General features: G+C 42.9%; 5 protein-coding genes and 1 pseudogene across 6 annotated transcripts in view; all 6 read left to right on the top strand.

The window, feature by feature from the left end:
- The window catches only part of tex264a (testis expressed 264, ER-phagy receptor a), a 167,015-nt gene extending 158,218 nt beyond the window's left edge, over positions 1-8,797 (top strand). The window contains exon 4 of the mRNA XM_035777845.2: positions 6,998-8,797. Within this exon, the coding sequence (XP_035633738.1) occupies positions 6,998-7,323 (326 nt within the window). The 3' untranslated portion in view covers positions 7,324-8,797. The remainder of the gene's footprint in view (positions 1-6,997) is intronic.
- A 4,882-nt stretch (positions 8,798-13,679) lies between these two features.
- LOC118388616 (metabotropic glutamate receptor 2-like) lies at positions 13,680-83,333 on the top strand. Of its 2 annotated transcripts, none has more exons than XM_035777846.2 (6): positions 13,680-14,508; positions 24,116-24,851; positions 64,793-65,633; positions 73,348-74,411; positions 82,432-82,609; positions 82,881-83,333. In XM_035777846.2, exons 2-6 carry the CDS (start codon positions 24,318-24,320, stop codon positions 82,952-82,954), a joined length of 2,691 nt encoding a protein of 896 aa, XP_035633739.1. In that variant the 5' UTR covers positions 13,680-14,508; positions 24,116-24,317; the 3' UTR covers positions 82,955-83,333. The 2 variants fall into 2 exon arrangements, with proteins under 2 accessions (XP_035633739.1, XP_052382907.1); XM_052526947.1 differs by having other exon boundaries at positions 13,680-14,175.
- Positions 83,334-94,882: 11,549 nt separating this feature from the next.
- Positions 94,883-102,634, top strand: LOC118388176 (protein mono-ADP-ribosyltransferase PARP3-like; annotated as a pseudogene).
- Positions 102,635-110,884: 8,250 nt separating this feature from the next.
- On the top strand, positions 110,885-118,666 carry gpr61l (G protein-coupled receptor 61-like). Its single transcript, XM_035779398.2, has 2 exons — positions 110,885-111,319; positions 116,691-118,666. Exon 2 carries the CDS (start codon positions 116,769-116,771, stop codon positions 118,062-118,064), a length of 1,296 nt encoding a protein of 431 aa, XP_035635291.1. The 5' UTR covers positions 110,885-111,319; positions 116,691-116,768; the 3' UTR covers positions 118,065-118,666.
- A 7,914-nt stretch (positions 118,667-126,580) lies between these two features.
- LOC118389492 (caveolin-2-like) lies at positions 126,581-131,545 on the top strand. The gene is made up of 3 exons (XM_052528949.1): positions 126,581-126,817; positions 129,456-129,643; positions 130,038-131,545. Exons 1-3 carry the CDS (start codon positions 126,602-126,604, stop codon positions 130,186-130,188), a joined length of 555 nt encoding a protein of 184 aa, XP_052384909.1. The 5' UTR covers positions 126,581-126,601; the 3' UTR covers positions 130,189-131,545.
- Positions 131,546-137,075: 5,530 nt separating this feature from the next.
- On the top strand, positions 137,076-139,534 carry LOC118389493 (uncharacterized). The gene is made up of 6 exons (XM_035779400.1): positions 137,076-137,195; positions 137,419-137,521; positions 137,682-137,854; positions 138,063-138,176; positions 138,288-138,378; positions 138,956-139,534. The coding sequence occupies exons 2-6, from the start codon at positions 137,455-137,457 to the stop codon at positions 139,033-139,035; spliced, it is 525 nt and encodes a 174-aa protein (XP_035635293.1). The 5' UTR covers positions 137,076-137,195; positions 137,419-137,454; the 3' UTR covers positions 139,036-139,534.
- The last annotated feature ends 4,645 nt before the right edge of the window (positions 139,535-144,179 follow it).

The following is a 144,179-nucleotide window of genomic DNA, read 5'->3' on the forward strand; positions in this document are numbered from 1 at the left end:
GCTACAGCAAAATATTTCGTTTTACATATTGCCCTGAAAATGACATACGTACTGTAATTGATGGATCTTTGAAATGCTAACATGTCAATAGTGCATTAGGAACCATTACAATATAAATGCCAGTTTTTCCTTTTCGTGTTTTGCTGTCTTACATAGTTCTTTAGTCTAGAACCAATGAAGTTGTGTATGGAAGTAATATTGCAAATCTAAGTGTTTCTGCTTTCCCCATCAAGAATCCTCATTAAAAACAAACAGACTCATGTCAGTAAAACACAAATGTCAGACCGGTCTTCTCTTCTTAATATAGAAAGATACCTGCTGCAGCCTTCTCCTGTGGGTAGATGACAGAATAGGTGTATTTAGTCTTTTTTTTTATTCTATTTTTTTGTTGCTGTCACAGTCCCCTCCCCTCATGCTCCTCTTCAAACTCCCAGCCTGCCTCTGTCGTGTCTATCTCTAATTACCTCCAGCTATCTTCCTTTAAAACCCCCTCTCTTCTCCTCTCTTCGTTCCCACTGGGCCCAATTTAGCAACTAATATAAGCAAATGTTATCTAAAAGACTTTCCAAAGCATAGTCTGCTTCAATTTGGGAGCTTTGTCATGACTTATTTACAGTTTTTCGTGGGTGAAAGTAGTCAGGTTTGGTTGGAAGCATCTTCCTGGGGGCTTTCCGCCCAATTACCTTAAATAGACCAATTATTTCCCATCTCAGCTGCTGGTAGAACATAACCACTATACCTGGCATGGATGTTTTCTACAGAATGAGAAATGTAAAATACAACACATATATAATAACTCCATGGACCTATACGTCCTCATCTCCTCCCTCTCATTGAGAAGGCTTAGGATGCCCCCTTAATGGAAAAACTCAGGCCTAATAAGGATCACTGCCTCATATTCCCTTGTTAGACCAGATGGGTTTGCTGTGTATGGACTTGTTGGCTGGTAAATGGGATGTTTCTCAGCTTAATAATATGCCATAAATAACCCCATCATCAGAACACCTCTCATATAGACGTAGTCCCTGCATATTAGACAGGCTCAGATACGCTGAACCCTGGACCTGATAATGAGCTTGCTGTGAGATGGGGAGATCTGATTGGAGGGGGGACTTGTGTGAGGGGCTCAGAGAGCCTGTGTGTGTATTGCACTGTGGTCCCCTGTGATACTATATGGTCCATAATACAGTGTGATTAGTTTTCTGGGGGGCCATGAACACAAAAGGGGAGTTGTCTTTGACTACTAGCACTGACTTTGTAGTTGTATTTATTACAATTTAAGGCAGTTATACACATTTTTAAAACATTACAATACATTCATAACAGATTTCACAACACATTTAGTGTGTGCCCTCAGGCCCCTACTCCGCTACCACATATCATCTACAACACAAAATCCATGTGTACGTGTATAGCACTGTGTCGGTCAGGAAGTTTCGTAAGCAGGTGATTGTCAAGCAAATAATTGTCTTTCTCACAGTAATTGACAAGAATTAACATAAACACATTTAGCATCTCCTGGCTTCCACACACAGCCTACAAGCCACTGATGCAGACCTTCGGAGCATTCACATTTTAACAAGCAGAAATTATTTCTGATTTATTTTTGAAATCATCATCTGCTGCCTCTAAAAAGGCCTCTTTTACCATTTCTCCATCCTGGAACGGTTTCTTGTGCTTTGCTAGTATGCCATTTTTAGCTGAGACTTGTAAAGATCGATTGTTGGGCAGCTAGTTGAGACTGAACTCTTACTTTTCTCTTACGTAGTTCACTTTTAGCTGGAAAGTCACTTTCATATTTCTTGTGAACAGTTTTGAAATGCCTCTCGACATTTCCCTTCTTAGCAAGAGCTACGTTTGAATGGCAGATCAGACGCAAATTGTGAATTTGTTGTGGTGAAAAGTGGTAGATTTTCAGTTTCTTGCTGCTTGGTCCAGCACTCATATTAAACACGGAACCGCAACTTCATAGAAAAAAAGTAGTAAAAAAACAACTACCACTGGAACAACAAAGAATATTCTGTTACAGGTCTCACAAGCATGGAAATGTAAACGTACTAACTGCAGATGGTTGCTATGGTAGCGACAGTTTGGGAAACAAATGTAGCAACTATAGTGCTGCTGGTTGGTCCAATTTTATGTCAATCAAGCAATTTTGGGGGGAAATATTTTGGCTGTACACTAATATTCGAGAACCTGTAAGAAAAGCATACGGTGCTTCAGAGCTGTGGTTTTCATTATCTTTAAGCAGATTCGATGGTAACGCTGTGAATTGCCAAAATATAGATATTTTTTCTAATGGGTTAATTGACACCGTTCGAATCAATTGGAGGTGTAGCTGTGGATGTTTTTCAAGGCCTACCTTCAAACTCAGTGCCTCTTTGCTTGACATCATGGGAAAATCAAAACAAATCAGCCAAGTCCTCAGGAAAAAAAATGGTAGACCTCCACAAGTCTAGTTCATTCTTGGGCGCTATTTCCAAACGCCTGAAGGCACCACGTTCATCTGTAAAAACAATAGTATGCAAGTATAAACACCATGGGACCACGTAGCCGTCATACCGCTCAGGAAGACTCGTTCTGTCTCCTAGAGATTAATGTACTTTGGTGCGAAAAGTGCAAATCAATCCCAGAACAACAGCAAAGAACCTTGTGAAGATGCTGGAGGAAACGGGTACAAAAGTATCTATATCCACAGTAAAACGAGTCCTATATCGACATAACCTGAAAGGCCACTCAGCAAAGAAGAAGCCACCGCTCCAAAACCCCCTTAAAAAATCTTGACTACGGTTTGCAACTACACATGGGACAAAGATCGCACTTTTTGGAGAAATGTCCTCTGGTCTGATGAAACAAAAATATAACTGTTTGGCCGTAATAACCATTGTTATCTTTGGAGGAAAAAGGGTGAGGCAAGCCGAAGAACACCATCCCAACCGTGAAGCACGGGGGTGGCAGCATCATGTTGTGGGGGTGCTTTGCTGCAGGAGTACTGGTGAACTTCACAAAATAGATGGCATCATAAGGTAGGAAAATTATGTGGATATATTAAAGGAACATCTAAAGACATCAGCTTGCCAATGGATCTTCCAAATGGCCAATGACCCCAATCATACTTCCAAAGTTGTGGCAAAATGGCTTAAGGACAACAAAGTCAACGTATTGGAGTGGCCATCACAAAGCCCTGACCTCAATCCCATAGAGGATCTGTGGGCAGAACTGGAAAAGCTTGTGTGAGCAAGGAGGCCTACAAACCTGACTCAGTTACACTAGTTCTGTCAGGACGAATGGGCCACAATTCACCCAATTTCTTGTGGGAAGCTTGTGGTAGGCTACCCAAAATGTTTGACCCAAGTTAAACAATTTAAAGACAATGCTACCAAATACTAATTGAGTGCATGTTAACTTCTGACCCACTGGGAATGTGATGAAAGAAGTCAAAGCTGAAATAAATAATTCTCTCTCCTATTATTCTGACATTTCACATTCTTAAAAGAAAGTGGTTATCCTTACTGACCTATGACAGGGAATTGTTACTTGGATTAAATATCAGGAATTGTGTAAAACTGAGTTTAAATGTATTTGCCTAAGGTGTATGTAAACTTCCGGCACAGTCAACTTTGTGTCAACTTCTGACCCACTGGAATTGTGATAGTGAATTATGAGTGAAATAATCTGTCTTTTAAACAATTGTTGGAAAAATGACTTGTCATGCACAAAATAATGTCCTAACCGACTTGCCAAAACTATAGTTTGTTAAGAGAAATGTGTGTATTTGTTGAAAAACAAGTTCTAGTGACTCTAACCTAAGTGTATGTAAACTTCAGACTTCGGCTGTATATACTGTATTATATTCTACATTTTCTTAGTCTATGCCGCTCTGACATTGCTCGTCCAAATATTTATATATTCTTAATTCCATTCATTTTCTTTAGATGTGTGTTTATTGTGTGTATTGTTCAATACTACTAGTTAGATATTACTGCACTGTTGGAGCTAGAAACAGAAGCATTTCGCTACACCCGCAATAACATCTGCTAAACACGTGTATGTGACAAATGAAATCTGATTTGACTGCCTTCATAACTCGTGTCAGCTGGTGTGGCGGTAATACGGACACTGCAACAGCCCTATACGTGTGTGTATAGTGTGTATGTTACCATGTGTGTGTGTATGCGTGTGTGTCTGTGCCTACAGTATGTTTGTGTTTCTTCACAGTCCCCGCTGTTGTCTCTATCTGGTTTTTAAAATCTGACTCTACTGCTTCCATCAGTTACCTGATGTGGAATAGAGTTCTATGTGTTCATGGCTCAATGTAAACTTTTCTGATAACTGCTTTTTTGAGGGAAAAGTGTACTTACTACGACTGTGATTTGTGGTTGTCTCACCGAGCAATCTTAAGATGAATGCGCTAATTGTAAGTCGCTCTAGATAAGAGCGTCTGTTAAATGACTAAAATGTCAAAGGTAATGAGAGGCTGGCTCAGGGTGTCCTGTTACCCTTCTGGGACGCTGACAGGAGATTCATCTCCCGCCTTTCCTTAATGAATGAACCTCTCCAAGGCTGCTGGAAGATAGAATATAACAATGATCGCCTTTCAATAGGGAACATTTTCTTCGGTTCATCATCAACATGAATGGGCAGTAAGATTGTCTTTGTGTGTGTCAGTGATTCCCTGTTGGTGACTATGTAACCTGGGATGCTCTCCTATATCACACACCTGTCACAGTAGCATGATGGACATGCTTTAGATGTATTTGTTTACATGAAGAGATCACATGATTGAGATACAGGTGACTGATTGGTGTTGCCGACTCCTCACTGGAGGCGTTGTTGTCCTGTAGACACGAGGAAGAATAGCAAGCCTGCCGCCCTGCTCCTGCTTCACTGGGTGTGAGTGACATTTGGACATGGTTTAGGAGGGGAGATTTGAGGCGTGCTGTTTGCTTTGTCTCTTTCTTACATTAATCAATGCTCAAAAGGTCTCACATAATTGTGTCTATTTTCAGCCCATCCATTTCTGCACAATGACCACAGAGCTGGGGTCTAATTGAGACGCCAGTGCTAATTTTCAGCGAGAGCATGATAGGCAGGGACTCATCTCTCTGGCCTCAAAATGATACAGACGGGGAAATGGCAGAGGTCAGACTAGCTTTTCGCCATGAAAGAGATCAAGATGATTCATTTAATCTCCATTCCAGGGCCGTCAGACCTACACACACACACACACACACACACACACACACACACACACTCCCGCAAACACACACACTCCCGCAAACACATTCACACAAACCACTTGGATCATAACAAGCTTAGGAGGATATCATGACTAGACGCTGGTGGATATTCATCCATCAGAAGGGACTAGTGAGCATAGGCGAATCAGGCTCAGCGTTTGGCACATCTTAATTACTATGAAAGCATTATTGGCCAGTTCATCATGTTATCTCTGTAGCATTACACTAATGGTCCATCCTGGTGATGAATGCACTTATTATTTATTTCCTGTACCAGACAGTAGAAACCACGGCCATTTCCCGTCCAGTAAAGGGGTGAGTTGGAGAAATACTAAACGAGTAACCAGGCAGTATGGCATCATTAGATGTCATTTGACTGATATTGCTGTGTGGTTGACTGTGTAGGAATGGGCCTTTTGACCAATGATATCAGTTTTACCAATACTTAATAGGTGGGGAGAGAGAAATATAATTCTGCTGTAATATTACTATGATTTGCTCCCCTTAAATACCAGAAGAGGAGCACATCTCAGTGACTGGGTTTGTGAATAAAAGAGCTGGCCCAAGGCACATGCCATACGTGCACACACACACACACACACACACACACACACACACACACACACACACACACACACACACACACAGTATCCTTGCACAGAACAGGGTTACAGCGGCACATCGGCATATCAAAGATTCCCTCACTCACTGAGATCCTCAATGCTTCTCGGAGGTGAGATCTGCATTGCAGTCTTGCATACAATAATCCATTCATATTCCATCCAACCAGAAGGAAGGAAGGAAGGAAGGAAGGAAGGAAGGAAGGAAGGAAGGAAGGAAGGAAGGAAGGAAGGAAGGAAGGAAGGAAGGAAGGAAGGAAGGAAGGAAGGAAGGAAGGAAGGAAGGAAGGAAGGAAGGAAGGAAGGAAGGAAGGAGTGAGTGAGAATACTGTTATTGTTGCCTGTTGCTGCCCATATTCAGACTGGCCCAATTTTGTCAGCCTCTATTAAAAATGTACTAAAATTGCAGATCTGCCATTAACACCAATGAAATATCTGTTTGTATTGTAGCTAGTTACCTTCTACTGCATGTGAGCTGTTGAGTGACGTGGGAATATATCAAGTCTATGTCTAATTTTAAACGGGGTAGTTTGGGTTGCATTGTGCCTACGAACAGCCCTTAGCCGTGGTATATTGGCCATATACCACACCACCTCGGGCCGTATTGATTAAAAATATCCCGCCTAAGGGCTCTTCTTAAGCACGACAGTACACAGAGTGCCTGGATACATACCTTAGCTGCGGTATATTGGTCATTTTCAGTATCACAAACCCCTGAGGTGCCTTATTACTATTATAATCTGGTTACCAATGTAACCACCCAGTTTACAATGTACGATATACCACGGCTTTCAGCATCCAGGAGCCAGACTACCTGATTTATAATGGTCAATATACTACACCCCTCAGGCCTTATTGATTAAATGTACAGGGTAAAGTTTGTACTTGTAGCTTGCTTTCTCTAATTGTATCTTTTGTCTGTTACCCTTTTTATAGTTGTTGATGTAATTATTTAGCTTGCTGCTGGAAGACTCCCAACCACATAGATTAAGGACAGTATCTTGTCAGGATGCCAACACTGTGCCTCTGTCTACACATTCTTTCTCCCTCCCTCTCTCCCTCTCTAGCCTATCTCTCACTCTTGAAAATGACTTCAATTCGCCATGTCACTTCACACCTCTCTTCCTGTGGTTGCAGGTGTAATGACCCACAGTGATGTCAGCAGCACTATGAGCGGCCAGGTGCAGTCAGAGAACACAGAGACGTCTCCGGCCCCCTCGCTGCCCTCTTCACTGCCCCACAGGGACCAGGGGGACGGGAACGAGCAGGGGCAGGCCGAGGAACACAAGGAGCCCATCAACGACACGGAGCACAGGGACAGGGGCTCCAGCGAGTCAGTGGGCAGCGGCTCTTCCTTTGAGGAACTGGACTTGGTGGAGGAGATGGTGGAGGAGCTGGAGAGAGAGTTGGGGAAGGAGGAGGAAGGCCTCACGGTGGAGGAAGGAGCCAAGGAAGCCCCATGAGAGGCTGTCGCTGGCCTAGGGGGGATGGAGAGGAGTAGAAGACGGGGTGATAAAGGGATGGATGGAGGTAACTCCTCTGGGTCTATTATTCTGGGGTGGTAGAGAGATTTCTTCAGCGAATCTTAGTTGTCTTGTATGCCAACTTTTGTTCATAGCCATACAATTTATCATGACAGACATGCCATCTATTTCTGGACCTGTGTACTTTCCTGTACCTAAGACAGTAATTTCTCTATTGAGAGATTATAACAAAACTCTTTATCTTTTGTAAAACATATCAATAACAACAGTTCTTCCTTTTTTCAAAGATTTCTTAATTTAAAAAAGGGTTTATCAATACTAAACAGATATAACTATTGTAGGATATGATACATTCACCAGTAGAAAATGATACACTCTTTGAGTGGAGAGAAATGTTGTTATAATATACTTGTGGGACTGATGAAAGTCAATCTTTTTTTTTTTATTAAGATGGACAACGATTATATATAATTGAATATATAGTGTAAGACTAACAAACATAAGAAGGAATCAAAGGCATTTAGTTGTGAATGATTTGTAATTGCATCTAACAACTTATCGTGACAATTGAGATGCTACCTACTTGCAATGGGTTACAATGTTTCCAGAATACTGTTATGATGCCTTTTCACACTATTTAGTGACCAGAAAATCCAGAGCATGTATTGTACAAGAGGGTATCTAAAGCAATATCTGCCTTATTCATTTTTACATGAATAACAAACAACCTTACAAGGTCATTTTGCTTTTGCCCTCAATTTGAAATAGGTTTGACCCCTGGGAAACTCTGAGAACTGGGGCAGGGTTGAAACAGAGTGGTGTAGAATAACCCATAGAACTGCAAGAAGAGGAGGTTTAGGTGAAAGTCACTTCAGTCTCATAAAGTCATCAAGGGCTAGGATTTACAATTCAACTCTGAGATGGAAACAGTCTGAAAGTACTGTATTTTTATTAATCTGGTAGATGTATGATATCTAACAGTTTAACAATATAGCCAATCAAAAGGAAATATTTGAAATATTCACCTTTCAGATGATCTGTTCTATTACTTTGGCCTAGGTGTTTCCAGTCTAGATCAAATCAAATGTTATTGGTCACATACACATGGTTCGCAGATGTTAATGCGAGTGTAACGAAATGCTTGTGGTGTAGCGAAATGCTTGTGTCTAGCAACTTGTTCAACTGCTCTGGTCTGTCATGTGTGCCAATATAATCTTTAGTCTTTGACTTGAATCCGGGATACAATGTTCCACTTCTTATAAGTATTATAACAACTTCCTGTTATGGCATGTTGATTATCCTATGATATAGACATGGGGCTCACGCCATTTGTTTTTGTCACATGTTCTTCTGTTGGATCTCTTGTCTTGTGCTTTGAACAAGACAAGAAAATGTACACTGCCATGGAGATGTCTTTCTGTTTGGAATAAACATGTTTAATTGCAAATGTTAACCTGGACTATGTGCAATTGTAAAAAAATGTTCTGTATAAAATAGAAATACAGAAAACTGATACTGTTTTGATATTGTACGCATATTGTGGTAAACCCATGTAGTATTCAGCTGGTGAAAGTATATTGCTCTGTCCCTATTGCTTACACTACAGTGCAGAAAACGAATCCTCTGTGGCCTTTTTATTGATGAAAGTCTCTCTTTTATGAAGAAGAGCTTGCCTCACATAGGTAGGGAGGGGGTATTATATGAGGAAATTATAGATGGACCCAAAGCACCTACTAACTTAACAACCACTTTCTTTCATGCAACCAGCTTTCATGACCACTCAAACGTGTCTTTATTTTTATTGAAGGCCTGTATTGACTACAATTCTCTTTACTAAAGGAGGCTCAGAGAAAGACCTGGTGAATAGATTTCAAAAAAGCTACATGAAAGCAGGACAGTATGTGAAGAAAGAGCATCTCTGGTATAATGCATCCGCAATACACCTTGAGCCACCATGCAACCCCTTTGTGAAGGAGCCACTCTCTTGAAGTATAGATGTTTATGACAGAGTAAATCAATATGCACAATATGTGTGTGAAGAGCATACTTCTCAATATGTATGTACAATGGTCAGAAAGTGTTCATTGTGTTACCTATAATCCCAGTGCCTCTCCTCATACCAGTATTGGGAAAACTACATTTACAACTCCACAGGATTGGTGGAGTAATTGATTACATATATTCAGTTGACATGTAATCTGATTACAAAAATGTTGTAACTAATCTGTTACATTACAAGTGAAAAATATTGTAATCAAATTACATCTACTTTTGAAAAACTAGATGATTACTTCTTTGATTACTTTTGAATTCAGAAAGGATGTTTGTGGATAAAATACATTGACACCTTTCTGTTTTCTCAAGTTTTTTCCACCTGAACGAGTCTGACCACAAGTCAGAGACCATTATAATGACACTCCAAATGCGTTTGATGGATCCTGAGTTTGGGTCATCTAAAAATGACGTTGCTGATTGTAATTTTGGACAGGGAACTTTACAGGATTACATTTAGAAAGTAACCTTCCCAACCCCGTATCCCTACATGGTAAGTGCTTCTCAGGTATTTTATGTCTGAATACCCATTTCAGTTCACACAGATGAGGGAAGAGGCAGCAAAGTTGGCAGAGTGCTACACATCTTGGCCCTTTTGTCTCTATGAAATGTAGATCTTACTGTATTGAGTGGGATTTCAATTTAACAATGAAATTATTGACATCAATTGGCTTATACTTATCTTAAAATCCTTTCCAACTGTAATGATTCTCCGAAATTGGAACATTCAAAATCTATCTATAGGATCCTTTGAGTCTGTGGTGAGGGACTAATGTTATGCACATTCACTGCTAGTAATATTGACTTTGTGTGAACATTTGTTGCCTGGCTATCTTTTCTCTGAACATTGAATAGAACTTTTACATGGCCATAAAAAAAAGAATGCTGTTAATTTCTCCAAGATGGTCAATCTGCTGCAGACCTTCTTGGCCAATCACTATTGATTAATGTCCTCATTTACAGAGAATCATTGATGTCACATTCAACTCCTCTATCAGTAGCCTATGCATTCAACCAGGGTGTGTCCTACAGTGTATCCATCAATATAACCCTGTTCAAGTCTTTTCTTCTATCCATTCATCACTCAGACTGTTTCCAGATAGTGGGTTTCCACACTGTCAACTCCCTTCATCTGTGATATGCAAAGCATTTCTGAAAGAGCAGCGTGCAATACTGGTATCAATTATTTAATACACTGTATATACAAAAGTATGTGGACACTCTTTCAAATGAGTGTATTCGGCTATTTCAGCCACACCCGTTGCTAACAGGTGTATAAAATCGAGCACACAGCCATGCAGTCTCCATAGACAAACATTGGCAGTAGAATGGCCTGACTGAAGAGCTCAGTGACTTTCAACGTGGCACCGTCATAGATGCCACCCTTCCAGGGGTCAAAGTAGATGTCATTTCTTACGTGTATGGGCCACTCAATTGTGCGCAGTCATGTTTTATTATACTACTAACATTACAGGGTAGCCTACTCTGCTGACACTGACAAACAGATCAATAACAAACGTGTTTTCTTATCTATATAATTGGCCTACGAAAAGGGGAGACACAAATACAATATGATATTCATCTAAGCTGGAGAAGGAAATTATTGACCCCCCCCCCCCCAAAAAAAAAGTGTGACTGCCCCAATAAGAAAGACAGTGAATATGCGCACTCACCGATGTTCTCCGCTGGTGCCAATAAGATACTGCAGGCTACAGTTCGCTCAATTAAGTTAAGAATTTTGATGACTAAAAGACAGATTGCAGTCTTTTCAATGTCATCTCTTTACAGCAATAGCCATTTGCTTTCCAAACAGCTGTTCCGCTATTGTATTTTTAATATTGCCATATGCTTGGCTGGGTCTCTGCTTTTCACTGACAGTCGCAACTCAACAATCATCTATTTGATATTTGAAGCTCGCGCTGCCCAAATTGCGGGCCTTTCTGTAGGCTATGCAATTTAAAACAATCCACAGTTTAAAATAAAAGCTTATGATATTTTGTGACCAATCAAGGTACCTGGTGTAGTAGCCTATTTTTAAAATGATTTTATGTATTTTTGTATAGACAGGGGTAAGCTAATTAGGCTATATAATTTTGGCAATGTAAATCAATTTACTTTCGGGAAAACGTCCCTAGCCTTATGGACACGCCTCATATGCCTTTTAAAATGGCATTAACACAACCAGTCATTATGTTTTCTTCTGATTGTCAAACAATCACTTTACAAAGGGGATTCTGTAGGCTACGCGCACATTCGTCCACTCACAAAATAATTGCCGCTTCCAAATCCCAACAGTGAAAAGACATCTGTTAGAAATAATAACATTCTGCGATTGTCATTGGGCCTACTCTTGTACGGTAGCCTGAATTGATCCACGCGCGCCACTCATCTCCGCCTTGTCCACGAGCGTCTCAGCCATCTGCGCCTAGACAAAATGTAAGTCTTCTCCTCAAACCTCAAAACATATGGTTGGAGCGTATACCAACCAGCCGGTTCCAGGCAATTGGCCAATTGTTCATGCGGCTGATATGCAGTAATGTTAAATAATGGTGTAATAGTCTATAGTTTTTTGGGGCATGTATTAATTGTGATATGCTCACGTGTTACCTGTTTTGCGTACCACTCACTATCGAGTTCCAAACTGCCTCTGGAAAAGTCAGCACAGATGCCAGAACGTTACCTTCCCCAATGCATAGTGCCACCTATAAAGTTTGGTGGATGAATAATGGTCTGGGGCTGTTTTTCATGTTTCGTGCTTAGGCCCCTTAGTTCCAGTGAAGGGAAATTTTAACTCTACAGTATACATTTACACTCTAGACGATTCTGTGCTTCCAATTTTGTGGCAACAGTTTGGGGAAGGCCCTTTCTTGTTTCAGCATGACAATGCCCTCATGCACAGAGCTAGGTCCATGCAGAAATGGTTTGTAAACGGGGACTGCGAGCCAGGCCTAATCGCCCAACATCAGTGAAGGACCTCACTAATGCTCGTGTGGCTGAATGGGAAGCAAGTTCCTGCAGCAATGTTCCAAAATCTAGTGGAAATCCTTCCCAGAAGGGTGGAGGCTGTTATAGAAGCAAAGGAGGGACCAACTCAATATTAATGCCCATGATTTCGGAATGAGATGTTCGACAAGCAGATGTCCACATACTTTTGGTCATGTAGTTTAATTAAATCACTATGAAACGGTGACTTCTCGATATTACACTCAGCCGTTTATATTCTGGGGACTCGTTTGGATCACTCCGCTTCCAATGGTCCTTTGTGAGACGCATTTTCAACCCTCCGGTCTCGCTCAAATCACTAGGCGCATCGAGGTGGATTCTCTTCCACATGGATTGGCGCTCTAAGCATGTGTGTAATCACCAAACATCTGCGACTCATTTAAAATATTTTGGCGAATTTCAGAGGTGAAATATTCCAGAGAGGGAGGCTAAAGGCCCTAAATGTTTTCCTTGTCATGGTGTCGGAGTGTGGGGTATTTGAATCTTAAATCGGCTAATCACCCCCCAGGTCCCTGGGCACCGTCCGGGTGGGCTAGGGAGATAGCAATGATGTTTACCAAAAACGTGTCTGGGTTCCTTTTGTTGTTGTTTGAATCCCATTAGTCTTACTCGTTATCCGTCTGATCAGTTGAATGAATATGTGTAGGCCTACCACGTGCAGATTTGCTTTTTCAATTTGCCTACTGTGATGGCTGACAGATCACGATGATTTATCTGGCACCCCACCTGTTCTCCAAAGGCAAGTTAGAAGAGCAGGCTACATACTGAAGATGGGGTAACACACTGCTTTGACAACTGATGTAATTAATAGTGAAACCCACATGGGGTATATTTAGTGTTTTGAGGACATGAAGATATGGCCTTCCCTACGTTGTTAATTATTAATCCCATTCAAGCGGAAGTGTGGATATGGATGACGTCGCATACTAAATCAGTTGATAGACCCTCCATGACTGTGTGATGTTGGCTTTGGCAGTGGTGATCTCGAGTCCACTTCCAGCACGCACAGGTTTACCACCTGGGAGCCACCTCGCGCTCTCACTCGCCTGCGCTGCCAAGTCAGAACTTGTGTGTGGACTGGAAATAGAACATATATATAGTCCTCGCGGCAATGCAGCGAAGCAGAGTAGCCAAAGAGCTGCTGTTACAGGTTGTGCTTTCCCGATTAAACAAAACCAAGACTGTTCCCTGAGCTTCTCCACATTTGCACGCTCAGTGCAACCTAAACAACAGCTCTCAAAAACAGAAAAGGATAATAGAGCATTAGGATAATAGAGCAGTTGTCTTCTTATTCTTATTATTGCATTACTATTAATGGACTATTACTTTGAATTTACGTTGAGTCTATTATAAATGATAACAGTTCATCTTAAACATGTGAGAAAGACTATGGCCAATTTCTTTATGCACAGATCAAAATCAATCAATTTGTTTGCAGAGTGGTCGTTCACAACATGCAGGCTGGTTAGCCCACAGACACACCTATTTGGAGTCACTATCATCCACAGGCGTTCGGTCTGTCCTCTTCTGGGTGTCAATATGACAGATCAGTTCACATGATGGCCTGTGGACTTCTGGGTTTTGTAAAACTAGGATATGCATGGGAAATAATGATTTGACACCAAAAAATCTCGGGCACCCGGAAAAACATTTTCTTCTAAACAGTCTTCTTCATCTCCAGGCAGGCTAATTGATAACTGCGCTATCTCAATTGTTATCAAATAGATCTGTTGCACAGCCGAGTTTAGAATGTCGACGCGCTGTTAGTAATCTGAAGTAAGTATTTTGTTAAATTAGTGCCTGAGGTATGTAAAATGTCTACTTTTTAACCCTGGCCACGGGATAAAATCTAAAGGAATCCGCGCGCGAGTCCGAATCTTTTTCAGCACCAAGGACACTTACTCATGCGCGCCGCAGCTCTGAGGCGCCAAAACTTCATTCACTCTCGGTCCTAGTCCTGCCTTCCTTCATCGTGAGTATCCACCAATTGTTTATTCGGCAGAATAACACGAGATTTATCAAAAGCTTCACCAAGGATATGAAGTGCACGACCTAATCTGTGTAACCTATCCGATTTGGAATCGCTTTGAACTGAGATTCATTTGACAGGTAAGAGCTTGTTATTTGTGTACATTTGTTCCCAGCAACAGCAGCGTGCATTCTGCATGCAGGATTACGACCATGTGGATGTATTTGTACGACTATATCATTGCAACAAAGCTTTGTTACAGACATAGAAGAGATAACGATTGATAATGACAACATACAAACTACTGGATTAGTGTATCAGGCTAATCCCATTATATTCCTAATTCGTTTTGACACACCTCCTATAATGTCTAGAATTATTCGTGCATCGTTTGTTTGATTGACAGGTTATATACATTAAGGATTTTTTTTGTGAATGCAATGTCTGTAGAATAGGGTTACTTGGTTGTAATAGTAAACAAATGAGATCATACCACCAACCCAATAATCTTTATCTGTTTAGATCTTTGAGCAAATTTAGTAGAGACACTAATCCATGAGAGAATCCCAAAGGGACTCCTCATCCATGATATATTTGACTGTATTTCCATCATTCAACATCTATGTCTATAATGCTTTTATTTTTATTTCATCTGATATTTAATGATCATTGATGAGACTCAATCAAGTTGCATTTCCCATAGATCATACAGTTGGTCAAATTATGATGTTTCCTAAAAGGGGGAGAAGAAGCCTTATCACAACCGCAATGCATCTTGGTGTCTTTCTTTGAGCAAATTATCTTGTAAAACAATGGCGAGTCCATGGCAGCACTCAGACCCAGACTGCAGAGATGTTGATTAGGGTAAATAATTCAAGATGTGGCTGAAGAGGAATATCCTCTTCTCTTCGCATCTGGAGATCCGAGCAGAAACAGGAACAGGAGGAGGAGACGAGCCACTCTTTGTGCACCCATCTCTTTAGTCCTAATGGAATCCAGCTCACCTGTATCAGCGTGGTGCAGAGTGGGCAGTGGCCCACGGCTAAGTGCGCACACGGGGGAGGGGTGGAATCATGTTAATCCCCCTGGGTGTTTTCAGAGTAGCTGCTTCTCAAAGTATCTCAGAGCATGGCGGAGCAGTGTTATCGCTGAGCACCCAGCGTGTTAAGATGCTCCTTATCCGCTAAGAACACAAGCGCCCCCAGCACCGGGCCACGGAGGTCGGGTGACTATGAAGTGATGTATAGATGGACGGGAGCACCTTACACCAGTTCACCTGTCCTGAAGCCACCACACCTTGAAGTATGCCACCACCATTCACCAGATGCATTGAGCACGGTCTAATGTATGGATCTACTGTATAGAAAATGATTTATAGAATCCAGTCAACTTCAGTGTGAATGTACATGGGTGGATCTGTTTTATCATTTTGTTAGAGCATGAACTGATATACAGTATAGAGGGAAACCATAGAGATCTTATTACTTTCTCATTTCTAATTCTATGGGGAAACCAAAGTAGCTAACACAACTCAAATGCCTGATAAGATATCTCAGTGTCACCCAGGTCTCTTATTCATAATTTGGGTTTTATTAGCTAGCCGTCATCTGTGATTAAAAAGCTGGATGATGAATGGCTGTGGTCCTATCAAACAGGACAGCTTAATTACTTACACCTCCTTTTGGCCTCTTAGGCTACCGACCTCATTTTAATACACACACACACACACACACACACACACACACACACACACACACACACACACACACACACACACACACACACACACACACACACACACACACACACACACACACACACACACACACACACACAAAGTGCTTCTATACCTACATGTATACTCTGCATCCAGCTCCCATACTATCTGGTTTATGACATCGCTCATTGACTGCAATATAAACTTGAATCCGTGTTTGATGTATGAGCTTGACAAAATAGTCTGGAATTCTTTAAACAACTAAATCATTAGTTGATTAAAAATCACTTGCCGATCAGATAAATGCTTGAACATCTTCTAGGACATTGTTTCACGTGTGAGTTATGCTTCCAGGCATTTTTGTGCTTCCATAATAGTGCAACTAGAGCAGTATGCAGCAGATGTTGTGTGTGTCCCTGGACTGGTATACCTGTAGAGCTAATAGAGAGGCCTGGGGACAGTCAAGGATCCCTTAGGTTGCTATGTAGGACCAGGGACAATGCATCTGTCTCACTGAAAGTTATTTGGTTTATGTTGTGAGAATCTGTGTTCCCTGCAGCACATATATCATTTGTATTGGGGATGTATGTGTTTTTGTGTGTACAGTTTGTGTCTATCTGTATTGGGGATGTATGTATTTGTGCACATGAGTAAAATGTGTGTTGAGAGATAACAAGACAGAATGAAAGCATGTCCCAGGTTTCAGTTTAGGATCAGGAGGGTCCACACTTGTTTCTTTCTTGTCATTGACGGTGTGTGTGATGAATAATGGAAGGACCCATAGAAAACCAAACGCAGCCCCTAAAACATAAACACCATGCCTCCATAACCCTGTCTGGGCCGATCACAGTTCTGCCTGTAATGAGCTCACTGACACAGAGAACACAGAGAGGCGAGGAATCTTAAATTAGGTAGTACACAGTGAGGTGGAATTAGGCCCCTGGGAAGGGGAGAAACTATGGAACTGTACCAGGGGATTCCCTCTCTCACACAGGTGCAGAGAATGCCAGGGATGGAGTTACCGTAAGGGAGGAGCTGAGAAGCAGAGAAAGCTAGTAATGACAGACACACATGACCAAATCCAAACCTATTCTTTGTTCAATAGCTGAAAAGTCTGGACCTCTTGGTCTACTGTCAGCTCAATGATGAGGAGATGAACCATGGTGGTGTGAGATTGAGTAAGTGCCTGATTTGGTAGATTTCTTCTTAATTGCTGTATGTGTCCACTCTTTATTATTCAGCACCGGCCTTAGATTTCCTGGGCTGGTATCGTTTAAACTTCAATTACCGCTTTTCCCCTTAATTTGTTTGGTATCAGTGACCTTATTTGGAAAGTTCAGGGCTCTTCATTTTCGGAGATGGGTTTGTCTTTTTGCCTCAGCAATCTCATTGGTTATCATTGATCCAGTCAATCTCACAGGCCTGGATTCATAGAACTTGATTTAACTGGTTATTCCTCTGCAGTTGAAGTGTTACTTCATGATAAAAATGAATGGAAACGCTCCTGAATGAAAACGCTCCAACCCCTCCAAAAGACACAAATACACACATACAGATATCTATCTACCCTATACTGTCACTAAATGAGTTGATAGAGAGAGACAGAGAGAGATGTTAGACACAGAGTTAGGCAGAGATATCTGAGGGGGAGCCCCAAATGAAGACATATTTGTCAGGCTGCCACTGACTGCAAAGGTAGTTCTCTCATTGCACTACCATGGCCAGATTAGGGGGATGGAAATTGTGATTTCTCCACTCATTGTCTTCAGATTAATTACTGTCTGGCTAGACTTGGCACAGCGTGGCATCACATTTGGAACGGTGTGGAGTGGACTTGCCAGCGTTAGCATGTGTCATGACAATAAATTATTTCTTGACGTGAAGCATGTTTCTTCTGTGATAACTGGGTGATATTCTTCATACATACTTATAAATCCATTACTCAAATCTAGTTGTATGGGAATTGGAAATTAAGATTGCTGCTTTCAAAAAAAATGTTTGTTCAGTTTCTCAAAGATGCTGATGGCATTTTCTCATAAAGGGGGTTGCCACAGGTGGTGCTCTGATTGCAGGGCAGGAGGTTGATGGATTGTTTGGGTTGGGTGATGTGAGAGCTCAGAGCACTCAATGACCCCTCCCTTTCCCATTAGCAGACCATTCCCAAGTCTTCCTCCACCCAGGCCCATTCTCGTTGTTAGCTGGAAATTTGATTTTGGGGGAAGCCTGGCTCCCATCACCCTCCTCTCCTGTTGGTGTTGTGCTCCCAGGCAATTATTTCACAGGGAATCTCCTCCCTGGTCTTCCCTGGGCTCCAGCCTGCATATAGATGCCCACTCCCCAGCCTACCTGCCTTCCTATTATCATGTTAATGCTGCAGCTCTCCACTCCTGCCTGAGGAGGTGATTGAAAAAACGGAGACCAAATAACACCTTGTGAAGCTCTTCCCCCTCTTTCCTCTTCTCCGCCCTCCCTCCTTCTCCTCCCCCCTCTTCCATCCTTGCCTGCTTTCCAAAACCTTCCCATTCCTTCACACCACCTGGCTTGAAGAGTGTAAGAGTCTGGCAGTCTCCACACACTTGAATTAAAAAGGCCATCTGGTGAAGCGGAAAGCAGAAACTAGAGGGAAGAGAAGGGAGATAGATGGCTGCATGGGAGGAGAGAGGATGAAATGAGGCTGGGTGCTCTTTGAAGTTAATACAAATCAAATTGTATTTGCCACATGTGCTGAATACAACAGGTGTAGGCCTTACTGTGAAATGCTTACTTACAAGCCCTTAACCAACAATGCAGTTTTAATAAATTAGAGTTTTAAAAAATTACTAAATAAAATAAAGTAAAATTAAGTAACACAATAAAATAACAATAACAAGACTATATACAGGTCTTACCGGTAACGAGTCAATTTACAGGTTAGTCGAGGTAATTGAGGTAATATGTACATAGAGGTAGGGGTAAAGTGACTATGCATAGATAATAAACAGCGAGTAGCAGCAGTGTACAAAAACAATTTTGGACGGGGAAATCATTGTAAGCCTGTTGACCGTAAAGAAGACATGGCATTGTACGCATTATCTTTAGCTGTCAGACATTGGTTGTGTGGAGCGGTGCTGTACAGTTTCATTGTGTTTATCTGACTCTCCGGGGCTAAGCCAAACGCCTGACATTCCCACTCTCATTTGGTATTGGAGAAAAAAAGACCTGTCAGCCCACAAAACGCTGCAGCAGAGAGGTGCTGTAAAATAAAATGCAACGTGTCACTTCTAGCATACATACATCCACAAAACCCACAGGCATTTGCCTCTAAAGTATCTGCAGAGCAGAAATAACATTGACGGTTTGGTGAATTGAAGGTAGGCTGGTGATTTATTTGTAAGTTACAGGTAGAATAGAATACCTGGCAGTAAAGTGTGAAATAGAGCCATGCATTGGTTGATGGATGTAGTGGATGAAGTATGAATGTGTGCGAGTGAGAGGATGGGGCCAGTTTACAGCAGGCTTCTTTCCCAGTGCTCCCACAGGACGTTACTCTATGGTCAGATTGGTCCACTTGTCCTCTCATCGGCCTCGCCCGCCTCGTCCCAATCCTTCATGTCTCTGGGCAAGTTTCCATGGAAACAAAGAGTATAGAGAGGTGGGAGAATATGTGTCGGTGAGATGAGCATATATATCTCTGAGTGGACATGCTCACACACACACACACACACACACACACACACACACACACACACACACACACACACACACACACACACACACACACACACACACACACACACACACACACACACACACACACACACACACACACACACACACACACACACACACACAAACAGATGCATGTATGCACACGCATTCACACACACACACACACACACACATACACACACACACATACACACGCACACATACACATAGACACACTTTCACACGCAAACACAGGCGAGCAGGGGAGATCAACAGCAATTACTGAAAAACTGCACTTTTAGACTTTTGGATTTCAGAAAATGGTACTCTACTTAATTTAGATAGTAAATATCCTGCCATACAGAGCCGTATGCAACATGAGAGTGTCGATGGCCATAGTGATGGATAACATGAAAGAGTACTTCTCCCAGACCCTCAAAACAAGGAAACACTTTGAGAAATCCAAATGAAATGAGTACAAAGCCAGACGGCCTTTTTTATGACTCATTTTCATAATCTCCAGCTTTCTCAGTGAGCGGATTTGACTGGCAGAGACAGCTAGTGGCAGTGGCTCATGCAGATGATACTGGCTCAATATCCTGCTCCAATAAACTGATCCCTTCCCTCCTCTGTAGTGTGGCTAATTAAACCCAGGGGAGGATGGAGAAGAAGAGTGACATGATGCTGGCTGCTGCCCCTCCTCTGGTCCCATCTATCCATCTCTAATGGAACCACTCTGGGTCCGGGTCCTCACACAGCTCCACACCCAGGGCCTTGCTGCTCTACAGGGGTTGCCTCCCAAATGGAAGGCTATTCCCTAGTGCACTACTTTTGACCTGGGTCCATAGGGCTCTGGTCAAAAGTAGTGCACTATGTATGGAATAGCCATTTGGGATGCAACCAGGGTCTGGCTCTGCCTCCCTACTGACCAGAGGGGAGGGACAGTGGACATAAGAATTTGGATCAGCATGGTCAACCAGGTCACCTTTGAGTTGAATTGGGGAAACATGTTAGTAATTAGTAGGGATATAAACAAAGCGAAAAATAAACGTCCTCTCACTGTCAACTGCGTTTATTTTCAGCAAACTTAACATGTGTAAATATTTGTATGAACATAACAAGATTCAACAACTGAAACATAAACTGAACAGGTTCCATAGACATGTGACCAACAGAAATGGAATAATGTGTCCCTGAACAAAGGGGTTGGGGTCAAAATCAAAAGTAACAGTCAGTATCTGGTGTGGCCACTAGCTGCATTAAGTACTGCAGTGCATTTCCTCCTCATGGATTGCACCAGATTTGCCCGTTCTTGCTGTAAGATGTTACCCCACTCTTCCACCAAGGCACCTGCTACTTCCCGGACATTTCGTCCCAGACGTCCTCAATGGGATTGAGATCCGGGCTCTTCGCTGTCTATGGCAGAACACTGACATTCCTGTCTTGCAGGAAATCACACACAAGAATGAGCAGTATGGCTGGTGGCATTGTCATGATGGAGGTTCATGTCAGGATGAGCCTGCAGGAAGGGTACCACATGAGGGAGGAGGATGTCTTCCCTGTAACGCACAGAGTTGAGATTGCCTGCAATGACAACAAGCTCAGTCTGATGATGCTGTGACACACCGCCTAAAACCATGACGGACCCTCCACCTACAAATCGATCTGGCTCCAGCGTACAGGCCTCGATGTAACGCTCATTCCTCCGAGGATAAACACAAATCTCACCCCTGGTGAGACAAAACCGTGGCATGTCAGTGAAGAGCACTTTTTGCCAGTCCTGTTTGGTCCAGCGATGGTGGGTTTGTGCCTATAGGCGACGTTGTTGCAGGTGATGTCTGGTGAGGACGTGCCTTACAACAGGCCTACAAGCCCTCAGTCCAGCCTCTCTGTGCAACTATTGGTTACATTAATTTGAATGCAGTCTTGCTTTTCATTGGTTTCAGTTGGACAAAAATAGAAAGAACTGAAACAAAGCTGTGAATGAGTAATAACACTGTCATTGTGGTTGTTATAAATTTGCCACTACAGTACTTTCTCAATGTAAATATCATGATATTTATGCAAAATTGTCTGCAGGAAGTAGGAATAATCTTATGCAGTAGAAACAGTGTTTAGATTCAATCCATCAGGGGAAAATAAGTCTTCAGCTACCGCTGCAGGGACATTTCAACAGCTCTTTGTGAGTGTGTGTATGACAATGTATGTGTTTGTGTTTGATAAATCTGTCTCATTTGCATCATTTGCTTTGACAGTGTTCCCCAAGGGATACCTTTTTATACAATTTGCATTTGTGCGTGCATCTCTGTGTGTCTGTGTGTGTGTGTGTGTGTGTGTGTGTGTGTGTGTGTGTGTGTGTGTGTGTGTGTGTGTGTGTGTGTGTGTGTGTGTGTGTGTGTGTGTGTGTGTGTGTGTGTGTGTGTGTGTGTGTGTGTGTGTGTGTGTGTGTGTGTGTGTGTGTGTGTGTGTGTGTGTGTGTGTGTGTGTGTGTGTGTGTGTGTGTGTGTGTGTGTGCGTGTGTGTGTGTGTGCGTGTGTGTGCGTGCTTGCCTGCGTGTGCAACAAACAGCTGTGGACTCGTTTCCCTGCAACAAGAGGCATGCGGTCAAACAGGAAACTAGATGGAGAGAGGGAAAGAGAGAGAGAAAGCGAGGAAGATTAGAAATGGATAGATGGAGAGAGTTTCGCACCAGAACAGTCACACGGCCCCTCAGGCACAGTTGAAGACAAACACATTCTATTCCAGAGGAAGCCATTCACCATGGGGGAGTGATGCGGTCGGTCGCTAGCGAGCTGCTTAAGAACTCAGACATGAGGAAACACTCTGGAGAATCTAGCCAGCGTCCTCCACTGTTCTCACTCACTCTCACATCACACACCCTATATTTGCATGTTATACACCTGTGCAAAGAAACTAGAACGACATTTCTTCCTAATATAGGGTACTATATGTAAAACCAGGGACTTCTGTCGCGTCCTACATCAGCATGTTTAGTGGTATTTCCTATTTGTATAGTCGCCTTCTGGCTTTGAAACCGATGATTATGTCACATTAGCTTGCTATATGACTTGACAGACCCCTAGTCATTTAAAAAAAAGATATGTTGTTGAATATTAAATATGTAGAATGGGAAAAGGGCCAGCATGCTGCATTATGAATATAGTTGCATGTCACAAGAGAATGGAAGTAGTAAGTTAATATACATTAGCCTATGTAGTATTGTACATGTGTAACTATTAGAAATGTTCTATTATCACTTTTATGTCAATGTGTCATTATCCAGTGACTATCCCTGCATCATACAGCAGTTATTATCAACACAAATTTCACTGGAATTATAAGACAATAATTTCACTGGAATCACATGGCACACATTTAACTGGAATCATACAACACTAATTTCACTGGAATCACATGGCACACATTTCACTGGAATCATACAACACACATTTCACTTGAATCATACAACACACATTTCACTGGAATCATACAACACACATTTTGCTGGAATCATACAACACTAATTTCACTGGAATCATACAACACAAATTTCACTGGAATCATACAACACAAATTTCACTGGAATCATACAACACACATTTCACTGGAATCATACAACACAAATTTCACTGGAATCATACAACACTAATTTTATTGGAATCATACAACACTAATTTCACTGGAATCATACAACACTATGTAACGGCGTTCGTCTGTTGGAAGAGAGTCGGACCAAAATGCGGCGTGGTGGTTACTCATGTTCTTTAATGAAATATTTACGATACATGAAATAACAAATATATACAAAACAACAAACGAAACGTGAAAAACTATACAGCCTATCTTGTGACTACAAACACAGAGACAGGAACAATCACCCACAAAACACACAGTGAAACCTAGGCTACCTAAATATGGTTCCCAATCAGAGACAACGAGAATCACCTGACTCTGATTGAGAACCGCCTCAGGCAGCCAAGCCTATGCTAGACACCCTACTCAGCCGCAATCCCAATGCCTACAAAACCCCAATACGAAACACAACAAAATAAACCCATGTCACACCCCGGCCTGACCAAATATATAACGAAAACACAAAATACTAAGACCAAGGCGTGACACACTAATTTCACTGCAATCATACAACACAAATTTGACTGGAATCTTACAACACTAATTTTTACTGGGATTGGAATCATACAACACAAATTTTACTGTCTCGTAAAGATGATGGAAATGAGAATGTGTCCCGGGCACCTTGATTTTCTTGGTATGTATGTGTGTGAAACAAAGGTCTCGTTGTATTGTAGCATTGACTAACTCCCCCTCTGTTTGATCCACAGGCTGTACTCTCCAGAACCTGATGCAGGAGATGGCCTCAGCCAGGACAAAAACACTGGCTCTTTGAGATCTGGTGACGCCGTGCCACGCTGCTCTGTTCCTTGCTAGCCTACTGTACCCTCCCCAGCTCCAGAGAGAACAGAGAGAACCAGAGGAAGAGAAACACCCGACAGCAGTAATCAGACTCACCCAGGGCCCAGGGCCATGTCACCAGGGAGGTCTCCTGGGTTGGGGCTGTACACCCTGCCCCGACCCCTCCACCTCCACCTCTCCCACCTCTGTCTGTTGTGTGTGTGTGTGTCCCTCCTGGCCCAAGCCCCACTGGGTCTCCCCATGTCAGGCTTCAATACGGACACCAAGAGGGAGATCACAGTGGACGGGGACCTGATCATAGGAGGGCTGTTCCCTGTGCACCAGAAGGGCGAGGGTGCCGAGGACTGTGGGAAAATCAACGCTCAGAGAGGGATCCAGAGATTGGAGGCCATGTTGTTAGCCCTGGACGAGATCAACAAGGACGAGCGCCTATTGCCGGGGATACGGCTGGGAGCCCACATCCTGGACACCTGCTCTAAGGATACCTACGCCCTGGAGCAGTCCCTGGAGTTTGTCCGTGCCTCCCTCACCAAGGTGGATGATAGCGAGTACACCTGCCCTGATGGCTCCTACGCCATCCATGACGACGTCCCTCTGGCCATCTCTGGGGTGATAGGAGGCTCCTACAGCGACGTCTCCATACAGGTACAGCACTGACTCTACACTCTAACGATATTTGTTTATGTTGCTCTATTCTATAGGCTCGAACTTGGATCTTAACTATGGTTGCTGATATGAGTACTGAGAGTTTTCTAGATTCTTGCTAAAGATACTTTCTAAAGGTGATACGTTTTTTTAAACTCTGAATTGCTCCTAGTTTATTTAGTATCTCCCAGTCTCTGGTTTTGAGCAATCCATGCTTGGTAAATACTGATGCACGGACTGTTCTATAAATATATGTTACAGTCCAGATAGCTGTCGTTTCACTCCATAGAATAGAGAAGGGACACAGTGATTGATGATCATATAACTTTCTCTCTTCATTTAAAGTACTGGCATGCAATTACGGTGCTCCATGTTTAGTGAGATGTTAACACAGTAGCTTTAATGAGTATGGGTTCCGCATGCCGGATCTGTTTACCTGTTTGCCCGTATGCTTGGCTGATCTCATTTGGAGGAGCTCCTCTCTTCCCTGGTAATTCAAACTCCAGCAGTGGGCCTGTCAGATGCAAACACGCCGCAGATGTTGGGTTGAGGAGGACGGGCTGACAGGATGACTAGTGACATCATGATTACTCTCAGTAGTAGTAACAATAGTATCAGTAACGGCTGACTGGTGAGGTGAAGCAAGGCGAGCTCCTCACACTGACGTGATGAAAGGCCTACTAATTGCAGCAAGATCTCACGGTTTGACCAATTTGCCCGAGCAAAATCCAAGCTTATTTGATGTTAATAGCGCTCAACGTTGCCCCTAGTTGCGGGTTTTTTGAAGGCATCTCCCGACTTCCTTGGGACATGGATGGACGTCCAATTTCAAAGTCAATCTTGAGTGACCTGCCTGACTAATTGGGCCCACGTTTATTGGGACTTAATAAAGCCACTGCCTTGTGAGAGGAGATGCTCCGTAGCACCCAGACTGGGAGAGAGAGAGAGAGAGAGTGTGTGCGTGCGTGCATGTCATAGATAATTGTGGACATTCACTTGCACACTCTACACACAATCACCCATATTTACATGCTCACATACACACATCAGCCAACTCCCAGCTCTGTCATAGGAACTTCTCTAGCCTAAGGTGATACCTCCCCATACTCAATGATTATACTGTAGTTACCTTCTGGCTAGCCCACAGTAGTATAACAGGCGTGTCATCACACATGACATTATACCTTCTGGGCATCCACAGACCACCAATGTATTTCAATTAGGGTCCAAGGCATTATTAAAATAGCAGATTTAATCAGTGCAGCCTGCATGGATATTGCCTCCAGTGGGTGTACTTCAGTATGCTGGGGTCCAGCCAGTTACTGTGGTGGCTTCCTTCCCTCTCCTCTGCTTCATAGGCAGAATGACTTCATCCTATGCTGCTTGGGAGACAGGGAGGGCTGGATGAATAATAGATTGGACCATTCTACCCAGAGGGGGAGGGTTTGCTCTCTGCATGAGATATGCCCATATGTCAGGATAAAAGTATGTCATGAAGGTATGTAAAAAGCTTGAGAAGGCTCACTCTCTGGGGTGCCTTAGTGAGTGAGTCACAGTGCTTAATTGTAGATACGGATGACATCGCCGGGAATCCCCATAGTTGAAAAGGTGCTCATGATTTGAGCAATATTTGAACTATTCCTTAATGATGAGTTTGGTGCTGAGGGAGGGGATCCAGCGACTGCGGCGTTCATGCACTGATCAGCCGTTATCTAAACACCAGAGCAGAATTGGAGACTCCGCCACAAGTAATTAATTTAGAAAATAGACTGAATACAGCAATGTGCGATTACTAACTCCAATCTATTGTTCTGTGTATTCCTCCAAAACAAACATAAATACCTCATAGGGCCTGCGAGGAGGTGTGGGATAAAAAGAACATGCAAACATACGTAGGCTTAATGAACGAGGTATAATTTTGGTAAAGACTATATGGGGCTTCTGTCTCCTCTCAGGGAGCATGCCCTTGTCCTGTGTTAATTTATAGAGCTGCTATTCCCCGTTTCTGTTCTCAGGGTTGCCCCAGCTTCTCCCACAGTGGCTTCACGGAATCTATCAGCGGGTTGAATAGACCCACCTGCCTGCCTGACGGTGCCCCCTGCCTTTGGATAACACTTTTTTTTAACCACACGACCTCTACCCTGTACTTAGACTACACACAGTCTCAGAGGGGGAAGGGGGTAGCCTGGTAGCTGATCTGTTTGTGCTGCTGAAGGAGCGCTTTCTCACTTTCTGTGTTGTAGTGCTGAGCCGGTGGGCATGTGGGTGTCTGTCTGATGAACAAGACCCAGTCTATTAGAACTGATTGAACTTGTCTTGGACCGCTCTACATAGGGTCCCAGTGAGTGTGAATCTGTCATTCCCTTCACTCTGACACTACTGGCTGTGCTTGATTGAGTGTTTTGTTGTAGCCCTGCATTATTAAGGCTAATCTTCCCTTGTATTGCACTTCCTTTATCATTCATGTATTTTTAAGCACTTTGGGTTCGTGGAACAGCGCTTGGCAAACACACTGTACTGTCATCACAATTACCGCTACTGTAACTCCTGCAAAGGCTCACATTGTGGTGCGGACTGCGGTGTCTAATTCATAAACACCGAGTTATGGCCACATAAACAATGATTTCCTGTGCTCCTAATAGGCTGTCAAATTGAGCCAGACAGACAATGGTGATGGATGAAGTGTAGCAGCCAGTCATTGGTTGAAATGATGTTATTCAGAGATATGCAGGTAAAGTGAGTATTGAGTGTGTGTGGGCATCGTTCACACGAGCTGCATGTTCTACTACTCTGCAGCCTTTGGCTCCTCAGGCCTCTCCTCTTAAGTCTGTCTGTCCTGCACTCCCTGTATAATCCTGATGAGTCAGACTAGAGGCCATGTCTGGGCCGTCCAGGCCGTGTGAAAGGTCACAAAATCTGACCTCCCCGTGTGAACCCCCAGGTGGTCACGTCTGATGTGTGTGAAGCCTCCAGGGAGATGGGCAGGCCACAGGACACCTCACAATCCCCTGATAAAGGTCCCCATTACCATGGAGATGCACCGGAACATGGCTGCCTCCACCCCACTGGAGGTATGATACTGGGGAGTTTGGGTCTGGTAGTCTGGACTGGACTGGTCACAATGAGAAGGTTGGTGCTGCTGCAGCCTGCCGGTGGTGTTGTTGTGTCCCAGAGTCCGATGTGATCTGTGGGTGGATCTGGCCCAGGGACTTGCCAGTGGGTGTCATGGTGTTCCACAGACACAGATTGGGAGGTAGTGTGGAGGCGAGGGCCTGTGACGCCATTGGAGGCTCCACACAGGCTTACGCACACTGTTAACTGTTTTTGGAATTTTATCACTAAATACAGTATATTAATCAATAGTATGATACTGTATAACTGGATACAGTAGATTACCATATAATGCATAGTAAAATACTATTCATTTGTTTTACAGCACACTGTATGACCTTTCTATAATTAAAACACTAAAACACTGTAGAATGCACAGTGAAATACTGTAAATGGTGCATTGTGGGAAATGTTGTGAGCGGGGAAAGACAGTCTGTGTCATTAACATATTTAAGGCATGCTTTGTAAGAGACTTTATTTGTTGCACCCTTGAGTAAGAATGCTGTACCGCACAGAATACGTTAATATATTGTGTTATAGGAATTCTACAAACCTTGTCCTGAAACTTTACAGTAACTTACTGGCAAATTGCTGCCAGTAATTTACTGTAATTGTCATGTGTGCTCCCTCTCTGGCCTCTAGGTCACCAGGCTGCTCGTTATGGCGCACACCTGTCACCATCGTTACGCGCACCTGTGCGTCATCAGACTCACTTGGACTCCATCACCTCCCTGATTACATTCCCTATATATGTCACACCCTTTGGTATCTTCCCCAGGCATTATTGTTTCTGTTCCTGTGTCATGTCTGTGTGTTATTGGTGTTTTTTTATTTTGTGTACCTTTGTGTTTATTTGTCAAAACACTCACTCCCTGAACTTGCTTCCCAACTCTCAGCGCACATCATTATAGAATAACGCCTCACCTAAGGGAAGCATCAGGGAGTGTTTTTTGTTTTTGATTCGGTGGGAATGACCTCGGGTCCGGGAGCCGCTACAGCCTCTCATGCCTCAGACAGATCGCCAGGATCCCCGGCCTCCGCCGGCTCATCAGGCTTTCATGCCTTCGCCGGATCGCCAGGCTCCCCTACTTCCACCGGCTCGTCAGGCTTTCATGCCTCAGCCGGATCGCCAGGCTCCCCTACTTCCACCGGCTCGTCAGACTTTCATGCCTCAGCCGAATCGCCAGGCTCCCCTGCCTCAGCCGGTCTGTCAGGTTCCCGCACTCCAGCCTGCAACAGGTTCCCGTACATCAGCAGGGGTGACCGGTCCTCTCCTGATCCCCGGGATCGTCCCTTTGGTTGGCGTCCTGTGGCTGGAGCCGAAATGCGCCGGGGAGGGGGTACCATCACGTATGCTCTCCGGCGCTCTAGGTCGCCATGCTCTCATGTCTCAGCTGGACTGAGAGGTTTCCCGCGCCTTAGCAGAGGTGACCGGTCCGCTCCTGATCCCCGGGATTATTGTTTCTCACGCAATAGCATATTCTAAGGCATGTCTTGTAGGTGGCTATATTGTTGCACCCGTTAGTGAGAGTGCTGTACCAATTGAAGTGATATGTGGTAGTGGTTCCCTAACAATGAAATATATATAGGGGACAGATCAGAGTAGCAGAAAGTCTCAAACCTTTAATGGTTGAGTGGCTAGCCATGTCCTTTTGATCTGTCTGCCTTGTAGTCACTGTCCGTTTAGAAGCCTTTGTTAAGGCCTCAAGCCATATAAAACACTAATTATCAGTTGGTATGCTGTGATATATTTAAGCAATAAGGAATTAGAGCAGTAAGAATAAATGTTTTGTCATGCACGTGGCATACGGTCTGATATACCACGGCTTTCAGCCAATCAGCATTCAGAGCTGGAGCCCTGAATATTCACTGTTAGTAATTGCTGATTTAATTTTCAATACAATTCAACAATAAAGTACTGCTATATTGCTATATATTTACTGCAGCATAATGTAAATGATGGTGCATTGTGGAGAAATATTGTGGAAGGAGAAAGAATCACTCATTAACACATTTGAACTTTTTACTGCAGTGGGCTTAAATCAGTCTTAAAAAAATCTACTTTGAAACAAAAGTACAGTTGAAGTCGGAAGTTTGCATACACCTTAGCCAAGTACATTTAAACAAACATTTTCACAAAAAAATGTCAGAATAATAGCAGAGAGAATGATTTATTTCAGTTTTTATTTCTTTCATTACAGTCCCAGTGGGTCAGAATTGGGTCAAACGTTTCGGGTAGCCTTCCACAAGCTTCCCACAATAAGTTGTGTGAATGTTGACCCATTCCTTCTGACAGACCTGGTGTAACTGAGTCAGGTTTGTAGGCCTCCTTGCTTGCACACACTTTTTCAGATCTGCCCACAAATTTTCTATAGGATTGAGGTCAGGGCTTTGTGATGGCCACTCCAATACCTTGACTTTGTTGTCCTTGGGCCATTTTGCCACAACTTTGGAAGTCCATTTGGAAGTCCATTTGGAAGACCCATTTGCGACCAAGCTTTAACTTCCTGACTGATGTTTTTCGATGTTGCTTCAATATATCCCCGTAATTTTCCTTCTTCAAAATGTTCCTTCCTTTTGTGAAGTGCACCAGACCCTCCTGCAGCAAAACACCCCCACAACATGATGCTGCCACCCCCATCCTTCACGGTTGGGATGGTGTTCTTCGGCTTGCAAGCCTCCCCCTTTTTCCTCCATACATAACGATGGTTATTATGGCCAAACAGTTCTACTTTTGTTTCATCAGACCAGAGGACATTTCTCCAAAAAGTACGATCTTTGTCCCCATATGCAGTTGCAAACCGTAGTCAGACATTTTTATGACGGTTTTGGAGCAGTGGCTTCTTCCTTGCTGAGCGGTCTTTCAGGTTATGTCGATATAGGACTCGTTGTTACTGTGGATATAGATACTTTTGTACCTGTTTCCTCCAGCATCTTCACAAGGTCCTTTGCTGTTGTTCTGGGATTGATGTGCACTTTTTGCACCAAAGTACGTTCATCTCTAGGAGACAGAACACGTCTCCTTCCTGAGCGGTATGACTCCAATCTAAGTGAATGTAAACTTCTGACTTCAACTGTATAGACCTCACACACATTGGTATGACCTTAAAAAAAGAAGACACCTGAACCATGTCAGATATAGAGTTGAAATGTATTACATTTTGCATCCCAAAATTAGACTTTATATACACCACAGAAGACTGAAATATTTATTTTACTAGGCAAGTCAGTTAAGAACATATTCTTATTTTCAATGACAGCCTAGGAACAGTGGTTTAACTGCTTTGTTTAGAATGACAGCCTAGGAACAGTGGGTTAACTGCCTTGTTTAGAATGACAGCCTAGGAACAGTGGGTTAACTGCCTTGTTTAGAATGACAGCCTAGGAACAGTGGGTTAACTGCCTTGTTTAGAATGACAGCCTAGGAACAGTGGGTTAACTGCCTTGTTTAGAATGACAGCCTAGGAACAGTGGGTTAACTGCCTTGTTTAGAATGACAGCCTAGTAACAGTGGGTTAACTGCCTTGTATAGAATGACAGCCTAGGAACAGTGGGTTAACTGCCTTGTTTAGAATGACAGCCTAGGAACAGTGGGTTAACTGCTTTGTTTAGAATGACAGCCTAGGAACAGTGGGTTAACTGCCTTGTTTAGAATGACAGCCTAGGAACAGTGGGTTAACTGCCTTGTTTAGAATGACAGCCTAGGAACAGTGGGTTAACTGCTTTGTTTAGAATGACAGCCTAGGAACAGTGGGTTAACTGCCTTGTTTAGAATGACAGCCTAGGAACAGTGGGTTAACTGCCTTGTTTAGAATGACAGCCTAGGAACAGTGGGTTAACTGCTTTGTTTAGAATGACAGCCTAGGAACAGTGGGTTAACTGCCTTGTTTAGAATGACAGCCTAGGAACAGTGGGTTAACTGCTTTGTTTAGAATGACAGCCTAGGAACAGTGGGTTGACTGCTTTGTTTAGAATGACAGCCTAGGAACAGTGGGTTAACTGCTTTGTTTAGAATGACAGCTTTTTACCTGGTCAGCTTGGGGATTTGATCTTGCAACCTTTCAGTTATTAGTCTAACGCTCTAACCACTAGGCTACGGTGGCAGGCTATAACAAAACCATTTGACACAGAAACACCAGATTTTTGGCGTTGAAAAGAATAGCACTTTTATTAATTATGAAATTATGAAAAATATTAATAACATTCCACCAATGAGGCCACTAGGTAATTTGACTGCAGGAAAGAGCTTCGGATGCCTTGTAAGTTGCTATATTTGTTGCACCCATTAGTGAGAGTCCTGTACCAATTTAAGTGATATATGGTAGTAGTTCTCTAACAATTAAAGGAAAGTTGGGAACAGATCAGAGTGGTTGCACACCGTGTATTACCGGGAATGCACAGCAAGCCTACACGATACTACAGATCTAGCACCCATCTGTTTTGCCCTGTAATAAGGCCAGTTTGGAAGCCTTTGTTTAGTCCTATAGATGTGCAAGTGATATAACACAGGCGCTCTCATTTGTTGACTTCTGTAACCGTAAAAGCCTTGGTTTCATGCATGTAAACATCAGAAGCCTACTCCCTAAGTTTGTTTTACCCACTGTTTTAGCACACTCCGCCAACCCTAATGTCCTTGCCGTGTCTGAATCCTGGCTAAGGAAGGCCACCAAAAAGTCTGAGATTTCCATCCCCAACTACAATATTTTCAGTCAAGCTAGAACTGCCAAAGGAGGAGGAGTTGCAACCTACTGCAGAGATAGCCTGCAAAGTTCTGTTATACATTCCAGGTCTATGCCCAAACAGTTCGAGCTTCTAATTTTAAAAATGAATCTCTCCAGAAAGGCCTGTAATTTTCATCATAGGTACACTTCAACTATGACAGACAAAATGAGAAAAAGAAATCCAGAAGATCACGTTGTAGGATTTTTTAATGAATTTATTTGCAAATTATGGTGGAAAATAAGTATTTGGTCAATAACAAAAGTGTATCTCAATACTTTGTTATATACCCTTTGTTGGCAATGACAGAGGTCAAACGTTTTCTGTAAGTCTTCACAAGGTTTTCACACACTGTTGCTGGTATTTTAGCCCATTCCTCCATGCAGATCTCATCTAGACCAGTGATGTTTTGGGGCTGTTGCTGGGCAACACGGACTTTCAACTCCCTCCAAAGATTTTCTATGGGGTTGAGATCCGGAGACTGGCTAGGCCACTCCAGGACCTTGAAATGCTTCTTACGAAGCCACTCATTCTGCTTATAAAATACTTATTTTCCACCATAATTTGCAAATAAATTCATAAAAAATCCTACAATGTGATTTTCTGGATTTTTTTTCTCATTTTGTCTGTCATAGTTGAAGTGTACCTATGATGAAAATTACAGGCCTCTCTCATCTTTTTAAGTGGGAGAACTTGCACAATTGGTGGCTGACTAAATACTTTTTTGCCCCACTGTATTGGAGTGCCAACAAAAGAAGCTTGTCAAAGGTAATGCATGTTTTATATTTTATTTCAGTGTTTTGTGTAGCGCCTGCAGGGTTGAAATATGCTATCTCCTTTGTTTACTGCTGGTGCAGATGGTGCAGGCCGAAAAGCATTTTAAAAATCTGACATGTTGGCTGGAATCACAACGAGTGTAGCTTTAATTGAGTATCTTACATGTGTGATTTAATGAAAGTTTGAATTTGATAGTATTTTATTTGAATCTGGCACTCTGCATTTTCCCTGGCAATTGGCCAGTTGAGACATTTGCGTCCCACCTATCCCTAACTAGTTTTAAGCATCTTCAATCCAAAATTGAATTTAGAATCGGCTTCCTATTTCGCAACAAAGCCTCCTTCACTCACACTGCCAAACATACCCTCATAAAACTGACTATTCTACCGATCCTCGACTTCGGCGATGTAATTTACAAAATAGCCTCCAACACTCTACTCATCCAGCAAACTGGATGCAGTCTATCACAGTGCCCTCCGTTTTGTCACCAAAGCCACATATACCACCCACAACTGCGACCTGTATGCTCTCGTCGGCTGGCCCTCGCTACATATTCGTCACCAGACCCACTGGCTCCAGGTCATCTATAAGTCTTTGCTAGGTAAAGCACCACCTTATCTCAGCTCACTGGTAACCATAACAACACCCACCCATTGCACGTGCTCCAGCATGTATATCTCACGGGTCACCACCAAAGCCAACACCTCATTCGGCCGCCTTTCCTTCCAGTTCTCTGCTGCCAATGACTGGAACAAATTGCAAAAATCGCTGAAGTTTAACATTCTTTCTGAGCAGCTTACCGATCGCTGCAGCTGTACATAGCCCTCCTGTACATAGCCTATGGGCTATCTGTAAATAGCCCATCCAACTACCTACCTCATCCCCATATTGTTTATATTGACTTTTTTTGCTCTTTTGCACTCCAGTATTTCTACTTGCACATCATCTGCACATCTATCACTCCAGTGTTAATTTGCTAAATTGTAATTACTTCGCTGCTATTGGCCTATTTATTGCCTTACCTCCTTACTCCATTTGCACACACTGTATATAGATTTTTCTATTGCGTTATTGACTGTCCTTTTGTTTATCCCATATGTAACTCTGTGTTGTTGTTTTTTGTCGCACTGCTTTGCTTTATCTTGGCCATTAACTCTTGGAACTCCTTCTCCCGGATCCGGGAGAATTGTCATCAACTGACACTAATTAGCATAACGCAACGGACAAAACATATTACTAGAAAATATTCATATTCATGGAATCACAAGTGAAATATATTGAAACACAGCTTAGCCTTTTGTTAATCACCCTGTCATCTCAGATTTTGAAATTATGCTTTACAGCCAAAGCAAGACAAGCATTTGTGTAAGTTTATCGATAGCCTCGCATATCATTATGCCTAGCTAGCAGCAGGCAACCTGGTCACGAAAATCAGAAAAGCAATCAAATTAAATCGTATACCTTTGACAAAGCTTCTGATGTTTTCACTCACGAGACTACCAGTTAGATAGCAAATGTTCCTTTTTTCCAAAAATATTATTTTTGTAGCCGAAATAACTCTGTTAGTTCTTCACGTTTGGCTGAGAATTCGACCGGAAATTGCGGTCACGACAACGGCGAAAAAATATTCCAAATTAGCTCCATAATATCGACAGAAACATGGCAAACGTTGTTTATAATCAATCCTCAAAGTGTTTTTCAAATATCTATTCGATAATATATCACCCGGGACAGCTGTTTTTTCAGTAAGACCGGGAGGAAAAATTGCTACCTCTGTCTATTATGCAAGAATTACTCTGAGAACCCTCAGCCGGACACTTACGCAATGTAGTCGTTTACACTCATTCTTCAACATAAAGGCATGAAACTACATCAAAATGCTGTAGACACCTTGGGGATAGCTCAATCACTGCTCAATAGGGACGCATCGGAACGCAGAGTCACTTCCTGATTGGATTTTTCTCAGGCTTTCGCCTGCAATATCAGTTCTGTTATACTCACAGACAATATTTTTACAGTTTTGGAAACTTTAGAGTGTTTTCTATCTTGTCCTGACAAAATAGCCTGTTTACTTCGGGAACGTTATTTTTCCAAAGATGAAAATAGTGCCCCCTAGTTTCAAGAGGTTTTTTAAAAAAAAAGAGTATTCATTATTATGATGTAATATGCAAATGACTACAGTCATTCTGCTTACTCTAATCTCTTGTAATTACAGTAAAATACTGTAGAAATAACTTTCTTACAGTTTAGTAGTCACTCATTGTATTGTACTGTGTTTCATTGCTCTGGCATCAAGTTACCGTGAATATTTCAGTATTGTATTGGCACTCGTCTGCTTGCATGCGCCTCCCCTATATCAATGTGTTTTGCTTCGTCCCTTGTGCACTACGCTTTCCGCACGCTAATTGTTACTATGCCACAGGTCAATACAGTCTACCAGTCTAACTGTCTATGTTGACAATAGTGGTTGGTGGATCGTTTGTCCAGATCTGTAATAGGCTAACTAGCAATCATGCCACACATAAAAGCATTCAAAGCTACATCAATTGAATCCACAAGAACAAATAGGAATAGCTGATAGAAAGATGAAATGCCAGGTGGAGCATTGCACACCAACGTACAGTGAAGACTTGAGACATGCAGCTCAAAAAGCTCCCCTATTTATAGTGTTTAGGGACAATACAATTATCCTACTTAGACTAGCCTACAACACCACAATGCAATGAATAATTGCAAAATGATACTCTATGCTAATTTGAATAATGGCACACAAGCCCTGTGATTTATAATAATATATGCCATTTAGCGGACGCTTTTATCCAAAGCGACTTACAGTCATGTGTGCATACATTCTATGTATGGGTGGTCCCGGGAATCGAACCCACTACCCTGGCGTTACAAGCGCCATGCTCTACCAACTGAGCTACAGGACAACTGATTTGGATGTTTCATTCCATTTGGATCAGTTGTTTGTGGGTCTACTCTCTACAGTTTATAATGTCCGGAAAGACATAGTAGCAGGCCAGTCTGGCTGTATTTGTACTTTTATTCGATATTTTACTTAGATGTGCTGTCTGTTATGGATCATCATTCGCCCAAGTCATCCTGTAATAATTTGGCCACAGCTCCTGGCAGGCCCAGTTCTTCTCGACGTGTGCTCTACCTTCTCTCCAATCCGAGCGGCTATTCCTTGCACACCTAAAACGCTTCAATATAGCCTAAATATTTGTGATTTAACTTTTAAAATGTATTCCCTTTTATATGTGGCATGAACACAACCAGTCCTGTAGGCATGCATACGCTTGCCCAAAATATAATTTCAGCATCCTCAAAATGGCTTGACATTAACTAGATTTCCATCCAATATTTTTATGCGAGTAAAGTACATCATGGGAAAGCATGCAGTTTATTAGGTGATAGATGAAATAATGATGAACTTCACAGGGTGGTGAAAATGCATGGTGTTGAGCTTGATGCTCCTTTCAGTGAATACTGAGGGTCTTATTCTGGTAACATGATGATCGATGCTTGGCTTTTTATGCTACTGCTACTCTCTGTTCATCATATATGCAAAGTCACTTTAACCATACCTACATGTACATAATACCTCAATAAGCCTGACTAACCGGTGTCTGTATATAGCCTTACTACTCTTATTTTCAAATGTCTTTTTATTGTTGTTTTATTTCTTTACCTACACACACACACACCTTTTTTCCCGCACAATTTGTTAGAGCCTGTAAGTAAGCATTTCACTGTAAGGTTGTTGTATTCGGCGCGCGTGACAAATGCATTTTTTGATTTGATTTGCTGTCTTGCACTTTTGTCCATAATAATCTCATCGTGTAGGCTATACCCACACTGTATCTGTGAGCTGTTGGCTAAAGTGCACGTGCCAATACCAGAGTGGACACATTTCCGAAACCAATGGAACATTTATGACAAAACCATCAGTAGCCCTAGAGTTGAAAATGGGTTTTCATCGCATTTAACTTGTATTTATTATTCGGTACATGGGAATTTAACTGCAAAAGTTATTTTTATGTGCACTACATATTTAGTGAACAAGTCAATTTGAAGGAAACACAACTCTGATGGGAAAATTAGTATGTTGTTTTTATGCAGATTTGAGAATATTCGCCTGAAAAGTGGATGGAAACCTAGCTACAGACACCATAAAGACTCTGATTATGCCTGCACATAATGGTTCACCAGCAGCCCCAAACATCTAAAGAATAAGCAACAGAAAAGTCAAAACAAGCTTTTAAGAATTGTACTAAATGAACTTGCTCCTCTATCTCATCTGGAGGTCAAGCATTTTAAGCAGCTAGGCTGGTTTTCTGTGGAAAAAAATAATTGTAGTATTAATTCAACTTGGTCTGGTCCACAGAATTACACTATAAATACACAAAAGTATGCAGACACCACTTCAAATGACTGGATTTGGCTATTTCAGCCACACCCGTTGCTGGCAGATGTATAAAATCAACCACACAGACATTCAATCTCCATAGGCACACATTAGTAGTAAAATCGCCTTAAGAGCTCAGTGAATTTTAGCGTGGCTCTGTCATAGGATGCCACCTTTCCAACAAGTCAGTTTGTCAAATTTCTTCCCTGCTACAGCTTCCCCGGTCGACTGTAATTGCTGTTATTGTGAAGTGCAAACGTCTAGGAGCAACAACGGCTCAGCCGCAAAGTGGTAGGCAATATAAGCTCGCTGAACGGGACCACAAAGTGCTGAAGCGCGTAGCTTCTAAAGGCCTAAAATTGTCTGTGATTTATTTAGAATTCATGGCAAACTTAACAAGCATGGCTACCACCGCATTCTGCAGCGATACGCAATCCCATCTGGTTTGCGCTTAGTGGAACTATCATTTGTTTTTCAACAGGACAATGACACACAAACACCTCCAGGCTGTGTAAAGGCTATTAGACCAAGAAGGAGAATGATGGAGTGCTGCATCAGATGACCTGGCCTCCACAATCACCCAACCTCAACCCAATTGAGATGGTTTGGGATGAGTTGGACCGCAGAGTGAAGGAAAAGCAGCCAACAATTGTTCAGCATATGTGGGAACCCCCTTAAGACTGTTGGAAAAGAATTCCAGGTGAAGCTGGTCGAGAGAATGCCAAGACTGTGCAAAGCTGTCATCAAGGCAAAGGGTGGTGGCTATTTTAAAAGATGTCTCATTTAAAATAAATGGTTACTACATGATTCCATATGTGTTATTTCAAGGTTTTCAATGTAGAAAATAGTAAAAATAAAGAAAAACCCTTGAATGAGTAGGTGAGTCCAAACTATTCACTGGTACTGTATATACATATATACAGTGCCTTCAAAAAATATTCAGACCCCTTGACTTTTTCCACATTTTGTTACATTACAGCCTTATTCTAAAATTGATTCAGTTAATAAAAATCTTAAGTAATCTACACACAATACCCCATAATGACAAAGCGAAAAAGGTTTTTAGAATTCTTGCATATTTATTACAAATAAAAAACAGATACCTTATTTACATACGTATTCAGACACTTAGCTTTGAGACTCGAAATTGAGCTCAGGTGCATCCTGTTACCATTGGTCATCCTTGAGATGTTTCTACAACTTGATTGGAGTCCACCTGTGGTAAATTCAATTGATTGAACAGGATTTAGAAAGACACACACCTGTCTTTATTAGGTCCCACAGTTGACAGTGCATGTCAAAGCAAAATCAAGCCACGAGGTCGAAGGAATTGTCAATAGGGCTCCGAGACAGGATTGAGTCGAGGCACAGATCTGGGGAAGGATACCAAAAACTATCTGCAGCATTGAAGTCCCCAAGAATACAGTGGCCTTCATCATTCTTAAATGAAAGAAGTTTGGAAACACCAAGAATCTTCCTAGAGCTGGCTGCCCGTCCAAACTGATCAATCGGGAGAGAAGGGCCTTGGTTAGGGAGGTGACCAAGAACCCGAAGGTCACTTTGACCGAGCTTCGGAGTTCCTCTGTGGAGATGGGAGAACCTTACAGAAGGACAACCATCTCTGGAGCACTCCACCAATCAGGCCTTTGTGGTAGAGCGGCCAGACGGAAGCCAATCATCAGTAAAAGGCACATGACAGCCCACTTGGAGTTTGCCAAAAGGTACCTAAAGACTCTCAGTATCAAGGCACAAGGCGAGACCCAGATGCAGACACAGGAGGCAGATGGTTGGAGTCTTACAATGTTTATTAATCCAAAGGGGTAGGCAAGATAATGGTTGTGGACAGGAAAAAGGTCAAAACCAGATCAGAGTCCAGGAGATACAGAGTGGCAGACAGGTTCATGGTCAAGGCAGGCAGAATGGTCAGGCAGGCGGGTGGGTACAAAGTCCAGAAACAGGCAAGGGTCAAAACCGGGAGGACTAGAAAAAGGAGAATGCAAAAAGCAGGAGAACGCGGAAAATACTGGTTGACTTGGAAACATACAAGACAAACTGGCACAGAGAGACAGGAAACACAGGGATAAATAAACTGCGGAAAACAAGCGACACCTGGAGGGGGTGGAGACAATAACGATGACAGGTGAAACAGAACAGGGTGTGACACTCAGACCATGAGAAACAAGATTCTCTGGTCTGATGAAACCAAGATTGAACTCTTTGGCCTGAATGCCAAGGATCACATCTGGAGGAAACCTGGCACCATCCCTACGGTGAAGCATGGGGGTGGCAACATCATGCCCTGGGGATGTTTTTCAGTGGCAGGGTCTGGGAGACTAGCCAGGATCGAGGCAAAGATGATTGGAGCTAAGTACAAAGAGATCCTTGATGAAAACCTGCTCCAGATCACTCAGGACCTCAGACTGGGGCGAAGGTTCACCTTACACCAGGACAACGACCCTAAGCACACAGCCAAGACAACGCAGGAGTGGCTTTGGGACAAGTCTCTGAATGTCCTTGAGTGGCCCAGCCAGAGTCCGGACTTGAACCCAATCGAACATCTCTGGAGAGACCTGAAAATAGCTGTGCAGTAACGTTCCCCATCTAACCTGAGAAAGCTTGAGAGGATCTGTAGAGAAGAATGGGAACACTCCCCAAATCCAGGTATACCAAGCTTGTAGGATCAAATCCAAGAAGGCTAAAGACTGTAATCGCTGACAAAGCTGCTTCAACAAAGTACTGAGTATAGGGTCTGAATACTTATGTAAATGTGATATTTCAGTTGTTTATTTTTATTTTTATAAATTGACAAAAATAAATAAAAAGCTGTTTTTGCTTCATCATTATGGGGTATTTTGTGTAGATAGATGACGGAAAAAAACGATTTAATACATTTTAGAATAAAGCTGTTACCTAACAAAATGTGGAAAAAGTCAATGAGTCTGAATTCTTTCCAAAGCCACTGTAGATATATAATAATATACTGTACCAGTCAAAAGACACCTACTCATTACAGGGGTTTTCTTTATTTGTACTATTTTCTACATTGTAGAATAACAGTGAAGACATCAAAACTATGAAATAACACATATGGAATCATGTAGTAACCTAAAAAATGGTCAAACAAATCAAAATATATTTTATATTTGAGATTCTTAAAAGTAACCACTTGATGACATTTTGCATACTCTTTGCATACTCTCAGCTTCATGACTACATTTCTAAATGTATATTTGAATGACATTAGAGATAATTGACAGAAGTTCATGGATGAACTTTGGCCTGTTAAGGAATTGTGGCTTCTTTATTCAGGTGTGAAATGGACGTCAAATACCAGAATATCTCATTAAAGAAAGGATTCCTACAAATCTTAGTGATAAACCCACATGTTGCGCTCTTTAATATGTCCCCTATAATTCAGCACTACAAAAGCATGTCTGTGCTGCCTTCACAGACATTGACATTTCAGTGAGTAGTTAAGGGAACATTCGTGCTATTTCTCATCACAAGCCATGCGAGTGCTGTGTGTTAATTAGTGATGCACTATATTCCACAATTACAGCGAGGAACATCTAATTAATGCATCGCAGGGTCTCCAGCAGTGTTACCCCCGACAACAATCCTGTTAAACGTGACTCACTGACACTGCTATGAAACCGTCCTTAACGGTAACCAAGCTATAAACACCTAGGCGCATCAGCTGCATAGCAACAGATCTGAGACAATGTCAGAAGCTGAAATACTCAGACACACAGAGAGAAGGTTCACAGAGAATTTACCCTGTGTGGGGAAATCTCCATGATGGTTTATTAAACAGACATAGTAGTATAGACTAGAATACATATTGATTATTCCTAACAGCGTGGAAAGATAGTGTCTGAATGTAAAAACAAAGGCACTTCTTGCCATGCTCTTTGCGAGAGAGGGTGCACTTTTTGGTTCCTGCTGCGCATGCCAGAATCCTCCTGTTATTTAAAGAGGAATGTTTAGCACATTCTCCAGACGCAGCGCTGAGACTCCGTAATTAATCCGACAGGGCGCCATTTAGAGATGGATGAGGTAACAGCATCTGATAGGAGAAGAGCCACATACTTACATACATGCAGGCAAGTACACACATTTATGCACGCACAAATGCATGCACACAGTGATTTCAAGGCCCCAGGCAGAGGTCATTTTGAGCCCATCCTACCTGCCAATCCTACATTTTTTTTTAATGAGATTTATAGGAAAGACGTACCTGTATACTGAACAAAAAATATAAACGTAACATGCAACAATTTCAAATATTTTACTGAGTTACAGTTCATGAAATAAATTGACTTGGCCATAATCTATGGATTTCACATGACTGGGAATACAGATATGCATCTGTTGGTCACAGATACCTTAAAGAAAAAGGTAGGGGCGTGGATCAGAAAACCAGTCAGTATTGTGTGTGACAACCATTTGCCTCATGCAGTGCGACACATCTCCTTCGCATTTAGTTGATTAGGCTGTTGATTGTGAATATTATCCCACTCCTCATCAATGGCTGTGCGAAGTTGCTGGATATTAGCGAGAACAGATCCTTGGAACATCGGGCCATGCATTATCATGCTGAAACATGAGGTGATGTCGGCGGATGAATGGCACGTCAATGGGCCTCAGGATCTCATCACGGTATCTCTGTGCATTCAAATTGCCATCAATAAAAATACAATTGTGTTCGTTGTCTGTAGCTTATGCCTGCCCATACCATAACCCCACTGCCACCATGGGGCACTCTGTTCACAATGTTGACATCAGCAAACCGCTCGCCCAGACGACGCCATACACGTGGTCTGAGGTTGTGAGGCCGGTTGTACGTACTGCCAAATTGTCTAAAACAACGTTGGAGGCGGCTTATGGTAGAGAAATATATATTCAGCTCTCTGGCAACAGCTTTGATGGACATTCCTGCAGTCAGCATGCCAAATGCATGCTATTTTAGAGTGGCCTTTTATTGTCCCCAGCACAAGGTGCACGTGTGTAAGGATCATGCTGTTTAATTCATCTTATTGATATACCACACCGGTCAGGTGGATGGATTATCTTGGTAAAGGAGAAATGCTCACTAACAGTGATGTGAACAAATTTGTGCGCAACATTTTAGAGAAATAAGCTATTTGTGCATATGGAACATTTTTGGGATCTTTTATTTCAGCGCATTAAACATGGGACCAGCACTTTTCATGTTGTGTTTATATTTTTGTTCAGTATAATTTAACTGTAAAAAATGTATTACCTTTAATTTGCAATGAACACAACTAGGGCTGTGGCGGTCACTATTTCGTTAGCCAAATAAAATTGTCAAGCAAATAACTGTAGGTCTCATGGTAATTGTCGTGAATTAACATAAACACATTTAGCATCTCCTGGTTTCCACACAATGCCAAAAGATTGCAAAGCTGTCATCAAGGCAAAGGGTGGCGATTTGAAGAATCTCAAATATAAAATATATTTTGATTTTGTCAGGACCCGGTTATGAACCCGGGTCTCCGGAGTGAGAAACAATCACTTAACCAACTGAGCCACGAATAGTCGGCAGAACCCAGAAGATGAGGCAGACACAGCAGTACTTGAGACGGTGTATTTAATGAAGTAAAAAGTGAAGTCCTTCAGGAAAACATGAAACTCCACAACCTCAAAAGGAATTCCACAAGAACAAAGGTAATCCTCCAAGACAAAAAGGTAAATCCACAAGGTGGTAGGTATAGCATAAAAAGCCTCAAAAGATACTCAAAAATAAATAAACAAGAACAAAAAACAGAATTCCACAAGAGAGTCCACCGGGATCAACAAGAGTTCACAGAATACTAGGGCTGGGTGCTAACATACAAACACAGAGCAAAGAACTGAGGAAAACTAAGGGTTTAAATACAATCAGGGGAAACGAGGCACAGGTGCAAATAATAATGGGGATCAAGGGAAAACAAAAGGTCAAAAAGCACAATGGGGGCATCTAGTGACCAAAAACCGGAACAACCCTGGCCAAATCCTGACAGAATCCCCCCCCTAGGAACGGCTCCTGACGTTCCTACCAGCTCTCTCGGGGTGGAGGGCCCTGAACTGACGAATGAGGTCAGGGTCCAGTATGTCTTTGGCAGGAACCCAGGAGCGCTCCTCGGGACCGTAGCCTTCCCAGTCCACCAGATACTGCCAGGACCGCTGCACCCGGCGGGAATCCAGTATCCGATGGACGGTATAAGCCGGCTGGCCTCCAATGACACGAGGCGGCGGGGGAGGTCTGTCTGCCGGGACAAGGGGAGAAAACAACAGGTTTTAATAAGGAAATGTGAAACGTGGGATTAATCTTAAGGGATCTGGGTAAGTGTAGGCGATAAGAAACTGGGTTAACTCTCCTGGCAACCTTAAAGGGACCGATGTATTTTTGGGACAGCTTGCGAGACTCCACCCGTAGTGGTAAGTCTCTTGTGGAGAGCCAGACTCTCTGGCCGGGGCGCAGGGTAGGCCCGGGACGTCTGTTGGCTTGTTGTTGGTACCTCTGTGAGGAACGCATAAGATTAAGACGGGTCTTCCTCCACATAAGCCGACAGCGTCTGACGAACTTCAAGGCTGAAGGCACTCTGACTTCTGCCTCCTGGTCCGGGAACAATGGAGGGGCATAGCCAAACTGACACTCGTGCGGGGACATACCAGTGGAGGAGGAGCACAAGGTGTTGTGCGCGTATTCGGCCCAAACAATGAAGGACGACCATGTGGACGGGTTGTTACGAGTCATACATCGGAGGGTGGTTTCCAGCTCTTGATTAATCCTCTCTGTTTGGCCGTTGGACTCCGGATGGTACCCTGAAGATAGACTGGCAGAAGCCCCCATGAGTTGGCAGAAGGCCTTCCAAAACCTTGTGGCGAACTGGGGACCTCTGTCAGAAACCATATCTTGAGGAATGCCGAAGACTCGGAACACATGATTAATTACCAACTCAGCCGTTTCCTTGGCAGAAGGTAACTTAGTCAGAGGGACGAACCTGGCCGCCTTTGAAAACCTGTCGATTATGACTAGGATAGTAGTATTGCCATGGGATGGAGGAAGGCCAGTAATAAAATCCAACGAGATATGGGACCAGGGTCTGTGGGGAACAGGTAAAGGGTGAAGGAGTCCTTGAGGGCGGAGGTGAGAAGATTTGCCCTGGCAGCACACGGGGCAGGCATTGACGAAAGTGGCAACGTCTTCTCTTATGGTAGGCCACCAGAACTTACGCTGGATGAACTAACGGATTTGGGGGTGGGCCAATCCGCTACCGCCCCTACCTTCCTGCGGTCCATTTGGACTCGACCGGGTTCCACTACAAGTCCCAGGAATTGTACTCGGGATGAATGGAATTCACATTTTTCCGGCTTAACGTACAGATGGCTGTCTAGGAGGCGTTTGAGTACTTGTCTGACATGCTTTGTGTGTTCTTGAAGAGAGCTCGAAAAGATGAGGATGTCATCCAAGTAAACAAACACAAATATGTTAAGCATATCCCTAAGCACATCGTTTATGAGCGCTTGGAACACCGCTGGCGCGTTGGTCAGGCCGAAGGGCATCACCAAGTATTCATTTTGACCAGTAGGCGTGTTGAAAGCGGTCTTCCACTCGTCACCAGGTCTGATGGTATGCGTTCCGCAGGTCAAGCTTAGTGAAAACAACTGCTTCCTGGAGCAGCTCGAAGGCTGTGGCCATAAGGGGTAGCGGGGGTAGCGGGTAACGGTTACGGACGGTTATGGCATTGAGTCCCCGGTAGTCGATGCAAGGACGTAATCCACCGTCTTTTTTGGCCACAAAGAAAAACCCTGCTCCCGCCGGGGAGGTGGATGGACGCATGAGGCCTGCTTCCAGAGCGTCCTTGATGTAGGTATCCATAGCAGCTCGTTCGGGTGGAGATAGGGAAAAGATCCGACCCCTGGGTGGGCAAGTGCCCGGAAACAATTCGATGGGGCAATCATAAGGTCTATGGGGTGGTAGCATGGTGGCCCTCTGTTTGCTAAATACCAGTTTGAGGTCATGGTAACACTCGGGAACTCGGGTCAGGTCGATGGATTCTAAAGACTCGGGAGTAGAACTCGGGGAATTCGGAAAAATACAAGTAGTTTGGCACGTAGGACCCCACTGCTTGATAGTGCCCACAGACCAGTCGATGTGAGGGTTATGGCTGTGAAGCCAGGGGTATCCAAGGACGAGAGGGAACTCGGAACAGGAGATCAAATGAAAGTTCATCAATTCCTGGTGTTGTGAAACTGAAAGTCGCAAGGAGGTAGTGACATGAGTGACAAGTCCAGATCCCAAAGGGCTTCCATCCAATGTAGTAACCCTCATGGGGTCACTTAGAGGTTCAGAGGGAACTCCATTCTAATTTGCAAAGACACCATCCATGAAGTTACCTGCGGCTCCAGAGTCTACCAAGGCTTGAAGGTGAAGCTTGTGGTTGTCCCAGGAAAGGGTGACTGGAATGAGCAGACGGGAGTTGGACGGATGGGAGGAGGTTATGTTTCCCGTTACAGTTCCCCCCGGTCTGTACGGGACAGAGCGTTTCCCTGGAGCCCGGGACACGTGGAACGGAAATGGCCTGGTTTGCCGCAATATAGACAGCGTCGCTCCCTCATCCGGCGGTCTCTCTCAGCCTGGGAGATGCGTCCAATCTGCATGGGTTCCGGTGGAGCCAGCGAGGATAAAGGTGGGGACTTGGAGCTGGGACTGATAGGGGCTAGAGGTCTACGGTTGAGTTCTCTCTCTCTCAGACGCTGGTCAATGCGTGAGGCCAACTTGATCAGGGACTCGAGATTGTCCGGTGGTTCCCGAGTGGCCAGTTCATCTTGGATAGTGTCGGAAAGGCCTTTCAGAAAGCACACCGTGAGCGCCTCGTTGTTCCAGCCACTCGCTGTTGCCACCGTGCGGAACTGGATGGCATAGTCCGTCACGCTGTGCCGACCTTGGTGGAGAGTCAGGAGCTGTTTGGCTGAGTCAGGATCACTGCTTGGGCCTTGAAACACTCGTTTGAATTCCTCAGCAAAGGCAGAGTAGCTGGCACAGCAGGAACTATGGGCATCCCACACAGCAGTAGCCCAGGCCAGGGCTTTTTCCGACAGCAGGGTGATGATATATGCGATCTTAGACCAGTCGGTGGGGAACGACGAGGGTTGCAGCTCGAAGGAGAGGGAACATTGGGTGAGAAACCCTTTACAAGCACCTTGGATCACCTGAGAACCGTTGGGGAGGTGGAAGACGAGGTTCAGCCAGGGGGTTAACTGCCATGGGTACGTGAATCTGAGGTACTGGGACGGGAACTGTTGCCGGGGTAAGTCGATCAGATATCTGCTTTATGGAAGTCAGCATCTCCGACAGTAAGCTAACATGGAATTGTTTTAAAATGGTCATACCAAGGATCAATTAGCTATTTGATTTAGAATTTTAGAACTTCTGTAGGTTTAAAGATTATTTCATGAAACGTAAAATTTGGCCTTACTGCTATTAGCCCATAGAAATACTTTGAATGACAGATTCATACATGGAAAACAGATAGTCAAAACTGTAATCAAAAAGAAGTATGTTTTGAAGTGTCTGTCCTATATCTGAGATATTTTAGAATGCTCTGGATTTTATTTTTTAACAGTGGAATTATGTGTATACCTTTTACATTGAAATGCCGTTGTCACGTCCACAAATTTTCCGACCCGGAACCGGGTTACCTTCAGACGAGCCCCATGACACTTGTGGGGGTCATAGAAAATGGATTGTGTTTGTGAGTGTCTAATATTTCAAAAGAGTGGTCATATTAGTGTGTAGCCCAAACCGCTCGGATGTTACAGACGTTTTCGAGAGTAGACCGATTTAAGGGGGGTTTCTCCTGGTCTTACAAACACCACTGTAGTTCGGCCACCATCCACCGCAGATCCGGAAGGCCGACACTGGCGGATGCTTTGGATTTAGTCACATCGTATACAACCCCCCTCCCAGATTGCTCTAGCTGAAACAGACAGATTTTAATGGGGATTTTTTTGTGTGTTTTTTTGTTGTTGCCACGAGCTGAGAAATATTTAAACATTATATATATATGTATATTTCAAAAAACCCAGCTCATGAGGCATCTTGATTATGTGAGTCCTGGGCCAATTGCCTCTTCTGTCTAATGATAACACACACACGCACACACACACACACACACGCACGCACGCACGCACACACACACACACACACACACACACACACACACACACACACACACACACACACACACACACACACACACACACACACACACACACACACACACACACACACACACACACACACACACACACACACTTATGGAAACGTTGGTTGACATTTACTAGACTAGAATAATTCTCCTAATGTATACTATATTAATGAGGTTCTGGGCTGTGGTAACAGAGAGCTCTAACATCTCATTCTTATTTTAAAGACAATGGCTATTTTTAGTCCTCAGCGGTTTTCATCTGGTTCTAGACAGTGCCGATCTCTTGGAGCACACATGACTCACCCAGTGGATTTTACATGGATGCACACACATGGTGGAATTCATGCCAGAAAGTACAATAATGATGAAAGATATCAGTAAAGCAATGCAGTGCAAATGCATAATTCATAGGGAAAAAGTAAGGAACATGTTCCCCCCCAAATAATAAATAATTCACGTAATTTGGTTATTCAGTGGCTCGGCAGAGCTCACTATTCATGCAGTCTCAAAATCCATATCATCCTCTGCACCACTGAATGATTGTGTCCCCTGTCCTCCTTACGATCCTGTGCGGCAACATTTTAGTCTACTCCCAGTTTGCTTGGCCATACTATTGTGACAAGAGAGAAAACGGGGGCGAGAAGTCAATCTCAGTTGGAAGGATGAAGGACCTCCTGAACACTTGGATTGTCACACGTGATGTCATGACCATTTTGTACAATGCTCCATCTGAGACAGAAAGGATGGGAATTGGTTGTGTGATGAAGATGGACGAGAGCTGAGTGAGAGAGTTAAAAGGGCTTCAGAAGACAAAACTGCCAGGCTGAAGTGCCAACACAATTTAAGATATGCATGCATTCTAATACATTACTTATTTCCTTCCTTTGAATGACAGCAGGAGTGTATGTTGTCTGCTGTGGTGACTGTGGGGTCCCTGGCAGAGCATGTTTAAGTGACCCATTCAGAGGAGGTTGGTGGGAGGAGTTATAGGAGGACGGTCTAATTGTAATGGCTGGAATAAAATAAATGTGGTTTCCATATATTTGATGTGTTTGATACCGTTCCATTTATTCCATTCCAGCCATTACAATGAGCCCATCCTCCTATAGCTCCTCCCACTAGCCACCTCTGGACCCATTACAGTATGGGGGCCAATATCGCTCGGCAAGGTGAGAGGGGAGCTCTGATGAGAGAGATCCAGTCCTCTATTGTCTAATCGGGTCACATTTCCACCTGGTTGCCAAGCAACTAAACTCTTGAGAAGTGAACTGCTATTGATTCCAAGTATGGAATCTCGTACTATAGTCTGCTATCTACACCTGGGGAAGGAGATAGTTCAACAACACACACTGACCACAATATATTACATCTTCTTTGAACATCACTTTCCTCAGTATCAAGTGTGTGTGTATATGTGTATCTGGCAGTGCACGCAGAGAGGTTATGATGTCAGCTGATGTCACAAAGTGCTGTACAGAAACCCAGCCTAAAACCCCAAACAGCAAGCAATGCAGGTGTAGAAGGACGGTGGCTAGGAAAAACTCCCTAGAAAGGCCAGAACCTAGGATGAAACCTAGAGAGGAACAGGCTATGAGGGGTGGCCAGTCCTCTTCTGGCTGTGCCGGGTGGAGATTATAACAGAACATGGCCAAGATGTTCAAATGTTCATATGACCAGCAGGGTCAAATAGATGACCAGCAGGGTCAAGTAATAATAACCAAAGTGGTTGTAGATAGTGCAACAGGTCAACATCTCAGTAGTAAATGTCAGTTGGCTTTTCATAGCCGATCATTCAGAGTATATTTACTGCTCCTACTGTCTCTAGAGAGCAGGTTTGGGACAGGTAGCACACCCGGTGAACAGGTCAGGGTTCCATAGCCGCAGGCAGAACTGTTGAAACTGGAGCAGAAGCACGACCAGGTGGACTGGGGACAGCAAGGAGTCATCAAGCCAGGTAGTCCTGAGGCATGGTCCTAGGGCTCAGGTCCTCCGAGAGAGAGAAAGAAAGAAAGAAAAAGAGAAAGAGCATACTTAAATTCACACAGGACACCGGATAAGGCAGGAGAAATACTTCAGATATAACAGACTGACCCTAGCCCCCCGACACAAACTACTGCAGCATAAATACTGGAGGCTGAGACAGGAGGGGTCGGGAGAAACTGTGGCCCCGTCTGACGATACCCCCGGACAGGGCCAAACAGGCAGGATATAACCCCACCCACTTTGCCAAAGCATAGCCCCCACACCACTGGAGAGATATCTTCAACCACCAACTTTCCATCCTGAGACAAGGCCGAGTATAGCCCATGAAGATCTCCCCCACGGCACAACCCAAGGGGGGGGCGCCAACCCGGACAGGAAGATCATGTTAGTGACTCAACCCACTCAAGTGACGCACCCGTCCTTGGAATGGCATGGAAGAGCACCAGTAAGCCAGTGACTCAGCCCCTGTAATAGGGTTTGAGGCAGAGAATCCCAGTCGAGAGAGGGGAACCGGCCAGATAGACAGCAAGGGCGGTTCATTGCTCCAGTGCCTTTCCATTCACCTTCACACTCCTGGGCCAGACTACACACAATCATAGGATCTACTGAAGAGATAAGTCTTCAATAAAGAATTAAAGGTCGAGACCGAGTCTGCGTCTCTCACATGGATAGGCAGACCACTCCATAAAAATAACATCCAAAAAAGGAATAGCGCAAATGATGAGTAGATCAGGGTGTGAAAGTGTTAAAAAGACTCTTCTGTTTTGGTCTAAGGTAGTGGGTGCAAGGAATTATCTAGGGGAGTTTTATAAGCTTAGATGACAATCTTAGATGCCATAGAGGAGACATTGAGATGGACTGGTACTTGTATTGCCTTTTCTCTCGCCATAGTGTGTTCAATTAAATACAGTGACGATGGATGTTGGTAAACGTCTTGTTATGATGCACAGGTCCCGAAGGAGCCCCAGCCATTCACAACTTCTAGTGTGGCTGACATAGGAGCTCAGGGCAATAATGGGGCTTCACAATGTTTCATCGAAATGTACGGCTGTGTGTCTTCCGCATAGCAGTGAAAGTTTCCGAATGACATCACCAAGAGGTAAAATATATAGTGAAAACAATAGTGGTCCTAAAACGGAGCCTTGAGGAACACCGAAATTTACAGTTGATTTGTCAGAGGACAATATATATATTTTTACATAGAACTATACATAATGAGGATGACTCTAGATTGCAGCGAAAAGCTATTTCAGGTATTTGAAAAATGCAAAATTCTCCTATTTATGGACAGGGGGCCTAATCCCCATTTGGACTACCATCCACCCCTCCTCACATACTTTGTGTCCCTTCAGATTTTTGGGATGCATGACGCCCCTGAGGGCACATATATGTTTGAGAGTGTATGAGTGTGCAGCTGTGCATGTGTGATAGTGAGCATAGCACAGGACTGGCACAGTGGGAATACTGTGTTATTGCTGCAGAAGCACACTGAGACAACCTTATTGGAAGAGCAGATGGGCATTTCCATGAGGCTGTGCTGCTGTGGCCTGAATAAGGACAGCCTCGACCTCTCTTCTCCTCTCTCTGTTTCTCTTCTCTCTACTTCTGTTCTCTTTCTCTCTCTTTATCTGGCCTCACTCTCCCACCCCCCCCCCCTCTCTTCTTCCTCTCTCTCTCCCTTCTTCCTCTTGCTACACTATAGATATAAAAGTATGTGGACACCCCTTCAAATGAGTGGATTCGGCTATTTCAGTCACACCCATTGCTGACAGGTGTATAAAATCGAGCACACAGCCATGCAATCTCCACAGACAAACATTGACAGTAGAATGGCCTTACTGAAGAGCTCAGTGACTTTCAACGTGAATGCCACCTTTCCAACAAGTCAGTTCGTCAAATTTCTACCCGAGCAGCCGCAGTTGGGGTGGTGTTGGAGGAGCAGTGGAAAACCCAATCTCTGGAGTGATGAATCACGCTTCACCATCTGTCAGTCTGATAGACAAATCTGGGTTTGGAGGATGTCAGGAGAACGCTACATGCCCGAATGCATAGTGCAAACTATAACATTTGGTGGAGGAGGAATAATGGTCTGGGGATGTTTTTCATGCTTTGGGCTAGGCCCCTTAGTTCCAGTGAAGGGAAACTTAACTCTACAGCATACACCGACATTCTATACAATTCTGTGCTTCCAACTTTGTGGAACCACCATCAGAAGCTAGCCAGCTAACTAGCTACTAGCTCGTACTCAGTTAGCCATTGCTAGCGGTCTTCTAAGCTAACTAGAACACCAGCGCGACATCAACCCAGAGCATATCAGACTGCTCTTTCTCTACCGCATCTCCGGATTCCTACCGCAAGCTCTGAACCTTTACACCGGATCATTGCAACTAGCTAGCTGCAATTCCGAGTGGCTACTCCTGGCCAACGTCTCTGGCCCAAAACAAGCTACAGTTAGCCTTGAGCTAAGCCCACCTCCCGACTAGCCGAAGAGGCCCAACGATACCTCTTTCGCCAATTGGCCTGGACCCTTTACTGCCGACACGGAGCGCCGCCGATCCATCACGACTGGTCCGCCGACATAATCGTCCGAGGTGGTTTCAACAGGCTTTTTCGTTGCGACATCGCCAAAGATCCATCTGCTGGCCAAGGCCCGCAAGCTTTCTGAAACGCTGTGTCTCCAGCTCACCCAGCGTACTAGAGCTCCTGTAGCATACTCCTGGGCTACAATTACCCGGGCCCACGACCGGTCTGTCGATGTCACCGCAAGAAGAGGAATAAACAGACTCACCCCATCGCGACGTCCCCCAAAGGTTAGCTCTCTAGCCCTCGCTATCTCCCTACTTGCTAATTCGGCCTGCTAACGGCTAGCTTGTCTAGCCCGGGCCTACGAACTGTTAGCTTGTTAGCACAGGCCTGCTAACCATCTGACTCACCTCATCCCAAACACTTCTGAACCCATTTACTTTCCATCTCTCTTTGATTTTTATTTGTTTATACCTTCCGGAAACCTGCCTCACCCACTGTGATACGGATTCGCTATCACTTTTAATTTTTATTTTATTTTTATGACACACTCAAGAACCTCCAGACGCTAACCAGCTAACTAGCTACAAGCTATTTAGTCATTGTTAGTTTAAAAAAAAAACCTGGATAACACTCGCCAGCCCAGCTTCCCTGCCCATCCACCGCTGCCCCCTGGACACTGATCTCTTGGCTACATAGCTGACGCACGCTGGACTGTCCATTAATCACGGTACCCCATTCTGCTTGTTTGTTTATCTGTCGGCCCAGTTGCCTAGTCAACGCCATTTTACCTGCTGTTTGTTGTGCTAGCTGATTAGCCTCGCCTACTGTTTTTAACTAGCTTTCCCAATTCAACACCTGTGATTACTGTATGCCTCGCTGTATGTCTCTCCCAAATGTCAATATGCCTTGTATACTGTTGTTCAGGTTAGTTATCATTGTTTTAGTTCACAATGGAGCCCCTAGATCCACTCTGCATACCCCTGTTACCTCCTTTGTCCCACCCCCCACACATGCGGTGACCTCACCCATTACAACCAGCATGTCCAGAGATACAACCTCTCTCATCATCACCCAGTGCCTGGGCTTACCTCCGCTGTACCCGCACCCCACCATACCCCTGTCTGCGCATTATGCCCTGAATATATTCTACCATGCCCAGAAACCTGCTCCTCTTATCCTCTGCCCCCAATGCTCTAGGCGACCAGTTTTGATAGCCTTTAGCCGCACCCTCATACTACTCCTTCTCTGTTCCGCGGGTGATGTGGAGGTAAACCCAGGCCCTGCATGTCCCCAGGTACCCTCATTTGTTGACTTCTGTGATCGAAAAAGTCTTGGTTTTATGCATGTCAACATCAGAAGCCTCCTCCCTAAGTTTGTTTTACTCACTGCTTTAGCACACTCTGCTAACCCTGATGTCCTTGCCGTGTCTGAATCCTGGCTCAGGAAGGCCACCAAAAATTCAGAGATTTCCATACCCAACTATAACATCTTCCGTCAAGATAGAACTGCCAAAGGGGGCGGAGTCGCAGTCTACTGCAGAGATAGCCTGCAAAGTAATGTCATACTTTCCAGGTCCATGCCCAAACAGTTTGAACTACTAATTTTGAAAATTACTCTCTCCAGAAACAAGTCTCTCACTGTTGCCGCCTGCTGCCGTCAGCTCCCAGCTGTGCCCTGGACACCATTTGTGAATTGATCGCCCCCATCTAGCTTCAGAGTTTGTTCTGTTAGGTGACCTAAACTGGGATATGCTTAACACCCCGGCAGTCCTACAATCTAAGCTAGATGCCCTCAATCTCACTCAAATCATCAAGGAACCCACCAGGTACAACCCTAACTCTGTAAACAAGGGCACCCTCATAGACGTCATCCTGACCAACTGGCCCTCCAAATATACCTCCGCTGTCTTCAACCAGGATCTCAGCGATCACTGCCTCATCGCCTGTATCCGCCACGGAGCCGCAGTCAAACGACCACCCCTCATCACTGTCAAACGCTCCCTAAAACACTTCTGTGAGCAGGCCTTTCTAATCGACCTGGCCCGTGTATCCTGGAAGGACATTGACCTCATCCCGTCAGTTGAGGATGCCTGGTCATTCTTTAAAAGTAACTTCCTCACCATTTTAGATAAGCATGCTCCGTTCAAAAATGCAGAACCAAGAACAGATACAGCCCTTGGTTCACTCCAGACCTGACTGCCCTCGACCAGCACAAAAACATCCTGTGGCGGACTGCAATAGCATCGAATAGCCCCCGTGATATGCAACTGTTCAGGGAAGTCAGGAACCAATACACGCAGTCAGTCAGGAAAGCTAAGGCCAGCTTCTTCAGGCAGAAGTTTGCATCCTGTAGCTCCAACTCCAAAAAGTTCTGGGACACTGTGAAGTCCATGGAGAACAAGAGCACCTCCTCCCAGCTGCCCACTGCACTGAGGCTAGGAAACACGGTCTCCACCGATAAATCCATGATTATCGAAAACTTCAATAAGCACTTCTCAACGGCTGGCCATGCCTTCCGCCTGGCTACTCCAACCTCGGCCAACAGCTCCGCCCCCGTAGTTCCTCACCCAAGCCTCTCCAGGTTCTCCTTTACCCAAATCCAGATAGCAGATGTTCTGAAAGAGCTGCAAAACCTGGACCCGTACAAATCAGCTGGGCTTGACAATCTGGACCCGCTATTTCTGAAACTATCTGCCGCCATTGTCGCAACCCCTATTACCAGCCTGTTCAACCTCTCTTTCATATCGTCTGAGATCCCCAAGGATTGAAAGCTGCCGCAGTCATCCCCCTCTTCAAAGGGGAGACACCCTGGACCCAAACTGCTATAGATCTATATCCATCCTGCCCTGCCTATCTAAGGTCTTCGAAAGCCAAGTCAACAAACAGGTCACTGACCATCTCGAATCCCACCGTACCTTCTCCGCTGTGCAATCTGGTTTCCGAGCCGGTCACGGGTGCACCTCAGCCACACTCAAGGTACTAAATGATATCATAACCGCCATCGATAAAAGACAGTACTGTGCAGCCGTCTTCATCGACCTCGCCAAGGCTTTCGACTCTGTCAATCACCAAATTCTTATCGGCAGACTCAACAGCCTCGGTTTTTCGGATGACTGCCTTGCCTGGTTCACCAATTACTTTGCAGACAGAGTTCAGTGTGTCAAATCAGAGGGCATGCTGTCCGGTCCTCTGGCAGTCTCTATGGGGGTGCCACAGGGTTCAATTCTCGGGCCGACTCTTTTCTCTGTATATATCAATGATGTTGCTCTTGCTGTGGGCGATTCCCTGATCCACCTCTACGCAGACGACACCATTCTATATACTTTCGGCCCGTCATTGGACACTGTGCTATCAAACCTCCAAACGAGCTTCAATGCCATACAGCACTCCTTCCGTGGCCTCCAACTGCTCTTAAACGCGAGTAAAACCAAATGCATGCTTTTCAACCGATCGCTGCCTGCACCCGCATGCCCGACTAGCATCACCACCCTGGATGGTTCCAACCTTGAATATGTGGACATCTATAAGTACCTAGGTGTCTGGCTAGACTGCAAACTCTCCTTCCAGACTCACATCAAACATCTCCAATCAAAATCAAATCCAGAGTCGGCTTTCTATTCCGCAACAAAGCCTCCTTCACTCACGCTGCCAAGCTTACCCTAGTAAAACTGACTATCCTACCGATCCTCGACTTCGGCGATGTCATCTACAAAATGGCTTCCAACACTCTACTCAGCAAACTGGATGCAGTCTATCACAGTGCCATCCGTTTTGTCACTAAAGCACCTTATACCACCCACCACTGCGACTTGTATGCTCTAGTCGGCTGGCCCTCACTACATATTCGTCGCCAGACCCACTGGCTCCAGGTCATCTACAAGTCCATGCTAGGTAAAGCTCCGCCTTATCTCAGTTCACTGGTCACGATGGCAACACCCATCCGTAGCACGCGCTCCAGCAGGTGTATCTCACTGATCATCCCTAAAGCCAACACCTCATTTGGCCGCCTTTCGTTCCAGTACTCTGCTGCCTGTGACTGGAACGAATTGCAAAAAATCGCTGAAGTTGGAGACTTTTATCTCCCTCTCCAACTTCAAACATCAGCTATCCGAGCAGCTAACCGATCGCTGCAGCTGTACATAGTCTATAGGTAAATAGCTCACCCTTTTTCACCTACCTCATTCCCATACTGTTTTTATACTGTTTTTATTTATTTACTTTTCTGCTCTTTTGCACACCAATATCTCTACCTGTACATGCCCATCTGATCATTTATCACTCCAGTGTTAATCTGCAAAATTGTATTATTCGCCTACCTCCTCATGCCTTTTGCACACATTGTATATAGACTGCCCATTTTTTTCTACTGTGTTATTGACTTGCTAATTGTTTACTCCATGTGTAACTCTGTGTTGTCTGTTCACACTGCTATGCTTTATCTTGGCCAGGTCGCAGTTGCAAATGAGAACTTGTTCTCAACTAGCCTACCTGGTTAAATAAAGGTGAAATAAAAAATAAAAAAATAAAAAAACAGTTTGGGGAGGCCCTTTCCTGTTTCAGCATGACAATTCACCCGTGCACAAAGCCAGGTCCATACAGAAATGGTGGCTGCGCTGGCTGCTGCTGTTGATCCTTCTCGCTCATTAACTTGTAGAAACCAGTTTGAAAATTATTTCCATAAACCATTAATCAATGGAATTGATGAAATGGAACAGAGATGTGTGCTTGCAAGCGCAAAATAAAATCAGATACTTCACACGGTATCAATACGTTTTGATCATACTGTATAATCATTCTCACTGTAAATTTTCACCAGAAAACCTGAGCACCTCTTTAGGAAATCTGACTCTTCCCTCTAATATTGCACTGGGGAACTTGCACAGCAACCTCAGGTTTTCTATTTCTGAAACACACCAAGTGTAAATTCAATAATTGTTTTCTCTGCATGGGGAGAAATCTTTGAAGTCATTTAGCTACTAAAGTCCAAACTAGCCATAGATGCATATCTTCTGCACCAACATAATCAATACACTACTGCTGTACCACTATTACTCTATGACATTTCACCACCCTGGAGCCTTCTATTATTAATGCAATAATGAGTGCTGCACCACTCTAGTCTCTATTAGCTTTAGCACTATTTCAACTCCTGTACTTTTACTCTGTTTCTGTGTCAGGTTACTGTGTTTTGATACTGAGCCGTGGACATGGTGCTTGACTGTGCTTTTGTCTTTCGGCACTCTGTTCTTCCACTGTGCTGGGTTTCTTGTCGGCGTGAAGAATACATGAGAGCTGAAAAACCTGTCAGAGCGCTGTTTGCTACGGTCATGTCTCTGTCTGAAATCTCTCTTTCCACACTCAGGCTGTGTGCTCCAGAGAGAACCTTGTTCCAAGTAATCTGCTCCATAGCAAACTCTTCCTATACAAATCCTCTCCTTGCCTGCTCTCTAAATTTCTTAATTAAATACAGAGCTCTCTCACGGGGGAGGAGTCTCCACGTGTCGGGAATAGTATGAGCTGCATGTCTAATATGTTTAAGTCAGCTAGGCTGCAGTACAAAGTGAATATGGAACTAGAAGTTAATCAATAATAGTGATTCAAGAAAGATAAACAGTGTGAAAGATTTTTGTTTCTTAATACATGGGAGTATTCTGCTTGAAGTATATTTGATTTCTGTCTACCAGACTGACAGATCAGTAATTTGACCAAAAGTTAAGAGTTGCCTTTGAGCAAATAAATCGAATTGCTTGAGGAGTAAGGGATGGGTGGATCATGTCATTCCCCAAGGCACTGGCAACAATTTGTTATAGGTATCACTGGGCCTGAGAGCATTCACATCATTTGAGTGGTGAGGAAGCCTGACAAAGACAAGTAAGTCAGATACATGGTTTTAATCATTGCCCACAACACCACTGTACCCGTGACATGGCCTCTGGGTTATGCTTTATCTAATCTGGGACTGTGTATGGATTAATAAAAACAAACATACATCCTGGGGCATGGAAAATGATTCTTGATGGAGGAGAAACTAAATATTGATGGGGAGTTATCTACTAATGTTGAGAAATGTATGTTTAGTTGCAGAGAAGACTATCGTATAAATGTGTGTACAATTTTCTTTTGATGCTGAACTCAGGCTTTTCCATTCCAAGTCATAGTAAGCTCAGTGATGTGTCAACTCGTACATGTTGATGTGCGGACATACTTAGGTGACACTTAATGGGTCTGCTACACAAGTCCTATGTCAATAGCATACCATCAAGCTGCCTGTCACAATCAGGTATGGCTCTGCATTAATTCATCAACACTGACAGCTGACTCAACAAATGAAATAGTTTGCGCCATCCAGCAGTTTAATTTTTCTGACCCAATATTATTTTCTTTCTATCTCCTCACTCTTATAATTCTAGTGTTTTTGAAAAAGTGTGCTAAGTGCTAAGACGTTGTAAACTAGATGCCTTTCCTGGACTTAATTTATAAGACTTGTAGACAGTAGCGGTGCGTGGGTAAAATCACTGGGGAAGCCAAGCCAGAAAAAAATGCCATATTAATTTTACAGTATGTGATAATTCCGTTGTTTGCTTTATAACCTGTTAGTTTATAAGCCTTGCGACTGTGATATACAGGTCTAAGGTCGAGACAAAAAGAAGACACCGTGGCAGCGTAAATTCAACCACACCTTTGTTTCATCACAAAACCAGAGAGCAACCTCTGTCCAGTGAAGTACACAAAGCATATTGCATGTAGCAAATAGTTACATGACCATCAGCATGGTCAAGCAAGTGAACTTTTCTGACATTTTCGAACAACTAAACAACTATTCATTTAGAACCACGGAGAGTTACCGCAAGTCGCAAAGAAAGCAGAACAAGAGCTGCCTCCACTATTCCAGCAATATTTTAACTTCAACATTTCATCATAATCAAGTCACCTATACTTAGTCTAATACAGCGACAACTAAAATATATCAAAATCAATTGTACAATCTACATAAGCTACAGTTGAGGTCGGAAGATTACATACACTAAGGTTGACGTCATTAAAACCTGTTTTTCAACCACTCCACACATTTCTTGTTAGCAAACTATAGTTTTGGCAAGTCGGTTAGGACATCTACTTTGTGCATGACAAAAGTAATTTCTCCCAAAAAATTTTACAGACAGATTATTTCACTTATGTATCAATGTATCACAATTCCAGTGGGTCAGAAGTTTACATACACTAAGTTGACTGTGCCTTTAAACAGCTTGGAAAATTCCAGAAATTGTCATGGCTTTAGAAGCTTCTGATAGGCTAATTCACATCATTTGAGTCAATTGGAGGTGTACATGTGGATGTATTTCAAGGCCTACCTTCAAACTCAGTGCATCCTTGCTTGACATCATTGGAAAATCAAAAGAAATCAGCCAAGAACCCAGAAAAACAGTTGTAGACCTCCACAAGTCTGGTTCATCCTTGGGAGCAATTTCCAAATGCCTGAAGGTACCACGTTCATCTGTACAAACAATAGAATGAAAGTATAAATACTATGGGACCACCCAGCCGTCATACCGCTCAGGAAGGAAACGCGTTCTGTCTCCTAGAGATGAATGGTACTTTGGTGCGAAAAGTGCAAGTCAATCCCAGAACAACAGAAAAGGACCTTGTGAATATGCTGGAGGAAACAATAAAATGAGTCCTATATCAACATAACCTGAAAGGCCCCTCAGCAAGGAAGAAGCCACTGCTCCATAACGACCATAAAAAAGCCAGACTACGGTTTGCAACTGCACATAGGGACAAAGATTGTACTTTTTGTTTGGCCATAAGGACCATCGTTATGTTTGGAGGAAAATGGGGGAGGCTTGCAAGCCAAAGAACACCATCCCAACCCGTGAAGCACGGGGGTGGCAGCATCATGTTGTGGGGGTGCTTTGCTGCAGGAGGAACTCATGCACTTCACAAAATTGATGGCATCACGAGGAAGGAAAATTATGTGGATATATTGAAGCAACATCTCAAGACATCGGTCAGGAAGTTAAAGCTTGGTCGCAAATGGGTCTTCCAAATGGACAATGACCCCAAGCACAAGCAGACTTGTGGCAAAATGGCTTAAGGACAACAAGGTATTGGAGTGAACGTCACAAAGCCCTGACCTCAATCCTATAGAACATTTGTGGGCAGAACTGAAAAAGCATGTGTGAGCAAGGAGGCCTACAAACCTGACTCAGTTACACTAGCTCTATCAGGAGGAATGGGCCAAAATCCACCCAACATATTGTGGGACACTTATGGAAGGCTACCTGAAACGTTGACCCAAGTTTAACAATTTAAAGGCAATGCTACCAAATACTAATTGAGTGTATGTAAACTTCTGACCTACTAGGATGAATGTGAAAGAAATAAAAGCTGAAATAAATCACTCTCTACTATTATTCTGACATTTCACATTCTTAAAATAAAGTGGTGATCCTAACTGACCTAAAACAGGGAATTTTTACTTGGATTAAATGTCAGGAATTGTGAAAAACTGAGTTTAAATGTATTTGGCTAAGGTGTATGTAAACTTCTGACTTCAACTGTAAATATGATGTGGTTGAGCATGGTTCTGATTTCTGTGAGTGTGTGTGTGTGCATGTGTGTTCATGCATGTAGAAAAAAAACATTTTGACTCACCCTACTTGCAGAGAAACGAGAATCCTCCTCTCTTTCATCTTTCATCACTCTGTCATACATTACACACTTGTATATTTTGTTGTCCTAGGCTACCTGGCTAAAATGCTTGCTCACTAGCCTAATTTCCTTTCAAGGGCATGGTTAGCTCGTGAACATTTGCCTTCTACATCTAGCTACATATTGAACTTCCATCCTCTCAGGCCAGGTGCACAATGTATGAATTTATGGTTGGATCATAATTGCCGTTTTAATCATTGGCCATTACAGAGAATTTAGTAAAAGTCCAAATCCTTATCTCTATCCATGACTAATTTAGGAATGAGTCAATTTGAGCTAATTAGCCACCAGAGGACAACAACACAATGAGATGCAGGACGAGTTTCTGTCAATGACGTATGCTCTTGATGCGATGTGATTGGAGTGAAGCCAAATACAAACTGGCTTCTCCCGACTTTCTTTTGGTGCGCCAGGACCATTCACAGTTGAGCTCAATCAGTTTAGCTCAACGCTGATTGGCTATTACTATTTTTTTAAATCAAGGATGGCCAAATGCTCCCTTTCCTTGCGTTCAATGATCCCGAATGGTTGCGATCTAAGGCGCTGCATATCAGTGCAAGAGGTGTCACTACAGTACCTGGTTCAAATCAGGCTGTATCACATCCGGCCGTGATTGGGAGTCCCTTAGGGCGGCCCACAATTGGCCCAACGTCGTCTGGGTTTTTCCGGGGTAGGCCGTCATTATAAATAAGAATGTGTTATACTGACTTGCGTAGTTAAATAAATGTAAAAACTAAAAAATGCTACGGGGACAACAATGTCATACTCTTTTGGACCTGACAGCATCAGATAGATGGCCTACACATACAGAGGGGCGCTGTTTCACGCACTCGGATGCTTTCTCAGGTGAGAAACGAAAGATACATTATTTTATGTAATTTTCTTTTTTTCTCTGTCATTTTTTTGGGGGAAGCCTGGCTTCCCTTGGCTTCCATGAATACACACCAGTGCTTGTCAATGATTTCAGGGCTACATGCATCCAATTAAAATCATTGTTGCATTACAGTTGAGCAAACTACCCACTAGATACACACATGTTGAATCAACATTGTTTCCACGTCATTTGAATGAAATTACATTGAACCACCTTGTAATAGACATTGAATTGACTTCTGTGCCCAGTGGGTAAAGGTTGTTGGTAGTGCTAATCTAGGAAGTTCTATTTTTAGATTAAAGTTAGACATACATTTTGTACTTTCTGAATCTTGTGTCAGTTGGCACTTAAGTTGGTCCTCGAATTCTCCTAGGAGAAAAAACTGGCTGCTGCTAGCTGTCTGAACATGTGTTTAAAAAGCCTGTCGAGGTGGGTTAGGGAAGGAGAGGTTTTTGGAGAATGTTTCATGGCAATAATAACTAGGGCTCCCAGTCAGGGAATCTCTAGTCAGCCAGGCAGGAAGCCTCCAGGGAAACACACTTTTCAAATATTAAACAGACAACTACTCATATGTTATAAACAGTTTCTATGGCAACATGCATAAAACGTAAGAACTATTTTGAATATTATTTGACTGCCACCTTCTCTTGTTTAAAGAACAAGATATTTTAGTTACATATTACTGTAATAGTGTAGCAATAATTCCTGTGACGCATACTGTGGCAATATAAATCACCATATATGACATTCTGAGGTTTAGAGTCTAGATGGATGACTAGTTTGTATCTGGACAATTGAGGCCTTGGGTTCAATTCCAGCTGCTTCTGATTTTGCTATTGTAGAATGTATTGTGTAATATTAATGCATTCATTTGAATAAATATCTCAGTTAGGAAATCACATCTGGTATTCATCCCTCTGATCTCAGAATAATAAGGAGGGTAGGTACCCTAGCGGTTAAGAGCGTTGCTGGATTGAATCCCAGATCAGACAGGGTGAAAAATATGCCGATGTGCCCTTGAGCAAGGCACTTAACACTAATTGTTCCTGTAAGTCGCTCTGGATAAGAGCGTCTGCAAAACAGAAAACGTAATAAAGAGTCCTGTGATTAAGACTCATTTAGGCACATCACAGCAGATTTCCCTTGACATCTCCCAATGTTTGGCTTCATTTACGCTGCATTTTCAACTAGCAAAATTTTTTAATAATCGTTAATTATTATGATATACAGAATTAATTAGATATCTCATAGAGGTCTTGGTCAAATAACCCTGATCTTCTATATATGGCCGTGCATACTATTTCAACATAATTTCAGAACACCTAGAAATCTATTTTCTTATTCTTGACTTGTATCTTAAAATTACACAAATTAAATGTCAAACAAAGTATTGAATGCCTACGTACATCATGATGTGCTATCAAATTTCATTAAAGGAAAGGTTTGCTGGAATTCAGGATGTTATGCTATGAGAGTGAGACCCTGAATTAAAAGAGAATACATGTGGCGTGGCATTCTTTGGCATGGTCAGACCAGAATCCCCTTCTGACTGTCTCTCTGTGTCTGTCATACCCTGACCTTAGAGAGCCTTTTTATTCTCTATTTTGGTTAGGTCAGGGTGTGACTAGGGTGCATACTCTAGCTTTTTTATTTCTATGTTGGCCTGGTATGGTTCCCAATCAGAGGCAGCTGTCTATCGTTGTCTCTGATTGGGGATCATATTTAGGCAGCCTTTTCCCACCTGTTTGGTGTGGGATCTTGATTTTGTATTGTTGCTTTTTAGCCCTTCAAAGTTGCATGTTCGTTTTGTTACTCTTTATTTGTTTTGTTGCTGGTTTACATTAATTACTATGATGAACGCCTTCCACACTGCACCTTGGTCCAATCCTTCCAACAACGATTGTTACAGTGTCTGTCTTTTTCTGTGTATTTCTTTATAGTTAAATGGAATCCATAAAGAATCTATATCTAAATGTAGTTCATATTGTGTGTTTCCATATCAAGCCAATGAATCATCTGATATTGCATGGCTTTATTAGTGGATGTTGTTGACAGTGTGGTAGATCAGATATGACATATCTTGGTAGTAGGCTATGTGGGCATCCCTGGAGCCCGTGGCATCCCCAGGATGTTGTCACACAATCAGCAGAAAGGAGATTTGTGAAATACACTGCTGGGACTCAGAGGGAGATGAGAGGCTACAGATTGGAGTGAGACTGATTGTCCCTGTTGGCCAAAATGCTCGTGAGACTACAGTATTCTGTATCAGATATGGCTCATTTCATCAATTTACGAAATTATGAGTTATAAAGAAATGACCCACACGCAAAATCTATTTTGATTCAATAAAATATGAGAGATACCATTAATGCAGTGAATTGTAATACATGTATAACAGATAGTACTAAACTTTACCAGTACTATTATGAGGGTGTAAAGTAGGCATCATCAACTAGATTTAGTTGAGAACTCAGGGGGGCAACTAATATCAGCCAAATTTGGCCTGTGGGCTGCCAGTTGCGGAACCCCGGTGTAAAGTCTAGGTACAGTAAATACCTACAGTATTGTTGAAATCTTGATCATGGTCTCATGGTACCTCTCTCCCTCTCCAGGTGGCCAACCTCCTTCGTCTTTTCCAGATTCCTCAGATCAGCTACGCCTCCACCAGCGCCAAGCTCAGTGACAAGAGCCGCTATGACTACTTTGCCCGCACGGTGCCCCCTGACTTCTATCAGGCCAAGGCCATGGCAGAGATCCTGCGCTACTTCAATTGGACCTACGTGTCCACCGTGGCATCGGAGGGCGACTACGGTGAGACAGGTATCGATGCCTTCCAGCAGGAAGCCCGCGCCAGCCAGATCTGCATCGCCACTTCAGCTAAGGTGAGCCGCTCGATGAACCGATACAGCTACGACCAGGTGATCCGCTCACTACAGCAGAAGTCCAACGCCAAGGTGGTCATCCTCTTCACACGCAGTGAAGACGCCCGGGAACTGCTGGTAGCTGCCAACCGCATGAACGTGTCCTTCATCTGGGTGGCCAGCGACGGCTGGGGGAGACAAGATAGCGTGGTGAGAGGCAGCGAGGCTGTGGCAGATGGGGCCTTCACCATCGAGCTGGCCTCCTACCCAATCCTTCAGTTTGCTGAGTACTTCACAGGCCTGAACCCCTACAACAACACACGTAACCCCTGGTTCAGGGAGTTCTGGGAGAATCGTTTCCAGTGTAGCCTCCATGACCTGGGCTGTGGGAAGCACTCACTGCGCGATGGCCTGTTTGAGCCGGAGTCGAAGATCATGTTTGTGGTGAATGCTGTCTATGCCATGGCTCATGCCCTGCACAACATGAGGCAGACACTGTGCCCCAACTCCACCACCAAGGTCTGTGATGCTCTGAAGCCAGGCAACGGCAGGAGGTTCTACAGGGAGTATATTCTCAAGACCAAGTTTGATGGTGAGTTAAGAAGATTGATGGGTATGGCTATGACAAGGCTACATGACTATACTGTATACAGAGAAATTAGATGTTCTATATCCTAAAAAAATACTATATCTAGGATTGTTACCGTGACCATATTACCACCACACCAGCAGTCACGAGTCAAATTCCAAGTCAAATTTCACGTGACCGCTGGGTCATGCCACGGTAACTGCGCTCTAATGATGCTGATGGTCATTAGTAACCTACCAAACAGCAGCAGGCTGCTGAGGGAAGGAAGGCTCAGAATAATGGTCAGAACGGTGCAAATGAAATGGCGTGAAACACATGGAAAGCATACGCTTGCTATATTTGGTACCATTCCACTTTTGACACTCCAGCCATTACCAGGAGCCTGTCTAACCCGATTAAGGTGCCACCAACCTCCTGCGACGCCAATACTCTGCACTCTATTGTCCCTCTAATCACTCTGTCATCAATGCAAATCAAATCGAAAATCAAATCAAACACTTCATGGGAGCCCTGCCATTCACAGTTTGAGAGGAATATGATCACCTGTTGGTCAGTGAGAGCCAGCTCCTTATAGCTGGTTGATGCATGGAAAGAAATGTGTTCCTATAAGCCCATGTTGTACAATATTTCTATAGGCTATGCAATTGCGTGAGAAAACAGAGATTTGATGACCTCTATTAAAAAGAGGAGGACCCAATAATATTTCTATAGGCTTACAATATTTATTTCACACACTTCCTAAAATTAAGCACATTGCTTTGCTTTAAACCTGGAGTAGCCTACCTGGCTGGCATGAAAATGAAACACCAGAAAAGCATCCTCCATTTGCTATTGAAGTGCAAACAGATGACATGTCTTTTTTCCACTAGTCTTGTTCCGAAAGATGTATGGTAATGGCCTTTCTAAATCAAAACTAATTTCACACATAAAACATTTAGTATATGTAAAGACCAGATTAAATTGAGAATAGTCTGATGGGTGAGAATAATATCACTTGTGAATGATGCCCAGTGTGTGCAGTCTAAAAGGCAAGGAACAGTGTATGCACTTTTCAAATCAGTCGCATGTATCATGTAGCCAAGCCCATAGGCCTATACGTTTTAGAGAGCCCATAGGCTGTAAGCCTATAAGTTTTGGAGAGTCCAGAGCCCATAGCCTACAGAGAGCCTAGAGAAACATGTTCTTATAAGACCAGTTATTGTGCAATCGTGTGAGTTTTGACTGGACATTTTTTTAAAGAGGATCCCAGTTTTCTCGTTTAGCTATATTTATTGCTAAATTCTTAAAATTATGCACATGGTCCCTCTCCCTCATGGTTGAACATTGAAAAGCTTGAGGTAAATGATGACACTGGGGCAGAATTGTTTTACAAATGGGACAGAAAATCTATAAAAACCATCACAGACAACCCTTTAATCATACATTCTGTCCTGGCATTGTGCAAACTGCATGAGCTGTTCGGACGAGAGGGATTCCTTTCCCCTAAAACCCCTTTATGGAACAATAGATTGATTCCTATGTTTTTCCAGAATAGTAACTTTAGACCATGGTCTGATAAGGGGATCACTCTTCTGGAACATTGTTACGAGGAGGGAGTTCTTATGTCTTTTGATCAGCTGAAACAGAAATACCACTTGCCTAACAGGGACTTCTTTACTACCTACAACTACGAAACTTTATTAGGGTGACTCTCAAGGGACAATGGAACCTACCTAAGATGTCACCTATTGAACAACTCTGCCACGCAGACCAACCACTGTTCAAGACCATTTCCCATATATACGATGCTCTTATGTTAGGACTAACACTGCCTGGGCTAGATAAACCCCGACTTAGATGGGAAAAAGATCTGGGTATTGATCTTAATGAGGATCTATGGAGTGACCTATGCAGGGATGGTGTTACATCCACATTGAACTCCAGATACAGACTGATCCAGTTTAATTTCCTCCATCAGCTCTATATCACCCCATCTAGACTGCACAGGTTCAACCCAGATATCTCCTCCCTATGTTTTAGATGTGGCTCAGATGAAGGAACATTCCTCCATTCCACTTGGCAGTGTTCAAAACTACACGGTTTCTGGCAGGGGGTATGCAATACCATATCCTCAATTCACGGGGTTGCATTCCCTTTAGACCCGGAGGTCTGTCTACTGGGTAACTTTACTAACACCAATCTTAGGCAAAGCCTATAAAGCTAACAGAAATATTGCTAGTGATTGCCAAGAAATGTATTGCCATGAAATGGAAATTGGATTCCTCCCTGCCAGTTGCAACGTGGCTATCGGAAGTTAATAGTTGTATCCCTTTGAAGAAAATCACTTACTGCTTGAGGAATAATTTAATGACATTTTACAGAATTTGGCAACCTTTTATTGACTATATGGAGAATCTCCCCCCACATCTCATTGATTGAATCTATATATAATCCTCACATAATGTTTCACACGTAATGTATAATATGTAGCCTACGGCAGGTGATCCAATGTCTCGTTATTATTTTTTTCTTAATGTATGTTTGTATATATAATTATAATTTAAATTATTTTTTTTGTTATGCTCGTCTGTTACTGTCACTTTGTCCCATCGTTGTCTAATATCTTTTCACTTTTGTTTTGAATGTTCTTAATTGGAAAATGCAAAAAAATAAAATAATTAAAAAATAAAAATAAATAACTGATGCACATTCATCTGTTTTACGAATGGTGTAGCATACCTGGTATGTTTAAAACGTAACCTCCATTCGCTATTCAAGTGCAGGCTACTGAGGACGTCTGTTATTTTGTGGGTCATTCTAAATAAAAAAACGATTCCACACATATACAGCATTAGTAGGATACACGTAAATACCAGATAATAAATTGAGAGTAGTCTGATGGGTGAGAAATTATCCAGTGCTTGCCAAATTGTGAATGAGATACTGATGAAGTGTGTGCAGCCTGCCTTTAATGTAACTCAATTTCATTAGTGTTCCATCATGCAGCCTTAGAATATATTAGAAATCAAAACATATAGCCTAACGTTTGTATAACAACTAAATCTGCATGAATAACTCGAAATGAAGCATGTAGGAGGACGTGTTTCTTTGTCAACCACTCAACACAGAATAGCCACGTGCTCACTCCTTCGTAAATCGTTTGGATAAAATATCCTTTCTATGTTATTCAGCTATGTTCAATTGTATTGTTCTTACTATAAAATAATATAAAATAATGCCATGGGAATTATAAGCAAATCTCGCCTAATGAACTAGTGTAGCCTACAGCTATATGGCATAGCCAGATCAGGGCCTAACATATTGATGGCTCAGAATATGCTATTCTGTTCTTCTGAAATAGAACATTTTCTTCATACCATGTTTCTTTAGACCTGCCTAAAATAAATCATGGATTTATTGTGATAGTGTAGGCTATATTAAATGGATTTATGAGACTTTTTAAAACTGTACATGTTCCAAAGGTCCGCTAAGTGTGGAAGCCGGAGATGCTAAACGTGTTTATGTTAAATAAAGGTCAATTACTGTGAGACCTGCAGTGATTTGCATGACAATCACCAGCGGCTGACAACATTTCATGACCTCCGTAGTCTAACTGTATCCTAAGAATGTGATTTCTCTTTAGATTATTGCCAGAGAACAAATAGACCATATTCAACTCAGTTTTTTAGTACTTAATTTGGTCTATCTATATTATCCTTTTCTCTAATTATCCTCTCACCACATAATGTTGAAAACTAAAACTACACTGCATGATATCTTGCAATCACAATCTACCCATGAGTGCCCTGCTTGGTGACACATTTGATTACATCAAATTAGATCCATTGTATCAATTCCTACCTAAACATAGGAGCAGTGCTATGACTTATTCAAGTTGTTGTTTATAATACTGCTAAAGATAACAGCTTGCAACGATTCAATATGCAAAGATGAAACATCCATGTCCAGCCTCACTCTCTGAGGCTCATTTTGTCACATATCTCATCTGCCTGGAGTGTGAGGACAGTGATTTGGCCCAGAACCTGGATATCACAAATAGGAATTACTGTACATAAACACTTTCATCAGGCATCGACACTCTCATTCATGTGGTGAGCAGAGATAGTTAGCAAGTGTAACAGATCATTTATTTAAAACCCTATAGCATCAACACATCTGTACAACACCACCAAGCCAAATGCTCGGACTATCTAACTACTAAACCATTGACTGAGTAAGTAGTCTTAAAGTATTGATGGAGTAAAAGGCAATAATATTTTCATGCATGAGTAATGGTGGGTGGTTTGAAGTCCATGAGGGTTGCTTTACCCAAGCAATCCATCTCAGCCGTTCATGGATTTTAGATGGATCCCCAGGGGATCTTGCTGTCAGAAGACATCAGATTGGACTACAAGACTACAATCGTCCAATGGCCTGAAGTGTATGGACATCTGTGGGGAGAAGGCAGTACAGCAGGGTCACAAATGATCCTTCATCCATAGTAAAGCCCTGTTTCCTCTAGTTAAAAGAAACAGGCCTATTCAGCTAAGAATGGTTCTAAAAAAAATCCAAAAAATCCAATCCAGTTTTTCCATAGTTAGACATTATGGATTTATTCATTTTCAATCTTTTTGACATGGTACAAAGGGATTGTAACTGTTTATTCCAGGGTGATGAAGTAATGGATAATTAACAAGAGGCTATGCGTTCTAGGGAAATAATAAACAACGTGGAAGGTGTATTCCATGACGCGCTAGGTGAGTGGAACTGACCTTTCCAGAGAACACATGGAGCCCGATTTAATTATCCCTTTTATACCATGGCTATAATTAAGCAATAACGCCCTTGAACCCGGAGATGATCGTGTGTTATACTACGGGTGAGTCTAATCCCGGATGCTGATTGGTTAAAACCGTATTCCACAAATTCCACAAATTAACACAGGCTAAATCTATGACGTTGAAATGCCTATTTACTCTGTCCCATCTGACTGCACAATCCACTGTCTCATCAGATCAGCCAGGCAATTTATATACTAGATCTACTCAGGAAAAGCATCTAGACATGCTCTCCCTTCTAGACTAGCATTTGGTTTTCAACAGTGGAAATTTGAATAACCTTTGTTGTCTGTCTCGCCAACATTTGCAACATTGTTTCAATATTGAAATTCCATCTCTCCTATGGTAATGAACGTTTCGGGAGTCGGGATGAGACAGACAGGCTGCCAGCTTTTTTAAACCAATCGGAATCATGAATCAGCATAATTTTTTATGGATATACTGTATTTTCTCATGTTTTGACCAAGTCGTTCATTCTAATCATTCTATTCATTCGACGTTGCTATGCTAAACAAATCATTGGCATGTTGTTAGCTAGCAGACATGTAATGATGATGAGAGACAAGAATTACAATAAAGAATGATTTAATAAATATCCAATATTCCTACATAGGCAACAATTTATGGTTGGCGAGTCCGAGCTAACCAACCGAGCTGGCGATTTCTGGGAGAATAGTGAAGTTTCCGTTAATAGTGAAGTTTCCGTTGATGGCACGCGGTTAGAAGAACTCTCCATGGTCCTGGAACTGGTTCGTGACTGCCAGTGATTTCCTCTTCTTTGGCGGAGAATGGGACTTCCCTCTCACATCGTTGCCAGCTAAAATGGCGCGCCAGCACTTTATGTTCTCCATGTTAGGGGCTGCCAATAACTATTGAGTGAGCTCTCACACCGATGGCCACTCACATATATTTCCCTTGCCTCTAGGCCCGCATCGGATAACTTTTGCATTCTGAAGTTGCTACCCAAGCGGGCTGGTCGTTAGTTATTTTCTCATATTTTGACCCAGTCGTTCATTCTAATCATTCTATTAATTCGACTTTGCTATATAATTGGCATGTATCTATCTCAGATTAAATGACGATGAGAGACAATAACTTCAATAAATAAGGATTTAATAAATATCCAATAGGCCTACATATGCTGCCTTGCGCCGGTTTCCCTTGTAAATTATTCGTTTCACGTTCATTGTTCAATCTTAGGCTGGCTAGCCTACTCGCACGGGAGAGATGACATTTGTAAAATGATACAATGTTGCACAGGTCATAGAGGAGGGAGACTGGTAGGTTTATAAAACCTTTATAAAAACTGTTGCAAACCAAATAGTCGTGTTTTTTTTCCCAGAGGGAGATAAAGTTAATTAATTTCCTGCCTGCAACTGTGGAATTATGGTATTTTGCGGGAGTTGTTGTCCCCTATCAACCAATCAGGATCCAAACAACATGTTTTATAATTTAACACATTTGCCTCTCGAAATGGCCATTTAGAGTAGAAATGTGTTCAACGCCAAGCACTCCCCCATTCTCATCAACGGGGCTGTAAGTGGAGCAGATTGAGAGCTTCAAGTTCCTTGGTGTTCACATCACCAACAAACTGTCATGGTCCAAACACACTAAGACAGTCGTGAAGAGGGCACGACAACACCTATTCCTCCTCAGGAGACTGAAAAGATTTGTCATGGGTCCTCAGATCCTCAAAAGGTTATACAGCTGCACCATTGAGAGCATCACCGCCTGGTTGCATCATCGCCTGTTATGGCAACTGTTTGGCATCCATCTACAAGGCGCTACAGAGGGTAGTCCGTATGGCCCATTACATCACTGGGGCCAAGCTTCCCGCCATCCAGGACCACTATAACATGAGGAGTCAGAGGAAGGCCCTAAAAATTGGCAAAGACTACAGCCGCCCTAGTCATAGACTGTTCTCTCTGCTACCGCATGGTAAGCGGTACCGGAAGTCAAGGTCCAAAAGGCTTAAACAGTTAATCAAATTGCTACCTGGACTATTTGCATTGACCCCCCCTTTTTATGTTGCTGCTAATGTTTGTTATCTATTATCTATGCATAGTCACTTTACCCCTACATACATGTACATATTTACTCAATTACCTTGACTAACCTGTAGCCCCGCACATTGACTCAGTACCAGTTCCCCCTGTATATAGCCTTGTTACTAGATTGCTACAGTAGTTGCTGTGGTAACTAAACAAACATATGTGCTTGTTTAGCTAACCAACCATTAGTCCTAGCTTGCTATTACGAAAATCAAATTCAACAATACCAATAATGTTTTGAAATCGACTTTTGCTTTATAAAGCCATTCAAACAAAACATGTAAGAATGAATTATAGCCATTGAATTCTACCATGGCAATATGCTATGCGTTACAGGGAAATCATTCCCTTCAAGCCAATAAGAAACGAGTATTCAACAATGCCATGGAATAATCTGCTGTCAACCCATCGTTTTTGGCACCTGAATAGTAAAACAGACTTCTGAATCGCATTCACATTCAAGTGCAATAAACCTGTGTCAAAGAAAACAGAGTCAACCTTCTGGCTTCAATTATGTAAATGCTGGGTTTGCACCTGTGTCCCCGATGCATCAGCTACTGTTCAATCCCATGTGGAAGGAATGGAATGTCAGAGGGGAGATACAGAGAGGTGAAGTGATGAAGCAGAAACAAGCTCATTCCATCAAAACATGTCGATGCCAAGATCCTTGGTTCATTGTACACATAATGCTAGGAAGGAAAAACACAATTAATTCAAAATACCAATCATAGTCAGAGTTCAAAGGGTTGATCATATATTGTATTGTTATGGATAGACATTAATTTGCTTATTTGACTTTCAACTATCATAACACGTCCATGGTCTTCTCTTTCACAACTTCTCTTTCAGCTCCATTCCGTCCAGCAGACACAGAGAACATGGTGAGATTCGATGCCTTTGGAGACAGCCTGGGCCGCTACAACATATTCCACTACCACAAAGAGGACGGGCGCTATGTCTACCATAAGGTGGGCTACTGGGCCCAGAGTCTGACCTTCAACACCAGCCAGATCCCCTGGGAGGGTCATGCTGTACCCACCTCCCAGTGTAGTGACCCCTGCAGGAAGAACGAGGTGAAAAGCATGCAGCCTGGAGACGTGTGCTGCTGGATCTGCATCCCTTGCCAGTCCTACCAGTACCTGATGGATGAGTTCACCTGCGCCGACTGCAAGTTTGGCGAATGGCCCCTGGCCAACTTGACGGGCTGCTACAACCTGCCTGAGGAGTACATCCGCTGGGAGGACGCCTGGGCTATAGGCCCGGTTACCATCTCCTGCCTGGGCATGATGTGTACACTCTTCATCATTGGCCTCTTCCTCAAGCACAACGACACCCCCGTGGTGAAGGCCAGTGGGCGGGAAGTGTCCTACATTCTCCTGCTGGGTGTTCTGATGTGCTACAGCATGACCTTCATCTATATCGCCAAGCCCTCCATGGCTGTGTGTACCCTACGTCGACTTGGCCTGGGCACCTCCTTCGCTGTTTGCTACTCAGCGCTCCTCACCAAGACCAACCGCATCGCACGCATCTTCAGCGGAGTGAAGGATGGAGCCCAGCGGCCGAGGTTCATCAGCCCTGCCTCCCAGGTGGCCATCTGTGGGGGTCTGATCTCTTGCCAACTGGTGGTGGTGGTGGTCTGGCTGCTGGTGGAGACCCCGGGGGTCAGGAAGGAGGTGAGCCCAGAGAGGAGGGACATAGTTACCCTCAAGTGCAACAGCAAAGACTCCAGCATGCTCATGTCCCTCACCTACAACTGCATCCTCATCATCCTCTGCACCGTGTACGCCTTCAAGACCAGGAAGTGTCCAGAGAACTTCAACGAGGCCAAGTTCATTGGGTTCACCATGTACACCACCTGTATCATCTGGCTGGCCTTCCAGCCCATCTTCTACGTCACGGCCAGCGACTACAGGGTGAGTTACCAACTCTATGGGCCAGATTAAGACTTGAGATATGTAGTTTTAACTCTTTACACTCATGGGAATTGGCATATGTATGGATAGGGCCAAATTGAAATGTTTCTTACATAATAAATATGAAAATACATAAGTATGGTAGCAATTGAAAGGGAACAGTTTGGAGTTAATAGGAACATCTGTTCATTCTGTCCAGAACAACCCGGGGTATGACGTCATGTTATCTTGTAACTGCACATCAAACACAGTGATCATAGATGTTGACACAGATATTACATGTGTTTTATGATTTGTAGATGTGAAGTTCACATTTGGACTCACGTGTGTTTGGCTTATTTGTATGACATCAAAGCTGTATTTATTATAATCCTCGATATCTCATCTTTCAAAATACATTGAGTCATCTTAATTTACAACATTTCCCTCACTCAGAAAACAAAACATTTGCAAATGTTGCCCAATTACCGGGATGTGGGCAACTTCTTGTCACGCACGGTGCTCAAGTTCAGAATGTCTGTCAGTTAAACCCGTATACGGGTATGAGTGTTAAAGGGCTACGTCAATAAAATATGGATTTAAGTAAAACATAAAAGACTCAAGTCCTTGTTAAGTCAAATAGAGCCCAGAAATTTTGTTATTCTCGTATAAATAGTCACTGCTTTTCCAAAGAATAACACCACAACATCAACACACTGCCTAACATATATCTACTTTACAAGCTGAGGTTGAAGACAAACAAAATGGATCCCTTTGATGTTAATTCTACTTGTGTTTTTCCTGTGTCCTAATAGTCATAAGTCAGGGAACGTGAGTTTGGCGCATAGAATTTTTTCTAAAGCACCTGCGAGTTGAGATGAGAGATATCAAATCCCTTTGAACACTTCTCTTCAACTTTGATAAAAGCAGCAGCTCTCTTTTCATGTGGCTGAAAAAAAATCTGCTCCAGATGAGAACAAAGGCTCAGAGGAGATCATATCATATATGTTTTAATAGGTGGGATGGATTTGGACTGAAAACACACTTGAAATCAGCTACTGAATGACAATTAGCATAGAGCAAACGATTAGTCAATGGATTTATTAAGTAATGCTCTCCAACATTGCGTTAATATTGTATGTGTATACTTTACACAAGTGTGTATGTGGTGTGTGGACAGCAGAGCAAAAAGCATAACAGCCTGAAAAATATTTATGTGGCCAAGTGACCTAATCATACTTGGATTGTTAAGTCTTGAACCTAAAGATCTGATGACGGAGAGAGAGAGTTCCAGAAAGACATGCTGAGCTCTGTGGTGTTTGGTTCCCTCTGGGATCCCTCTGTGGACTGGAGTTGGGGAGAGAGGCAGAGAGAGGTCCCCTGGTGACCCTATACCTCTTCAGACACAGATGGGCAGGCTGGAGAGCATGAGGTCTGGAGGTGGGACAGAACATCCCTGTGCGTAGTTGTGTGGAATGGAGTGTGAAAGAGCAGGACGTTGAGTCCCAGCTGTGTCCCGTGCGCTGGGATTATGGTATGTCTCCCAGGGCTTCAGAGGGACCCTACCTCATGGCAGAAGGCGGAGGGGAAAGAGTGGGACACGGACAGAACAGAGTGTCAGATCAACACAGATATCTAATCTGACCACTCTGATTATCTATGGTGCAACTGAACTGAAACAGTGGCTCATGTGATTTGTTTTGTCTGCTGTGAGAGATATACAGTGCCTTGCAAAATTATTCAACCCCCTTGGCATTTTTCCTATTTTGCTGTATTACAACCTGTAATTTAAATGGATTTTTATTTTGATTTCATGTAATGGACATACACGAAATAATCCAAATTGGTGAAGTGAAATGAAAAAATAACTTGTTTAAAAAAATTCTAAAAAACAAAAATTGGAAAAGTGGTGCGTGCATGTGCATTTGCTATGAAGCCCCTAAATAAGATATTGTGCAACCAATTACCTTCAGAACTCACATAATTAGTTAAATAAAGTCCACCTGTGTACAATCTAAGTGTCACATGAACTCAGCATAGAGTGGCGCAAAAAATTATTTTTTAAATTTTTTTATGAATTTATTTGCAAATTATGGTGGAAAATAAGTATTTGTTCAATAACAAAAGTTTATCTCAATACTTTGTTATATACCCTTTGTTGGCAATGACAGAGGTCAAATGTTTTCTGTAAGTCTTCACAAGGTTTTCACACACTGTTGCTGGTATTTTGGCCCATTCCTCCATGCAGATCTCCTCTAGAGCAGTGATGTTTTGGGGCTGTTGTTGGGCAACACAGATTTTCAACTTTTCAAAGATTTTCTATGGGGTTGAGATCTGGAGACTGGCTAGGCCACTCCAGGACCTTGAAATTCTTCTTACGAAGCCACCCCTTCATTGCCCGGGCGGTGTGTTTGGGATCATTGTCATGCTGAAAGACCCAGCCACGCTTCATCTTCAATGCCCTTGCTGATGGAAGGAGGTTTTCACTCAAAATCTCACGATACATGGCCCCATTCATTCTTTCCTTTACACGGATCAGTCGTCCTGGTCCCTTTGCAGAAAAACAGCCCCAAAGCATGATGTTTCCACCCCCATGCTTCACAGTAGGTATGGTGTTCTTTGGATGCAACTCAGCATTCTTTGTCCTCCAAATATGACGAGTTGAGTTTTTACCAAAAAGTTATATTTTAGTTCCGTCTGACCATATGACATTCTCCCAATCGTTTTCTGGATCCTCCAAATACTCTCTAGGAAACTTCAGACGGGCCAGGACATGTACTGGCTTAAGCAGGGGGACACGTCTAGCACTGCAGGATTTGAGTCCCTGGCGGCGTAGTGTGTTACTGATGGTAAGATTTGTTACTTTGGTCCCAGCTCTCTGCTGGTCATTCACTAGGTCCCCCCGTGTGGTTCTGGGATTTTTGCTCACCGTTCTTGTGATAATTTTGACCCCACGAGGTGAGATCTTGCATGGAGCCCCAGATCAAGGGAGATTATCAGTGGTCTTGTATGTCTTCCATTCCCTAATAATTGCTCCCACAGTTGATTTCTTCACACCAAGCTGCTTACCTATTGCAGATTCAGTCTTCCCAGCCTGGTGCAGGTCTACAATTTTGTTTCTGGTGTCCTTTGACAGCTCTTTGGTCTTGGCCATAGTGGAGTTTGGAGTGTGACTGTTTGAGGTCGTGGACAGGTGTCTTTTATACTGATAACAAGTTCAAACAGGTGCCATTAATACAGGTAACGAGTGGAGGACAGAGGAGCCTCTTAAAGAAGAAGTTACAGGTCTGTGAGAGCCATAAATCTTGCTTGTTTGTAGGTGACCAAATACCTATTTTCCACCATAATTTGCAAATAAATAAATTAAAAATCCTACAATGTGATTTTCTGGATTTTTTTTCTAATTTGTCTGTCATAGTTGAAGTGTACCTATGATGAAGATTACAGGCCTCTCTCATATTTTTAAGTGGGAGAACTTGCACAATTGGTGGCTGACTAAATACGTTTTTGCCCCACTGTATTACAGCTGTTCCAAAAGGCCCCAAAGTCTGCAGCACCACTAAGCAAGGGGCACCACCAAGCTAACGGCACCATGAATGCCAAGGAGCTCTCTAAACAGGTCAGGGACAAAGTTGTGGAGAAGTACACATCAGGGTTGGGTTATAAAACATATCTGAAACTTTGAACATCCAACAGAGCACCATTAAATCCATTATAAAAAATTGAAAGACTATGGCACCACAACAAACTTGCACAAAGAGGGCTGCCCACCAAAACCCATGGACCAGCCATGATGGGCATTAATCAGAGAGGCAACAAAGAGACCAAAGATAATCCTGAAGGAGCAGCAAAGCTCCACAGCAGAGATGGGAGTATCTGTCCATAGGACCACTTTAGGCCATTCACTCCACAGAGCTGGGCTTCACGAAAGAGTGGCCAAAAAAGCCATTGCTTAAAGAAAAAATAAGCGAACACGTTTGGTATTCGCCAAAAGACATGTGGGAGACTCCCCAAACATATGGAAGAAGGTACTCTGATCAGATGAGACTAAAATGTATATTTTTGTCCATCAAGGAAAACGTTATGTCTGGCGCAATCCCAACACCTCTCATCACCCCGAGAACACCATCAATCATGCTGTGGGGATGTTTTTCATTGGCAGGGACTGGGAAAACTGGTCAGAATAGAAGGATTGATGGATGGCGCTGAATACAGGGAAATTCTTGAGGGAAACCTGTTTCAGTCTTCCAGAGATTTGAGACTGGGACAGAGGTTCATCTTCCAGCAGTACAATACCCTAAGCATACTGCTAAAGCAACACTCGAGATGTTTAAGGGGAAACATTTAAATGTCTTGGAATGGCCTAGTCAAAGCCCAGACCTTAATCCAATACAGATTGCTGTACACCAGCAGAACCCATCCAACTTGAAGAATGGGCAAAAATCCCAGGGGGGGTGAATAGTTATGCCTTATTTCTTGTTTGCTTCACAATAAATAAATAAAATGGACATCTTCAAAGTGGTAGGCATGTTGTGTACATCAAATGATACAAACCCCCCAAAAGTTTTAATTCAAGGTCGTAAGGCAACAAAATATGAAAAATGCCAAGGGGGTGAATACTTTCGCAAGCCACTGTGTCACTGTGCTGTGTTCTTTCTGCTACACTCTTGCTATGAGATGGTTGTCCTCACACCCTGAGATTTCAGAAATCTCTGCTTGAATAATCAAACAGTAATTTGCATATGTCATCCATGAAATGTTTAAGCAGGCAAAATATGGTGTACTGAGGCATGAATTACAACATGATTACCAAATGAAATATTAAAGATGTCATCCCTGAAGGGGACAAGCAGCTTTTTCTCCAACCTCTGTGACATAGGTTAACAAAGGTGATGGAACATCAGTCAAATCCAAAGGCTAAGAGTGCCCGTGTTTCATGTAACCCATAGATCAGAAGTATCTACATTTGATTCCTCAAGACTTCTTTTAAATCATGGATGCCAAAAATGTGGTTCAACAAATCAAAGGCATCATCAGCTATCTTACCCCACGCTGTTACAAATCTCTGCAGCTCGGCTTGTACATGGTTGTACAACGATCAGATGTACAGGTAACTGCCAAAATAAAGGAAACACTTGAGTAAATGAGGGATACAAAGTACACTGAATAAAATATAAATGCAACATGTAAAGTGTTGGTCCCATGTTTCACGAACCCAGAAATGTTCCATATACACAAAAAAAAAGCATATTTATCTCAAATTTGCTCATCTTTTATTGTGGCATAAACACAACCAGTCATGATGTTTTTATCTGATTGTCAAACAATCGTTTTAAGGGCTCCTTTACTAGGCTACCCTTGCACGTTCATCCACTCGCAACATATCTACAACCTCCAAACAGTGGTGAATGGAAAGAGACATTTGTTACACAAAACACCAAAAAGTGTAATGACACTTGACAGGAGGGAAGAATTTATGCATCCACACGCGTCTTAGTGTTGGCCACTCATCCCTGCCTTCGCAAAATGACTTTTTTTTTTGTCTAACCACATCGCATTTTGGAATGTAGTCTATACCAAATGTTTTCAAGTCCATTCGCAAATGTTTCATGATATGAGGTCATGATTAATAATGGTGTAATAGCCTACAGTTCTCTTGACATTTTGCTTTAATTATTGTGATAGGCTCATGTTTTACTGGTACGGCGTACCACCACGGTGTCTTTTGCCAGGACGCCTTACCGGAACATATCGCCTTACTTTCACCCCTGTTCCTGAGTTAATTATGCAATTAACATCCCATCATCCTTATTGTCATGTATAAAATTGTCCAGTTGCCCAATATTTTGGCTACCATGGCTAGAAGAAAAGATCTCATTGACTTTGAAAAAGGGGTCTCAAATGACCATGGGGGGTTTAAAGTGTGTGTGTGTGTTTCAGCCACCAGATCTCAACCCAATTGAACACTGTATTTTGACAGTTTCCTGTATCTTTAGGTTTTATTGGTGACATTTATTTCATATACTCATATTCTACAATCCAACACTGAAATCATCCATTCATGCTCTACCTTCACATCCTGTTACTAGGCTGAACATGTAGGATGAGCTCACTCTTCTTGTGCTGGCTTCCTCTAGGTGGAAAACCACACCTGAATAGACAGTGTGTATGGCTACCACAGGCTACACAGCTTTTTAAAAACAGACACTTCCCACTGGGCACACACTGGTTGAATCAATGTTGTTTACACGTCAATTCAATTACGTTTTGTTGAACCAATGTAGAATAGACGTTGAATTGACGTCTGTGTCCAGTGGGTTGTATCTAAAAGTCTTATCGAAAGTACTTACAACAATCTGTATCTACTGTATGTCAGTTTTCATAATGAACAATTAAATCCCACACTGAGAAGACAGATTCTCATCTCTCAGCTCTTCCTGAGAAATATATTTGCTTAACACTTTATTACGTAGTATTGCCGTGTTATTAAAACTATTTTTGAATAAAAAGTGTGGGCTATAGGACCTGTGTGCTATTTGATAATATCCAGCTATTTACATGAGGATGACATCCGTTTACCACCATTTAGTTGTATTATAAACCAGATTTAAACCGATGGATTCACTTTTTAACATAATGTACAGCTCAATAAAGGGACTGATAGTTGAGACGGTCAACAAATCAATGATTTATTTCAAATTGAACTATACAACTCAAAGATTCACTTGTGTCATGTTATGGTGAATTTGCATTCAGTGACAGCAGTGAGTGAACGGCCACAGGACAGCTTGAACAGCATGTCCACCACTGGGTGCTCTCTGTCTGCCAGCCCAGCTCATTCTAATGCTGATATTAGTATTCAGGGAGACATGGACAGACACCTTGGAAGTGTGTGTATGGCAGACTGGTAAGATCCACCCAGCACCCACCCACCATGCAGCACTGCACTATAACTAAACAGTAATCTGGGAAGAGACAAAAACAAAGCTTGGCTGTATATAAAAGGACTGGCTGATGACACACAACTGCATGTGGGCGGATGGAAGGAGATGACGGGGGGGGGGGTTAGGATGATTTGAGGGACTGACAGGCGAACAGCTCACTCACTCACACCCCCCTCCTCTCAGATACTGCTGGTAGCACCACACAAGTACACATGTAACCTATTTCCTGAGATTGTCTGCTTACTATCTGCTTGCTTTTTGACATTCCTCAGTCTCCATGGTGTATTGTGTTCCGTAATCAGGGTTGGGTAGGTAGGTTATTTCTAAATGTAATCAATTTACACAATTACTAGTTACCTGTCCAAAATTTGTGTCAGTAACGTAATCAGATTTTTGGGGGATTGCTTTTCTCTTAAAAGGCATTAGAAGAAGACAAATTATCCATCAAACGCATTTGCTGTGCCATCATAGTGGTCTCTGACTTGTGGTCTAATAAAATAAAATGTTATTTGTCACATGCGCCGAATACAACAGGTGTTGTACAGTAAAATGTTTACTTACAAGCCCCTAACCAACTATGCAGTTTTAAGAAAAATAAGCGTTAAGTAAAAAATAGCTAAGTAAAAAATGTAAAATAAAAGTAACAAATAATTCAACAGCAGCAGTAAAATAACAATAGCGAGGCTATATACAGGGGGTACCGGTACAGAGTCAATGTGCGGGAGCACCGGTTAGTCGAGGTAATTGAGGTAATATGTACATGCAGGTAGAGTTTAAGTGATTATGCATAGATAATAAACAGAGATTAGCAGCAGAGCAAAAGAGGGGTCTGGGTAGCCCTTTGATTAGGGGTCAGACTCGCTCAGGCGGAACAAACTTAAACTTGCTCCTTTTTTTATTGCTGAATTGAATGTCATTGGGAAATGTATAGGTATCCAAGAAGCAATCATCTAGGTTTACAAAAGTACTGATTGGAGTTAGTTTTCTTGTAATCAGATTACATGTAATCAGTTACTCCCCAACCCTGTTGGCTTTATCAGATGAGTAATCGCTGTCTCTGGTCCCATCCTCTCTATTTATCCCTCTCCCCCCTTCAGGTGCAAACCACCACCATGTGCATCTCTGTCAGTCTGAGTGGCTCGGTGGTGCTGGGCTGCCTCTTCGCCCCTAAGACCCACATCATCCTGTTCCAGCCCCAGAAGAATGTTACCTCGCTCCGGGTGGCCACCACCCGCTTCGGCGTCACCACCGGCCCCGGATCCAGCTTCTCTCAAGGTACAAACCCCGCCGGCAGGACGAACACAACCTTCATCATCAGCATTACCATCATCATCATTATTAATCACTGAGATGTTTCAACACTTTACGTGATATACCACGTCACTTGAGAACACTCCTGTGGTGAGCTGTCAGACCAGCGTCTCTATAGTTTAGAATGAGGTGTTCTTTTCTACTCCATCTTCTTCTCTAACCTCTAATCTGACTGCCAGTGGATTGTAGAATCTGATAGAAGTGTTGTAGAAAATGGTCTATTCTCTTTCTGCAGCTTCAGCCTCCAATATTGTACCAACGGTGTGTAATGGTCGAGAAGTGGTGGACTCCACGACTTCATCTTTGTGAAGACTGACAGACTGAGCCTCATGTTCCTCTGCTGCCATTGTATACACTTCTATAACCACTAGTCCAGAATCAGCTGTTTCAGATAATAAAGAGGTCACACAGAAGATTGTCCAGATTTTGTTATCCTCTTAGTGCTGTGAGTACAATGTCCCGATTCTGTTTTCATTCTCTGACTGGTAGCGATTTTAAAAAGAGATGTCAAAGATTCAGTATTATAGCCCTTCTTTTTATTGAAGATTTTACTTCAGACATGGAGTAAATTATAGTAAATCTGTTAAATGTAATATATACAAGATGTTTTTAATGTAGATTTTGGTGAACCAGTTTGTGCTTTCTTGTAATTTATGTAAATAAAACGTTTTTTTTTTTATTAATATGAAAACTACAGATGTGTTGAATATTTTATAACTCTCATACAAAGGCTGTCTGGCTGAAACAAAATGTGTTGTAGTTAAACTGTCATTCAATCAGAAGACACATTACTTAGCACAGTCACCAAGGAGGTGATCAAACGCTAGTGTGTGTGTTTTAGTTTTAGTTGCATAGAAACCAATCTCCTACGTGTTACCGCTGCTCTTGAATCCCACAGAGCATTTGGGAAAAGGTGAATAAAATGAATGTCATTACAGAATTGTATCACCCTGGAGCCTCGGCATGAGTAACCCTCAGAAACACCTCCAAGAACTTCAAACTCAAACTACATCAACAGTTGGCATTTTCAAGTACTTAACACCGTGGCCTTTTCAGGCGGCCTGATAACTGGCATAGCCACATCACAGGAACCCATTACTGATAAAAATATACCAGCAGCTTACAAATGCCACTCCCAGCCAGACAAAACGTAACCTTAATTCCCAGTGACGTACCTTGACCCACCTCCAATTGCCACGTAATGAGCCTCTTCAACTCTTGAATGCTCTAACATTCTAACTCTAACGTCAGGAGAAATAATGCAAATCACCTTGAGACGAGAAGCATAATCAAATATTACTGTATGCAATATGTGATTCAAATATTTATCATACAATCCCCCTCTAAAATACTATTTGCTTGTGCAATTCCTTGTGCAATTCCTCACTTTAGTTTCACGGAGTGTTCAAAACATTGAGGACACATGGTATTTCCAAGACAGACTGACCAGGTGAATCCCAGGTGAAAGTATTGATCCCTTATTGATGTCACTTATTAAATCCACTTCAATCAGTGTAAATTAAAGGGAAGAGACAGGTTAAAGAAGGATTTTTAAGCCTAGAGGCAATTGAGACATGGATTGTGTATGTGTGCCATTCAGAGAACGAATGGGTGAGACAAAAGATGTAAGTGCCTTTGACTGGGGTATGTTAGTAGGTGCCAGGCGCACCGGTTTGTGTCAAGAATTGCAACGCTGCTGGGTTCTTCATGATCAACAGTTTTCCGTGTGTATCAAGAATGGTCTACCACCTAAAAGGACATCCAGCCATCTTAGGAAGCAATGGATTCAAAATGGACTAGCATCCTTGTGGAACGCTTTTGACACCATCTTGACTCCATGCCCTTGCAAATCGAGGCTGTTCTGAGGGCAAAAGGGGGATGCAACTCAATATTAGGAAGGTGTTCTTAATGTTTTGTACTTTCAGTGTAAGTTGGTAAGTGTACAGTAAATGGGAAGCTGCCAAATATTAGTCTATTTAATTCACCATCTGCAAAGCATGCAGGCCAAACAGACCACAGCCTCTCAGTGAAAATTAGCTGGAGCATCTACATGACTTTATATGAGAGAAAATCCTCTGCAGGTGCCTTTGAAAATACACCAAACAAAAGTTGTACTGCGGAAGAGTCGAAAGAGAACGAGACAGATTCTTCTTAGAACGATGGACCACAACCATGATTCAACACTGCCATCGTGTGGGCATGAAGTGAACTTTCTCCACAAAGGCAAAATCCAGCTGGTACATCTACTACATTTACATGATTGTTGTCACAAATTACGATTCTAATTTGAGTGATATGACATTATTGATGCTGATACATTTAACTGGTACAATCCCAGACAGTACCTACATTATATTAATCCCAGATAAAGAACAGACGATTAACACAATCTAATGTGCCATAGATGAGGCCATGTGTTGTAATGGTTAGGTTCAACACAGACCATGCACACTTCATTATGGCCTAATATGACAGCCTATTCTATTTTTCATAAAACTGATGAGTAGTTGGCTCCTCACAAGGCTGATCCATTTCTGACAAGCTCAGATGAGTCATTCAGTGTTGGAGTAATGGGGTGTGGCCAAGCCTACCACAGAGACATGTGGATGGGACTGAGGCCCAGACCTCTTTTCCTCTACTACCAGCCAGTCCCTCTCAATTAAAAATATAAAACAGGTTTTTTAAAGCACTAATGTAGCCTTTATCATGTCAACCCTTATATTCTAGAAGGCCAATTGCAATTTCCTACAGGTGCAACATTTCCAAGAGGAGGGTATCATTTATGCTTTTCGACATCAGGACTAACTTTAATAAAATAAAATATAGAGTTACTGGTGAGGTAGCCTAGAAATACAATATATAGGCACTTTGTAAGAGAGCAAAACCCCTCCCTACCTTCAGGCTATGTTCAAACCCTCCACCCCAACCCGAGCACTCCGCTCTGCCACCTCAGGTCTCTTGACACTCCCACCCCTCAGCCTAGTCCAAGTTCTTCTTGGTCCTGGCATCCCAGTGGTGGAACTAGCCCCCCCCAAAAAAAAACAGAACTTGCACTTGATTCTGCTGATAGCTATGTTGTTGAGGAAAAATGTACTTTCTATGCCTGTGAATGTGGTTCTTCCCTTGCTATCTTAAGATGAATGCACTGTAAGTCGCTCTAGATTAAAGTGTCTGCTGTAACAGTCCTGAGTTAGCAAATCTCTGGCCATGCCACTCCATGGGCCCAATTCCAACCCAAGTTAAGCATACGTCCAAAGAACGTAATTAACTTTTTATGCACTTTTCTCTCTATGCGTATTCTGACGAACTTAACCATGAGAATAGTGTACTATTCACTTGCTATTTGTATTGGGTGGAGATCAAATAAATGAAGGTGTGGTGGAGGTGTGTCTACAGATACGTCGTATTCTAACCTTGACTTAATTCCCTTATAATTCCATCAACTTTACGAGCCAGGAAAGCATTACTAAGGTCTTGCGAAATGTACCAGTTCCAAGTGGAAAAAGCATCTATTCAATTTTTTCAGATAGAAATAACAGCATTCTCCATTCAGTGTAATTTACAACTTGATAAACGCTAAGAGTTAGGTAAATTAATAATTTGTTTGGATAAGGGAATTGTAAATATAGATGACACTTTAGATATATTTTAAATTATAATCTCGGGAGACAAATGTGAAATCAGTCATATAGCAGCAAACTGAAGTATATCAACATTCCCACAGTAAAGCTTAGTTCCTCTCTTAGTTCCTCTTATCATAGACTATTCATCTATCAGTTAGTCACAGTCAATTGTAGCTCTAAGTGGACATGCAAATATTTGAGATAAGGACATTTGCATAACATACCACAAAATGATCTTCGATTTTAGGGGCACATGGCTGCATTACAAATGGATCATTTCCTACATCAGTAGCCAGACTAGATGCAGTTACACAGGCAGCTCAATACTGATATTTGTCCCACTAATTGCTCAGAACCAATTAGTGGGAAACCAATTTTTCCACCAATCATATCAGAACTTTTCACATCAGCTCTTTTTCCAAAATAAAGAACAGAGTACCAGCAGCACATGCTTGTGTGCGTGTGTGTGTGTGTGTGTGTGTGTGTGTGTGTGTATGTGTGTATGTGTATGTGTGTGTGTGTGTGTGTGTGTGTGTGTGTATGTGTTGTGTCGGTCTCTGTGTGTTATATGTGTGTTATATGTGTGTTATATTATATTTTGAGGCGGCAGCGTAGCCTAGTGGTTAGAGCGTTGGACTAGTAACCGGAAGGTTGCGAGTTCAAACCCCCGAGCTGACAAGGTCGTTCTGCCCCTGAACAGGCAGTTAACCCACTGTTCCCAGGCCGTCATTGAAAATAAGAATGTGTTCTTAACTGACTTGCCTGGTTAAATAAAGGTAAAATAAAAAAATAAAAAAATAAATATGTGTGTGTATGTGTTGTGTCGGTTTCTGTGTGTTATATGTGTGTGTGGGCGTATGTAGTGTATGTAAATGTGTGTGGGAGTGCCAATATAGTGTGAGTGGGTATAGAGTTGGTACATTGAGTGAACAAACATCTGCTCCTTCCAAGACACACACTGACCAGGTGAATCCAGATGAAAGCTATGATCCCTTATTGATGTCATTTGTTAAATCAACTTCAATCAGTGTAGGTAAAGGGGTGACAGGTTAACAGGCTAATACGGATTTTAAACGTAGAGAATTGAGACATGTACAGTATTGTGTATATGTGCCATTCAGAGCGTGAATGGGCAATAATAATAATAATAATATATGCCATTTAGCTGACGCTTTTATCCAAAGCGACTTACAGTCATGTGTGCATACATTCTACGTAAGGGTGGTCCCGGGAATCGAACCCACTACCCTGGCGTTACAAGCGCCATGCTCTACCAACTGAGCCACAGAAGGACCACAGATAAAAATATTTAAGTGCCTTTGAACGGGGTATGGTAGTAGGTGCAAGGTGCACCGAAGGTGTTCTTAATGTTTTGTACACACAGTCTAGTGAGTGTGTGTGTGGTCAGTGCAGATAGTTCTGTACCATTCATTTACAATTTAGCAGTCTGTCTATTTAGCAGTCATTGCTTTGGCGTAGAAACTATCTCAGGCCTGTTGGTTCAAGAGCTGATGCACCGGTACCATTTGCCTGATGGTAGCAAAGTGAACAGTCCATGGTTTGAGTGGCTGGAGTTTTCAGCAATTTTTTGGCCCTTCCTCTGACACCGCCTGATATAGAGATCCTGGATGGCAGGGAGCTCAGCCCTAGTGATGTACCTGGTTGACTGCACCACTCTCTGTAGCGCATTCCCGTCAAGGGCGGTGCATTTGCCATACCAAATGGTGATGCAGCCAGTCAAGATGCTCTCAATGGTGCAGCTGTAGAACTTGTAGTGCCATATTCATGACTGTGGGGGTGTGTGTGGACCATGTTAAGTCCTTAGTGATGTGGACGCCAATGAATTTGAAGCTCTCGACCCGCTCCACAACAACCCCATCAATGTGGATGTTACGACCATCTTAAAACGGCTTACAAGGATGTCAGGGTTTACCAGAATTGGACCCAGAAGCAGACCAGGACAAGGTGAGTATAAAGATGGTGAGTATTTATTCATCAACGAGAACGTGGAGGTAGATAGCTCCGGGTGGAGGAGCGGGCAGCGGAGGTGGGTTGATGGGAGTGGATAGGCTGATCCAATGGATAACAACACACTGGCGACGAGCAGACAGGGATGGGGTATGACAGGGATGGGGTATGACAGGGATGGGGTATGTCAGGGATGGGGTATGTCAGGGATGGGGTATGTCAGGGATGGGGTATGGGTTCCGGGTGAATGGCTGTAGACAAAACAAACGGCGGTAAGTTAAAGGCAAGCAAGACGTACAAAACAATAAAACAAAACAAACTCTATAAACTGGAGGCTGGTTCGTGGGCACAACATACTGTTCATGGCTAACGATCCGGCAGGGAATGGATGTCAGGTCAGAGCTTTTGAAGGGGAGAGGTGATGATCAGGACAGGTGTGCAGATTACTGATGGGATACAGGTGCGGGTGAACATCGATCTCCCAACAAGCTAATTCGCCCGGCAACCAGACAGGGTGCGTTCCAGGACACCGGAAACACACTCCAGGACAGAAACACAGGCAAACACAGACTCGGGAAGCGGGATTTGTGACAGTACCCCCCCTCCAACGAACGCCACCGGGCGGACTACCTGGAGCGCCAGGGTGGCAAGCTATCTTGCTGGCGTGGGACCACTGAAGAACAGTAGAACGGACCGACTCAGGCACGAACAACCGACCGGGTGGACCGTTACCGGGGCTGGGCTGCGTCCGAAGGGCCGCTATCACATCCTCCTCAATCCTCCATGTAACGGCTCCCACGACAAGGTTCTGGGGAAGAATCATCTCAGTCTTGGCCCCACTCTCATCCGTCTTGGAGAACATCCGGGACAAGGCATCCGCTTTGCCGTTCTTCGACCCAGGTCGGAACGTCAGGGAAAAATTGAAGCGTCCAAAAAACAAAGCCCACCTGGCCTGACGGGAGTTGAGACGTTTAGCCAATTGCACGTAAGCCAGATTCTTGTGGTCAGTCCAGACCACAAACAGTTGCTCCGCTCCCTCCAACCAGTGACGCCACTCCTCCAAGGCAAGCTTCACAGCGAGAAGCTCCCGGTTACCCACATCGTAGTTTCTCTCAGCTGGTGAAAGACGTCAAGAGTAGAAGGCGCAGGGATGGAGTTTACCGTCAGTGGAGCTACGCTGGGACATGATGGCGCCCACCCCCACATCAGACGCGTCCACCTCAACAACAAACTGACGGGAAGTGTCAGGTTGAGAGAGAATCGGCGCGTTGGTGAATCGGCTCTTCAAGTTCAGAAATGCTCGGTCTGCCTCAGGAGTCCAACAGAAAATTCTGGTGCAAGACGTCAGAGCAGTTAAAGGGGCGGCCACCCGGCTGTAATCACGGATAAACCTCCGATAGAAGTTCGCAAATCCCAGGAATCTCTGGAGCTGCAATCTCGTACCAGGCCGGGCCCAATCCCGAACCGCCCGAACCTTCTCTTGGTCCAACTTGATCTCACCCCTGGAGATGATGTACCCGAGGAAGGATGTAGTGTGGGCGTGAAAATCACACTTCTCTGCCTTCACAAACAGACGGTTCTCCAATAACCGCTGCAGGACATGCTTAACATGCTGGAGTGGATGTGGCTGGAAAGCTCCTTGGAGAAAATCAGGATGTCATCCAGGTAAACGAACACAAACAGACCGATCATATCCCTCAGCACGTCATTCACCAAACTTTGGAACACTGCTGGAGCGTTGGAAAGTCCAAACGGCATCACCTGGTACTCGAAATGTCCCATAGGTGTATTGAATCCAGTCAACCACTCGTCCCCCTCTTTGATCCGAACCAGATGATACGCATTGCGTAGATCAAGCTTCGTAAACACAGTAGCACCCTGTAAAGAATCGAAAGCGGAGCTCATCAAGGGCAAGGGGTACTTGTTCTTGACCGTAATATCATTCAACCCCCGATAATCAATACACGGTCGAAGAGAGCCATCCTTCTTACTCACAAAAAAAAATCCAGCTCCCGGGGGTGATGACGAGGGATGAATGAGACCTGCAGCAAGAGACTCCTTTATGTAGGTCTCCAGGGCTTCCCGCTCAGGTCGAGAAATACTGTATAACCGTCCCTTGTGAAAGGCAGCTCCAGGGAACAGCTTAATTGTACAATCATAAGGTCGGTGGGGAGGAAGTGACTGAGCTTTCTGCTTACTGAACACCTCACCCAACTCGTGATATGTTTCAGGAACCAGGGACAAATCAGGAGGAGCAGACTCACCGACCCGACTGGGGACAGCATGAGAACAGGCAGTCCTGAGGCAGTTAGCATGGCACTCAATGCTCCAACTAGTTACCTTACCAGTCACCCAATCGAACAAAGGATTGTGTTCTCTTAGCCAGGGGTATCCAAGAACCAGAGGAACATGGGGGGAAGGCAAAATAAAAAAAGAAATAACCTCTGAATGATTCCCCGACAACAACATCTTAACCGGTTCAGTCCTCATAGTGATCCGTGCCAGACTACTGCCGTTCAGAGTGGTTGCTTCAATGGCTTCCGGTAATTGCTCCTTGGAAAGCTCCAGCTGTTCCACTAAGTCGGCATCAATGAAGCTGTCATCGGCACCTGAATCGATGAAAGCGTTAATCGCTAAACTCTGATTCTTATTTATGAGGGTAGCAGGAAAACGAGGTCTGACAGGGCTCTTGAGAGGTTGAAACTGGCTCGCTAACAAACCTCCCAAACTTAACGAGCAGTTTAACGGGCGCTGAGGACAAACGGAGATGTAATGTCCCGAGCTACCACAGTAGAGGCAGCTGTTGGTCTCACGTCTACGTTGGCGCTCGTCCTTAGTTAACCCGTGCCGCCCCACTTGCATAGGTTCAGGATCTAGCGGCAGGACTCCTCCACTAATCCCGTGTGAGGGAAAATGATCAACCCGTTCTGGTCCACTTCCTGACCCGAATGGTAACCGAGCCTCAGATTGATTAGATGGACCCCACTGCTTCTCCCTCCTTCTCTCTCGGACTCTATTATCTACCCGAATAGCTAAGGTGACCAAACTATCTCGGTCACTAGGCTCTGGATAGGAGATCAGCTCGTCCTTGAGTTGCTCCGACAACCCCTGGTAAAAAAACGCTTGCAGTGATTCCTCATTCCAACCACTCTCCACAGCCAATGTCCTGAATTCTATCACAAAGTCTGCCACACTGCGAACTCCTTGGCGAAGAGAGAACAAACGTTTAGCTGCGTCCATCTCTGCCGTGAAACCCTGGTATGACGTCATGCATGTGTCGCGTCGTTCCCAAACAGCTGAAGCCCATTCCAGAGCTCTACCACGCAGCAGCTCAATAACAAAAGCTATCCTAGCCTTATCTGTGGCGTAAGAGTAGGGCTGCAGATCAAAAACTAACCCACACTGTAAAAGAAATGAACGGCATCCTCCCAGATCTCCCTCGTACTTCTCCGGTGTCGGAACCTTGGGCTCACGGAAGGAACCCGCTCCCGAATCGGCAGGTGATATGGGTGAAACAGGTGGTGGATGATCCGCTGGCAACCTGAGCTGATCCTGGATACTCGTTAATCTATCCGATAAGTTCCGGATTGAACCCGCTATCTCGTGTAGCGCTGTTGTGTTGTCCCAACATCTTCTCCTGATGGGTAATTGCATGGCAAACGGAGTCCAGGTCCGCTAGGTTCATCACTGGCCGGATCATTCTGTCAGGGTTTACCAGAATTGGACCCAGAAGCAGACCAGGACAAGGTGAGTATAAAGATGGTGAGTATTTATTAATCAATGAGAACGTGGAGGTAGATAGCTCCGGGTGAATGGCTGTAGACAAAACAAACGACGGTAAGTTAAAGGCAAGCAAGACATACAAAACATTAAAACAAAACAAACCCTATAAACTGGAGGTTGGTTCGTGGGCACAACATACTGTTCATGGCTAACGATCCGGCAGGGAATGGATGTCAGGTCAGAGCTTTTGAAGGGGAGAGTTGATGATCAGGACAGGTGTGCAGATTACTGATGGGATACAGGTGCGGGTGAACATCGATCTCCCAACAAGCTAATTCGCCCGGCAACCAGACAAGTGAATTCGGAAAGTATTGACTTTTTCCACATTTGTTACGTTACAACCTTATTCTAAAAGGAATTCAATATTTTTTTCCCCTAATCAATCTACATACAAGACAGAATAATGATTTCTTCCGTCGAAGGAGAGGAGGACCAAAATGCAGCGTGGTTAGAGTTCATGTTTTTTAATAAGAAAACTAAACATGAACACAAATACAAAATAACAAATGTGGCAAAACCGAAACAGTCCTATCTGGTGCAGAGAACACAAAGACAGGAAACAACCACCCACAAAACCCAACACAAAACAGGCTACCTAAATATGGTTCCCAATCAGAGACAATGACTAACACCTGCCTCTGCTTGAGAACCATATCAGGCCAAACATAGAAATAGACAAACTAGACACACAACATAGAATGCCCACCCAGTTCACGTCCTGACCAACACTAAAACAAGGAAAACACACAAGAACTATGGTCAGAACGTGACAGATGAACCAGAAACAGGTTTTTAGACATTTGAAATGTTCAAGTTCAAGTGCAGTCGCAAAATCCATCAAGCGCTATGATGAAACTGGCTCTAAATGTGGACCGCCACAGGAATGGAAGACCCAGTTACCTCTGCTGTGGAGGATCATTTCATCGGAGTTTCCAGCCTCAGAATTTGCGGCCCAAATAAATGCTTCACAGAGTTCAAGTAAAAAGGCTGAGCCTAATAGAGTGCATGAGGTCATAAGTTTTGTTTTGATTCCTATGCTGACAATGTAACAATATTTGCTGGTCTGTAGCATGTTTATGAAATTAGTTATTCCAGTTACTAATAAGCATGCACCCATTAAGAAAATGACTGTAGAAACTGTTAAATCCCCTTGGATTGATGAGGACTTGACAAATGTGTATGGTTGAGATGTTGAGGCAAAAAAAAACAAGTGTGGCTGCACAACCGATTGGCAAACTTACTGCAAATTGAGAAATCATGTGACTAAACTGAATAAAAATAATAAACCATTCTATGAAACAAAGATAAATTACATAAAGAATGATAATTAAAAAGCTTTGGACCACCTTAAATGAAATTTTGGGCTCCATTATTCATTGAATCAGATGGCTCATTCATATCAAAACCCACTGATATAGCCAACTACTTTAATTATTTTTTCATCAAACTTAGCCATTACATTCCAGCAACAAACACCAACACTACACATCCAAGTATAATTGACCAAATTATGAAAAACCAGCATTGTAATTTTGAATTCCGCAAATTGAGGAAGGAAGAGGTGAAAACAGTATTGTTGTCTATCAACAATGCCAAGCCACCGGGGTCTGACAATTTGGATGGAAAGATTTGGAGGATAATAGCAGATGATATTGCCACTCCTACTTGCCATATCTTCAATCTATAAGCCTACTAGAAAGTGTGTGCCCTCAGGCTGAGAGGGAAGCTAAAGTCATTCTGCTATTTAAGAATATCAAGCCCCCTTTACTGGCTCAAATAACCGACCAATCAGCCTGTTACTAACCCTTAGTAAACTTTTGGAAAAATTGTGTTTGACCAGATACATGTTACAGTAAATAAATTGACAACAGACTTTCAGCACGCTCATGGGGAAGGACATTCAACAAACACAGCACTTACACAAATGACTGATGGTTGGCTGAGAGAAATTTATGATTAAACGATTGTGTGGGCTGTTTTGTTAGACTTCAGTGCGGCTTCTGACATTATCAATCATAGTCTGCTGTTGGAAAAATGTATGTGTTATGGCTTTACACCTCCTGCTATATTGTGGATAAAGAGTTACCTGTCTAACAGAACACAGAGGGTGTTCTTTAATGGAAACCATTAAAGAACACCCTCTGAGCAAGTTGAGGTGACTATACCGCTTGGAGTAACCCTGGATTGTAAACTGTCATGGTCAAAACATGTTGATACAACAGTAGCTGAGATGGGGAGAAGTCTGTCCATAATAATGCGCTGCTCTGCCTTCTTAACAACACTATCAACAAGGCAGGTCCTGCAGGCCTTAGTTTTGTCACACCTGGTGTATTTAAAAAAAAATACACCTTATGGAACAGCGGGTACTGTGAAGAGACACACACACGCAGGTAGCAACACATGCATACACACACACGCTAGCACACGCACTTTACACATACGTACATTATAATATTGTTGTATGGTGGTATTATACATGTTGTATTGTAGATATGTAGTGGTGTAATAATGTTATATGATGTACTGTTTTATATTTTGCTTTATGTGTGATGTAAGTCTCATTTGGACCCCAGGAATAATTTCTGCTGTCTTGGCAACAGCTAATGGGGATCCCAAATAAATACAAATAAAACACTTTGCTCCATTGTAATGCTGTAAGTGAGGTCACTTACATCTCCTGGACTGTATATGCTGCACACAGTTATAGAGGTTTCAAAAGACCAATGTACTGCTGTGTGTGTTACTCATTCATATGTAGCAGATTCTGAGAAACTGCCACTAGCTATAGGCATTTGACTTAATGATTTGTTTGATCAGCCTTACAGTCACATCAGTAGGACAGACTGTGCAGTGCAGTAGATGAATGGGTTGTCAGGTAGCCTAGCGATTAAGAGCGCCGGGCTGTAACCGTAAGGCTGCTGGTTTGTATCCCGGAGCCGTCTAGGTGAAAAATCTTACGACGTACATCACTTAATCCTAATTGTTCCTGTAAGTTGCTCTTGATATAGGGGTGTCTAATCAAATCTAATGTGCCAACATGACCTAAATCATGTTCCTCCCCAACAGGTGTATGAAGATTATGACTGTATGCTGAATCAGACCGACATTGAAAATAACAGCAATAAGTTTTATGTCATTCAAGTGTTGAATACAGGTGCCTGTTACTACTGCTGGACCAAATGGGGGAGAGTGGTAAGCTTCATTTCAGACAAAGACAAGATGGTAGTTTGCTACACATTCCTGTGTCAGCTTTAGTAAATCTACATTTTTGTTGATGACTTTAATTAATATACTAAACTATTCATCGGTTGAGCATCTAGGATTGAAGCACGAAATCCTTTCTCCTCACCTACAGGGGGAAATAGGCCAGTCAAAACTATCAGTCCCCTATGTCAGCCCAGACAAAGCCATCAAAGACTTTGAGAAGAAGTTCACAGACAAGAACAGCACAGCTGGAAGGAGCGGGACAACTTTGTGTCTCGCACGGGGGAAGTACACCCTGATAAAGGTGGATGGAGGCCAGGATGCAGAGGTCAAGGTAACAGTGGTGTGCTAGGGACTAAGTGCTGCTAAGGACTCTGATAGAGAGTCAGACTGCTTCTTTGACTCTCACTCATTATTGCTTCGCTGTGTCACTTATAGCAATGCTCTCGTCTGGCTTTTGCAGGTGGACAATGTTGATGGGAAGATTGTCAAGGGGCCCCAAAACGTTCTGCCTTGCACCCTGAATAACCCCACACAGAAGCTCATCCATCTCATTTTTAGCAACGACATGTTCAAGAAGGTCATGGAGTGCATGGACCTGGGTGGGTGTCAATCTTAGTCCAACACACCACCTTTAACGCTACAGCACTGAAACAATCCTCTGTTCCTCGGTCATTAAGCCTGGGTGGGTGTCAATCTTAGTCCAACACACCACCTTTAACGCTACAGCACTGAAACAATCCTCTGTTCCCCGGTCATTAAGCCGGGGTGGGGTCTGTCTATGTACACATGTTCTATTAACTAACATACCTGTTTGACTGGACTGCTTGTTGTATTGTATTCTACCCTTAGTGGAATTATATACAGTACTTGGCTGTTCAACTGAAGTCTCTGTGATCAAAGAGGTATCCTAAATCATTAACTAGAGTCATTTAAGTAGAGGGTAAAGCCTGGCGATCTGGAGATAAATGTCTAATCCATCTAAAACCCAGTCTGCCTGATCAATAATGTAGATGGCACCTGACTGTAAAATGGATTGATTTGGACCGAAGCTTATTCAGCTGTATTGTGAGTTCCCCAACAGCCACATTGACCAACATAGAGGAAAGCAGTCAACATAGAGCTATAAAAAAACGTGTCTAACATATGAACTCAGACAGAGAGGTAATATGTGTACAATCATCATCTCTTCCCTGGTTCTTCCCACCAGACATAAAGAAGATACCTTTGGGGAAGCTGAGCAAGCTGCAGATCACCAAGGGCTTTAAAGTGCTGGAGGAGATTGAGGGAGCTATGAACACCAGCCAGACCAGCAGGGCCAAACTGGAGGAGCTCTCCTCCAAGTTCTTCACCATCATCCCACACATCTTTGGACGCAAAAGGCCCCCGGTCATCGACAGCTCTAAGATCATAGAGAAGAAGAAGGAGATGCTTCTGGTGAGATCTACTTAATCAACTTGTACTTTGTGGAATGACATTGATATTGGTCAGTACTATTTAGGGCCAAAAGTTTTTTTATAGCCTACAAAGACACAGAGTTTTGGTAATAGGTTAAACTCCTGGCCATAATAATGAGTCGTTTTTTTCCAGGCCTGGTCCCATCTCTCCCTCCTTCTGCTGTTCCCTGCAGGTGCTGGCTGATATAGAGATAGCCCAAGACCTGAAGGCTGAGAATGAGAAGACCCAGGAGCTGATGGAGGTAGAGAAAGTACCTCATTCACTGGACCAGAACTATCTGTCTTTCAACTGCAAACTCTGTCTACTAGAAAGAGAAACACAGGAATTCAAGGTACTGTGACCTCTAATGGAAGTTTAATTTTATACAAACACGGCTGTATTGTTGTAGATGTAAAAATCATAGTCATACAAATCTTTATTGATACTGATTGTAAGACGGAAACGGAGAAGATGGCTGACGTTTTACGTGCTCCTAACTGTTTTTTTTTTGTGCATTATTTGTAACTTATTTATTTACTTATGTTGTACATAATGTTGGTGCTACTGTCTCTTATGACCGAGAATAACTTCTGGACATCAGAACAGTCCGACGAGCCCGACATGAACGACATACTGCTTTCCCAGGAACAGGCCCAAATCCCACCATTTGCTTGAAGAGACAACAGCGAAAAAGAGGACAGAGGTCGGGCTGCCTTCTGAGAATTTGTAGGCGATCGAATAAACCCCCTGCCTTCTGTTCTACTAGCTAACGTGCAATCATTGGAAAATAAAATCGATGACCTACGAGGAAGATTAAACTACCAATGGGACATTAAAAACTGCAATATCTTATGTTTGGGTGGCAGACTATTCAAATATGTAAACAACACGATATATAAGGAAGTCTCGAGGTTTTGCTCACTTGAGGTGGAAACTCATGATAAGCTGTAGACCACACTATCTATGTAGAGAGTTTTCATCTGTATTTTTTGTAGCTGTCTACATACCACCACAGACCGATGCTGGCACTGAGACCACACTCAATGAGCTGTATTCCGCCATAAGCAAACAGGAAAACGCTCATCCAGAGGCGGCACTCCTAGTGGCAGGGGACATTAATGCAGGGAAACTTAACTCTGTTTTTCCAAATTTCTATCAGCATGTTAAATGTGCAACCAGCGAGAAAAAAAACTCTAGAGACGAGTACAAATCTTCCCTCGTCCTCCATTTGGCAAATCTGACCAGAATTCTATCTTCCTGCTTACAAGCAAAAATTACAGCAGGAAGCACCAGTGACTCGATCAATAAAAAAGTGGTCAGATGAAGCAGATGCTAAGCTACAGGACTGTTTTGCTAGCACAGACTGGAATATGTTCCGGGATTCTTCCTATGGCATTGAGGAGTACACCACATCAGTCATTGGCTTCATCAATAAGTGCATCGATGACATCGTCCCAACATATTCCAGTACATTCCCCAACCAGAGGCCATGGATTTCGGGCAACATCCGCACTGCCGCTTTCAAGGAGCGTGACTCTAACCCGGAAGCTTATAAGAAATCCCACTATGCCTTCCAACGTACCATCAAACAGGCAAAGCGTCAATTCAGGACTAAGAGGTTCTACAACTGCACCATCGAGAGCATCCTGACTGGTTGCATCACTACCTGGTATGGCAACTGCTCAGCCTCTGACCGCAAGGCACAACAGAGGGTAGTGCGTATGGCCCAGTAAATCACTGGGGCCAAGCTTCCTGCCATCTAGGACCTCTATACCAGGCGGTGTCAGAGGAAGGCCCTAAAAATACTTATTTTCCACCATAATTTGCAAATAAATTCATTAAAAATCCTACAATGTGATTTTCTGGATTTTTTTCTTCTCATTTTGTCTGTCATAGTTGAAGTGTACCTATGATGAAAATTACAGGCCTCTCTCATCTTTTTAAGTGGAAGAACTTGCACAATTGGTGGCTGACAAAATACTTTTTTGCCCCACTGTAAATGCATTATAGGGGACTATTTACTGAGACAAAATTATATACAATATTCTTCTCTGTATTCGAAAGTAAATGTTGAGCTTCCATTGTATTTTCGTTCTTGTCTAATTTAAAGGTAATTGAGAAATACCTGAAGGCCACTGCACATAGCCACAGCCAGCCAAAGATTATAGATGTCTGGGAGGTAGAGAGTGAGACTGAGGTGAGTAACACATGACACTACTTCAGCAAAATAATGTTAGCATGTAATACAGAATGAATTTGTATTGATTCATTACTTATTTGTTGTGAGCTTGATTGTTGTAATGAAGTTGAGAATCAATTTTTTTTGGGCTTAAATGTACACACAGTTTCCTCTATTATAGTGCGTTAGGTCAAGGATTCTGTTCTCCTATCTGCATATCTGTGTGTGGGCATTGTTTTCGGCAGGCGGAGCGGTTCAGGGAGAATGACAACCTGGAGAACCGGCGTCTGCTGTGGCACGGCAGCAACTTGGCAATGGTTGCGGTCATCTTGAACGTGGCCTATATAGTCACTTCATGCCCCAGTCAGGGGGCTGCGCAGGCAGGGGCATCTACTTTGCCTCGGAGATCAGCAACTCTGCTAAATACGGTGAGGTTCTACCCCTGCGTTATAGGGCATTTGGAAAGTATTCAGACCCCTTGACTTTCTTCACATTTTGTTATGTTACAGCCTTATTGTAAGCAAAACCTGTTTATTTATTTATTTTTGCAACGTATAAAAAAACCCCTGAAATAATACATTTACATAAGTATTCAGACCCTTTACTCAGTACTTGTTGAAGCACCTTTTGCAGCTATTATAGCCTTGCATCTTCTTGGGTATGACCCTACAAGCTTGGCACAACTTTATTTGGAGAGTTTCTCCCATTCTTCTCTGCAGATCCTGTCAAGCTCCGTCAGGTTGGATGGGAAGCGTCGCTGCACAGCTATTTTTAGGTCTCTCCAGAGAGACACTCAAGGACATTCCAAGACCTGTCCCGAAGCCAATCCTGTGTTTTCTTGGCTGTGTGTTTCCATTGATCATGCTTGAGATGATTCTATAACTTGATTGGAGTCCACCTGTGTTAAATTCAATTGATTGGACATGATTTGGAAAGGCACACACCTGTCTATATAAGGTCCCACAGTTGACAGTGCAAGTCAGACCAAAAACCAAGCCACAGGATTGTGTCAAGGCACAGATCTGTGGAATTGTACCCAAAATATTTCTGCAGCACTGAAGATCCCCAAGAACACAGTGGCCTCCCTCATTCTTAAATGAAAGAAGTTTGGAGAGCTGGCTAAGATCTGACCGCCTGGCCAAACTGAGCAATCGGGGAACAAGGGCCTTGGTCAGGGAGGTGACCAAGAACCCGATGGTCACTCTACCAGAGCTTCAGAGTTCATCTGTGATGACGGGAGAACCTTCCAGAAGGACAACCATCTCTGCAGCACTCCACCAATCAGGCCTTTATGGTAGAGTGGCCAGACAGAAGCCACTCCTCAGTGAAAGGCACATGACAGCCCATTTGGAGTTTGCCAAAAGGCAAAATATGATAAACAAGAATCTCTGGTCTGATGAAACCAAGATTGAACACTTTGGCCTGAATGCAAAGCGTAAACCTGGCACCATCCCTATAATGAAGCATGGTTGTGGCAGCATCATGCTGTGGGGATGTTTTTCAGTGGCAGGGACTGGGAGACTAGTCAGGATTGAGGGAAAGATTAAAGGAGCAAAGCACAGAGATATCCTTGATGAAAACCTGCTCAGGACCTCAGACTGGGGCAAAGCTTGACCTTCCAACAGGACAACGACCCTAAGCACACAGCCAAGAATAAGCAGGAATAGCTTCGGGACAAGTCTCTGAATGTCCCTGAGTGGCCCAGCCAGAGCCAATAGAACATCTCTGGAGAGACCTGAAAATAGCTGTGCAGCAACGCTCCCATACAACCTGACTGAGCTTGAGAGGATCTGCAGAGAAAAATGGTAGAAACTCCCCAAATACAAGTCTGCTAAGCTTGTAGCGTCATACAAACGAAGACTCAAGGCTGTAATCGCTGCCAAAGGTTCTTTAACAAAGTACTGAGTAAAGGGTCTGAATACTTATACAAATGTGATATTTTCTGTTTTTGCTTTGATATTATGGGTATTATGTGTAGATAAACGATGGGATTTAAAAAAAAAAGTTTTTTAATGAGTCTAATGTGGGAAAAGTCAAGTGGTCTGAATACTTTCTGAATTCGCTATATATCTGAGAGATATTAGAAAGATCAGGAATTCTGGGCTCCGTCTTGCTGTATCCTGTCGGGCACACCAACTCAACTCCCTCGTCTTAGCTCGGGCACCATCTCCAACTACACGGAAGTCACCTTACTTCCTCCAGTCCTACCTGTGTCCTGCCCTTCTGGCAGCTTTATGGGGCTTGTACAGCTGGTGAGCAATCAGCCCTTGATTACTCACCAAATCCCCAATCAGCCCCAATTAGTCCTGGGTGGAGAGCCCATCGAGACCTGGCTCGTCCAGCAGATGGAGCCATCGTCTCGTGATGTATACTCCTGTCACCAGTCCTCAATGAGTCTCACCCTAGTGGCTGACCTGCTGTACGCCACAGGGGATACATATTTAACCCCTTTTTTTGGGAGGGGGACACATTTAGCTACTTCTATATATACTTTCATTAACTCTTAACTCTTAACTCATTAACTCTTACCTGGTAAATTCAGACGAGTCTTGTGAGGCTTGTGGGTGTCCTAGAGCAAAACAACTGTCATAACCAGTCAAAAGTTTGGACACACCTACTCATTCCAGGGATTTTCTTTATTTTTACTATTTTCGACATTGTAGAATAATACTGAAGACATCAAAACTATGAAATAACACACATGGAATCATGTAGTAACCAAAAAAGTGTTAAACAAATCAAAATATATATATTTTATTTGAGATTCTTCAATGTAGTCATCCTTTGCCTTGATGACAGCATTGCACACTCTTGGCATTATCACAACCAGCTTCATGAGGAATGCTTTTCCAAACATATTGATTGAGTTCCCACATTTGCTGAGCACTTGTTGGCTGTTTTTCCTTCACTCATCCCAACCCACCTCAATTTGGTTGAGGTTGGGTGATTGTGGAGGCCAGGTCATCTGATGCAGCACTCCATCACTCTCCTTCTTGGTCAAATAGCCCTTACACAGCCTGGAGGTGTGTTTTGGGTCATTGTCCTGTTGAAAAACAAATGATAGTCCCGCTATGTGCAAAACAAATGGGATTGCGTATCACTGCAGAATGCTTGTTAGGTTTGCCTTGAATTCTAAATAAATCACTGACAGTGCCATCAGCAAAGCACCCTCACACCATCACACCTCCTCCACCATGCTTCACGGTGGGAACCACACATGCAGAGATCATCTACTCTGCGTCTCACAAAGACACAGTGGTTGGTGCCAAAAATCTCAAAATTTGGACTCATCAAAGCAAAGGACAGATATCCTCCAGTCTAATGTCCGTTTCTCATGTTTCTTGGCCCAAGCTTGTCTCTTCTTATTATTGGTGTAGTAGTAGTGGTTTCTTTGCAGCAATGTCTACACTGTATTTCTGATCAATTTGATGTCATTTAAATGGCCAAAAAAAATGATTTTCTTTCAAAAACAAGGACATTTCTAAGTGAGCCCAAACTTTTGAACTGTAGTGTATACTCTAATGAAGTGGTCACTGTATTTCTAAACATCTGGTAGATGGTCAGACGATATCCAGAAGAAGGCATCAGTATGGTTGTGTAGTCAACACTGTTGTATCGTTTCAGACCCGTCCAAGGACATCTTCCTGACACTGGATGGTAAAGCAGGTGGCTGTGCCTCAGGGTAAACCCACCAAGCAGCCCCAGTACAAGGACAGCTACTTCTGCAACAGCGAGTACCTGGTCTACAAGGGAAACCAGTGTCGCATCCGCTACCTGCTGGAGCTCAAGTTTTAACTGGAGAGAAGGAGAGAGGGGGGAGGCACCTATGCATTCTAGGAGATGGTATTATTCAAGTAATTAAGGTTTTTGTTATTAATAGACACCTCTGTCACTGTGTGCAATATCCAACCAAAGTTCCCTATAATATCATATATATACTCTGTGCCTTATCCTTTACAGTATCCTAACAGGCTTTGAGTGAACAGTCTTCCATGGTCTATTGCAGTGGTTCCCAAACTTTTTATTGTCCAGTACCCCTTCAAACATTTAACCTCCAGCTGCGTACCCCTTCTAGCACCAGGGTCAGCGCACTCTCAAATGTTGTTTTTTTGCCATCATTGTAAGCCTGCTACACACACGCTATACGATACATTTATTAAACATAAGATTGAGTGTGTTTTTGTCACAGCCCGGCTCGTGGGAAGTGACAAAGAGCTCTTATAGGACCAGGGCACAAATAATAATATAATTACAATAATCAATCATTTAGCTTTTTATTTAGCCATCTTACTGTACATATAAAACTTTATTTGTTCATCAAATTGTGAATAACTCACCACACGTTAATGAGAAAGGTGTGCTTGAAAGGATGCACATACATGTATATCTGCAATGTTAGGTTGTATTGGAGAGTATCAGTCTTAAATCATTTTTCACACTCGGTCTGTGTCTGTATGTAGTTGTTATGCTAGTGAGGGCCGAGAATCCACTCTCACATAGGTATGTGTTTGCAAAGGGCATCAGTGTCTTAACAGCGCAATTTTCCAAGGCAAGAAACTCTGAGCGCAGCCCTGCCAGAAATCTATCTGGCAGTGGCTTCTGATTAAATGTTCAGATATCGGTAAGTGGACTGAAGGCAGGGCATGAAAGGGATAACGAATCCAGTTGTTTGTGTCGTCCGTTTCTGGAAAGTACCTGCGTAAATGCGCACCCAGCTCGCTCAGATGCTTCACTAAATCACATTTGACATCCTTAGCTTGAGTTAATTGGCACACAAAAAATCATACAATGATGGAAATACCTGTGAGTTGTCCTTGTTAATGCAGACAGAGAAGACCTCCAGCTTCTTAATCATAGCCTCAATTTAGTCCCGCACATTGAATATAGTTGCGGAGAGTCCCTGTAATCCTAGATTCAAATTATTCAGGCGAGGAAAAACATCACCCAGATAGGCCAGTCGTGTGAGAAACTCGTCATCATGCAATCGTTCAGACAAGTGACAATTATTGTCAGTAAAGAAAACTTTAAGCTCGTCTCTCATTTCTTTTAAACGTGTCAATACTTTGCCCCTTGATAACCAGTGCACTTCTGTATGTTGTAAAAGCGTTAGATGGTCGCTGACCATATCATTGCATAAACAGAAAAAATATGCGAGAGTTCAGGGGCCTTCCTTAACAAAGCCAAACATTTTCACTGTAGTGTCCAAAACATCTTTCAAGCTGTCAGGCATTTCCTTGGGAGCAAGAGCCTCTCGGTGGATGCTGCAGTGTACCCAAGTGGCTTCAGGAGCAGCTGCTTGCACACGCATTACAACTCCACTATGTCTCCCTGTCATGGCATTACCACTCCACTATGTCTCCCTGTCATGGCATTACCACTCCACTATGTCTCCCTGTCATGGCATTACCACTCCACTATGTCTCCCTGTCATGGCTTTACCACTCCACTATGTCTCCCTGTCATGGCTTTACCACTCCACTATGTCTCCCTGTCATGGCTTTACCACTCCACTATGTCTCCCTGTCATGGCTTTACCACTCCACTATGTCTCCCTGTCATGGCTTTACCACTCCACTATGTCTCCCTGTCATGGCTTTACCACTCCACTATGTCTCCCTGTCATGGCTTTACCACTCCACTATGTCTCCCTGTCATGGCTTTACCACTCCACTATGTCTCCCTGTCATGGCTTTACCATTCCACTATGTCTCCCTGTCATGGCTTTACCACTCCACTATGTCTCCCTGTCATGGCTTTACCACTCCACTATGTCTCCCTGTCATGGCTTTACCACTCCACTATGTCTCCCTGTCATGGCTTTACCACTCCACTATGTCTCCCTGTCATGGCTTTACCACTCCACTATGTCTCCCTGTCATGGCATTACCACTCCACTATGTCTCCCTGTCATGGCTTTACCACTCCACTATGTCTCCCTGTCATGGCATTTTACCACTCCACTATGTCTCCCTGTCATGGCTTTACCACTCCATGTCTCCCTGTCATGGCTTTACCACTCCACTATGTCTCCCTGTCATGGCATTTACCACTCCACTATGTCTCCCATGGCATCACTGGCATTACCACTCCACTACTATGTCTCCCTGTCATGGCATTACCACTCCACTATGTCTCCCTGTCATGGCATTACCACTCCACTATGTCTCCCTGTCATGGCTTTACCACTCCACTATGTCTCCCTGTCATGGCTTTACCACTCCACTATGTCTCCCTGTCATGGCATTACCACTCCACTATGTCTCCCTGTCATGGCATTACCACTCCACTATGTCTCCCTGTCATGGCATTACCACTCCACTATGTCTCCCTGTCATGGCATTACCACTCCACTATGTCTCCCTGTCATGGCATTACCACTCCACTATGTCTCCCTGTCATGGCTTTACCACTCCACTATGTCTCCCTGTCATGGCATTACCACTCCACTGTCCACTCCACTATGTCTCCCTGTCATGCATGTCTCCCTACCACTCCACTATGTCTCCCTGTCATGGCTTTACCACTCTCCCTGTCATGTCTCCCTGTCATGGCTTTACCACTCCACTATGTCTCCCTGTCATGGCATTACCACTCCACTATGTCTCCCTGTCATGGCTTTACCACTCCACTATGTCTCCCTGTCATGGCTTTACCACTCCACTATGTCTCCCTGTCATGGCATTACCACTCCACTATGTCTCCCTGTCATGGCTTTACCACTCCACTATGTCTCCCTGTCATGGCATTACCACTCCACTATGTCTCCCTGTCATGGCTTTACCACTCCACTATGTCTCCCTGTCATGGCTTTCTCCCTGTCATGGCTCCACTATGTCTCCCTGTCATGGCTTTACCACTCCACTATGTCTCCCTGTCATGGCTTTACCACTCCATGTCTATGTCTATGTCTCCCTGTCATGGCTTTACCACTCCACTATGTCTCCCTGTCATGGCATTACCACTCCACTATGTCTCCCTGTCATGTCTCCCTGTCATGGCTTTACCACTCCACTATGTCTCCCTGTCATGGCTTTACCACTCCACTATGTCTCCCTGTCATGGCATTCCCTGTCACCACTCCACTATGTCTCCCTGTCATGGCATTACCACTCCACTATGTCTCCCTGTCATGGCATTACCACTCCACTATGTCTCCCTGTCATGGCTTTACCACTTATGTCCACTCCACTATGTCTCCCTGTCATGGCTTTACCACTCCACTATGTCTCCCTGTCATGGCATTATTACCACTCCACTATGTCTCCCTGTCATGGCATTACCACTCCACTATGTCTCCCTGTCATGGCTTTACCACTCCACTATGTCTCCCTGTCATGGCTATTACCACTCCACTATGTCTCCCTGTCATGGCATTACCTCCCTGTCATGGCTTTACCACTATGTCTCCCTGTCATGGCATTACCACTCCACTATGTCCCCTGTCATGGCTTTACCACTATGTCTCCCATGTTACATGGCATTACCACTCCACTATGTCTCCCTGTCATGGCATTACCATTCCACTATGTCTCCCTGTCATGGCATTACCACTCCACTATGTCTCCCTGTCATGGCATTACCACTCCACTATGTCTCCCTGTCATGGCATTACCACTCCACTATGTCTCCCTGTCATGGCATTACCACTCCACTATGTCTCCCTGTCATGGCTTTCCCTGTCATGGCATTACTCCACTATGTCTCCCTGTCATGTTACCACTCCACTATGTCTCCCTGTCATGGCTTTACCACTGGCATTACCACTCCACTATGTCTCCCTGTCATGGCATTACCACTCCACTATGTCTCCCTGTCATGGCATTACCACTCCACTATGTCTCCCTGTCATGGCATTACCACTCCACTATGTCTCCCTGTCATGGCATTACCACTCCACTATGTCTCCCTGTCATTACCACTCCACTATGTCTCCCTGTCATGGCTTTACCACTCCACTATGTCTCCCTGTCATGGCATTACCACTCCACTATGTCTCCATTACCACTGTCATGGCATTACCACTCCACTATGTCTCCCTGTCATGGCATTACCACTCCACTATGTCTCCCTGTCATGGCATTACCACTCCACTATGTCTCCCTGTCATGGCATTACCACTCCACTATGTCTCCCTGTCATGGCATTACCACTCCACTATGTCTCCCCACTGTCATGGCATTACCACTCCACTATGTCTCCCTGTCATGGCTTTACCACTATGTCTCACTGTCATGGCATTACCACTCCACTATGTCTCCCTGTCATGGCTTTACCACTCCACTATGTCTCCCTGTCATGGCATTACCACTCCACTATGTCTCCCTGTCATGGCATTACCACTCCACTATGTCTCCCTGTCATGGCATTACCACTCCACTATGTCTCCCTGTCATGGCATTACCACTCCACTATGTCTCCCTGTCATGGCATTACCACTCCACTATGTCTCCCTGTCATGGCATTACCACTCCACTATGTCTCCCTGTCATGGCATTACCACTCCACTATGTCTCCCTGTCATGGCATTACCACTCCACTATGTCTCCCTGTCATGGCATTACCACTCCACTATGTCTCCCTGTCATGGCATTACCACTCCACTATGTCTCCCTGTCATGGCTTTTACTTGTTATTTCGCTGAACACTAGATGGTTTAAGTACATTTTTTGCAGTGAAATGAGGCTACTCAGGTGAGAAAAAAACATCACCCAAATGTATAGCCCCATTGGAAAATCTATATGCACTGTTTGAAAATGTGAATCACGTTTTTATTTGGCGTAGCCCTGATGGCAATGCGCGTACCCCTGGGGGAATAGCTGGTCTATTGTATTTGGCTGTTGGCAGTTTTACTCGTAACCTGAGCTCAGTTGGTAGAACATGGAACTTGCAATGCCAGGGTTGTGGGTTTGATTCCCAAGGGGGACCAGTACAAATTAAAATGTATGCGCTCACTACTGTAATGACTAAATTGTAAATATAAATATATACTGTACTCTCTGAAAATTACAATCCTTATTGTAAATCTATTAGTCTAGAATATTTACTTTGAACAGACAAAAACTGTGGCTAGATTTTCAATGTACAGTAATTGTGCTATTTGCCCACTGTAATTGTTGTTATGGGAGGACTGTTCTCTTTACCTTTACTGGATATAAAGTGTGAATACTGTACCTTTACTAAATGCAATACAGTACCTACCTGTGTCTTCATTCTGGACATTATTGTTTTAATTTTGCTCTGTATTTCTGACTCTGAACATAAACTCAGGACCCTGCCTTTCAAAGATAATTTGTCAAAATCCAAATAACTTCACAGATCTTCATTGTAAAGGGTTTAAACACTGTTTCCCATGCTTGTTCAATGAACCATAAACAGTTAATGAACATGCCCCTGTGGAACGGTCGTTAAGACACTAACAGCGTACAGACGGTATGCAATTAAGGTCACGTCACAGTTATGAAAAATAAGAACACTAAAGAGGCCTTTCTACTGACTCTGAAAATCACCAAACGAAAGATGCCCAGGGTCCCTGCTCATCTGCATGAATGTGGCTTAGGCATGCTGCAAGGAGGCATGAGGACTGCAGTTGTGGCCAGGGCAATAAATTGCCATGTCCGTACTGTGATATGCCTAAGACAGCGCTACAGGGAGACAGGACGGACGGCTGATCGTCCTCGCAGTGACCACGTGTAACAACACCTGCACAGGATCTGTACATCCGAACATCACACCTGCGGGATAGGTACAGGATGGCAACAACAACTGCCTGAGTTACACCAGGAACGCACAATCCCTCCATCAGTGCTCAGACTGTCCACAATAGGCTGAGAGAGGCTGGACTGAGGGCTTGTAGGCCTGTTGTAAGGCAGGTTCTCATCAGACATCACCGGCAACAACGTCGCCTATGGGCACAAACCCAACGTCGCTGGACCAGACAGGACTGGCAAAAAGTGCTCTTCACTGACGAGTCAAGGTTTTGTCTCCCCAGGGGTGATAGTTGGATTCGCGTTTATCGTCGAATGAATGAGCATTACACCAAAGCATGTACTCTGGAGCGGGATCCGTAATGGTCTGGGGCGGTGTGTCACAGCATCATCGGACTGAGCATGTTGTCATTGCAGGCATCTCAACGCTATGCGTTACAGGGAAGAGATCCTCCTCCCTCATGTGGTACCCTTCCTGCAGGCTCGTTCTGACATGACCCTCCAGCATGACAATGCCACCAGCCATACTGCTCGTTCTGTGCGTGATTTCCTGAAAAACAGGAATGTCAGTGTATTGCCATAGCCAGCGAAGAGCCCAGATCTCAATCCCATTGAGCATGTCTGGGACCTGTTGGAACAGAGGGTGAGGGCTAGGGCCATTCCCTCCATAAATGTCTGGGAACTTGCAGGTGCCTTGGTGGAAGAGTGGGGTAACATCTCACAGCAAGAACTGGCAAATCTGGTGCAGTCCATGAGGAGGAGATGCACTGCAGTAATTAATGCAGCTGGTGGCCACACCAGATACTGACTGTTACTTTTGATTTTGACCCTCCCTTTGTTCAGGATCACATGATTCAATTTCTGTTAGTCACATGTCTGTGGAACTTGTTCAGTTTATGTCTCAGTTGTTGAATCAGGTTATGTTCATACAAATATTTACATATGTTAAGTTTGCTGAAAATAAACACAGTTGACAGTGAGAGGACGTATCTTTTTTTGCTGAGTTTAGTTGTATAAGCGTTTTATTTTCACTCACCTACTTTTGGTGAAAACATATCTCTTCAGTTACCATATGAATGTGAGTGCATGCAACATAATTCAATACGGAAGATATATGCTGTATCGGCATGGGGTATATTGCCTGATTGAGGGAATAACTGTAGAGATGATCTCCATGTTCTATATATGTCCACAGACGTTTGATTTGACTATACATTAGTGTGTGTCTATGAACCAGAAGATGCAGCTTTGCCAATCTATAATCCCAGTGCACTGATATTGTTTATGAGTTGCCTATCAATTGTTGAAAGTGCCTGTGGTGATCAATGTGCTTGTCTCAGTTTATTCAGTGGCCTGGGCACAGATTCACAAAGCGTCTCGGATTAGGAGTGCTGATCTAGGACAATTTTTGCTTTTTAAATCGTAAAGAATAAGTGATTCTATATCTCCTACTCTGAGACACTACGAATACGGGTCCTATTCATTACACACAGCAGCAGCCTGTTGAGAGAATGTCCTTCTGCATCGCCACCAGCAGGTGTCACTAGTGAGCACTGCCTCAGACCCTGTTGAATGTAGTCACCTCTCAGCCTTTTTGTATGCGATATATTTACTTGAACCCATGATACAGGCTCAATAAACAAAATGACCCTCAAGCTAGCTGTCAGACCTCTGTCTGTTGCATATCTCTCTCTCTGCAGGTTTTCATCTAGATTTTTCTTAGTTATATTATTGTGCCCTGCTCCCAGTGTTTTGTGCAAAATAACTAAGGTTATACCTTCAGCGCTTTTGATGTCACTGTTGGTTGACACTGTTTAGTGGTTGTTGCCCAACATGTTTGCAATACACTGTATATGCTCAGTTGGATCTGGTGATCCCATTCTTCACACAACACTTACAGCATTTCATTAAACAGCAACACCAACACACAAAGTTGCCATTACAGTTTCTTCCTAACACTCAATTTTGAACATTGTCATCCAGAGATTAATATAATTGTCATCACCACAGCTGGTTCAATTACTACATTAATAGATGATAGTTCAGGAAAAGATTATACCAAATTGTTTTAACTAACCTTCACTCTGCGTAATGTGACATTTGGTAAAAAATCATAATAATTCAACTCTAAATAATACAATAAATAACACATTTTTGGAAAAGGCCATGTCAACATGTACTGTACATTCCAGTTGCAGTTGTTACCACACAGCTGGTGCCAGTCTTGTGATTTGGTGAGCTCTAGGACCCTGGGAAGACCTGACTTCTGAGGGGACAGTGGAGTGTGTGTCTGTCTGAAAAAAAATCAAGCAGCTCACAATGTGTGACAGTCACTGCCATACACAGTGATAGAGTGAAAGGAGGAGGGTTGAGAGAGATAAAGGTCATCCTCTCACATCTATCAGGGACTTAGACACTATCCTGAGGGAAGTGAAGTGATCAACAGCTTCTACACACCATCTCTTGCACTAGTGTCCCTCTGTTACCACAGCCTGGTTTGGACCAGGGATATTCCCTCTGGAGTACACCTATAATAGACACTGAACTTCAAAACCTCTGGACAACCCACTCTGGCTACCTCTACCTGGAACCCTCACCAGTGTGGAACTTGTGCTGCTCATCCAGTGGAAATACCCACTGTAACTGGTCTACTAGGACTTTTTCAGGTCTACTCATCTGAGGTTTCCTCACTAAAACAACCCTTGGGATATCCAGAACGTACGACTCAAAAAAGTATTATTTCTTTGAATTGGACGTGACATATCTAATATTATGGGTAGGTTATGAGACTTATTTGATCATTTTACACATTTTCATTAATTTTCCCATCTCCATAACATACAGTGCATCCGCCACCGGATGCGTAGCTAACAGGTGTACATTCTGTTAGATGCACTGTGCACTTTTACATACATTGTAATCACTTGAACGTTTCATCACATTGTCATTGACGAGCTGAGAGTCGAGGGAACAAACTATTTGAAGTTATTGTTTTTTGGGGGAATGGGTTTTCTGCTTCAGGTCCATGCACACTGCAGTTATGTGTTTCAAAGTGAAGGTCATCTAAATGTCCAATGTATGTCTTATATGTGTATGTGCTCTTAAGAACTTACTTCTCATCTTTTCAGTAAAATATAATTATCCTGAAGGGAAATATAACAAATGTTTCTTCTATTCCATCTATTATCACTCATAATACACAGCCTTACCAAAAGTGTGCATATGCATCCGTATTTAGCTACATTTCTAGTCAAATATCCATGTACAAAATGTACAAAATGTATTCACATTGAAGCCGATTTAACTGACTTCATCTCAGTGTGTTTCCCAGTTGACAGTAGCTGTGCAGTGACATATCGAGCTGACATGGCAGGGAGGAGATGGAACCAGAGGGATAGTGAGGGGGACATCGGAGGGACAAGCATGGGTGACTCACGTCTCTCAAAAAAAAGTGCTTGTCTGTAAGAGCCATTGAACAGGTCACTGGCCCTTCAGTGTAAAACATACTGGCGCCGGAGGGTAGGGCTGTCGTCTTATCAGCTCTCAACCAATCATGCTATTTTGTTTGTGTTTTTGCATTGTTCATAACTTGTTTTGTACATAATGTTGCTGCTACTGTCTCTTATGACCAGAAAAGAGCTCCTGGACATCAGAACGGGGATTATTCACCTCAAATTGGACAAGGAGTTCTTCTTCAATGAGTCGGGATATACTGCAGACACCCGACCAGGACCAGATCCCCGTGATTCACTGCAGAAGGAAACGGAGAGTTTGAGGCTAAAGATCGGGGTGCCCTCGAGGATCAGGCACTGAGTGGCTAATCTGCCCTTGCCTTCCATTCTGCTAGCTAACATTCAATCACTGGAAAATAAATGGGACGAACTGAAAGCACGTATATCTTACCAACGGGACATTAAAAACTGTAATATGTTTCACAGAGTCGTGGCTGAAAGACGACATTAAGAACATACAGCTGGAACAGAACAGACACTCTATCGTCAAGACAGAACAGCAGCCTCTGGTAAGGCATGGGGCGGAGGCCTATGCATTTATGTAAACAACAGCTGGTGCATGATATCTAAAGAAGTCTCAAAGTTTTGCTCGCCTGAGGTAGAGTATCTCATGATAAGCTGTAGACCACACTATCTACCTAAAGAGTTTTCATCTGTATTTTTGTAGCTGTTTACATACCACCACAGAGTGAGGTTGGCACTAAAATGTCACAAAATGAGCTGTATTCCGCCATAAGCAAACAGGAAAACCCTCATCCAGATGCGGTGTTCCTAGTGGTTGGTGACTTTAATGCAGGGAAACATAAATCAGTTTTACCGAATTTCTATCAGCATGTAAAATGTGCAACCAGAGGGAAAAGAATTCTAAACTTCCTTTACAAGCAAACATTACTGAACTACAGGTCTGTTTTGCTAGCACAGACTGGAATGTGTACCGGGATTCTTCCAATGGCATTGAGGAGTACACCACATCAGTCACTGGCTTTATCAATTAATGCATTGAGGACGTCGTTCCCACATTGACTGTACATACATACCCGAACCAGAAGCCATCGATTACAGGCAACATTTGCACTGAGCTAAAGGTTAGAGCTGCCGCTTTCAAGGAGCGGGACTCTAACCTGTAAGCTTATAAGAAATCCTGCTATGCCCTCCGACAAACCATCAAACAGGCAAAGCGTCAATACAGGACCAAGATCGAATCGTACTACACCAGCTCCGACGCTCGTCGGATGTGGCAGGGCTTGCAAACTATTACAGTCTACAAAGGGAAGCACAGCCGAGGGCTGTCCAGTGACACGAGCCTACCAGACGAGCCCAAGAACACTAAGATAACCTGCCTAAATGACTACCAACCCCTGGCACTCACATCTGTAGCCATGCTTTGAAAGGCTGGTCATGGCTCACATTAACACCATTATCCCTAGACCCACTCCAATTTGCATACTGCACCAACAAATCTACAGATGATGCAATCTCTGTTACACTCCACACTGCCCTTTCCCACCTGGACAAAATGAACACGTATGTGAGAATGCTATTCATTGACTACAGCTCTGCATTCAACACCAAAGTGCCCTCAATGCTCATCAATAAGCTAAGGACCCTAGGACTAAACTCCTCCCTCTGCAACTGAATCCTGGACTTCCTGACGGGCTACACCCAGGTGGTGAGGGTAGGTAACAACACATCCACCACGCTGATCCTCAACACGAGGGCCCCTCAGGGGTGTGTGCTCAGTCCCCTCCTGTACTCCCTGTTCACTCATGACTGCATGGCCAGGCACAACTCCAACACCATCATTAAGTTCACTGATGACACAACAGTAGTAGGCCTGATCACCGACAATGATGAGATAGCCTATAGGGAGGAGGTCAGAGACCTGACTGTGTGGTTCAAGGACAACAACCTCTCCCTCAACATGATCAAGACAAAGGAGATGATTGTGGACTACAGGAAAAGGAGGACCGAGCAAGCCCCCATTTTTATCAACGGGGCTGTAGTGGAGAAGGTTGAGAGCTTCAAGTTCCTTGGCGTCCACATCACCAACAAACTAACATGGTTCAAGCACACCAACACAGTCATGAAGAGTGCACGGCATAACGTATTCCCCCTCAGGAGACTGAAAAGATTTGGCATGGGTCCTCAGATCCTCAAAAGGTTTTACAGTTGCACCATCGAGAGCATCCTGACCGGGTTGCATCACTGACTGGTATGGCATCTGCGCCAACCGCAAGGCACTACAGAGGGTAGTGTGTACGGCCCAGTACCTCACTGCCCCCCCCACCCCACCCATACGCTGCAGCTACTCTCTGTTATTATCTATGCATAGACACTTTAATAACTCTACCTGCATGTACATAATTACCTCGATTCCCTCGACACCGTTGCTCCCGCACATTGACACATTGACTCTGTACCCCCTGTATATAGCCCCTGTATATAGACCCTGTATATAGCCGCGCTATCGTTATTTACTGCTGCTCTTTAATTATTTGTTTTTCTAATCTCTGACTTTTTTTTAGGTTTTTCTTTAAACTGCATGGTTGGTTAAGGACTTGTAAGTAAGCATTTCACTGTAAGGTCTGTTGTATTCGGCGCATGTGACAAATACAATTTGTTTTGATTTGATTTCTTTTCTTAAAGGTGCCACATATAGGATTTTTTTTTTTTTTGCATTGTAATTTTAGAAAATGTCCATAATATATCTGCAGTAATAGTGGAATTATAATGTTTCACAGTATTTCTTACCCACCAGTGTTGTGATTGACTATGATATTTACATATTGATTTCTCCTGCAAGGATGGCATTTGTTGTCAAAATGGGAAAGCTGCTCTGTCATTTCCTGGTTGCCAAAATGTTACTGTTCCCTCAATTTGAGATTATGTGAGAATACAAGCACTTTATAGTGTAGGGAGTCATTGTACCATCTAAATCGCAGTGAAATATATTTTCAACAACAAAAATATAATGTATTTTCAGCTGTTTGAAGTTGGTGGTTCAAAACCGAAAGTAAAAGACTCAAGCGTGTTACTCATGTTACTGGGAAATGGGACGAGGGAGAAATTCTGAGAAGTGTTTCACTCTTTCTCCTGTCTAAAGTAAACACACCCTTCTGAGAGAAAAAAAACAACGACTTTAGTAAGTCAAAAGGCAAGGATAGATTTCCTATGTGAGTGGAAGGTTGATGTTGGTCAGTGTTTGGATCGAAAGGAGAGCAGACTTACATAACCCTGCATTTATGGGTAACAACATCACAATCACTCAATTGGCCTGGTGCCCCACACCGTATCTAATGTGCCCATTACTATGATCTATGTTGTGTTCCCCAAATCCATGCTATACAAACACACCATGTAGCAAGGAGTAAGGATTATATGTTGCAGACAAACGGTTGTAAGTGCATTATCTGAATCAACTTGTACATCTGGTTTTCTTATCAAAACAGTAAAAATGCATGTATTCTCAGTTCATAATGGTTTTACGTCCATGTGATCTGGTAGTTTGGCTTGTCCAATAACCTCCAAGCAGTGAACTAGAGGGGCTTCAGGCCAGGGCAGGGATCCCCTTACAACTATAATGCTCTAGAAATGTAATCATATCCAACATTTGACAAATTAATTTGCTTTGTTTTCTTTTTGGCTAAACGTTGTTATTATATTCTATTATATCAGACTGATGTGTTTGGACAAGTTTTTCTAGTCAAAGTGAAATTATATAATTGAGAAAGAATATCAATAAATGTAGACTTGAGAGATGACTCAGGTAAATTTATTGGTGAGTGTTGTGACATGCTGTTGGACATGAACAAAGGTAGTGAGCAACTGAAACCCTCAGACTTACCAAAAGTCTTTGTTTTCTCTCTCTTATCTTCAGTACACACACATACTGTAGTGTAGTGTAGGATTGGCCTGGATGGGAGATAGTTGCTTTGACATAAACACAGCTATTCTTACTTTTATCCTAAATGTTAGTCTCAGCCCTGTTAAAGTACACAAAAACACACACTTTTATTGATCATAGTGATTCGGGAGTTGCATTAAAACAGGGTTATATACCCCACCAACATTAGACAACTATACAAAAAGCCCTAAAATTGCAGAAATAAGTCAATCAAATCAATGATGAGAGAATAGTCAGATTAACTGATAATGGACAAAGAGGTTGTGAACCAGGAGGTTGTGGATTCAAATCCCAACTGAGGACATGTTGAATAATATTTACTGTATAAATGAACATGCGCAATGTAATCATGTATGTCACAGTGTGTCAAACACGTAGGTTGAAAACACTATGTTAAAAGCATTGTTTGTGTGTGTCCCTAACCTTGCCAACAAACAAAGAGCTGTGAATGGATCAGTGCTTCACCAATCAGAGTGTTGATTGGCTCAGCCACAGTAACAAGATGTGATGTGTAATGATGAAAATTATTTTCGGGGGAGAATGTTTCTTTGGGACCATCAGGCGACGTCCTGATGCCTGATACACAGAAAGGTTCTTGCAACATTCCCATGAAACGTTTCTAGAATATTAACATATCATATTCTGAGAATAGGGCAACCATGTTCTGTATATGTTTGGTGACATTTCAAGATCATATCATTTTTGTAATTGTGTTTTTGTCTGTCTAACAGGACATATCCTAAAATGAGGAGAAAGTAAATATTGCAATGGGGCCTGCTGCTGTAATGATGACTAGTCTTCTGTGAACTATGGAGAAGTCTGGTCCGATGCTGGCTTCTACTCCCAATCGCACAGGGGCCAACCTCACAACCAGCCTATGGGGACCCAACCCCACAGTTCCTGCAGAGGTGGGGGTGGTCACCGGCTCCCAGTCTCAGATCAAGGATCTGATTGGGCTGTTTGCAATGGTGACCCTTAACCTCATCGCCCTATTGGCTAACACTGGAGTCATGGTGGCCATAGCCCGCGCCCCTCACCTGAAGAGGTTTGCCTTTGTGTGCCACCTGTGTGCAGTGGACCTGCTGTGTGCCATCCTCCTCATGCCTCTGGGCATCATCTCTAACTCGCCCTTCTTCGGCACTGTGGTGTTCACCGTGCTGGAGTGCCAGGTCTACATCTTCCTCAACGTGTTCCTCATCTGTGCCTCCATCCTCACCATCACCGCCATCAGTGTGGAGCGTTACTACTACATCGTCCATCCTATGCGCTACGAGGTGAAGATGAGCATCAACCTGGCCATTGGCGTCATGCTCTTCATCTGGGTAAAGTCCATCCTGCTGGCCCTGGTCACCCTGTTTGGCTGGCCTGCCTACGGGGCCCACAGCTCCATCGCTGCCAACCACTGCTCCCTCCACTGGAGCCACAGTCGGCTGAGGAAGGTGTTCGCTGTGCTCTTCAGCGTGATGTGTTTCCTGCTACCCGCCGTGGTCATCTTCGCAGTCTACTGTAATGTGTACAAGGTTGCACGCTCGGCCGCCCTGCAGCACACACCCACTCCTACCACATGGGCCTCGTCCAACCCGGCCAAACGTCCCAACCGTTCTGACTCCATCAACAGCCAGACAACCATCATCACAACCACCCGCAGCCTGCCCCAGAGACTATCCCCTGAGATGGCCTTCAGTGGAGGTAAGGCTGCCCTCACCCTGGTGATCATTGTGGGTCAGTTCCTGCTCTGCTGGCTGCCTTACTTCTCCTTCCACTTGCACCTGTCCTTCAGCTCATCCCTGCAGAGCCCCGGAGATGTGGAGGAGGCTGTTACCTGGCTGGCCTACTCCTCCTTCGCTGTCAACCCTTTCTTCTATGGCCTGCTCAACAGGCAAATCAGGGAGGAGCTGGTCAAGTTCCGGCGCTGCTGCTCCTCCAGGCCGGTGGAGCTGGGTACCTCCAGCCACGAGGGCTCCCTGCAGGAGAACTTCCTCCAGTTCATTCAGAGGTCCAGCAACACGGCCGAAACTCGCTCCAGCGGCGCCAACTCCAGCCCCAGGAACACTCTGGACCAGGGGGTCAGGATCCCTGGACAGATACCAGAGGAGCATGGCTAAACACAATGGACAACACACTTCAATATGGACTATTAATATTGACAGCCCTCTATTCTCGTAGCACCCAGAGTTTGTGACCTGACCAAGACAAACTCTGTGGCCTAGTTAACGTCAAAATGGCCCTGTGGTTTTTCTGATCCGGTTAAATGCTCAGAAAAAATACTATACTTCATGTATGCCTCTGAGTAGGGGCTTATTATTTATTGGTATAATGGGATATATTCAGGTAATGTCACCAACACAAGATCATAGTGTTGTTGTTTTAATGTGAAATATGAAATTATTGTTACAGAATTTCATTGACGTTACCCTTTACTGTTGTTTCATTACAAAACTTTATATAAAAATGTATGATTATTTGATGATTAGTTTGTATGAATTATATGTTGTGAAATAACATTTATTTGAGTTTACATATGTTTTCAATGAACAGTGAGGAATGCTGTAGGAATACTGATATTTTCAGCTTTTACAGCGGCCATGTAAAGGTTCTTATTAACGTTCTATCGATAACACATTATTTAAATAAAGTGACAAGCATCAGTACAATAGTAACAAAATCAATTCATCTTTTCTAATAATTCTATCCATCCTACAGTGAAGAACAATGTGTCATGTGTAAGTATATACAGTTGAAGTCGAAAGTTTACATACACTTAGGTTGGAGTCATTAAAATTCATTTTCAACCACTCCACAAATTTCTTGTTTAACAAACTAAAGCTTTGGCAAGTAGGTTAGGACATCTACTTTGTGCAGGACACAAGTAATTTTTCCAACAATTGTTTACAGACAGAGATTATTTCACTTAATTTAAAATGCACTGTCTCACAATTCCAGTGGGTCAGAAGTTTACAAACACAATGTTGACTGTGCCTTTAAACAGCTTGGAAAATTCCAGAAAATTATGTTATGGCTTTAGAAGCTTCTGTTAGGCTAATTGACATAATGTGAGTCAATTGGTGGTGTACCTGTGGATGTATTTCAAGGCCTACCTTCAAACCCAGTGCCTCTTTGCTTGACATCATGGGAAAATCGAAAGAAATCAAGACCTCAGGAAAAAACATTGTAGACCTCCACAAGTCTGGTTCATCCTTGGGAGCCATTTCCAAATGCCTGAAGGTACCACGTTCATCTGCACAAACAATAATAGTACGCAAGTATAAACACCATGGGACCACGCAGCTGTCATACCGCTCAGGCCTTATGTCTCCTAGAGATAAATGTACTTTGGTGCAAAAAGTACAAATCAATCCGAGAACAAAAGCAAAGGACCTTGTGAAGATGCTGGAGGAAACAGGTACAAAAGTATCTATATCCACGGAAAAACAAGTCCTATTTCGGCATAACCTGAAAGGTCGCTCAGCAAGGAAGAAGCCACTGCTCAATAACCACCATAAAAAAGCCAGACTACGGTTTGCAACTGCACATGGGGACAAAGATCGTACTTTTTGGAAAAATATCCTCTGATCTGATGAAACAAATAGAACTGTTAGGCCATAATGACCATCGTTATGTTTGGAGGAAATAGGGGGAGGCTTGCAAGCCAAAGAACCTCATCCCAACCGTCAAGCACGGGGGTGGCAGCATCATGTTGTTGAGGTGCTTTGCTGCAGGAGGGCCTGGTGCCCTTTACAAAATAGATGGCATCATGAGATGGCATCAATGACCCCAAGCATACTTCCAAAGTTATGGTAAAATGGCTTAAGGACAACATAGTCAAGTTATTGGAGTGGCCATCACAAAAGCCTGAACTCAATCCTATAGAAAAGTTGTGGGCAGAACTGAAAAAGCGTGTGCGAACAAGGAGGCCTTACAAACCTGACTCAGTTACTCCAGCTCTGTCAGGAGGAATGGGCCAAAATTCTCCCAACTTATTGTGGGAAGCTTGTGGAAGGCTACCAGAAACGGTTGACCCAAGTTAAACAGTTTAAAGGCAATGCTACCAAATACTAATAGAGTGTATGTAAACTTATGACCCACTGGAAATGTGATGAAAGAAATAAAAACTGAAATAAATCATTCTCTATACAATTTTTCTGACATTTCACATTCTTATAATAAAGTGGTGATCCTAACTGACCTAAGACAGACTTTTTATGCACAATTGTTACTAGGATTAAATGTCAGGAATTGTGAAAAACTGAATTTCAATGTATTTGTCTAAGGTGTATGTAAACTTCCGACTTCAACTGTGTATATCAATGCAAGAGATTAGAGGCAAAACTAGTATACAACGTCAAAACAGCAACATGGAGATCAAAATGGAAGCATACACCATTAATCAAAAAGGGATACTGATATAGCCTTAATTGTTGTGGCTCAATATGATAACAGCCAGTGAAAGTGCACGGCGCCAAATTCAAACAACAGAAATCTCATAATTAAAATTCCTCAAACATACAAGTATTTTACACAATTTTAAATATAAACTTGTTGTTAATCCCACCACAGTGTCCGATTTCAAAAAGGCTTTACGGTGAAACCACACCAAAAGATTATGTTACGTCAGTACCTAGTCACAGAAAAACACAGTCATTTTTCCAGCAAAAGAGAGGAGTCACAAAAAGCAGAAATAGAGATAAAATTAATCACTAACCTTTGATGATCTTCATCAGATGACACTCATAGGACTTCATGTTACACAATACATGTATGTGATGTTTTAGATAAAGTTCATATTTATATCCAAAAATCTCAGTTTACATTGGCGCGTTTACGTTCAGTAATGTTTTGCTTCCAAAACATGCAGTGATTTTGCAGAGCCACATCAATTTACAGAAATACTCATCATAAATGTTGATGAAAATACAAGTGTTATGCATGGAACTTTAGATAAACTTCTCCTTAATGCAACCGCTGTTTCAGATTCTTTTTAAACTTTACAGAAAAAGCACCCCATGCAATTATCTGAGTACGGCGCTCTGACACAAAACAAGCCATACAGATATCCGCCATATTGTGGAGTCAGTAAAAGTCAGAAATAGCGTTATAAATATTCACTTACCTTTGATGATCTTCATCAGAATGCACTCCCAGGAATCATAGATCCACAATAAATGTTTGTTTTGTTCGATAAAGTCCATCATTTATGTCCAAATACCTCCTTTTTGTTCGCGCCTTCAAATCCAAATTCATTACGTGCAGGTCAAACAAAAATATTCCATTACAGTTTGCATAAACATGTCAAACGATGTATAGAATCAATCTTTAGGATGTTTTTAACATAAATCTTCAATAATGTTTCAACCGGAGAATTCCTTTGTCTTTAGAAAGGAAAAGGAACACAGCTACCTCTCACGGGAGCGCGTGTGATCAGCTCATGCCAGACACATGATTGAAAGAGCTCTCATTTTGTGTGTAAAGTCTCTCTTACCTGTTTTTTAACCCTAAATAATCTACAAGATCAGATTATTTTTAAATCTACCAATTGGTGTTGAAAAAGAGACGAATATGCATTTATTTAGATGGCTTTATTTAATTGATCCCTAATATTATGAACCCGTTCTCTCGATTTAATCTAATGAGTCTGTCGAGAAAATTTTAATTAAAGGTACACGTATTTAAAGGGAACGTTTAAAATAAATGTACTGAAAACCCTGTTGAATGAAAACTCCACGAGATATTCTGTTGCCCAGCAAGTAGGAGGGTTTTCAGCAGTTGAATTAAACATATTCAGTGCGCGCAATGGAACCACACCTGCAAAGCCTGTTCGTGAGTATGAATCAGCTCCACAGCCTAAAGCTACAGACAGACAGACAGACAGACAGACAGACAGACAGACAGAGCCTTATTACCATCCAAATAGAGTGGAAAAACAGGCCAGGATAAGACTCAGCAGGCGATTTAACTTATACCTGAAGATGTGGACCACTATAGTGACAGTTCCAGAGAGAGAGAAATAGTGAATGTCCAATGGAAAATCATTACTGAGTGATATTAACGGTCTGGGAGTGATGACACTGTGTCATTTTATGACGGCTCCCTATCTGGATTGGGGCTATCACAAACAAGGGAAGACTCAGGGCAGTTTGTTCCCAAATAATGAAAAACAGCATGTTGTCTGGCATCGCCATGGAACAGGAGAATGTGCTTATTATCATGTAACATGGGTTGTATGAATGACCAGTCGATGTATTAGGAAGAACAGGGCGGTAGATCATCAAACACACCCACACAAGTATTTTCACTAGGCTAACATATGTACAGTTGAAGTTGGAAATTCACATACACTTAGGTTAGAGTCATTAAAACTCATTTTCAACTACTCCACAAATTTCTTCTTAACAAACTATAGCTTTGGCAAGTAATTTAGGACATCTACTTTGTGCATGACACAAGTAATTTTTCCAACAATTGTTTGCAGACAGATTATTTCACTTATAATTCACTGTATCACAATTCCAGTGGGTCTGAAGTTTACAAACACCGAAGTTGACTGTGCCTCTAAACAGCTCGAAAAATTCCAGAAAACAATGTCATGGCTTTAGAAGCTTCTGATAGGCTAATTGACAATACAAGTCAATTGGAGGTGTACCTGTGGATGTATTTCAAGGCCTACCTTCAAACTCAGTGCCTCTTTGATAGACATCATTGGAAAATCAAAAGAAATCAGCCAGATCTCCACAAGTTTGGTTCATCCTTGGGAGCAATTTCCAAGCGCCTGAAGGTACCATGTTCTCTGTACAAACAATAATAGTATGCAAGTATAAACGCAGCTGTCATACCGCTCAGGAAGGAGACACCTTTTGTCTCCTAGAGATAAATGTACTTTGGTGCAAAGTACAAATCAATCCCAGAACAAAAGCAAAGGACCTTGTACAAAAGTATCTATATCCACAGAAAAACGAGTCCTATATCGAGATAACCTAAAAGGTCGCTCAGCAAGGAAGAAGCCACAGCTCCAAAACCACCATAAAAAAAGCCAGACTACGGTTTGCAACTGCACATGGGGACAAAGATCATAATTTTTGGAGAAATGTCCTCTGGTCTGATGAAACAAAAATAGAACTGTTAGGCCATAATGACCATCGTTACGGTCAGAGGAAAAAGGTGGAGGCTTGCATGCTGAAGAACATCATCCAAACGTGAAGCACGGGGGTGGCAGTATCATGTTGTGGGGTGCAGGAGGGACTGAGGCAGGAAAAGTATGTGGATATATTGAAGCAACATCTCAGGAAGTTAAAGCTTGGTCGCAAATGGGTCTTCCAAATGGACAATGAACCCAAGCATACTTCCAAAGTTGTGGCAAAATGGCTTAAGGCTTAAGGACAACAAAGTCAAGGTATTGAAGTGGAAATCACTAAGCCCTGACCTCAATCCAATGGACAATTTGTGGGCAGAACTGAAAAAGCGTGTGCGAGCAAGGAGGCCTACAAACCTGACTCAGTTACACCAGCTCTGTCAGGAGGAATGGGCCAAAATACACCCAACTTATTGCTGGAAGCTTGTAGAAGGCTACCCGAAACGTTTGACCGAAGTTCAACAATTGAAAGGCAATGCTACCAAATACTAATTGAGTGTTTGTAAACTTCTGACCCACTGGGAATGTGATGAAAGAAGTAAAAGCTGAAATAAATCATTCTCTCTACTATTATTCTGACATTTCACAATCTTAAAATAAAGTGGTGATCCTAACTGACCTAAAACAGGGAATTTTTACTAGGATTAAATGTCAGGAATTGTGAACATCTGAGTTATCTGAGTATTCGGCTAGCACGGAAACCAAACCGGCTGCGTGCATGCGCCATCGTGCATACATTTATGGACACCAAACGCGATCACGACACGCAGATTAAAATATCAAAACAAACTCTGAACCAATTACATTAATTTGGGGACAAATTAATGTCCCCAAATTAAAGTTCACTATAAAATACTACAGTACTTACTATATGTACACACTGTAGTATCCCTCGATCAAGTGTCGTGCATACTATAGAATATTGTCGTATAGTGTAGAATACTATAGTAAATATTCAAAACACAACACTTTTTTTACTATAATAAATACGACAGTATTTAATTTGCATATATCCTGCCCATTCCCCTCCCCCATATCCAAATTTGTGAGAAACCTACATGCCATGTAAAGACCATATTGTTTTCCATACAAGTTATAGAAAAGAGCAGAAGTGCTGAACTATCTGTTTAGAAAACAGTACTACCTACGTACAAGTTATGGAAAATGTGCTCTTTCATTATTTCTCCAAGGAGAAAGCCTCCACTTCTAGGTCAAAGATAATACAATAAAAACACAATAGTAAATACTACAGTAATGTCTGCAAAAACATTACAGTCTGCAAAAACACTACATTAATTACTATAGTATATATTACAGTTTTCTTTTACTACAGTATTTATACTATAGTTAACTGTAAATACAACACTATACTACGGTAAAGTCTGCGGAAAAAACACTACAGTGAATGCTATAGTATTTATACCATAGTATACTATAGTATTTTTTCATGTGGGTCTCTATCAGGTCCACGGGTATTAATCCATAACCCCATGGAGGGGTCACAGGGAGGAGGGGGTTTGACCTCAGAGTGGTTCTGTTAGAGTTGATCGCTAGCCAATCAGGCCTGAGTCGGGAGGCGGCATGTAGAAAACAACTGTCAACAGGTCATTAGACGTAGAATCACAGACTGATGCATGGACAGACAAACGTGCACACACACCCTCGCGCATGCATGCACCCGCACACAAACACACACAAACACACACACCTCTTTCTTTTGATGCACACTTCTATGTGTCTGTTGATATAATTATGGCCAAACAGTGGTTGGAAGGAGGGGAATAGTGTCCATGAACGAATCAGAGCGTGGAAATGATTTGCTCTGTCTGGTTTGCTACATCTATTGGGTGCAATCACTGAGGGGATCAGGGACAAGGGGGAAATCACACAGACACACAAGGACACACACACACCCGCATGTGCACACACACACACACACACACACACACACACACACACACACACACACACACACACACACACACACACACACACACACACACACACACACACACACACACACACACACACACACACACACACACACACACACACACACACACAGACGATCTGCTAATGGGTCCAAAGGTCGGAGAAATCAGATTTCCCCTTAAAGCTCCCTGGGAATCCAGAGCTGGTAGGGGAAAATGTGCTCAGAGAGAATTCAGACATTTGTCTATTTAGCCCTGTAGCCACCTGGTGGTACTTACCCACAGCCCCTCTCTTTGACGATCTACAGTACATAGATAATATGAAGTATTGTCTGGCAAATGTGTGGGCCACAAAGGGCTGCCTGCTTGGTTAATATTAATTCAATGTTTCTATCATGCTAAACACATGATTTGATTATATAGTATGACAGATAAACCAAGCCACAACAGATTGAGTTAGGCTACATCATTTTTCTCTGCCGCAGAGAGAAATAGCAGGCACTGAAAGAAAAGCCTCTGCCTGTGCTACTCACCCACCAAGCTGCCTGGTGCACTCCATCACCATGGTTTCACCAGACATCAGTCATCACATCCAGTCTCAATACCCTCCTCCAGAATGGCTGCTGTAAAACCGATCCACCCATCAATACCAGGGGGAGAAACTCCATTCAGTACACTAAATCATCAAGTCAAAGCTTGTTTGATGATTATTGTTGTCTGTATATTTAGCTGCTCTTTGAGCAGTCTTTAAAGTAACTAGCAATTGGTAGTCATACAGTTAAACAAATATTGATGTGCATAAATTATAATTCACCCTGTCAGCTTGCATTTTTGGCAATCATGTTTCATAGGCCCCTAAATAGAAAAAACGGAGTACAAAGTCTTGGCCAACAGAGAGCGCTATGGAGCCATACAATAGCTCTATCACAAGGCTCTGAACAGGTAGCTTGCTGGCGCTCCATGTCTAGCTGCAGACCAGACTGATGGACAAACTGCGTCAGCTCTGTCTCCTGTGCTGTTCAACCAGGTGATGCAGATTACATCCCCGGCATGACATCTGCCACTGACAACACAATAACAGCACATCCATATTAAACCTGCTGGGTGTGGATCTATTGGGTGTGGATCTATTGAACCAATTAATTTACTGATTTGTTTATGCCCTTAAGACATCATTGTCTCACTTATGTATTTTGTATTTTGTAATGATTTACAGGTCAAAGCAGCATTGTTATCAGTGCAGTGCTGTCAATGGACTCACTCATATCAACACGTATGCCTCAGATAGTTTTGGTATATCATTCGCAAATTTTACAATGTGGTGAACAGCTCCTTGTTTAGGAAAGTTATCACACAGGTCAAATTAGCTGTAGAATGTCATAAGTTATGGGCCTGTGAAAGCCAATTTTGGCATTCCACACTGAGGGAGTATGTACTGATGCAGTCACCCATCCACTATGTCCCACCGAGGTGCCAGTGACTGGGCTGCTGAGGCGAGAGGAGTGGGATTGGTCTCTGGTGGTCGACCCCCTTTCATCCGCTCTCCCAGCCCAGTGAGGGTGCATGCCACTGAGGCACACACACCATGACCACGGGGCGTACACCAGCTGAGACCAGGCTAGACCTGGAGGACATAGAGGAGCAGGGGATCCCTCCAGGCAGACACACTGCAGAGGGACTACTGGAGGAAGTAGTGGAGGTAGAGGCAGAGGAACCAGCTCAGGAGGAGGACTCCACCCACAGTGACATCAGGTCTCTGGTCAAGAACAGGGACCCAAGGGGAGTCAACAAGTATCTAAAGGTAACTGACACACACAGCAGCACAGCCCGGTAAACAGTGAGGTACAGTGCCTTGCAAAAGTATTCATCCCCTTTGGCATTTTTTCCTATTTTGTTGCATTAAAACCTGTAATTTAAATGGATTTTTATCTAGATTACATGTAATGGACATACACTAAATAGTCCAAATTGGTGAAGTGAAAAGAAGAAAAAAATACTTGGTTCAAAAGAGTAAAAAAGTAAATAAATGGAAAAGTGGGACGTGCATATGTATTCACCCCCTTTGCTATGAAGCCCCTAAATAAGATCTGGTGCAACCAATTACCTTCAGAAGTCACATAATTAGTTAAATACAGTCCACCTGTGTGCAATCTAAGTGTCACAAGATCTCAGTATATATACAGCTGTTCTGAAAGGCCCCAGAGTCTGCAACACCACTAAGCAAGGGGCACCACCAAGCTAGCGGCACCATGACGGACAAGGAGCTCGCTAAACAGGTCAGGGACAAAGTTGTGGAGAAGTACAGATCAGGGTTGGGTTATAAAAAATATCTGAAACTTTGAACATCCCCCGGAGCACCATTTACTCCATTATAATTTTTTTGAAAGAATATGGCACCACTACAAACCTGCCAAGAGAGGGCCGCCCACCAAAACTCATGGCAGGAAGGGCATCAATCAGAGAGGCAACAAAGAGACAAATGATAACCCTGAACGAGCTGAAAAGCTCCACAGAGAAGATTAGAGTATCTGTCCATATGACCACTTTAAGCCACACACTCCACAGAGCTGGGCTTCATGAAAGAGTGGCCAGAAAAAAAGCCCTTGCTTTAAGAAGAAAATAAGCAAACGCATTTGGTATTTGCCAAAAGGCATGTGGGAGACTCCCCAAACATATGGAAGAAGGTACTCTGGTCAGATGAGACAAAAATGTTGCTTTTTGTCCATCAAGGAAAATGCTATGTCTGGCGCAAACCCAACATCTCCCATCACCCCGAGAATACCATTCACACAGTGAAGCATGGTGGTGGCAGCATCAATCATGCTGTGGGGATGTTTTTCACCGTTGGGGACTGGGAAAACTGGTCGGAATAGAAGGATTGATGGATGGCGCTGAATACAGGAAAATTATTGAGGGAAACCTGTTTCAGTCTCCCAGAGATTTGAGACTGGGACGGAGGTTCACCTTCCAGCAGTACAATGACCCTAAGCATACTGCTAAAGCAACACTAGAGTGGTTTAAGGGGAAACATTTAAATGTCTTGGAATGGCCAAAGCTCAGACCTCAATCCAATTGAGAATCTGTGGTATGACTTAAAGATTGCTGTACACCAGCGGAACTCATCCAAATTGAAGGAGCTGGAGCAGTTTTGCCTTGAAGAATGGGCAAAGATCCCAGTAGCTAGATGTGCCAAGCTTATAGAGACATACCCCAAGAGACGTGCAGCTGTAATTGCTGCAAAAGGTGGCTCTACAAAGTATTGAGTTTGGGAGGGTTATGCACGCTCAAGTTTTCTGTTTTTTTGTCTGATTTCTTGTTTGTTTTACAATTAAAAATACTTTTCATCCTCAAAGTGTTAGACATGTTATGTAAATCAAATGATACAAACCCCTCAAAAAATCTATTTTCATTCCAGGTTGTAAGGCAACAAAATAGGAAAAATGCCAAGGGGGTGAATACTTTCGCAAGCCAATGTAAAGTGGAGGTTTAGACAGATTGTACTCTATGGGAGATAAAAGCACTACATGTGTTTGCACATACTCCACATACAGTACCACACATCCTCTGTCTGTTGACTCCAGATAACGGAAGGGGAGGTTTAAACACAGGGACGAAGTAAGAGAGACACTATGGAAACAATCGCATAATGATGTTCTGACATACTCTGGAAATGTTATAGTTGAGATAGGAAGTAGTTTGGAAAGATTTTGGTTGCATACATAGTGCTGTGTACACCATGAGCCGTCAATGGTCAACTTGTTATGTAATGTCTGTATAATGTATACATTGTTCAGTGGTATGGATTAACTGCCTAGGATTTTATTGAGATGAGCACTCGTTTATCTTAATTCCCATATCTTCAATGGTACACTGGACATACATCTGGAGGCAATAGGAAGGGAGGTCTGCCATCCAACGAAGTGGAATCTGATGTTGGAAAGCAGTGTGTTGAGCGATGCTGACCTTGTGTGGCCACAGTTAGAACAGTGCCTTGTATGTCATCTCAAAGATCAGTACTCCTTTCCCACTTCAAGGCTCTATTCAATCTGTATTGCTGAAGTGTTACAGATTGTGCGATAGCAATGTAAAGGTCATTGCCGATTGAGCTGACATATGCAGTGTTTACTGTGAATGCCGTCTCTGCTAAAATGGGAACGTTGACTTTAAATTTGAATCACACAGTAATGCTGAACTTCAGTGATACAGATTGAATAGAGCCTTAAGTCTAATTGTAATGTGGTTACTTCAGTAAGTGCTACAATGGTTCTATGGTTCCCCTGCATCCAAGTTCTGAATGTTATTGGTGAGAAAATACAGTTTTTATGGAGAACCTCCTTTTTCTGACCATACCTATACATAGACCTTCACTAAAGCCCCATGCTAAAGAGAGCTTCCACCAGGCCGTGCCCAGACTGACTGTAGACTCTGTGTCTCCTGAGGTGACCTTTGAGGACGTGATAGCAGAGCCCCCCTCGGTGCGGAGCTTCGATAAGGTGTGGCTGTGGAGCCACGCCTTATTTGAGGTGTCCCGTCTCTGGTGCTACCGGCTGATCTCCCTCCTCCTGGCCGTGCCCGTCTCTCTGGTAGCAGGGATCCTCTTCGCTGTCTTCAGCTGCCTACATATCTGGTGGGTCCTCTCACCTTTGAACTCCTTTGACGTGATCTACTTAATGTTTTCAGTTAGTGCTTGATGGAGTTGAACGGTGTGCTTGGGGTTTCAATGCATGGTGTATAGTATAAGGGCTCTATTCAATCCGTATTGTGGATGTTCAGCTTTACAGTGAGATTTAAATTTGAAGGGCAATGTTGCCACTTTAGCAGAGACTGCATTCACGGTAAACACTGCATACAGCATGTCGGCTCAATCGGAAATTACCTTTAAATATAATAATAATAATACCTTTCTATCGTGGAATCTGTAACGATTCAGCTTTACAGATTGAATATAGCCCTAAATTATCTTAAAGTGACATTGACCTAGCCTGTTTATGCTCACTCTTTGTCTGTTTGTCTGTTTCCAGGCTGATCATGCCCTTTATTCAGCTCTTCCTGATCAACATGCACTGGGTTCAGACTGTGTGGGGCAGTGTATTGGACATCGCCATCGCTCCCTTCTTTAAGAGTATGGGGAAGTGCTGCAGTAGCATCAATGTCCGACTGGCCAGGGACTGATGTTGGGCTCTGCCACCTTCTTTGGGAGTGTGGAGGGAGTGTGGATGGAGTGGGCTGGGTTGGGTTGATGCACACTACATATGAACTGTTTGTTTGCAATCATGTCTCAATCTCTAAGAAAAATAATGTTGCTGCCTTCTACTCTGCAAAGAACAAATTTTAAAAAGTAGAACTTGCAATTGTTTAGTAAATATGTGAAATGAAGTTACGTGAATTAGACAGTATCTAAAAAATTATGTCATTTATGTGTTTTCTATTTTGCTTAGTACATTCAGAACTGTTATTGGTGATGTACTATCGTACTCAATTTAATCTCTAAACCACAACTTGAAAGAAAGTTGTTAGCACTTTAGATTAAACATAATGCAGCACAGACACGTGCACGCGCACACACACACACACACACACAAATTCCACATGCTGGTGTAAAGGAAAAATTCCTCCTGACAGAACAGATTATGTGGCCAGTGATGCATGTTTTTCCCCAGTAAAATAGGGGCATGGAATTACATTTCCTCCATTGACTGGCCAATTATTTTTCTGTCTCAGGAAAATAATGGTTCAGGCTCTAAAAATGAATGCTATTTCTTTGTTCCAGAGTGGTTGTCAAGAGATTGTGTAAATTCTGCTGATCTGATGCATCCTCTTAACCGAGGTGCCGTAATTACTGGTTGTGTGATCTAGTTGTGCCTGTTAGAATTTAGAATCCAGGTAGATTCAAAGCTCAGTTTGGGATTCAAATCTATCTGCCCATGTTTAGTAGAACAGAAGTAAGAGCATAGTTGCAGGTTCTAAAATTGGCTCAAACTGAGCTACTAATTTGTTTCTGGACCTACCTACAGTATAGGCTTAGGCAATTATACCTGCAAATTGCTCTAGCAGTTCAAATTATGCAAATGCACACTACCGTATGCACTCATTGGGATTTCTAGCCTTTCGCAAACACTCCAATTCTCTGGAGCATGGATCTGTTCGGAGATATAGTAGGCGAAAGGGCCAAACTTGTGAAGCAACTCCTTTTGTGATACATTTGGTTCATTTTCAAGGGAAATTGCAGTGACACGTACATATACCCCGGGGATACATTCTTCAACTTCAACTGGGATTGCAATAAAAAACTTTAGTTATCTGATGGACCGTACTGTTCTGTAAAGAAGTCAACAGCAATGTCAAAACATCTAGGAATCTTAGTTGACCAATTGTACTGCTTTGCTTAGTGTTTTCTCCTTTGCCATCTGTCTGTCTGTCTGTCTGTCTGTCTGTCTGTCTGTCTGTCTGTCTGTCTGTCTGTCTGTCTGTCTGTCTGTCTGTCTGTCTGTCTGTCTGTCTGTCTGTCTGTCTGTCTGTCTGTCTGTCTGTCGGACGGTCTGTCTGTCGGACGGTCTGTCTGTCGGACGGACAGTCTGTCTGTCTCTCGCTTGTCTGCCTGCCTGTAGGTCTGTGTTGTGTGCCAGCTGTCTATCTGTCTGTCGGGCAGGACCTGCTGCAGTCAGTTTACAGTACTGACACACAGGAGACACAGATGAGTGCACTGTGACACTCAGGGATCTATTTCTATCCCTTCTACTCCTATGTGCCCCGACCCCCAGACCCCGGCCCCCAGCCCCACTCCTCCTCTCACACCATGCTGAGAATATACTCCTCTAATTGGGTTGGCTCCTGCTCACACGCACTCTGATCCCATTCCACCACTCTCGCTCCTTCTCTCCCTTTCTCCCTCTCTCTGTCTCTCTGTCCAAAGGGAAATGGGGCAGAGAACATTATCAAGCCACTGCTCTGCTGTAAAGTCACACTTCATCCATGCAGTTTTTTTTGCATACTACTGGACAGTGTCTGTTATGTAGATAAATAGCAACAGGTTTACAATAGTGATAATCTGCTATTACTGTTACTTGCTTAGCTTCCTCTTCTTTCCCCCTCCTCTTCCTCCCTATTTACCATATCATCATAATGTATCTATGGTCTTGTTTATGCAACAAGCAAATATAGAATGTAATGACTGATTGGGACAACTGAAACAAGGAATCCTACAGTAAATCAGATAATCCATTTATTTTGAGAGAGTATTGACTTTTATAGGGGAATGTAGACAGTTGGACACATCTGACTCAGTAAATGATGATAGATGCCACTTGAAATTCTTTCTTGTATAATGATGTCATCATTTCAAATAATGTGCATGTGAGAGTGACCAATATTTTTTGGGGTCCACTGTGGGTCATAAGGCCCGGGGGGGTGTGGTATACGGCCAATAAACCATGGCTAAGGGCTGTTCTTATGCACAATGCAATGCGGAGTGTCCATATACCACGAACCCCAGAGATACCTTATTGCTATTATAAACTGATTACCAATGTAAATGTCATACCGGTGGTATACTTTCAGCCAATCAGCATTCAGGGCTTGAACCAATCAGTTTATAAATAGGCTTATTGTTAATTTTATGGGGTCAAATCTGCTTACTCATGGTAATCTTGAACTAGTTAATCAAAACATTTGTATTTATTTCAACATATTATTTTCTTCACCTTGAAATTGGGAAGTAGTTACAATTGTGATGTAGGCTAGGTTTTATAGTAGATCAGTGAGAAAAAAACGTAGTCATGCATTTCAATTCCATATAAGGCAGCAAAATGTGAGACTTGTGCCAGGGGTTGTACTGTACATTTCCAATAGTCACAGTGTGCATGTCAACATCACAGGGTTGTTTCACTTCAGAACCTTATCACGCTATGACATTAGTTTCTTGTTTTTCGAGCAACTATACTGTATCTTTACTGTTATTTATCATCTTTGAATGTTATTCAATGTATCTTCCTACATTTGTTGATTAAGGCAGGTAAAACTGAGGTTTTAACTTTGAAGAAGTGACTATACAAAACATTTGTAGTGAGGAGAGTAACCAGCATGTTTTCTGGGACACTAGTTGTCATATTTGGTCTCTTAGCCTACTGGTCATTCTGTATTATATTACGTAACTATCCATGTAAGTCTGGTAAAGTGCTGCAGTACAAATGCAGGTGAATAAGAGAAGCAATGGGAGGAAGAAAGCAAGAAGACAACAGCTGAGGTTGGAGCTCTGGCTTGTTTTTTTCGTACTGTTCCAACCATCGTCAGCTTCCTCTTGAGGAGCTCCTGTCCCAGCTTGTGCGAAGTAAAAAAGTTAGCGCATGTGATGTTGTGGCCACTGGGTCCCTGTGTCATGTCCAGGACAACCCGCGTCCCTTGATTCTTGTCAGGGGCTCTGCAATCTGGCTTCCCCATATACACTTGCAAGTTCCACGCATATGATGAAGCAGCATCACAGGCAGTCCAGATCTATATTCCACATTTTGTGGATTTAGACGGTATGTACTGTCTGAAGGGGCAGCGGCCCCTAAATGGCAAGCTGCTCATCAACAGTAATGTTGGGCCCAGGGTTGTAAAACAGGCGAAGCGGATAATCCTGAAAATAATGTGAAAGTTTTCCAGAGACATTGTTGCATGGAAAAGTTATCCGCCAGTTCCTGCATCCCACAGGGATTCTGTGGATTCCCCTTTGGATCTGAAAACACCATCAAGGATAAGGACCCCCAAAGTATGCATGTAAATGAGTTTGGTCCATCTCCTTCCATCTCTCTCCAAAAACACACCTTCCCTCCAGATTAGTGCAGTCCAGAATGATTTTCTGGATGGTGTCTGGGATAAAAGAAGACTTTATGTCCTGCACATGAGTAACATGAGTAACATGAGTAACAGCCATCCGCTTCGGCCCTGGTTGCATCCTTATCATATTAGCAGCCATGCAGGGTGGCTAATCTCTTGGGCAAGAAGACCATTACATTTCACAATGTTTCGACATCCATATTTCTCCTGCAGGCTACTGATTAGCTGGTTCTGACGGGCTGGTCCTGGGGCTGGCTGAGGGTCAATCTCATCCTCTTCTTCCACCTCACTGTCAGTCTCCGAATTGACAGACATGATCCTCATATTTGGAAAATTCTTCATCTTCCAAAGTGGAAGACATTCCTTCCACACTAGCTTCTCTCTCTGCCTGCAAAAAAAATTCTAAGGCTCTCTGAGCAGAGATTCTTTTTGCCATGCTAATTTATTTATTGGTAAGGAGCCACACATGCAAAGCTGTTTATTTGTTGTGTCCCTCCCTCAATTTGTTCCTGGCTGGGCTGGTGAATACTGATTTTTTTTTATTTATTGAAATAATGTATCAAAATAATGTATTGTAATAACATTGTGCAGGTTCCTGCAAGACATTGCGTAGTTTCGCACACTACAAAGGGTAAAGAGTGTGAGAAAAGCAGGAGACAGGCAGTGAGACAGACAGGTTCTTGGTGCTATGTTGAAACAACAGGCCCAGGGAGGAGGAAGAACAGAGTGAAGGCACACAGCAAACCTTTTTGTTACATTTGAACTTGTTTACACTTACACACACTTTTTTTTTATTACCCTCGGATTCAGTGGACTCGAACACCACCTATGTAATATAAATATGTAGGGGGGTGCACACTGTGCACATGTTCTTCACAGAAAATGTTCTTCACAGAAAATGAGCCAAGGCGAATGAGTCTCAGGTTGAAAGAAGTATTAATTGTACCATTTTCTTCTAATATACATTGAAAATGGGTCCCACAGACCCGAACACCACACAAGGGTCAATACATAGTTATTGTAACACCTCATCGGGCAGACATCAGATTAACATCCAATTGGTTACTATTTGATTTCGTAACCATTGCCAATCATTGATTGATCATCAAAATTCTTGGTCTGGTTAAGATTATGGGCCAACAACTACAACATCAAAATATGCCATATTGTCAAACATCTTGAGGCCATAATACACACCAGTGAAAAGTCTGGACACACCTTCTCATTCAAGGGTTTTTCTTTATGTTTACTATTTGCTATATTGTATAATAATAGTGAAGACATCAAAACTATGAAATCACACATGCGGAATCATGTACTAACCAAAAAAGCGCTAAACAAATGAAAATATATTTTCGATTGTATATTCTTCAAAGTAGCCACCCTTTGCCTTGATGACAGCTTGGCAAACTCTTGGCATTATCTCAACCAGCTTCACCTGGAATGCTTTTCATTCACTCTGCCGTCCAACTCATCCCAAACCATCTCAATTGGGTTGAGGTCAGGTGATTGTGGAAGCCAGGTCATCTGATGCAGCACTCCATCACTCTCTTTTTTGGTCAAATAGCCCTTACATCGCCTGGAGGCGTGTTGGGTCATTGTCCTGTTGAAAAACAAATGATAGTCCCACTAAGCTCAAATCGCTGCAGAATGCTGCGGTAGCCATGCTGTTTAAGTGTCCCTTGAACTGTAAATAAATCACCAACAGTGTCACGAGCAAAGCACCACCACACCATCACACCTCCTCCTTCATGCTTCAAGGTAGAAACCACACATGCATAGATCATCCGTTCACCTACTATTTGAGCTGTTCTTGACATAATATGGACTTGGCCTTTTACCAAGTACGGCTATCTTCTGTATACCACACATACTTTGTCACAACACAACTGATTGTCTCAAATGCATTAAGAAGGAAATATTTCATAAATGTACTTTTAACAAGGCACACCTGTTAATTGAAATGCATTCCAGATGACTACCACATGAAGCTGTTTGAGAGAATGCCAAGCGTGTGCAAAGCTGTCATCAAGGCAAAGGGTGGCTACTTTGAAGAATTTCAAATATGAAATATATTTTGATTTGTTTACTACATGATTCCATATGTGTTATTTCATAGTTTTGATGTCTTCACCACTATTCTACAATGTAGAACATTTTACAAATAAACCCTGTAATGAGTAGGTGTGTCCAAACCTTTGACTGGTACTGTATATAATATGCACAAAACAAAAATATAAACGCAACATGTAAATTCATGGTCCCATGTTTCATGAGCTGACATAAAAGATCCCAGAAATGTTCCATATGCACAAAAAGCGTATTTATTTGACATTTTGTGAACAAATTTGATTACATCCCTGTTAGGTATAATTTTTCCTTTGCCAAGATAATCCATCCACCTGACAGGTGTGGCCGATTAACAAACTGATTAAACAGCATGATCATCACACAGATGCACCTTGTGCACGGGACAATAAAATGCCACTCTGACATGTGCAGTTTTGTCACACAACACAATGCCACAGATATTTCAAGTTTTGCAATCCACAGGCCACAATCAACAGCCTGATCAACACTATGCGAAGGAGATGTGTAATATAAAAATATATGCCATTTAGCAGACGCTTTTATCCAAAGCGACTTACAATCATGTGTGCATACATTCTACGTATGGGTGGTCCTGGGAATCGAACCCACTACCCTGGCGTTACAAGCGCCATGCTCTACCAACTGAGCTACAGAAGGACCATGTGTCATGCTGCATATGGCAAATAGTGGTTACAGCTGATACTAACAGGTTTTCTGATCAATTTTATTCAGGGATCTGTGACCAACAGATCCCTGATTAGGGCATAATTAGGGCATCATTCATTAATTTATTTATTTCAATTGACGGATTTCTTTATATGAACTGTAACCAGTAAAATCTTTGAAATTATTGTAGGCTGCGTTTGTATTTTCATTCAGTTTACATAATATAATGACATTAACTGTACTGTAGCATCTTTCATATGCACTCATTAACACCCATAATTGTCCTAGGAAAGGAGAGATAATTTGTGCAGGATTATAGTACAGTATAGATACAAAATGCTGGGTTCACTCAAGTAACACGTTGCGTTCTCAACAGTAATCTCACATTGCACACAGTGACATTACAGATCCCAATGACTGATCAGTGTTGCGAAATCTGATGGAAATGAACACAAACATGACCTGACATGACTTGCAGATGATATCTCAAGCTGAACTTCTCAACATCTCTGTTTATAAGGCCCTACATTTGGACTGAGAAGACACCTGAACTTTCTGAATACTTTTTGAGGAAGGCAGAGGTCATCTTCTCTCTGCTGACTTTGGTAAGGATATTTATGATTTTGGTGTTTTACTCATAACAAAGCTATGAATGCCACAAATAGATCAAATAGATTTGTACCCGTCGCTCTCAAAACATTGTAGAAGTGAAATAATAATGCATATATTTTGTATGGACTTATTTTATTGTGCATAAATCTGTGATATACTGTATATTCTGAGTAACACACTGTGTTGGTATAACTCTGTACATGAAAATAACTGCAGTGAGACCACCAGAGCACCACCATTGTCCAGGTCATCATGGGAGTCATGACTGTGTCTGTTCTTTTCTGTGTCCTCCTGACCTTCCTGGGGACCGAGGTGACTGGTGAGTGAGCTCAATCCCATCTCCACTCCAGATACAGTGTACATAGAAACGTTTTTCCATAATTTCCTCTCAGGATTTTTTTGTTTGGTTCAATCTGTTATTGTGGTAATTTTGCATGGAACATACAGCTTGCAGGGATCTGAAATATTTGTCTTCTCAGGGAGGTCTCCCCCATGGTATCCCAATTTACCCAGACCAGTGGAGAGATTTGCAAGAAGATCTGAACCAATTACAGATCTGTACCAGTGTCCATCTGGGTTTTCTCGACCCAACCATTTCTGGAGCACTTGCTACCGTTTCGACAGCAGTTTGAAGTCAATGTCGGCGGCAAATGTAAGTTTCATGACTGATGTTTACTGACATGCATCCCATTTAGAGTGATGATACGTGAGGTGGAAGATATTTTGTTGTATTGTTCATCCTCAATATATGAATATGAATGAGATGGAACGCCTATATCAATTCAGCTTTATGGATGATACAAATAAAGACAATGAATGAATATGAGAAGTCAATGTCATGCTCTTGCTTCCTCGTACAGAATGCATGCCGTCAAAGAGGTGGATCCCTTGCTTCTATCACTAACAGTAAGGTGTACGAGTATGCTCTTTCCCTGGTAGACGATGGATATATCTGGGTTAAGGGGAGCCATGAGGTAAAATACACTATTCCTAGTCCCCAAAGCACTCTAATTTAATATTTATTTTGGTTAATACTGACTACCAATTAAATACTGATGTTAACTTTTCCCTTTTCTCCCTGGCAGTCTGGATTTCCCCAGAAGAACTGGTTGAAAGGCTCTGTGCGTGACCAGAATGGAAAGCATGAGGGCTGCTTGGCATTGGTGAAATTTGGTGGTCAGTATCGCCAACTTATTCTTGTTTTGGTAACAGTAAACAATAGGCATCTGGTAAAATTACTTTTATAGGGACCACAGATTAACTGTGTTCATATAGTTGTGCCACAACTGTCTAGACAAATGTGCTCTGGAACCCCACTTCGTGGAACCCCAAGTAGAATGATCTACGGGCTGGATTCAATCCATATCGCAAACGTGCAGAGGAACATCTGCGTTTAAAACTCCATTTAAATTTAAACTCAATGTTCCCTTGTTCGCAGAGAATGCATTCATGGTAAATGCCTCATATGTCATCTCAATCAGAAATTACCTTTACATTTTAACTCGGATGTTCTGCGATACGTTCCACGATAATTCCACGATACAGTGAGCAGGAGTACAATGTCGATTCACTCCATAGTGGGTTTTTATAGTGGTAGAGGAGCTCCTCTGGTTAAATACAGAATGAGAAAGTTCTGTCATTTTCATCAGTCCCATTCAGTGAAGGGTCAACAGCCGTACGTACCTGTTGTCCATGGTCATTGTTCTTCTGTTCTGCCTTGTCCTGAAACTCACAAGGACATTCTCCTTTACAGAAAAAACTGGTTTTGATGATATCAGCTGTTCCAGAGTGGACAACACCGCGTTCACTCTCTGCGAGATAGAAACGTCTTAATTCTTCGTGTAAGAAGGCCAAACAGAGAGTGGATTTTGCCAATACTCTCTGATTTTATTTTTCTACTATCGCTCCAAATTGTTCTGAATTGACTTTAAGTCTAATACTCAGAGACAATATCATGAAAAGTGATGTAATGGCTACAGATTCATACATAATGACACATTGATTCAATTGTATTTCATGTGGCCTTTTTTTCTACTGAAATTAATACTGGTTTTGCAATGGAATTGTCACTGTAGTATTCTGGAAGCTATCTTTAAGATACTGTACCAAACATGTGGGTACATACAAAAAGGTTTGATTCCCTTACAATCCCATTTCAAGATGAATTATATAATTATGAAAACATACAGTTATTCTCAATACTTACGCTAACAGTGGAAATAGTCTATATCCATTATATCTGGAATATCTATTGAATTTGTGAACTTGTTGTGCCATGTACATCCCTCCTTGCTTCCTTGCATATCCTTTTGAATAAAAACATTCAGCATCACCCTGTCTCAGCATGATCAACTTATATCACTGTAAAATAAACAACATCAATCAGTAGGGTCATCTCAAATAGTATGTGCACTATCTCGTCATATTTTATTCATCATATTTGTTAACATTATTATATACATTATTATAAAGTGTTATGTTATTGTTTTTAACATCTGTGTTCTTGCATGTACATTGATTGATTGATTAATCTTATGCTACACACAGATAAATAGCATACATTTTTCTAAACAAATCCAATCAGTTAGTTTGATTTATTGCACCTGTTACTGAAATGGTTGTTCCAGGTTAAATGGTTTAGGTAGTCTCCTTATCAACTTTCCTAACCCTGACAGTCATTCCAAATGCAGGTTGCAGGTGAATAAAAATTCAAACAATTGGATGTCCTAACCTTGGCCGTATTCCAATAGGAATTACACTTCACTTTGCAAGCCAGTATAATGTGACTTGCAGGCCTGATGTGGACTGTAAAGCAGGAGTTTCCTAAAACCACTGCTTTAGGGTAAAATTAGGCCATCAACGTAAGTTCTGATGATATATGTGTTGTAAATTTGTAGAGTTACATTTTAATGATAGCATTCACCTAGGTACTCATTTGTTGCGTGTTTGAATCTCATCATGGACAACTTTAGCGTTTTAGCGAATTAGCAATTTTGCAACTACTTACTACTTTTGAACTACTTTTGAACTACTTAGAAAGTTAGCTAACCCTCCCCTCCCCTTAACTTGAACCCTTTAACCTAACTCCTAACTCTACCCTTAATCTAAACCCTAACCTTAACCTCTAGCCCAGCTAATGTCAGCCATCTAGTTAACGTTAGCATTAGCCACCTAGCCATCCAGCTAAAGTTAGCCACAACAAATTGGAATTCGTAACATATCATACGTATTGTAAATTCGTTACATATTGTACAAATTGTAATTCGTAACATATATCATGAATTGTAATTCGTAACAGATCATACAAATTGTAATTCTCATATGATACAAAATGTATGATGTACATCCACAAATTAATACATACATACCAAACATAACATATAATACTTTTTCAGCGTCCCTGTTGGACGTACTGCCAAATTCTCTAAAACGACGTTGGAGGCGGATTCTGGTGGAGAAATTAACATTCAGTTCTCTGTCAACATGTCTGATGGACATTCCCGCAGTCAGCATTGCAACTGCACACTCTCTTAAAACTTGAGATATCTGTGGTATTGTGTTGTGTGACAGAGCTTCACATTTTAGAGTGGCCTTTATTTGTCCCCAGCACAAGGTGCAACTGTGTAATGATCATGCTGTTTAATCAGCTTCTTGATATGCCACACCTGTCAGGTGGATGGATTATCTTGGTTTAGGAAAAATGCTCACTAACAGGGATATGAACACATTTGTGCATACAATTTGAGATAAATACGTTTTTTGTGTGTATGGAACATTTCTGGGATTTTTTATATCACTTTGCGTTTATATTTTTGTTCAGTGTCAAATCTGCTTACTCGTGGTAGCTAGTCAATTAAATACTTTTAAATTTTTCATTTTTAACTAGTTAGTAAAAATTTATTTCTACATATTCATATTCTATTCTTCACCTTGAAATTGGGAAGTATGATCAGTGGAGGCTAGGTTTTGTAGTAGATCAGTGGAAAAAGGTTAAATTCCATAAAATGTAAGAATTGTGCCAGGGGTTTTACTGTACATTTCCAATAGTCACAGTGTGCATGTCAACATTACAGGGTTGCTTAACTTCAGAACCTTATCTGCACCTGATCACAGGTCAGTTAAGGACATTGGTTGCTACGACTTTAGTTGCTTGTGTTTCGAACAGCAAAACTATACAGTATCTGTATAATTTTTTTATCATCTTTGAACATTATTCAATGTATCATCCTACATTTGTTCATTAAGGCAGGTAAAACTAAGGTTTTAACTTTGAAGAAGTTTTCGGGGACACTAGTCATATTCACTAGTCATATTTGGTCTCTTAGGCTACTGTTCATTCTGTGTAATATTACATAACTATCCATGCAAGTCTGGAAAGGTGCTACAGTACAAATGCAGGTGAACATGCGAAGCAATGAGAGGAACAATGTAAGAACAGAAAAGTGATTGGTGCTTACTATTTGAAATCTGTGAACCTAGCTAATTATTGAATGATTATCGATTATTGATTCCATTGAGTTTATGGGCTCAGTTTTCACAACGAGAACAAGAACAAAATATGTTATATTGTCAAACATCTTGGGCCTTAATACCCACTATATAATACCCATTAAACACGATCATTTTCATAAGAAGCAGAGATTATTTGTGCAGGCAGTATAGATACAACATGCTTTGTTCAGTCAAGTAACACATTGCATTCTAAACATTAAAGTCACATTGTACACAACGAAAGTGTTGCAGAATCTGATGGAAATGAACACAAACATGACCTGACATGACTTGCAGATGATATCTCAAGCTGAACTTCTCAACATCTCTGTTTATAAGGCCCTACATTTGGACTGAGAAGACACCTGAACTTTCTGAATACTTTTTGGAGAAGGCAGAGGTTAGTTTCTGAGTACACACTGTTGCTCTAACTCTGTACATGAAAATAACTGCAGTGAGACCACCAGAGCACCACCATTGTCCAGGTCATCATGGGAGTGATGACTGTGTCTGTTCTTTTCTGTGTCCTCCTCGCCATCCTGGGGACCAAGATGACTGGTGAGTGACAGCCATGCTTGAACTCAATAACATTTTCTTTCCAAACACATAGAGCATTTACTCTCACGATTTTGTTGTTTGGTTTAATTTGTTATTGTGGTAATTATTCATGCAACATACAGCTTGCAGGGATGTGAAATATCTGTCCTCTTCTCAGGGAGGTCTCCACCAGGGTATCTGCGATTAGCTGCACCAGTGGAGAGATTTGCCAGAAGGCCCCCACCATGGCCCAATCAGAACACATGTCCTCCAGGGTTTTCTCGACCCAACCGTTACTGGTGAACTTGCTACCTTTTCGACAACAGTTATTCCTTATTCCTGGAGTACTCTAATTTAATATTTATTTTTATTAGTCAAGGACCTTATGTAACAGTATAACTTTAGACCGTCCCCTCGCCCATACACGGGCACGAACCAGGGACCCTCTGCACACATCAACAACAGTCACCTACGAAGCATCGTTACCCATCGCTCCACAAAAGCCGCGGCCCTTGCAGAGCAAGGGGAACTACTACTTCAAAGTCTCAGAGCAAGTGACGTCACCGATTGAAACGCTATTTAGCGACCACCAAGTAGATGCTGACATTGACTTTTCCCTTTTCTCCCTGACAGTCTGAATTTCCCCAGAAGACCTGGATGAGAGGTTCTCAGCGTAACATGAATGGAGAGAGTGAAAATCAATAGTCAGTAACACAAACTCACAACCGTCTGGACAAATATACTGTACAACCTTTCTGGAACCCCAAGTATAAGGATCTGTGTGGTCTGTAGATGTTGGGTGAACAGGAGTACAATTGAATGTTAATACACTCCATCGTGGGGTTTATAGATGTGGAGGAGCTCTGGTTAAATACAGAAATAGACAATTCTGTCATTTTCATTGGCCGCTTTCAGTGAAGGGTAAACAGATGTACCTTTGTTCTGTCTTGCCCTTCAACTCACAAGGACATTCTCCTCTACAGGTGAAGCAGGCTTTGATGACATGAGCTGTTCCAGTATCATCTCCTCTGCCAAAACTCTCTGCAAGATTCATACTTCAATGGACTGACTTTTCCTAGGAGTCCAAACAGAGAGTGCAAAAGGGATTTTGCCAATACTCTCTGATTTTCTTTTTCTAAAATTGTACAAAATTGTTCTGAGTTTGATTTAAGTTGAGTACATATAATGAAAGGTGACGCAATGGCTACAGATACATACATAATGAGACATTGATTAAATTGTATTTTTGAAAGCAGCGTGAATACTTGATTAAACAAGGGATACAAAGAATAATTGAAAGCACGTGCTTCCACACAGGTGTGGTTCCTGAGTTAATTAAGCAATTAACATCCCATCATGGTTAGGGTCATGTATAAAATGCTGGGCAGGCCATTATTTTGGCTACCATGGTTATGCCCCCATAGAATCCACAGGGCACGAATGGTCACTGAATGGTTTGATGAACATGAAAACGATATAAACCATATGTCATGGCCGTCTCAGTCAACAGATCTCAACGCAACTGAACACTTATTGGAGATTTGGGAGCGGTGCCTGAGACAGCTTTTTCCACCACCATCAACAAAACACAAACTGATGTAAATTCTCGTGAAAGAATGATGTCGCATCCCTCCAATAGAGTTCCAGACACTATGCCAAGGTGCATTGAAGCTCATGGTGGCTCGTGGTGGTCCAACACCCTGTTAAGATACTTTATGTAGGTAATTCCTTTCAATACATAACCATACTTTGATTCAATTATATTTTGGGTGGTCTTTTTTTATTGAAAATTATTGTCAGGTTTTGCAATGGAATTGTACAGATGTGGGATCTGAATTTGATCATGATTTTCTTGCTGAGGAAATACAACTTGTTGTGTTCCACTTTAAAATGTCAGACTTGATTAGCCCTAAAAAATTATGTATCAACCCCTACAAAAAATGTCCATT

The sequence above is a fragment of the Oncorhynchus keta genome, chromosome 10, assembly GCF_023373465.1.
Source record: "Oncorhynchus keta strain PuntledgeMale-10-30-2019 chromosome 10, Oket_V2, whole genome shotgun sequence".
NCBI classification, from domain to species: Eukaryota; Metazoa; Chordata; class Actinopteri; order Salmoniformes; family Salmonidae; genus Oncorhynchus; species Oncorhynchus keta.

Coding starts and splice junctions, on each gene's coding strand:
- LOC118388616 (XM_035777846.2), top strand. CDS start 24,318: ATGTCACCAGGGAGGTCTCCTGGGTTGGGGCTGTACACCCTGCCCCGA. Junction 65,634..73,347: donor TCTCAAGACCAAGTTTGATG/GTGAGTTAAGAA, acceptor CTTCTCTTTCAG/CTCCATTCCGTCCAGCAGAC. Junction 74,412..82,431: donor TCACGGCCAGCGACTACAGG/GTGAGTTACCAA, acceptor TCCCCCCTTCAG/GTGCAAACCACCACCATGTG.
- gpr61l (XM_035779398.2), top strand. CDS start 116,769: ATGGAGAAGTCTGGTCCGATGCTGGCTTCTACTCCCAATCGCACAGGG.
- LOC118389492 (XM_052528949.1), top strand. CDS start 126,602: ATGACCACGGGGCGTACACCAGCTGAGACCAGGCTAGACCTGGAGGAC. Junction 126,818..129,455: donor GAGTCAACAAGTATCTAAAG/GTAACTGACACA, acceptor GTGTCTCCTGAG/GTGACCTTTGAGGACGTGAT. Junction 129,644..130,037: donor TTCAGCTGCCTACATATCTG/GTGGGTCCTCTC, acceptor GTCTGTTTCCAG/GCTGATCATGCCCTTTATTC.
- LOC118389493 (XM_035779400.1), top strand. CDS start 137,455: ATGGGAGTCATGACTGTGTCTGTTCTTTTCTGTGTCCTCCTGACCTTC. Junction 137,855..138,062: donor AGTCAATGTCGGCGGCAAAT/GTAAGTTTCATG, acceptor TTCCTCGTACAG/AATGCATGCCGTCAAAGAGG. Junction 138,379..138,955: donor GGCATTGGTGAAATTTGGTG/GTCAGTATCGCC, acceptor TCTCCTTTACAG/AAAAAACTGGTTTTGATGAT.